This window comes from Mixophyes fleayi, chromosome 2 (genome assembly GCF_038048845.1).
Source record: "Mixophyes fleayi isolate aMixFle1 chromosome 2, aMixFle1.hap1, whole genome shotgun sequence".
Classification (NCBI taxonomy): domain Eukaryota; kingdom Metazoa; phylum Chordata; class Amphibia; order Anura; family Limnodynastidae; genus Mixophyes; species Mixophyes fleayi.
This window is the reverse complement of record NC_134403.1, coordinates 80,417,991-80,540,333: the sequence shown is the minus strand read 5'-3', so window position 1 is coordinate 80,540,333 and position 122,343 is coordinate 80,417,991. Positions and strand designations below refer to the sequence as shown.

The 122,343-nt window shown below is 41.0% G+C and overlaps 1 protein-coding gene across 1 annotated transcript; it reads left to right on the top strand.

Annotated features, from left to right (window-relative positions):
- Positions 1 to 70,429: 70,429 nt before the first annotated feature.
- On the top strand, positions 70,430 to 120,487 carry MBD6 (methyl-CpG binding domain protein 6). The gene is made up of 13 exons (XM_075199369.1): positions 70,430 to 70,901; positions 88,130 to 88,318; positions 88,977 to 89,113; positions 90,830 to 90,932; positions 94,973 to 95,141; positions 107,397 to 109,079; positions 109,721 to 110,424; positions 110,968 to 111,166; positions 111,602 to 111,780; positions 111,957 to 112,715; positions 113,355 to 113,407; positions 116,835 to 116,910; positions 117,661 to 120,487. The coding sequence occupies exons 3-13, from the start codon at positions 89,001 to 89,003 to the stop codon at positions 117,730 to 117,732; spliced, it is 4,110 nt and encodes a 1,369-aa protein (XP_075055470.1). The 5' UTR covers positions 70,430 to 70,901; positions 88,130 to 88,318; positions 88,977 to 89,000; the 3' UTR covers positions 117,733 to 120,487.
- Positions 120,488 to 122,343: the final 1,856 nt, after the last annotated feature.

Below are 122,343 nucleotides of genomic sequence, written 5' to 3'. Positions count from 1 at the left end.
TCTAAAAACTGTATTGTTGAGATAGTCATTGCGATCTCTTGTGAATTTGACACGCTTTTTATCTTCCACTATTTTTTCAATTGATCTAGATCGTCCTTAAATTTACCATATGCTTTCTGAAAACTATCCAGATTTTCATGTTGTTTTAATTTCTCCCCGAGTACTGTTATTTCTCTCGTGTACTGTTCTAATAACAGGCTATCATGTTTAATTAGAATTTGTATCAGCTCATTTGAACATTTTGTCAGGGCTGTTTCCCAGTCTTTTTTCAGACCGTCATTTGCCAAATCAAAGGCAGGGAATAGTCTGGGTCTAAGTCCTCTAGGGACCATATTTTGTTTTATATAGTTGTGGAACATGGCCCTATTCCAAAAAGTTTTGGTCTGTCTGAACATAGTATTTCTTAGTGTGAGGAGATCTTGTGTCCAATTCCCTCTAACACTATCATTATCTGTGAGATCTGAGAGGAAGTCAATATCTTCATTGTTTTTCCATCTCTCTTGTCTTGTAGTGAGGTCACCGCTAACACTAAAGACTGCCATCGGGGATAATATTCAATAGTTTAAATTCCAAAAAATGATAATTATTGTGATATTGTATTCTCAGTTTGGTTATACCTGTGCTGGTGAACAACAAGCTGTGTGTCAAAGCACACTAATTATATTCCTAAATGTTAACAATTTTCACCGCACCAAGTTGAACCCCTTATATGTTGAAGAGATCTATATGTCTCATAAGGTGGGGAGGTGCTCCTACACATTGCCAATATACATATTGAAAAAAGGAAAAAGGAAGAAGGGAGGGGGAAAGGGGAAATGTGTATATAGGGCACTCTTTTAAGATTCAGTATATAGAGTCAATTTCTGTTAAAAGTAATATCTTTATTTTAATAAACAGATGATACATTAGCGAAATGATTAAAAACATTCAGTGAATGAACATGTTGACCAAATGTATTGGGTGAAACACTGTTAAGAAGTAGTAAAAAAGACTACTGTGCTGTCTCACTGTGTCCTATCCATAGTATAGAGTAATGAGCTGTACCATTATCACTTAAGTAATATGGTGGTATTAGATATATATATGTAAAGGTTTTCTTATACGTCCAAACCTATCTGTACTGTTGTGTTAGATTTCAGAGTACTAGGTATCTAATTAGGACTCCTTCACATAGTTCCTCTCCTGGGAACATAGTCCCATTTGTCACTCCTAGAGGTGGAATGCGGTACTACACCAGTATAGTATGTGGTAAGTAAAGTGGATATAATCGTGTTCAAGTACTGACACACACCTCTCTACCACTGAATGTTAGTATAAGTGTTATAAGGATTTCTGGTATTTTATTCAAATAAACTCTGGTAGAGCCTAGGGTTAGGTATCATAATGAATTCGAGTACCTGACATCTTATTTATAGGTAATATAATTATATAGGCACTCTAGTATCTGAAACCCTAAGTCCAAACACAACAAAACAAAACAAAATGGGGAATAGCTGTCTGGTAAGTAAGTACTATAAATAGTCTGGCTGATGTTCTATAGCAATGTAAAGCACCCAGCATAACCCCATATGTTTGTTATGAAGGAGAGCCCATAGACTGTCAGACTGGGAGCTGGCTGGTAATATATTGATCTAAGTATGGTGTGGTTTGTAACACTCTAATAGGTGCCCAGCGTGTCCCCGTGAGTCTAATGGGAGGAGAGGAAATTCGGTTTTCTGCTAACTACATATAGATAATAAGCAAACGGACAAACAGTGAGCTCAGCTAAACGCCGACGCGCGTTTCGCTAGGAGCTTTATCAAGGCAACCCGATGTTCTGCAGTAATAGGCTATTTAAGCGTGTAATCACGCCCCTATGTGACGTAGCTTCTATTCCAAATTTGAGTGACATCCATGTTGGAGCCAATAGGGATTGTTCCTGTTATCATGTGTTCCAGACCATGGGTAAATAGCGTGCCGCCTCCGCTGTGTATAGGTTGCCATGGTAGCAGAGCGACAACAGCAATAGCCTAGATATATTACATCTATGGGGATTCCTTAATAAACCACCCATTGAGATACTGGAAATGGTGACAATCAACCATATATATCCTTATGATAAATATATGTTATGTGGGGAATAATGACTATAATTCTACATACTAGACCTATTTATATTTTATATCTAGAGGGGGATGAACCATGAGTATTACCTGAAATAGGGCTATTAAAGCGCTGCCCTTGTGTGATTTAGAGTGATATCAATAGGTATGTGGGTATAATAGTGATGGCAGACTATAATCTGCTAATATATCATTTTATTAGAAACATGTAGTGATGTATTAATTAGGATAATATTTCCAAGGAAAGGTAAGTGAACAAAAATAATAAACTGTAAATACATATATGAAAAAATTAAAAAACGTGACCAAGTAAACAAGTGTTAGTATGATGGTAATGAAACCAATTCTAGTGATAATGATAGGACCTTTCGTTTCGTGAAATAAAACTATATATAAATTTGTGTAATTTTTTATTTTTTATTATTTTTTATTTTCTATTTTTTATATTTTATTTTTAATTTTTTATATTTGTGATGTTACTATGATAAGACCTATTAGCAATCCTCCTGTATTCACATTGTTGCTGTACAGTCAGTACAGATCATTGGTATATTACTCTATAAATAGATTTGATATGTGATCTCATTATATCATATTATATCATATGAGGCAGCCTTGTCCTTATATCTTATGGAGTGGTCTAAAATTCAAGTTGGTATATGATGAATGTTCTAGAGATTCAATCCTTTCTATATTGATTATTAATCATGTGGTATAGTTTACATGTATTGCCAATGAGGTAATTTGTATTACGTCATTCTTTTATTTTCTTATGTGTAGATCTGCTTCTATGTTTCATATTGCATATCATGAAAAAAAGAGATGGAGTACCAAGTGTACTAATACAGTATATATTGTACATTGGTAAAACCATTAGGTAAAGGCCATATAGTTGCTGTTGTCATTAAGGCCATGCGGGATTAAGCTCCCCATGAGGAAGATTTTCTTTGTTTCGTGTTTCAAAAGTTCTGTATGTATATCTCCTCCTCTAAGACCTAAAATAACCTGCTCCATAGCAAATGCAGTCAAGAATTTCGGATCACTATTATGGTATTTGTAAAAATGTCTAGCTACTGTTGATAGCGGCCTCATATTGGTCTTGTCTTTGCCAGCATTTTTGATATTGCTGACATGTTCAAGAATCCTCCTTTTTAGGGGCCTGCTGGTCATCCCTACATATCGCAAATTACATGTGCAGTTTAGACAGTATATCACATTGCATGTGTTGCAATTTAAAAATTGGTCGATCCTCCAAATTTTGGAGAATCTATCCTTATACTCCTTTGTTTGTACAATGTAATTGCAGGCCTTACATATTCCACACTTAAAACAGCCCTTCGGTCTATCTGATATTCGTTCTCGTTGTATTTGAGATGAGCTGTGTACCAGGTTGTCTTTCAGATTCTTAGAACGCCTCCATGTGATAGACACTCTATCTTGTAAGGTATTTTTTAGATCCTCATCCAGCAACAAAATGTGCCAGTGTTTTTGGAAGATCTTATTAATATCTTTCCATTCAGTACAAAAAGTGCCTATCATTCTGGTTTGCACACTTGTTGTTTGTTTCCTGTTTTTAGATGGAATATGAATGAGAGACTCTCTGTCTCTAACTTTAACTGCTTTTTCGGCTCGTCTGATACTTCTTCTACTATATCCTCTATTGAGTAATCTTTGTACAAGTTCATTAGATCTACATGTGAGGACCCCTTCATCGGAGCAGTTTCTTTTTACTCTTAGCAGTTCCCCTTTGGGGATCCCCTTGATGACTGGGGGGAAATGGGAGCTAGTGAAGTGAAGCAAACTGTTGGTTGCAGTTTTTTTCCTGTACATGTCTGTACTTAATTTCCCATCCTCCGTTTTGATGATGGTCAGATCCAGAAAATTAATTTTAATGCTATTGATTTCCGAGGTTAGTTTTAGATTCAGATCATTCTCATTAAGGCATGCAATAAATTCTTGGAATAAGGAATCATGTCCATCCCATAGCATGAAAACATCATCAATGTAGCGTAACCATAAGGTGATGTACTGGGTATATTTCTCATTATGTAGGTTAAAGACATGTTCCCTCTCCCACCAACCCAGGAATAGGTTTGCATATGTGGGAGCACATGCTGTCCCCATTGCTGTCCCACGTATTTGAAGGAAGAACTTCTCCTCAAATAGGAAAAAGTTCTTTGTTAGTATGAATTGCAGTAGTAGTATCAGAAAGTCATTCATGTTCTCATGTTTTTCCATGTCTAGGAAATAGCGTACCACTTTAATTCCCTGCTTATGTATTATATTTGAATACAAAGATTCAACATCTAAGGAAGCCAGTTTGGTGGATGCGGTTACTGTGATATGGCTTATTTTGGACAGCACATCTAGAGTGTCTCTCACATACGAATTCAAACTCAGTACGTGTTTGCGTAAATGGAGATCCACAAAAATACTCGCTTTTTCAGTAAGGCTGTTTATTCCCGATACAATCGGTCTCCCTGGGGGATTACGTTCGTTCTTATGTACCTTCGGTAAGATATAAAAAACCGGTGTCTTGGGATGTGGAACCTCTAAATATTCATAGTCCTCTTTGGTAATAACCCCTTCATCATAGGCATGTTTGATGAGTCTATTATAAGATAATAGATAATTGGCTGCTGGATTAAAGATGAGGCGTTGGTAACACTTTGTGTCGTTTAGTTGTCGATACGCCTCTTTTAGATATTGTGCCTTAGGCCAGAGGACGATATTCCCTCCTTTATCTGAGGGTTTTATGATGGTATCTGTCCACATCTGTATCTCCCTTAATATTGTTCTCTCCGCCTTACTGATATTGCCTTTAAGTAATCTGTTTTCAGAAGATTCAAGAAAAAGTTGATCCAGATCTTTAGAGACTAGATCTCTAAAAACCTTAATTTGTGGACAGATACTGATGTCTGGTAGGAACGTTGATTTTTTCCTAAATTTAGGAAGTTCAAATTGTGTATTAGGAAGTTGGTTAGTATTATCAAGTTCTTCCAATATCTGCAATGCATTGTTCTCTTCTTCCGTGTCAAAAGTAAAAGCAGTAGTATCCTGCTGTAATCCAACGGTATTATCTATATTTCTGGAGCGGTTGGAAAAGAATTTATTCAGAAGTAGTTTCCTAGAAAAGAGCATAAGGTCTCTCTCCCATCCAAACCTATCTAATGGCTGTGTGGGGGAAAAAGAAAGGCCCTTACTCAATAATTGAATATGAGTGGGGCTAAGATGTTTATCTGTGAGATTGATAATTCTCAATTCATCATCTAGAATCTTGTTCTCCTGTGATTCCTCCGTGTGGCATGTGGAATCTCTTGATCCTCCAATGCTTTTCTCTTTCTGTCTATGTTTCTTCCCCCCCCTGCGTATCTTTCTCGTTTTGTGGTGTTGTTGGTTTCTCGATCCCTTATACGCAGCCCTAAAAAATCCCTCCTTAGTGTTGGATCTTCCCTGGTTGACACAGATGATTCGCCTGCCTCTCCTTCAGATGAATCTATCTCAGATGCACTTGTAAAGGAGACTGACTTATTGGTAGGTCTTCTGAGGTGCCATCTAAAAACTGTATTGTTGAGATAGTCATTGCGATCTCTTGTGAATTTGACACGCTTTTTATCTTCCACTATTTTTTCAAATTGATCTAGATCGTCCTTAAATTTACCATATGCTTTCTGAAAACTATCCAGATTTTCATGTTGTTTTAATTTCTCCCCGAGTACTGTTATTTCTCTCGTGTACTGTTCTAATAACAGGCTATCATGTTTAATTAGAATTTGTATCAGCTCATTTGAACATTTTGTCAGGGCTGTTTCCCAGTCTTTTTTCAGACCGTCATTTGCCAAATCAAAGGCAGGGAATAGTCTGGGTCTAAGTCCTCTAGGGACCATATTTTGTTTTATATAGTTGTGGAACATGGCCCTATTCCAAAAAGTTTTGGTCTGTCTGAACATAGTATTTCTTAGTGTGAGGAGATCTTGTGTCCAATTCCCTCTAACACTATCATTATCTGTGAGATCTGAGAGGAAGTCAATATCTTCATTGTTTTTCCATCTCTCTTGTCTTGTAGTGAGGTCACCGCTAACACTAAAGACTGCCATCGGGGATAATATTCAATAGTTAAATTCCAAAAAATGATAATTATTGTGATATTGTATTCTCAGTTTGGTTATACCTGTGCTGGTGAACAACAAGCTGTGTGTCAAAGCACACTAATTATATTCCTAAATGTTAACAATTTTCACCGCACCAAGTTGAACCCCTTATATGTTGAAGAGATCTATATGTCTCATAAGGTGGGGAGGTGCTCCTACACATTGCCAATATACATATTGAAAAAAGGAAAAAGGAAGAAGGGAGGGGGAAAGGGGAAATGTGTATATAGGGCACTCTTTTAAGATTCAGTATATAGAGTCAATTTCTGTTAAAAGTAATATCTTTATTTTAATAAACAGATGATACATTAGCGAAATGATTAAAAACATTCAGTGAATGAACATGTTGACCAAATGTATTGGGTGAAACACTGTTAAGAAGTAGTAAAAAAGACTACTGTGCTGTCTCACTGTGTCCTATCCATAGTATAGAGTAATGAGCTGTACCATTATCACTTAAGTAATATGGTGGTATTAGATATATATATGTAAAGGTTTTCTTATACGTCCAAACCTATCTGTACTGTTGTGTTAGATTTCAGAGTACTAGGTATCTAATTAGGACTCCTTCACATAGTTCCTCTCCTGGGAACATAGTCCCATTTGTCACTCCTAGAGGTGGAATGCGGTACTACACCAGTATAGTATGTGGTAAGTAAAGTGGATATAATCGTGTTCAAGTACTGACACACACCTCTCTACCACTGAATGTTAGTATAAGTGTTATAAGGATTTCTGGTATTTTATTCAAATAAACTCTGGTAGAGCCTAGGGTTAGGTATCATAATGAATTCGAGTACCTGACATCTTATTTATAGGTAATATAATTATATAGGCACTCTAGTATCTGAAACCCTAAGTCCAAACACAACAAAACAAAACAAAATGGGGAATAGCTGTCTGGTAAGTAAGTACTATAAATAGTCTGGCTGATGTTCTATAGCAATGTAAAGCACCCAGCATAACCCCATATGTTTGTTATGAAGGAGAGCCCATAGACTGTCAGACTGGGAGCTGGCTGGTAATATATTGATCTAAGTATGGTGTGGTTTGTAACACTCTAATAGGTGCCCAGCGTGTCCCCGTGAGTCTAATGGGAGGAGAGGAAATTCGGTTTTCTGCTAACTACATATAGATAATAAGCAAACGGACAAACAGTGAGCTCAGCTAAACGCCGACGCGCGTTTCGCTAGGAGCTTTATCAAGGCAACCCGATGTTCTGCAGTAATAGGCTATTTAAGCGTGTAATCACGCCCCTATGTGACGTAGCTTCTATTCCAAATTTGAGTGACATCCATGTTGGAGCCAATAGGGATTGTTCCTGTTATCATGTGTTCCAGACCATGGGTAAATAGCGTGCCGCCTCCGCTGTGTATAGGTTGCCATGGTAGCAGAGCGACAACAGCAATAGCCTAGATATATTACATCTATGGGGATTCCTTAATAAACCACCCATTGAGATACTGGAAATGGCGACAATCAACCATATATATCCTTATGATAAATATATGTTATGTGGGGAATAATGACTATAATTCTACATACTAGACCTATTTATATTTTATATCTAGAGGGGGATGAACCATAAGTATTACCTGAAATAGGGCTATTAAAGCGCTGCCCTTGTGTGATTTAGAGTGATATCAATAGGTATGTGGGTATAATAGTGATGGCAGACTATAATCTGCTAATATATCATTTTATTAGAAACATGTAGTGATGTATTAATTAGGATAATATTTCCAAGGAAAGGTAAGTGAACAAAAATAATAAACTGTAAATACATATATGAAAAAATTAAAAAACGTGACCAAGTAAACAAGTGTTAGTATGATGGTAATGAAACCAATTCTAGTGATAATGATAGGACCTTTCGTTTCGTGAAATAAAACTATATATAAATTTGTGTAATTTTTTATTTTTTATTATTTTTTATTTTCTATTTTTTATATTTTATTTTTAATTTTTTATATTTGTGATGTTACTATGATAAGACCTATTAGCAATCCTCCTGTATTCACATTGTTGCTGTACAGTCAGTACAGATCATTGGTATATTACTCTATAAATAGATTTGATATGTGATCTCATTATATCATATTATATCATATGAGGCAGCCTTGTCCTTATATCTTATGGAGTGGTCTAAAATTCAAGTTGGTATATGATGAATGTTCTAGAGATTCAATCCTTTCTATATTGATTATTAATCATGTGGTATAGTTTACATGTATTGCCAATGAGGTAATTTGTATTACGTCATTCTTTTATTTTCTTATGTGTAGATCTGCTTCTATGTTTCATATTGCATATCATGAAAAAAAGAGATGGAGTACCAAGTGTACTAATACAGTATATATTGTACATTGGTAAAACCATTAGGTAAAGGCCATATAGTTGCTGTTGTCATTAAGGCCATGCGGGATTAAGCTCCCCATGAGGAAGATTTTCTTTGTTTCGTGTTTCAAAAGTTCTGTATGTATATCTCCTCCTCTAAGACCTAAAATAACCTGCTCCATAGCAAATGCAGTCAAGAATTTCGGATCACTATTATGGTATTTGTAAAAATGTCTAGCTACTGTTGATAGCGGCCTCATATTGGTCTTGTCTTTGCCAGCATTTTTGATATTGCTGACATGTTCAAGAATCCTCCTTTTTAGGGGCCTGCTGGTCATCCCTACATATCGCAAATTACATGTGCAGTTTAGACAGTATATCACATTGCATGTGTTGCAATTTAAAAATTGGTCGATCCTCCAAATTTTGGAGAATCTATCCTTATACTCCTTTGTTTGTACAATGTAATTGCAGGCCTTACATATTCCACACTTAAAACAGCCCTTCGGTCTATCTGATATTCGTTCTCGTTGTATTTGAGATGAGCTGTGTACCAGGTTGTCTTTCAGATTCTTAGAACGCCTCCATGTGATAGACACTCTATCTTGTAAGGTATTTTTTAGATCCTCATCCAGCAACAAAATGTGCCAGTGTTTTTGGAAGATCTTATTAATATCTTTCCATTCAGTACAAAAAGTGCCTATCATTCTGGTTTGCACACTTGTTGTTTGTTTCCTGTTTTTAGATGGAATATGAATGAGAGACTCTCTGTCTCTAACTTTAACTGCTTTTTCGGCTCGTCTGATACTTCTTCTACTATATCCTCTATTGAGTAATCTTTGTACAAGTTCATTAGATCTACATGTGAGGACCCCTTCATCGGAGCAGTTTCTTTTTACTCTTAGCAGTTCCCCTTTGGGGATCCCCTTGATGACTGGGGGGAAATGGGAGCTAGTGAAGTGAAGCAAACTGTTGGTTGCAGTTTTTTTCCTGTACATGTCTGTACTTAATTTCCCATCCTCCGTTTTGATGATGGTCAGATCCAGAAAATTAATTTTAATGCTATTGATTTCCGAGGTTAGTTTTAGATTCAGATCATTCTCATTAAGGCATGCAATAAATTCTTGGAATAAGGAATCATGTCCATCCCATAGCATGAAAACATCATCAATGTAGCGTAACCATAAGGTGATGTACTGGGTATATTTCTCATTATGTAGGTTAAAGACATGTTCCCTCTCCCACCAACCCAGGAATAGGTTTGCATATGTGGGAGCACATGCTGTCCCCATTGCTGTCCCACATATTTGAAGGAAGAACTTCTCCTCAAATAGGAAAAAGTTCTTTGTTAGTATGAATTGCAGTAGTAGTATCAGAAAGTCATTCATGTTCTCATGTTTTTCCATGTCTAGGAAATAGCGTACCGCTTTAATTCCCTGCTTATGTATTATATTTGAATACAAAGATTCAACATCTAAGGAAGCCAGTTTGGTGGATGCGGTTACTGTGATATGGCTTATTTTGGACAGCACATCTAGAGTGTCTCTCACATACGAATTCAAACTCAGTACGTGTTTGCGTAAATGGAGATCCACAAAAATACTCGCTTTTTCAGTAAGGCTGTTTATTCCCGATATAATCGGTCTCCCTGGGGGATTACGTTCGTTCTTATGTACCTTCGGTAAGATATAAAAAAACGGTGTCTTGGGATGTGGAACCTCTAAATATTCATAGTCCTCTTTGGTAATAACCCCTTCATCATAGGCATGTTTGATGAGTCTATTATAAGATAATAGATAATTGGCTGCTGGATTAAAGATGAGGCGTTGGTAACACTTTGTGTCGTTTAGTTGTCGATACGCCTCTTTTAGATATTGTGCCTTAGGCCAGAGGACGATATTCCCTCCTTTATCTGAGGGTTTTATGATGGTATCTGTCCACATCTGTATCTCCCTTAATATTGTTCTCTCCGCCTTACTGATATTGCCTTTAAGTAATCTGTTTTCAGAAGATTCAAGAAAAAGTTGATCCAGATCTTTAGAGACTAGATCTCTAAAAACCTTAATTTGTGGACAGATACTGATGTCTGGTAGGAACGTTGATTTTTTCCTAAATTTAGGAAGTTCAAATTGTGTATTAGGAAGTTGGTTAGTATTATCAAGTTCTTCCAATATCTGCAATGCATTGTTCTCTTCTTCCGTGTCAAAAGTAAAAGCAGTAGTATCCTGCTGTAATCCAACGGTATTATCTATATTTCTGGAGCGGTTGGAAAAGAATTTATTCAGAAGTAGTTTCCTAGAAAAGAGCATAAGGTCTCTCTCCCATCCAAACCTATCTAATGGCTGTGTGGGGGAAAAAGAAAGGCCCTTACTCAATAATTGAATATGAGTGGGGCTAAGATGTTTATCTGTGAGATTGATAATTCTCAATTCATCATCTAGAATCTTGTTCTCCTGTGATTCCTCCGTGTGGCATGTGGAATCTCTTGATCCTCCAATGCTTTTCTCTTTCTGTCTATGTTTCTTCCCCCCCCTGCGTATCTTTCTCGTTTTGTGGTGTTGTTGGTTTCTCGATCCCTTATACGCAGCCCTAAAAAATCCCTCCTTAGTGTTGGATCTTCCCTGGTTGACACAGATGATTCGCCTGCCTCTCCTTCAGATGAATCTATCTCAGATGCACTTGTAAAGGAGACTGACTTATTGGTAGGTCTTCTGAGGTGCCATCTAAAAACTGTATTGTTGAGATAGTCATTGCGATCTCTTGTGAATTTGACACGCTTTTTATCTTCCACTATTTTTTCAAATTGATCTAGATCGTCCTTAAATTTACCATATGCTTTCTGAAAACTATCCAGATTTTCATGTTGTTTTAATTTCTCCCCGAGTACTGTTATTTCTCTCGTGTACTGTTCTAATAACAGGCTATCATGTTTAATTAGAATTTGTATCAGCTCATTTGAACATTTTGTCAGGGCTGTTTCCCAGTCTTTTTTCAGACCGTCATTTGCCAAATCAAAGGCAGGGAATAGTCTGGGTCTAAGTCCTCTAGGGACCATATTTTGTTTTATATAGTTGTGGAACATGGCCCTATTCCAAAAAGTTTTGGTCTGTCTGAACATAGTATTTCTTAGTGTGAGGAGATCTTGTGTCCAATTCCCTCTAACACTATCATTATCTGTGAGATCTGAGAGGAAGTCAATATCTTCATTGTTTTTCCATCTCTCTTGTCTTGTAGTGAGGTCACCGCTAACACTAAAGACTGCCATCGGGGATAATATTCAATAGTTAAATTCCAAAAAATGATAATTATTGTGATATTGTATTCTCAGTTTGGTTATACCTGTGCTGGTGAACAACAAGCTGTGTGTCAAAGCACACTAATTATATTCCTAAATGTTAACAATTTTCACCGCACCAAGTTGAACCCCTTATATGTTGAAGAGATCTATATGTCTCATAAGGTGGGGAGGTGCTCCTACACATTGCCAATATACATATTGAAAAAAGGAAAAAGGAAGAAGGGAGGGGGAAAGGGGAAATGTGTATATAGGGCACTCTTTTAAGATTCAGTATATAGAGTCAATTTCTGTTAAAAGTAATATCTTTATTTTAATAAACAGATGATACATTAGCGAAATGATTAAAAACATTCAGTGAATGAACATGTTGACCAAATGTATTGGGTGAAACACTGTTAAGAAGTAGTAAAAAAGACTACTGTGCTGTCTCACTGTGTCCTATCCATAGTATAGAGTAATGAGCTGTACCATTATCACTTAAGTAATATGGTGGTATTAGATATATATATGTAAAGGTTTTCTTATACGTCCAAACCTATCTGTACTGTTGTGTTAGATTTCAGAGTACTAGGTATCTAATTAGGACTCCTTCACATAGTTCCTCTCCTGGGAACATAGTCCCATTTGTCACTCCTAGAGGTGGAATGCGGTACTACACCAGTATAGTATGTGGTAAGTAAAGTGGATATAATCGTGTTCAAGTACTGACACACACCTCTCTACCACTGAATGTTAGTATAAGTGTTATAAGGATTTCTGGTATTTTATTCAAATAAACTCTGGTAGAGCCTAGGGTTAGGTATCATAATGAATTCGAGTACCTGACATCTTATTTATAGGTAATATAATTATATAGGCACTCTAGTATCTGAAACCCTAAGTCCAAACACAACAAAACAAAACAAAATGGGGAATAGCTGTCTGGTAAGTAAGTACTATAAATAGTCTGGCTGATGTTCTATAGCAATGTAAAGCACCCAGCATAACCCCATATGTTTGTTATGAAGGAGAGCCCATAGACTGTCAGACTGGGAGCTGGCTGGTAATATATTGATCTAAGTATGGTGTGGTTTGTAACACTCTAATAGGTGCCCAGCGTGTCCCCGTGAGTCTAATGGGAGGAGAGGAAATTCGGTTTTCTGCTAACTACATATAGATAATAAGCAAACGGACAAACAGTGAGCTCAGCTAAACGCCGACGCGCGTTTCGCTAGGAGCTTTATCAAGGCAACCCGATGTTCTGCAGTAATAGGCTATTTAAGCGTGTAATCACGCCCCTATGTGACGTAGCTTCTATTCCAAATTTGAGTGACATCCATGTTGGAGCCAATAGGGATTGTTCCTGTTATCATGTGTTCCAGACCATGGGTAAATAGCGTGCCGCCTCCGCTGTGTATAGGTTGCCATGGTAGCAGAGCGACAACAGCAATAGCCTAGATATATTACATCTATGGGGATTCCTTAATAAACCACCCATTGAGATACTGGAAATGGTGACAATCAACCATATATATCCTTATGATAAATATATGTTATGTGGGGAATAATGACTATAATTCTACATACTAGACCTATTTATATTTTATATCTAGAGGGGGATGAACCATGAGTATTACCTGAAATAGGGCTATTAAAGCGCTGCCCTTGTGTGATTTAGAGTGATATCAATAGGTATGTGGGTATAATAGTGATGGCAGACTATAATCTGCTAATATATCATTTTATTAGAAACATGTAGTGATGTATTAATTAGGATAATATTTCCAAGGAAAGGTAAGTGAACAAAAATAATAAACTGTAAATACATATATGAAAAAATTAAAAAACGTGACCAAGTAAACAAGTGTTAGTATGATGGTAATGAAACCAATTCTAGTGATAATGATAGGACCTTTCGTTTCGTGAAATAAAACTATATATAAATTTGTGTAATTTTTTATTTTTTATTATTTTTTATTTTCTATTTTTTATATTTTATTTTTAATTTTTTATATTTGTGATGTTACTATGATAAGACCTATTAGCAATCCTCCTGTATTCACATTGTTGCTGTACAGTCAGTACAGATCATTGGTATATTACTCTATAAATAGATTTGATATGTGATCTCATTATATCATATTATATCATATGAGGCAGCCTTGTCCTTATATCTTATGGAGTGGTCTAAAATTCAAGTTGGTATATGATGAATGTTCTAGAGATTCAATCCTTTCTATATTGATTATTAATCATGTGGTATAGTTTACATGTATTGCCAATGAGGTAATTTGTATTACGTCATTCTTTTATTTTCTTATGTGTAGATCTGCTTCTATGTTTCATATTGCATATCATGAAAAAAAGAGATGGAGTACCAAGTGTACTAATACAGTATATATTGTACATTGGTAAAACCATTAGGTAAAGGCCATATAGTTGCTGTTGTCATTAAGGCCATGCGGGATTAAGCTCCCCATGAGGAAGATTTTCTTTGTTTCGTGTTTCAAAAGTTCTGTATGTATATCTCCTCCTCTAAGACCTAAAATAACCTGCTCCATAGCAAATGCAGTCAAGAATTTCGGATCACTATTATGGTATTTGTAAAAATGTCTAGCTACTGTTGATAGCGGCCTCATATTGGTCTTGTCTTTGCCAGCATTTTTGATATTGCTGACATGTTCAAGAATCCTCCTTTTTAGGGGCCTGCTGGTCATCCCTACATATCGCAAATTACATGTGCAGTTTAGACAGTATATCACATTGCATGTGTTGCAATTTAAAAATTGGTCGATCCTCCAAATTTTGGAGAATCTATCCTTATACTCCTTTGTTTGTACAATGTAATTGCAGGCCTTACATATTCCACACTTAAAACAGCCCTTCGGTCTATCTGATATTCGTTCTCGTTGTATTTGAGATGAGCTGTGTACCAGGTTGTCTTTCAGATTCTTAGAACGCCTCCATGTGATAGACACTCTATCTTGTAAGGTATTTTTTAGATCCTCATCCAGCAACAAAATGTGCCAGTGTTTTTGGAAGATCTTATTAATATCTTTCCATTCAGTACAAAAAGTGCCTATCATTCTGGTTTGCACACTTGTTGTTTGTTTCCTGTTTTTAGATGGAATATGAATGAGAGACTCTCTGTCTCTAACTTTAACTGCTTTTTCGGCTCGTCTGATACTTCTTCTACTATATCCTCTATTGAGTAATCTTTGTACAAGTTCATTAGATCTACATGTGAGGACCCCTTCATCGGAGCAGTTTCTTTTTACTCTTAGCAGTTCCCCTTTGGGGATCCCCTTGATGACTGGGGGGAAATGGGAGCTAGTGAAGTGAAGCAAACTGTTGGTTGCAGTTTTTTTCCTGTACATGTCTGTACTTAATTTCCCATCCTCCGTTTTGATGATGGTCAGATCCAGAAAATTAATTTTAATGCTATTGATTTCCGAGGTTAGTTTTAGATTCAGATCATTCTCATTAAGGCATGCAATAAATTCTTGGAATAAGGAATCATGTCCATCCCATAGCATGAAAACATCATCAATGTAGCGTAACCATAAGGTGATGTACTGGGTATATTTCTCATTATGTAGGTTAAAGACATGTTCCCTCTCCCACCAACCCAGGAATAGGTTTGCATATGTGGGAGCACATGCTGTCCCCATTGCTGTCCCACGTATTTGAAGGAAGAACTTCTCCTCAAATAGGAAAAAGTTCTTTGTTAGTATGAATTGCAGTAGTAGTATCAGAAAGTCATTCATGTTCTCATGTTTTTCCATGTCTAGGAAATAGCGTACCACTTTAATTCCCTGCTTATGTATTATATTTGAATACAAAGATTCAACATCTAAGGAAGCCAGTTTGGTGGATGCGGTTACTGTGATATGGCTTATTTTGGACAGCACATCTAGAGTGTCTCTCACATACGAATTCAAACTCAGTACGTGTTTGCGTAAATGGAGATCCACAAAAATACTCGCTTTTTCAGTAAGGCTGTTTATTCCCGATACAATCGGTCTCCCTGGGGGATTACGTTCGTTCTTATGTACCTTCGGTAAGATATAAAAAACCGGTGTCTTGGGATGTGGAACCTCTAAATATTCATAGTCCTCTTTGGTAATAACCCCTTCATCATAGGCATGTTTGATGAGTCTATTATAAGATAATAGATAATTGACTAATCTCAGCTGTAAATTCCATGTTGAGATTGTTGTTATTAATATATTGAATAAATTTGTCTAATAGTCTTTGTTCGCCATCCCAAATTAAAAAGACGTCATCTTTGTATCTCCTCCAACATACAAGATGATCTTGATAAGGATTGTTAGCCCAAATTTGATCATCCTCCCATTTTGCCACAAACAAAATTGCATAACTGGACGCGAATCGCCGTACATGTCACTTGCTGGAAAAACTCTCCTTCATACCAGAAATAGTTGTGCGCCAATATATATTTAATACCACTCATTATAAAATTAATTTGCACTGTTTCCAACTGTGTTCTGATGGTTATGGTCACAAGAGATAGTAACATTACAGCAAAGTAATTTAAAAGACATAACAACCAAGGTATGCGGTGGTATGCCTGAGTCTGCCACAAAAACACTCATGCACAAAGTGTATAATTAAAAAATGTTTATTCTAACATGTAAAAAACCATAATAGGTACAACCAATGTGGGCTGTTGCCGGTGCCAAAACAATTGGTAGCGAGGTAGGTGCACCTACACGCTAACCAGATATTACATATATACCAGTCCAGCAACTGTATAAAAACCGTTCCACTCTATTGTTATAGAGATTATGATATGATTTTCACGGAATTTCCAAACCCTATTAGGGATAATAATATGGAGAATAAAGTGGTGTGTTTGGGAGGTCCAACTCCGGAATAACTGATGAAATCCAAAACGGAATGTCAAAAGGTAACAAAAGTCTTACCAATTTCTGGCGATGTATTATAAGACCGGTACCCTGATATGTACTATGTACTGTATAACCGACATGGATCCTCCTCTTCTAGATGTAGATATTATAAGGAGCTCCGTGTATAGCTCTTATTCTCACCACATCAACTCCAAACACTAGCGCGTGGTCCCGCTAGTGACTGACGTCATAGAAGTGCGTCCCCGTCTCCTCCGGGATTCTTCAGAAGTGTAAAGGTGAACGATTGGTAGAAAGATGCACTGGTATAGGCACTGAACTATAGTCCACAAGAATAGTTAAAATAATTGCTGTTCATCTGACGCGTTTCATCCCCATATAGGCGATTTCCTCAGAGAGTGTTTTTGTGGCAGACTCGGGCATACCACCGCATACCTTGGTTGTTATATTTATCTATTTTGGGGTGCAGATCCCCAGCGTTGGTACCGAGTCTGAGCAGTCATTTCAGTGCCGGACTAAGTTATATTTTGTTGTTAATTTAAAAGACATCACTGCAATCCTACAGATCGTAGAGAATATACAATGGAAATACATTTAGTTTGGTGACGTGCAATGTGAAATCACTGTACACTTGTATTAGGCATACAAAAGGTTGTGACCATACACATCATTATTTGCGCACCAGAACACAGAAACAGTGCAAATTAATTTAATACGAAACCCATTACTGAGTTTAAATCAAATACAAATGGAAAAATCTTTAGAGTACAAAATAGGATCACTGGCAACTCTGAAGGAATCATATACATCATGGAAAGTACATGCGGCCTACAGTATATAGGCATGATAAAGAGGAAGCTAAAAGTACATCTTGCGGAACATGTGCACAATATAAAAAGAGGCCTAAAGACTCACAGTCTCTCGTAACATTTTGCAATCACACACAACCATCTGAAATTTATAGGAACAGATCAAATTGCAAGATTCTGGAGAGGAGGGAATTATATAGAAACAATAACGAAAGCAGAAGCAAAATGGATTTATAATATGAAGACTCTCTCCCCGCATGGTATGAACATTGATTTTGATTTAGGACCTTTTATCCAAGTTTAAACTATTATACCAATAATAAGAATAGTGGACATATATGTGAATCAGAGTTTGAGTGCCCAAACACAATTCAAATTCTTTTTACAAAGATAATATCCTTTATATTACCATATATTATATATATATCAACTTCAAATTTCAGTGTACAAATAAGCTATCAAGTATTTGTGTGCTACATGATAAAACAGTCAGTATTTAACTTATGTGCAAAACAGAAAACTAATTTTCACCCCTAGCATTGTAACATGTTTTTTTCCAGGAGACTTAAATAAGAAACTTCTTAATTTAAGTTTCTTAATGAATCAGACCCAAGGCGTTCCTGCGAAAATAAAGATAAAGATGCACATACGATTTCAAATACATTTAATTGAACAATGGTACTAACAACAATAAGGCTATAATGCTACAACCATGTATATAATCCTATAAAAATAAATGTTAATAATATCAATAATGATATAACTAATCCTCTTGTCGCATTTACTGTTTGAGGTTGCCAATCTCATGTCAATCTTAAATAAACAAACAAAGGTACAGGATGCGTCCAATGAGGAAAATAAATGTATTAAAACTCAATGAAAAATAATGCCGGATATCAATATTACTGTATGGAAAAATAGAGGGATAGTCTCACTAGCGGATATGTTTGCGCAGACCCTTTTCCTCCCGTTCGACGTGCTTAGAAACAAATACAATCTGCCTCAGTCTGAGATGTTTAAATATATGAGAATTAGACACTGGGTGGGGGCGGCCTCCAGGACCCCCCATGCCTTGTCCACACTACCAGCTCAGGTCCTAGATAGATTAACAAAGGCGGGAAGTAGGGGAGGAATAACATTCTGGTACCGCTATTTCCAGTCCCTGGACCCAGCCTCCAAGACTCCGACTCAGACACATTGGGAAGCAGATATTGGTATGACTCTCTCCCTCCAGCAGTGGGAAAAGATCTACATTTCCTCACACCGCATGTCTAGATGCATCAATCACACCGAAATGCATGTTAAGCTCCTCAATCGGCTCTATCTCACCCCGGATCGCCTTCATAAGATATGGCCAAGTCAGTCTAAATTCTGCTGGCGTCAATGTGGTCAGATAGCAGATGTTTATCATGTCTTTTGGACATGCCCGGTGATCCAGACGTTCTGGGGCGAGGTATCCGCTTTGATTTCAGAGGTCCTGCGAGTTTCTGTCACTCTTGACCCGAAGGTAGCCCTCCTACATATATATCAGCCTGTGATTCCTAGCTATAAGCGCTATGTATTAGGACACATACTAATAGCCGCTAGAGCAGCAATAGCTCAGAACTGGAAGTCCCCTGCTCCCCCCAGCATCACTAAGGTCGTGTCTAAGATCCAGTATAGTTTTGAAATGGAAACAACGGATGTGCCCTATACGTCATCCGCCTCCAATCCAATTTTCAAATGGTTTAGCTGGCACGAATATGTTACAGAGGGCTCCGGTAGAGCACGAGTAGCTTCAAATACTTCACCCTCTCCCTCCCCAGCAGCCCTCATAGAGGAACCCCAGCCTAACGAATAGACTTTGCCTGTGTGTTATCTGGGCTACCTAGGTACTAATATCTCCCCATCTGGTGTACTATGAGAAAGACCAATGTGTATATTTTATTTCTGCTTCTTAAAGTAACGTGCATGTTATAAGATCGCTGTTTCAACTGAGTGACTCCCCCCCCCCCCTGCGTGGGGGTTCGCCCCCTTTTTTACCCTTTTGTTTGTTCCCTCAACTGTGCTTGTCACCCTTTCTTTTTTCTGTACCCCATTTAACTTTGAAAAACTCAATAAAAATTTATTGAAGTAAAAAAAAAACTCAATGAAAAATAATGGTAGGTCTCACATGTATACCAGATACAATACATTGATAAATTGAATATAACAAAAATAATAAAAATACATAGCATTCATGACACTAAAAATAACTATGTATATTACAAAAGGTCTCTATGTAGTATAGCAGAAATAGGTGTCTGGCCAGTACACCTTATAGCCACAATATAAAGTATGTGACTCAATCAACGTAATTATGTGCACATATGATAAGGGGAGATCTCACCCGATATTGGAATGCTTCTGCAGCACGAAATAGTGTTGTCTCCTGATGTATATAATGGATGAAACGCTGTCCGATTATAATGATGGACAAATCACTTATTTACAGCCTCCAAACTGTCTCCGCTCCAGTGACTTGGCTAGCTCCAGAGGGGGCGCTGCCCCTACAGTCTGTTACAGAGAGAGCGCATTCCCTACAGCCTGCTCCAGAGAATCCACCGCTTAATACAGTTCAGCCCGAGTTGCCACTACATGCGGTTCAGCCCGAGTTGCCACTCCATGTGGTTCAGCTCGAGTTGCCACTTAATACGGTTTAGCCCGAGTTATCACTTAATACGGTTCAGCCCAAGTTGCCATTAATTTTCGGTTCAGCCTGAGCCGTCACTTGGTGCTGTCCATTCTGAGGCTTCTCCCAGTGCTGTTCGGTTCAAGAGCCCCCAGTCCGGGCCTTCCTCCAAGTGTGCCCAGTCCAAGCCTTCATCCAAGTGTGCCCAGTCCAAGCCTTCATCCAAGTGTGCCCAGTCCAGGCCTTCCTCCAAGTGTACCCAGTCCAGGCCTTCCTCCAAGTGTACCCAGTCCAGGTCTTCCTCCAAGTATCCCCAGTCTGAAGGCGTCCAGTATGAGCAGTCTCTTGCCAAGGGCATCCAGTGTGAGCTGTATCATGCCGAGGGCATCCAGTGTGAGCTGTTTCTTTCCGAGGCCGTCCAGTCCGAGCCGTCTCTTGCTGAGGGTGTACAGTTCCAGTCATCTCTTACAAAGGGTGTACAGTTCTAGCCATCATCTACCTTTGATGGGAAGCTTTCTCAACTTAGTGCGCTACTGAGGGTTTGTGCTTCATATTTCCCCTCCGTACCTAGCCGTGTTAAAAACCCAAAGAGGCAGGTACTCTTTTTGTTAGCAAATGTTAGAGGAGAAGCCTTGGAATGGGTGAACCCCATTATTGATACTAATCATCCCATCTTATCTGATTAGCAACTCTTTACTGAGGCAGTAAAAGTTTGTGACATCTCCCACAGTGCCAACTAGCTGGTCATCTGTGCATCCGGCAATATCATCTATCTCCCCAGTACAAGAATTACTGCTTTGCTCTATCCAATTGGTTCAGGCTTTCATTCTGAGGAAGCCTCGCAAAAAGAAAGGGCGAAAGAAGAGAGGAGGGTCTGCAGTGCCTCAGCTTCCCTCTGGCATGATTTCCATCTCCTTTCCACTCTTGGACGAGGACTTCTATGTTGGACACCTCATATTGGACTATGAATCAGACTTTTTTAACCACTTTACGGGCATCTGGAATCCCCCCTAAAGGGGTGGGGTGGTAATGTCAGGATCTGTCTGCGCTTCTACTGCTGCTGCCCTGGAGTGCTACTTCTCTTGGTAGCTCCTGTCTTTGGATTACTTTGGACTTATTACTTTCAATGTATACTGCAGTACCTCTAATCCATCAGAGGTGCTGTTGTTATTATTTTCTCTTTTTATTGTTTATTATTATCTATTTATTATTATTTCTTTTTATTGCATTATCTCTTCTCACTACCAGGGTTAAACCTGCTGCACTACCTAATCATCTGCACCCATTGTCTCCCTCTTTATTCTTGCCTCTCCCAGATATCTTTGCTGGTCATTATTGTTTATGTTGCTGTACCTGACACTGTGGTGCTCACTTGTTTTTACTGTTCACTGGGACTTCTACAAGATGCTTGCTGACATTTCTGTAACTGGTTTCTCTCCACAGCCTGTTCACCTGCACCAGCCGTATTCCTTGTTATTTTCTTACAGCCTCTCTCAGCAATCGGGTTGGGTATGGTTTAACACTGCCGAGAATTCCGACAGCATTAATACCTACCCAAAAAATCTGTTTGGCTACAAAAATGATAGCAATAAAAACAGACTTACCTGAAAACCGAAGGTCCAGATGCCTGATGGCGGCGGCATGCTGACAGGAAGTGATGGCGAAGTCACAGCTGGGGCTACCCAGAGGACCACGACCTGTGGACTCTTGGCAGCAAAATCCATCCTGCCTTGAGGCAGTTCTTGGTGAAGATCCGGGGGTCCCTTAGACTACGCACCTCAGGAAGGCCTGCGCCAATCCTGATTGATAGTTGCCTTCAGTGACCGTGACAGTTTCCTCTGACCAACTGATGGAGTGATCCAGTAAACCTCTCTGCGAGATCTCTTGGAGCATCTTATCGGTCAGGAGAGGAGCAAGAGAAGAATGAAGCCCAACTTTTACAATACCTTTAGGGTCTCTCTTCTCACCTTGGTACACTGAAGAACACAAGCCACTCTGCCAGATCCTTCACCTCCAGCGCAAATCCTTGCAGTGACCCAAGCCATGGCGTCCCATCTCCAAATTCCTAATCCTCCTGTCACGTCTGAGGATCTGTCTGTACCCAGACTGGGTTGTGTCTCCGGAGCTGGACTGATGACTACGTGGACAAAGCTGGGTGGCCTGATAATGTTCCTCTGCATGTAGTGAATTGACTGGTGCAGATGATGATTACACTGGCAGGGGAGAGCAAACAGGAAATGGATTGCTGGACCGGACTGGAACTGGAATGCTGACAGAGGATTGCTGTGAGCGGAATGCTGTAACCGGAATGCTGGAAGAGGATTGCTGTAACTGGAATGGAACTGGAATACTGTGACTGGAATGCTGTAAGAGGATTGCTGTGACCGGGAATGCTGGAAGAGGATTGCTGTAACCGGAATGGAATCTGGAATGCTGTGACCAGAATGCTGTAAGAGGATTGCTGTAACCGAAATGGAACCTGAGTGGATGGAACCAGATTGCTGTAATCGGACTGGAGCCAGAATGCAGACTGCACTGTCAGAGCTGGATAAATTGCAAGACTGTAGCGAGATAGATAGCAAGACTGCAAACTGTTGGGAACCAGGTTGGAGTCTGAAATAAAATGTTTCACTAGCAACAGGTAAGGGCTCCAGGAAGTCCTTTTATAGTTGTTGTTGATTCCTGATTGGAGACTGCAATCAGCTGGGCAGAAGCAGCACTCTGAGTTGCTGAGATGGATCAGGTGACTATATCCAAGATGGCAGCTCCCATGGACTGGTTTTGGAGGGAATCTGAAATGGAGGCTGTGTTAACACTTGTGTAACGTGCAGGGAAATAGATAATAAATATGGAGTACTTGCCTTACTCTAGATCAGCGCTGGCCAGCCGGTGGTGCGGAGTCTAACGAACCCCCTGGTGTTCACCAAGAACCACCGCAAGGCGGGATGGGCTTTGCTGCATAGGAACGCAGGATCACGGTCCACTGGTCTGCCTCTAGAGGTAAGGATGCGGGAGGTAGCTTGCGGACTCGCTGAAACTGGAAGGTAATATATGAGCCACTCCGTGGTCATGATTGCCGAGGTCTGGTACACTGGATATAGAGATATGCGTGGTACAACAAGCCTGGGTCTGGTACACAGGAGCGGATATATAGACGTAGTCAGCAAGCCGGGGTCTGGTACACTGGAGCAACGAGGTAACGTGGTCAATCAAGCATGGGTCTGGTACACTGGAGCAACGAGGTAACGTAGTCAATCAAGCCTGGGTCTGGTACACTGGAGCAATGAGGTAACGTGGTCAATCAAGCCTGGGTCTGGTACACTGGAGCAACGAGATAACGTGGTCAAACAAGCCTGGGTCTGGTACACTGGAACAGAATCTGGAGGGTCAGCAAGCCTGGTCTGGTACACTGGAAATCACAGGAAATCGCTAAGTCAGGAATAGGAGAAGTTGCTCTGACGCTGCCCAGGCATCAGAGCAGGTTTTTTATAGAGCAGTTTTGAATTCCCCGCCTGCAGGGTCATGTGACAGTACTGCCGAGACCCAGAAGTAGCGGAGATCGCGGCGCTGCAACGGGGACAGGTAAGTGTGTAACAGCTGTTATCACCTGATTGGCTGAGAGGAATCATGTGACCGAATCCAAGATGGCCACACCCATACTCTGATTCTGAAAGAATCTCTGGAGTGGAGACAGATTGGACAGCATCTTACTGTGAGGTCTGAAACTAGCAGAACCTGAGGACCGCAGGGACAACTTGGAAAGGCAGCGAAGAGGTAAGTGACAACCTGAAAGCCTGGTGTGTGACACCTCTTAAACTTGATGGTGATCCCAAGACCTGCTGAGGATTTCTAAACCAGTGCACAATACAGTTCTAATTACAGCCGGGGATCTTTCCTACTGAGAAGACTAAAGTTGCATACGTTATCTCCCTTCTGTCTGGACAAGCCTTAGCATGGGCCTCTCCATTGTGGGAACGCAACGACCCCTTATTGCAAAATAGTTCCACCTTCCTAGAAACTTTTAAAAAGATTTTTGATGACTCTGGTCTGGTTTTTAGCACAGCTTCTGATATTCTTCGCTTACGTCAGTGATCGCTCCCTCTCTGTCAGTTCCGTACTTTGGCTGTTGAGTTACAGTGGAACAATGAAGCTTTTGTATCCACGTTTTGGCAGGGATTATCCAATCAGATTAAGAATAAACTTGCAGGTTGTGAACTTGCTGTCTTCCTTGACGCTCTTTCTGTGCAACCAAATTGATATCCGTTTTAGAAAGAGGAATCAAGAGAGAGAACACTCCCGCCACACTAGCCTATGCCTAGCTTCTAGGTTCCAGAGTCCAGTAATGTCTGTGGAGGAACCCATGCAACTTGGCTCTGCATGTCATTCCCTAGAAGAAAGGGAGAGACTATTTAAAAATAACCTGTACTGTGGGGAACCAGGTCACCTCCTTGGAAATTGTCCTAAGCACCTGGGAAATGGGAAGGCCTAACCAGCTCCGGAGAGGCCGGGTTAGTTCTGATGTATTTTGTGAACAGGAAACTTCCAAGTTTGTCCCACATCGGCCCTGAAACTGTATTATTGAGCTATTACCAGACAAGTCTCCTTCTCGGGGTCGTGTCTACTCCTTGTTCTTACTTGAGTCACAGGCTATGTCTGAGTCCATCAAGGACAAATTAAAAAGGGGTTTTATAAGAAAATCTTCCTCTCCTGCTGGAGCAGGATTCTTTTTTGTCAAATTGATTATCGGGGTCTTAACGCCATCACCGTCAAGAATAGTTAACCGTTACCTTTGATCTCAGAACTCTATGATAGGATTAAAGGGGCCACCATCTTTACCAAGTTGGACTTCAGAGGCGCTTACAATCTAATTTGTATCAAAAAGGGTGATGAGTGCAGTACAGCTTTTAATACTCATGATGGTCACATTGACTATTTTGTAACGCAACTATGGTTTTCCAAACTTTTATCAATTAGTTCTTTAGAGACATCCTGTATCATTTCATGGTCATCTATTTGGATGATATTCTCATATTCTCACCTGACGTCGCCTCTAATCACAAACATGTATCTACTGTTCTTCAGCGCCTCTGGTAACATCAGTTATTCTGTAAGCTATAAAAATGTGTCTTTGAAACAAACCAGCTTCCTTTTCTTGGATATATAGTATCGGGTTCCGGACTTGAAATGGATCCTGCAAAACTCAAGACGATCTTAGACTGGCCCCAAACCATAAGTCCGAAAGCTGTCCAACTATTTTCATGATTCGCCAATTATTACAGACAATTTATTAGGGGATTCTTTTCTGTGGTTGCTCCAATTACCACTTTAACCAAGTCTGCCAACTCCAAACATTGGCCATCCAAAGTTGTTAAGACTTTTGGTTTACTCAAAGCGACATTTACCTCTGCGGCTATTCTAAGACAGCCAGATACCACCCTTCCTTTCTACCTAGAAGTAGACGCATCTTCTGTCGGAGTTTGGACTGTCTTGTCTCAGAAATCCTCCTCTGGGAAATTCTTTCTGTGTGGATATTTCTTTCAAAGGCTGACCTCTGCAGAAAGGAATTATGGTATTGGAGATAGGTAGCTTCTTCCCAGTAAGTTAGCACTGGAAGAGTGGAGACATCTTTTAGAAGAAGCTCAATTCCCTGTGACAATCTACACAGATCATAAGAATCTTTTATATCTACAATCAGTAACCTGCTTGAACCCACGGCAAGCTAGATGGTCTTCATTTTTCTCCTGCTTCAGTATCTTCATTTCTTTCAGGCCAGGGTCTAAGAACAAAAGAGCAGACACTCTCTACCGCTCATTTGACCCTACTGATTCGGAGGAACAAGATAAGCGTAGACTCATTCTAGAATGTCTCCTGAATGTATTATAGCTACTACACCGACGGACTTGAAAATTCCTCATGGGAAGAGCTTCATACCTTCTCACCAACCTGGTAAATTCCTCAAATGGCCTCTCGTTTTGCCGGTCACTCCAGTATTAAGGCGACCAAGAAGTTAATATTCCACAGCAACTTGTGGCCTTCCCTGTAGTCCAACGTTCAGGAGCTTTTACAAACTTTCCTCACTCCTTATTGGCTCTCTGTCAGCCTTCCCCTATTTAAGGCACCTTTGACCTACTCCCAATGCCTGTTCTTGGTCCTCACTCTGCTGAGGTAGCTGTGGTTAACTCTCCTCCTGGTTCCTTACCTACTTAGCTTCTCAGTGTCTCCAGTCACCTCATCTGCTGGCCAGATAACTTCATCTCCACGTCTGTGGTAATAGCTGCAATCCGCAGTTCAATGCAGTGTCTCCTATCACCTCACCTGCTTGCCGGATAACCTCACCTCCACGTCTGTAGTAATATCTGCAATCTGCAGTTCATCACAGAGTCTTCTATCACCTCACCTGCTGGCCAGATAACTTCATCTCCACATCTGTGGTAATAACTGCAACCCGAAGAGCATCTCTACACCTCCTATTACCTCAATTGCTATCCGCAGATCATCTCCACTACTCCGGTGCTATTACCTGCAACCCGCAGAGCATCTCTACACCTCCTATTATCTCAATTGCTATCCGCAGATCATCTCTACTACTCCGGTGCTATTACCTGCAACCCGCAGAGCATCTCATCATCATCATCATCATTTATTTATATAGCGCCACTGATTCCACAGCGCTGTACAGAGAACTCATTCACATCAGTCCCTGCCCCATTGTCACCTCCTATAACCGAGTCTGCTCTATCCTCTACCTTCTCCCTGAATAGCTGTATGTCCTTTGACCCTGCCATACTCTCCTGAGGGCCGCGACCTGCGCAGCGGAAGCCGCTAAACCCATACCCTCTTGCGGGGGTCCCTGGAGAAGACCAGCCACTGCGTTAGACTCCGCGCCTCTGGTGAAGTAGACAACTATTGGCAGAATTCTGGGTCGAGAATAATAGTGACCATGACAACAGCCTTGGGAAATGGTACAGACTCTGTGGGGTACTTTTGGATGGGACTTTTACAGTGTTACCAGGATTGTGTAAGGCACATATCACACATCGAGATGCATATCCTTGTGCAGCTTGTACAAATCCAGGAGCCACCCAGTTACTTTCCAGGTCCTTTAACGTGGTGTTCTTGGACGCATGGACCTTTCCATGTAGGGCTTGTGGCATCACTGAGTACAATGCTTTTGGCAATCAATAGCAATCCTACAACCGCCATTCATTTCCTTGTTCCTCTGCCCCCAGCCTTTTCCAGGCCTGTTTTACAACATTTGGTGCTTGTTCTTGAAATTTTATGAGTGTCTGTTAAGTCTAGAATTGGTGGTAGGGCCACAGCATTATGTTCACAGGGTTCAGTGGCATTACAGCAGCTTGCTTTGCAGCGGCATCTGCTAGGGCATTACCTTTGGCTTCTGAGGTTTGTTCCCTAGTGTGTGCCTTTACCTTTATCACCGCTAGTTGCTTAGGCAGTTGAAGAACAGAAAACAGTGAACTAATGAGTTCTGCACACCCTGTGTATGGTGTGCCATCAACATAATATCGGAAACCATCTACAAACAATTCTAAATCAGCATTTGGTATAGGGATTTCAGATATGTCAGGTATAGCAGCACTTTCTAATCACATTAGTTCTATGCAATCATGCACGGTAGAAAAATAAAAAGTTCATGTATTTTCTGTGTCTTGTTGCTGCTGTGACTGACTGTCACATTCACTATGTGTCTTATCAATATCTGCTTCTTGTGTCAATATGCACCCCTTCTTTCCCCTCTTTTGAATACAGCAGTAATAAAATAATGTTGCTGGGTTCAAAGTTGCACACCTTTTTAATTTGATGTTAGAGGGGATAAGCACAGCCACCTCATACTTAGTGAGCCTGGCTGAGGACAAGTGTTTTTTTCTGTGCTTGATTGAGAACTTCTGACACTGAATGTGGTACCTGTTCATGTCCCAACACTATAGGGGCTGTTTTTTTCTTATCAGTGGTGCAGCCGCGGCTACTGATTTAATGCACATTAGTGATGCCCTGATTACAGGGTCTAACTGCATAGAGTAATATGCTAAGGGACTTTCTTTCCCTCCATGTGCTTGTGTGAGCACTATTTACATGTTTCTCTGTGTAGCTTAACTGTGACGCTATGCGTTCTGTCATGAAAAAATGCTTTCCTCAAAGGGGCAGTGGCTAATCTCACAAACGGGATGTCAGAGTGACGTGACCTGGCTCAACGCCACTCCTATCTCATCATCACCTAGCACAGCCTCCTTGAATGACTCTGATATCTCTTCCTGAATCTCAATCATTCCATAACACACAGCCCTCTCAAAAGGTTCCAAACATTCAGCCATTTTATAAGCAAAACTGTCTCTCTCACAAATCAGAGTACTCTCATTAGACACCTTGCATTGTGTCTGCAAATCATCCAGAATTTTGTCTGTGATTTCCCTATTGAAAGTATAAATGTATTCATTTGAACAAGTCTCGCTCACAGACGGGATTTTATCTTGTAAAAGTTCTTTATGGGCATAACAAACCCTCCTAATTTCTGAGAAACATTCATTAGAGCCATTTTTACATAGATTAAAACTGCTTGTAATATCTACATGTAAACGCTCACTTCCACCTTACTCTATTTCACAGAAATAATTATTTTTCTCTACTTCAAAAACAGAAACTGTTTTCTCCTGACACTATTTAAACATTATTTACAGTCCTGTCTGTACGTTGATTTGTGCAGTGACGGGCCACGGAGTTTAAAACTTTTTGCAATTCTTCAAAAGCTTACAATTAACCAATACAGGCATTACATTTACAAATGTACATCTTTTTCGATCTTAAAACAAATGAAAAACAAAACAATACTCACTCCCTCAGTTTTAGAGGAAGAAAAATTAAATGATATCTTCCAGCCTGCAGTTGTGGAACTACAAGTCCCAGCTCCTGAAACATTTAAATTACTTTTGAATTATTGAAGCATACTCGAAGAATCTTTTTATCAATTTTACATACATGGTCAGATAGCCAAAACCACAACCCCCCTTCCTTTCTTCACACACTGAAGTATTTTACACAGAATAAGAGGGGGGAGAATTCCATTCTCTCAGCTGCGCAGCATCACACATACACTGTACAATGTTTCTCCTATATTAGAGATGGGCGGGCTCGGTTTCGTAAAAACCGAACCCACCCGAACTTTGGGGTTCCAATTACCGAGCCGAGTCGGCTCGGTACTCTTGCGCCTATTTGGAGTCCAAAACGAGGCAAAACGTCATCGTGACATCGTCGGATCTTGGATCTTACAGGTTTTGGAATCTATAAATACCGCCCTCCACCGCGATCTGGCGCCATTTGAGAGAGGGACAGAGAAGGGGTAGGACAGAGTATAGAGCAGTTTGGCACTCAAAGTGATAGAAGAGAAAGAGGAGGATGAATTTGCAATACAAAGTGTAGGGTCTGATATACACCCTTATAGAAGAGCAGAATTTCTCATTGCTGAAATCCGAATATACCAGTCATTGCACTCTTTTTTTCTGAATTTGCACTAATAAGTGTAGGGTCTAATATACACCCAAAGACGAGTGCTCAATTGCTAAGAGTCATTGATGAAGAGGAAGACAAGCAGGCTTGTCTGTAGAATTTGCAGGCAAATTCTACAGCATTATATAGATAACACCCAAAGACGAGTGCTCAATTGCTAAGAGTCATTGATGAAGAGGAAGACATGCAGGCTTGTCTGTAGAATTTGCAAGCAAATTCTACTGCGCTATATAGGTAACACCCAAAGAGAAGAGCTCCATTGCTCCATTGCTAATTGTAATTGCTGAAATAGAAATTATAGGCCTGCCTGGCTTGATCTAAATCTGCAGTTACATTTTATTGTACCATAGCTCACTCAGAAACAGGAGAGGTGGCAGAGTTCAGTTCTGAAACAGAAATTGTAATAATAGGGCTGTCAGTGTTCTTCAAAGTCTCCAGTGACATTGTACTATGCCATAGCTCATACAGAAACAGGAGGGGTGTCATTGTTGTTGTCACTCTCCAGTCTCAGTCACGATGATACTAATCCCTCTACCTCATGTGCTAAAGCCTATGTTCAAGTGCATAGTGTTTTTAAGTCAGGGAAACAAAAATGTAAATAAAAATCTTGTACCTTTTAAAAAAAAAACTCTCTAAAAAATGTGAAAGTTTACTGTAGAAAAATATAAAATTGCCAACATGCCATTCTACCCAAAATATTACCAGGCATACCAGCATCAGGTAGCTCCTTTCTCTTAGCTAGATTTCAGCACCTGCTGCAATCTACATGTCATCATAATCACCCTCATGATTGTGTACATCTTTCTCAAACAATTCTAATTCATTCCAGCTGGAATAGAAGTCTGTGTACTTTGATGTAATTGCTGATAATGGGCTTCCTCATGGAATTTGTAGTTCATTTTATGGCAGATCTGTCATGTTTTTTGGGCAATTCTTTTACAGCAGAGCAAATGTCAAAATGTTGTGCTGACTCATCTGCATCACCACTGGGTGTCTTGGGAAAGCTAAGTTTTTTTCGAGAAGCAGTTGCCAGAGAAACTGAAGGAGTAGAAGTCATTACGAGATGTTGATAGCTCTTGGATCCTGGCGAAACAAATTAAGTCCTAGATCTACAATTACAATATAGTTAGCAGATTTACTTCATTTAATTTCATCTGTAAAATTTCTCCAGCTGCTTTTCAAAAAGTATAATTAAGGCAATCACTTGACTCAAGCTAACCGTGTCTGCACTCTCTTCACAGGTGACTACTTTGCTGGACTAAAGTACATTCCCCTCAAATGCTGGTCTTCTTGCAGCTGCTGCATTGTACTACATGCTGTTGCAGAGTCCCGAAAATGACCCTAAACAGCATCTCCTGCATGTCATTGTCATTTTTAAAAGTTCTGTAACACCAAGTTGATTGTGTGAGCAAAACAAGAAATGTGATGGAATTTCACCTCCGCTACAATGTTCTAACAATATTGGTGTCATTATCAGAAATCCCATATCCTCAGGAGAGTCCAAGCAGGATGAGCTATGTTGCAATGACATCCCTTACTTTTTGTAACAGATTGTCAGCTGTATGCCTCTTAGTGAAGCCGCTGATACACAGAGTAGCCTACGTCTGAAAAATGTGACGTACTTGGGAACATGCTGCTGCAATCTCCTACATGCTGTTGGAGAATGGCGGTATAGTCCAGAAATTTTTCCAGCCACAGACAGCATCTCCTGCACGTCCCTGTCATCATCCTCATCAGCAGCAGCTAGTAATTGTGCTGCGCTGTACAGAGCAGATGAGAACTAAGCAGAAACCATTATAAGTTATGTTAGTTATGTAGATAGTTATAAGATATAGTTATAAGTTATGTTAGCTCACATCAGTCCCTACCCCATTCGGAGCTTACAGTCTAAAATCCTAACATAGACCCACACACACAAACGCAGCCAGTTAACCGACTAGTATGTTTTAGGACTGTGGAAGAACACTGCAAAGGCACCGTGCTGCAAGGTATTGCATCGTCATGACTGAACATACAAGAAGATGCCTCAAGGAAAGCTGCAGAACTAGCACTTATACAGAAAGGCCTTACTCTTTCCTTGCCACTGCGTGTGTAATGGCATGTTGGCAATTTAATTTTTTTCTGCAGTTAACTTTGCCTTGATTACAGGTGTTTTTTAATTTACCAAGGAAAATTGTGTTTTTTTACATTTTGGTTTCCCTCACTTTAAAAACACTATGCACCTCAGTATTTAACATAGGCTTTAGCAGATGACGTACAGGCATTCCTATCATCATAAAAAAACAAAGTATGGGATGGGCGCATAGGGGTAGGGAGTATGGTCATGGCTGGTGCCAGCAGCTGCTTGGTGCTCCTGGTCTGTTTTCGACTGATGTGAATCCATATCGATGGCACAGTACAATGTCACTATACTATAAAGAACACTGCCAGGCCTATTAATAATGCTATGGCATAATACAATGTGAGTGGGGACTTTGAAAAATAAATTCAAGGCCGATTACTTCTGTTGAAGCACTGAACACTGGCAACTATTTGGGGGTGAGCTATGGCAAAGGCAAAAGTACATGAAAATCATATTGTGACCTGTGAGGTGCTAATAATTGACTGGAAATGAATGGAAATTGGTGTTATTGAGGTTAATAATAATGTAGGTACAAAATAATAGCTAAAATATGTGATTTTCAATCCAAAAAGTGTCATTTTCTCAAAAAAAGCAAATCAAAACCAAAACTAAAACACGCAAGGGCGGTTTTGGCGAAATCAAAACCAAAACCTAAGGTAATCATCATCATCATCATCATCATTTATTTATATAGCGCCAACATATTCCGTAGCGCTTTACAATTGGGGACAAACATAGTAAACTAATAAACAAACTGAGTAAAACAGACAAAGAGGTGAGAAGGCCCTGCTTGCAAGCTTACAATCTATTGGACAATGGGAGATTGACACATGAGGTTAAGTCTACATTTGCAGTTGGCCCAGCCAGACTGCAAAGGTAAAAGTGACTCATAAGCTAAATGATCCTGTCACACAACAATGTTGGTCAAGGGGTAGTTGTATAACAGGTGGTAATAGGGTAGTGTAGTGAGATTAAGAGGGTGGTTGAGGAATATTATAAGCTTGTCTGAAGAGGTGGGTTTTCAGAGAATGCTTGAAAGCTTGTAGACTAGAGGAAAGTCTTATTGTGTGAGGGAGAGAATTCCATAGAGTGGGTGCAGCCCACAATCAAAAAAAAAATCCAAAACCAAAACACGGGGGTCAGTGAGCATCTCTATCCTAAATACATACATTTACAGTGCACAAATTATATAACTTTGAATTTCAACATCAAAAGTACCTGTTACAGGGAAGGTAATTTTGTTAGAATTCTGCCTTATGCAAATGCTCAAAATACTTAACGACCATTAAACTATTTTTCTAAACATGTGCCTAGCAACTAACCCTTCAGTAAAACTTGTTTTTAACTCATTTTAATGACAGATTCACAACACAAATAATGCTAGTCACAATAGTTACACCTTCTGTCTGGGTCCTTAATTTTGTAGCATTCCACATTTTAAACATTTCTTTACTCTCCAATAATTCAGTTCTGTCTTACATTTACATTTCCACATATATTTAAATTTTCCAGATATCTTAACTTTCCTGTGCCACCTCAAACAATCTTTTGGAGTTTGATCTAAATACCCCTTTTGGTATTGTTGCATTACCACTTGCAACACTCTAGTTTCTCCATCCACACATGTCAATTCCTTCTCTTACATCTGCCATTTCTACACATTTATGTTAATAAATCAATTCCTCCATGGTTTGCAGTCAGTATTTAACTTATGTGCAAAACAGAAAACTAGTTTGCACCCCTTGCATTGTAACATGGTTTTGTCCAGGAGACTGAAATAAGATACCTCTTCATTTAGGATCCTTAATGAATCAGGCCCCTAGTTATCATTTATTTAGTAGATTCTACAAAATGACAGCTAGAATCTGATTGGTTGCTATAGGCAACATCTCCATTTTTTTGAAACTCACAGTTTGATATATTTACCCCCAGGTCTGGCAAAATTAAAAATATATTTAAGTGAAATTTAATTATCCTTATCCAATTTTGACAAATGCGATTGATGAACTGAAAATTATCTTTAAGAAAAATAAAAATGTAATAAATATTTTGTCCCCCAGTCTGACTTGTGATTTTATATATAACAAAATTAGCAAAGTTACAGCAAAGATGTCTGTGATGAAGTTCAACATTCATCAATTCATTAACCTTGAGACAACTTGCGTCATTTATGTTTTGGAATGTTCATGTACAGAGCCGATGGAAAATGGTAAGTTCAGCCATCCAGCCCACGCCAAAAAGGTTTTATTTCTGGCTCAGGCACCGTCCCCCTTAGCCCCAGAGTCTTCACTCTGAACAGGAACAGGTACCGAAGTGAGCACCTCAGTATGGGGGGCTGCACATGCACAGTGAAGCCCTAAAGAAGCATGTGTAAACTTCCAGCAAGGAAGCACTGGAAATGGAGATTGCAGCCCTGTCCATGTGGGTGCCAATGTTTCGGGAGGAACTCACAATCCCTTAAAATAGGTTTAGGGAACATCAGGCTGCTGTGTTCCGCCAGCTCTACTTCCTTGCTATGGTTATACACTAGAATTGCAAATAGTTTCTATGATTAATATGAGTTATTGAAATTTTAGAAAAAGGGCTTACAAAATCAGACACTGCCTCATCTGCAGCCCTTTCACACAGTGGCATCCATTTCACCAATACCCCCAGACCTGGAAGCAGGCAAAGAGGTTTGTGTTGGACTATTCTTTCCCCACATTGCACATTTGCAGTTCAACCAAATGTCCCATCACTCACATTCCCATCTTTTGATGTACATGCTGTTCAGATTTTCAGCCTATTCTTTATCCATATTGCTGTGATCTATTGTTCCCCAGGACCACACCAATTTCTTGAACATTTCTCTGCTTGGCTTACTCATTTTTTATCTTCTGACATCCCCACCATCATCATGAGTGATTTCAACATTCCTATTCCACTTGTGCTTCCACACTACTCTCTCTAACTTCCTCAGCCATTCCCAGTGGACTGGCTTCTCTACTCATCAGGAAGGTCACTGTCTTGATCTTCTTTTTTCTAGACAGTGCTCAGTTTCTGATTTCCATAATACTCCTTTTTCCCTCTCATATTATCAACTCAAGAGTGTGTGTGTGTGTGTGTGTGTGTGTGTGTGTGTGTGTGTGTGTGTGTGTGTGTGTGTGTGTGTGTGTGTTCTTTATTTTTAAGTGTTTAAAAAAATAAATAATTATTATTTCTTTTTTACCTTTATCCTTATTTTTACTTTTATTTTTTTTTTATTTTTTTTTATTTATTGCCAGGACCCTATCTGTTGTTAGGCAGTCCCTGTGAGATATGGATATCATTAGTTCTCAGGTCTTTTAAAATTTGCAAGATGAGTCTGAGTTGTCGGTGAAGCCAGCTTTGTGAGTGTTATTGTAGTTCCTATGGGATCACTAAGTATGGTCATTACTGTTTTTATCTTGTACATGTTACAACTGCTGAATAGCACTATAACAGGCTATTTGAATTTGAATATCATTTAATGCTAGGCTTATATGTGTTCGGACATTGGTGTTCCAGCATGCTACAATATTACGCGCAGCCGCACAGAGCGAACGTATGGGAACACTGATGTTACTTAATGAATGTAGGAATGCAGAAAGGGAAGGTATCCTCCATACACTATTTAAGATTATGCCGATAGTAATATGTAGCTTTTATAAAGTTCAATTACTGAACAAAACACATCAGCAAAATACAATCTACCTAACCTAATTTACCTAAATACGCCAACACATATGACAATGTTCCGTTTTTTGCCTCTATGGATACAAGTTCCAGTACTGCCTACTATATAATTTAGCCTCTCTGTTAGCATTGGCCTTTGTGACTAGAGGTACAGAACTGGTTTTCAGTCAGGTTATAGGCCCCTGGTTAAATGTAGGCTTCAGGGAGATACCATGTTATCTTGACAGGGAATGCTAAAACATCCTCTTTCAATCCACCCATCGTGGAATTTGATGTTATCCAAGGTCGCTCACTAAAACTGGAACACAGGACATATTTTTACAAGCAATTATAAATGTTGCTCGCTGGTCCTCGGCTCACACTTCTGTGAAATCTTAGTGGAAACCATCTAATTTGCAAAATATCACATTTTCTGAGAACAACTATCATGTATGTGGGAGTCTGCTTTCCAGCTTTTGCTAGGTGGCAAGACTCCCAGCAAACAAATTACAAGTTTGCGGGAATCTACGACCTGCAAACTTGCTTTAGTTTAGGAAAATAGAATTGCTACATAGAAACAGCTCCCACCCTGCCCAACATACTAGGACTGTTGTTTCCTCTGGAAAATTTCTGGTTATTATTGTATATTGTAAAATTGTATTGTGTAATGTATTTTTTCTGTTTCCACTTAGCACAGCAAGGGACCAGAAGGGGCCTCAGACCAGTATACCTAAGGGAACAAGTTTAAGCAACAAGGGTGGAGTATTCTAGGACAGTTGCCAGTTTTCCACAGAGTTATATTTTTCAAAGTTCCAGTACTATAATTCTCATTAAACTATTGTCTTTCATACCTTTTACTGTTTGTCTTTTTCAATTTGACATTTGTGTCATTATGTACTTTTTACATGTTACCTTACAGTAAACATTCAGCAGTGGATCCAAGACACTTAGGGGTAAATTTATCAAGCTCTGGGTTTGAAAAAGTGGAGATGTTGCCTATAGCAACAAATCAGATTCTAGCTGTCATTTTGTAGAATGTATTAAAAAGATAACTAGAATCTGATTGTTTGCTATAGGCAACATCTCACTTTTTCAAGACCGCTGCTTGATAAATTTAACCCTTAGTGGCATTGTGGCATTTGTGTTTTTCTCTGCTCAGGGGGTTACCACCTTTTCTCCTTTCTGCATTCCTTTCTCTAAATGTGGATTACCATCAGTAAACTTTTGAAAACTTTAAGCCACGTGCACACACATGTGATTGTTAGAGTCACATACAGTCATGGCCAAAAGTTTTGAGAATGACAAGTTTTGGTTTTCACAAAGTTTGCTGCTTCAGTGTTTTTACACCTTTTTGTCAGATGTTGCTATGGTATACTGAAGTAAAATTACAAGCATTTTATAAGTGTCAAAGGCTTTTATTGGCAATTACATTAAGTTTATGCAAAGAGTCAATATTTGCAGTGTTGACCTTTGTTTTTGAAGACCTCTGCAATTCACACTGACATGCTGTCAATCAACTTCTGGGCCACTTTTTGGCAGCACGGTGGCTAAGTGGTTAGCACTTCTGCCTTACAACACTGGGGTCATGAGTTCAATTCCCGACCATGGCCTTATCTGTGAGAAGTTTGTATGTTCTCCCCGTGTTTGCGTGGGTTTCTTCCAGGTGCTCCGGTTTCCTCCCACACTCCAAAGACATACTGGTAGGTTAATTGGCCACTATCAAAATTGACCCTAGTCTGTGTGTCTGTCTGTGTGTGTGTGTTAGGGAATGTATAATGTAAGCCCCAATGGAGCAGAGACTGATGTGAATGAGTTCTCTGTACAGTGCTGCAGAATTAGTGGCGCTATATAAATAAATGGTGATGATGAAGACGATGACATACTGAATGATGGCCGCTGATCCTTGTCAAATCAATGCTTGGAGTTTGTCAGAATTTGTGGGCTTATGTTTGTCCACCCGCCTCTCGAGGATTGATCACAAGTTCTCAATGGGATTAATGTCTGGGGAGTTTCCTGGCCAAGGACCCAAAATGTTGATGTTTTGTTCGCTGAGCCATTTAGTTATCACTTTTGCCTTATGGCAAGGTGCTCCATTATGTTGGAAAAGGCATTATTTGTCACCAAACTGTTCTTGGATGGTTGAGAGAAGTTGCTCTTGGATGATGTTTTGGTACCCTTCTTTATTCATGAATGTGTTCTTAGGCAAAATCGTGGGTGAGCCCACTCCCTTGGCTGAGAAGCAACATGAATGGTCTCAGGATGCTTTACTGTTGGCATGACACAGGACTGATGGTCACGCTCACCTTTCCTTCTTCGGACAAGCATTTTTCCAGATGCCCCAAACAATCTAAAAAGGGATTCATCAGAGAAAATTACTTTACCCCAGTCCTCAACAGTCCAATCCCTGTACCTTTTGCAGTATATCAGTCTGTCCCTGATAATTTTCCTGGAGAGAAGTGGCTTCTTTGCTGGCCTTCTTGACACCAGGCCATCTTCTAAACGTCTTCGCCTCACTGTGCGTGCAGTTGCACTCACACCTGCCTGCTTCAATTCCTGAGTAAGCTCTGCACTGGTGGTGCCCTATCCCGCAGCTGACTTAACTTTAGGAGACAGTCCTGGCACTTGCTGGACGTCCTTGGGTGCCCTGAAACCATCTTCACAACTATTGAACCTCTCTCCCTGAAGTTCTTGATGATCCGATAAATGGATAATTTAGGTGTAATCTTACTAGCAGCAATATCATTTCCCTGTTAAGCCCTTTTTGTGCAAAGCAATGATGACTGCACATGTTTCCTTGCAGGTAACCATGGTTAACAGAGGAAGAACAATGATTTCAAGCATCACCCTCCTTTTAAAGCTTTCAGTCTGTAATTCTAACTCAGTCAGCATGACAGAGTGATCTTCAGCCTTGTCCTTATCAACACTCTCACCTGTGATAATGAGAGAATCACTGACCTGATGTCAGCTGGTCCTTTGTGGTAGGACTGAAATGCAGTGGAAATGTTGTTATGGGATAAAGTTAATTGTCATGGCAAAGAGAGACTTTGAAATGAATTGCAATTCATCTGATCATTCTTCATGACATTCTGGGGTATATACAAATTGCCATAATAAAAACTGAGGCAGCAGACTTTGTGAAAAAAAATATTTGTGTCATTCTCAAAACTGTTCACCACTCCACTCTGTTCTGATAGCTCTCAAAACGATCTGTTCTCTCTGCTCAGACCACCAACAGTGCCCTTATGTTTAGGGTCACCTTATCTGGACTTGTCACACAGCTCAGTCTCTCTCAGGATACTCCTCCCCTGCCCGGGGGTTTCTCAGTCTTGTTAGACTCTGCCCCCTTTTCACAGTAGACTTGTGGGAGATGTAGTTTCTCTTCCCTAACTGGAAAATGATAATGTCCGTCTCTTTTCTTACTGATGCAATTGTGATTAGTAGCCCCTGTGTCACACTCCGTTCTCCGGGTGTCTCTACCCGAGCCTCTAAACAGTGACTGTCACTTTAAATCTCTATTAGTTCACCTTTGTGTGGTCAGTTCTGCTATTGGTCAGCCTTTCTTTATAAGGTCCCTCCTTTCACCTGTGCATTGCTGGTTCTTGAAGTCATACCTGACCTGATTCTGATGCCTCCTCTGTGTTCCACTTCCTTGTGGTAATTGTGCTTCTATGCTGCTGGGTATCGGGACTATGCTGATCTCTACACATCAGTTTGCTTACCTGTGGGAATTGCTGTGATCAACATCCACTGCCTACTCGGCCTGCACTACTGACTACTACTGCCGTGTTCCACATCTCCGTGGTAAGCTGTACATCATCGCTGCTGTATTTGGACTATGCTGACCTCTATGCATCTGTTCCACTTACCTGTGGTAATTGCTGTGATAAACATCCACTGCCTACTCGGCCTGCATTACTGACTACTACTGCCGTGTTCCACATCTCCGTGGTTAGCTGTAGAGATGAGCGCACTCGGATTTCCTGAATCCGAGCCCACCCGAACGTTGCCGATCCGAGTCGGATCCGAGACAGATCCGGGTATTGGCGCCAAATGAAAACTTGAAAGCGAGGCTCCGAGTCATAATCCCGTTGTCGGATCTTGCGATACTCGGAACCTATAAATTCCCCGCTAGTCGCCGCCATCTTCACTCGGGCATTCATCAGGGTAGAGGGAGGGTGTGTTAGGTGGTCCTCTGTTCTGGTAGATCTCGTGCTGTGCTGTTTAGTTCTGTGCTGTGCTGTGCTGTTCTGAGCTGTTCTGTGTTCTGTTCTGCAGTATCAGTCCAGTGGTGCTGTGTGCTGTGCTCTGTTAATTTTGAGTTCAGTGGTGCTGCTGGGTCCTGTGCTGTGTCCTGTTCAGTCCAATCGTGCTGTGTCCTGTGGTCTGTGCATCTAAGGGCATAGTTATTTCCCCATTATTCCCAAGTGTTTAAAAAATTTAAAAAAAGTTATAAAAAAAAATACAAAAAAATAATTAATTTTTTTTTTAATTACAACAAAATTTGCCAAACCAATCCTGCAGTATAAGCCCATTGATACTGCAATATTACCAAGTTCACACATTCAGCAGTAAAAGTCCAGTGGTACTGCTGCAATATTACCAAGTTCACACATTCAGCAGTAAAAGTCCACTCCTCCACGCAGTCCAGATACATTTATTGGTGCGAATAATACAAGTTCAGGGTTTTTAAATTATATTGTGGTGACCCACTCCTCTACGCAGTCCAGGTACATTTTTTGGTGTGATTAAGACCAGTTAATGGTTTTCTTATTATATTGTGGTGACCCACTCCTCTACGCAGTCCAGATACATTTATTGGTGCGAATCATACAAGTTCAGGGTTTTTAAATTATATTGTGGTGACCCACTCCTCTACGCAGTCCAGGTACATTTTTTGGTGCGATTAAGACCAGTTGATGGTTTTCTTATTATATTGTGGGGACCACTCCACTACGCAGTCCAGAAAGATACCTCGTTGCAAGGTTTTGGACTAATAACTATATTGTGAGGTGTTTAGAATACACTGTAAATTAGTGGAAATGCTTGTTAATGAATTTTATTGAGGTTAATAATAGCGTAGGAGTGAAAATAAGCCCAAAAACTTGATTTTTGAACTTTTTATGCTTTTTTCAAAAAAAATTAGAATCCAAAACCTTTCAGCAGGTGTTTTGCGAAACAAATCCGAACCCAAAACATCGCGAAAATCCGAATCCAAAACACAAAACACGAGACACCAAAAGTCGCCGGTGCACATCCCTAGTTAGCTGTACTTCATTGCTGCTGTGTTTGGACTACGCTGACCTCTATACACCTAAAATGAAGAGGTATCTTATTTCAGTCTCCTGGACAAAACCATGTTACAATGCAAGGGATGCAAACTAGTTTTCTGTTTTGCACATAAGTTAAATACTGACTGTTTTTTCATGTAGCACACAAATATCAACTTTAAATTTCAGGGTACAAATAAGCTATCAAGTATTTGTGTTCATTCATTCATGTCTTCATTTAAGATCCTTAATGAATCAGTCCCCTACTGCCTATTTGGCCTATACCGCTGACTACTACTGCTTTATTTTACATCTTCGAGTAATCATTGTGATCAACTTCCATTGTCCACCTGGTCCGTACCTTTGACTCCTGCTGCCGTGTTCTACATCTTCGTGGTAAGCTGTGCCTCATCGTTGCTTGCATCTGGACTTTGCTAATTGCTGTACACCAGTCCCATTACAGTGAGAATCGTTATGTTCAATGCCCGCTATTCATCTCGTCTGCATCGTTGATTGCTGCTGCTGTTCCGTTCCACATCTGTGGTAAGCTGTGGCTCATCATTGCTGTGTGTTTTTTGGACTCTACTGTTCTCCATGCACCAGTTCCACTATTTGTGGTAATCACCGTGATCAACATCTGCTACCTATTTGGCCTGCATTATTGACTACTACTTGTTCTACTATCCTGTGGCGGTTAAACAACATTTGCTATTTATTTCATCTGCATTGTTGTCTATGCTGGTTCGTGGACATCTTTATAGTGAGCTGTGATTCTTCGCTGCTGCATTTGGATTGATTTAACTGTTCATTTCCAGTACTCCATTGAACTTTGTATTATGTTCCACTCCTCAGTGGTATAAGTGGTGATTTGCTATTAGCCTTCAGTCTGCATTATTGAATTTCATTGATGGTTCCTATTCTTGTATATTATCGTTATCAACATCTACAGTTTATTCAACCTTCAGTGAACTTTGTACTATATTTTACAATAAAGTGGTAATCGTTATTATCACCATTTGATGTCCGAATTAGATTTCTTCTGTTATCAAGTATTCTCCATCTGTCTCACTGGGAACTTTCCTAGAGGGCCGCGACCTGCAGGGTGGAAGCCGCTGAAGCCCAAATTCCCTTGTGGGAGTCTCTGGTGAATATCTTCCACCTTGTTAAAATCCGCGCCTCTGGGGAAGTCTAGCTAACTCCTATTGAGATAGCAGGATCTCACTCATCTATTCGTGAGCAAACCTGGCACCCTGGGAGCTCAAGTCCAGATGCAGCATCCCCATGGGTTACACACTCCCCCTGTGGAGCAAGTCCACAATGAACAAATGATGAGGCTTGTCTCACATCCCACATATTTAAAGGGGTTAAGAAATCCTGTCTGTACACACATTCCCACTCATACACAAGAGGCCTTGACATAACAGATATGGGATTCAGATATGGCCACTGATAGACCCAGCAAGGATCTATTAGGATTCTCAGTCATATGATCTATTCTATCATAAGTCAACATCGTTGGGGCTCTAGAGGTCCTCTTGGGCCAACCCTGAACTGGTAGGTTCCCTTCCTCTCCCCCCAACACCCTTCTGGGGCATTCAGTGTATCCTACATCTGGGTCAGCCATTTCCCCATCCATGTCAACTGTCTGGTTAGATCAGGGGCGGACTGGCCATGTAACCTACTGGAACTTTTCCCGGTAGGCCTATTAGTCGGCCTCCTGAGGCCGACTAGTAGGCCTACCGGACCGTGTGCGGTGTGGTACTAGGTGGCTGGCCCCTCCTCCGCAGCCACCCACCTTAATGTGGCTGCGGATCCGTCTGTTGATCCATTCCTCTGCAGTCTCCGTACACAGGTCACAAGGGACGTGTCACATGACAGCTGCCATCCCATGTGTGCAATGAGAGGAGTCTGCAGCAGGAACAAGGTATGTGTGAGGCTGCTAAAGCGTGTTTGTGGGTGAGGGGGGCTGCTAAAGTGTATGTGTGTGTGAGGGGAGCTGCTAAAGTGTGTGTGTGAGGGATGCTGCTAAAGTGTGTGTGTGTGTGTGTGTGTGTGAGGGTGGGATGCTAAAGTATGTGTGTGTGAGGGGGGCTGTCACTATATGTTGCATACCTGCTAGTGTTGGCACTACTTGGAGGAAGGTGCAGAATCTAATGTGCCCCTGGTATTCACCATAGACCCCCGCCACAGGAGACACGCAGGTCGTGGTCCTAACCCAAGTCGGATAGCGAGGCACGTGAGAAGAATGGTCAGACAAGCCGGGTCGGTAACGGTGCTGGCAATAGAAGAACACAAGGAGTATTCGGAGGGATAGTAAGACAAGCCGGGTCGGTAATAGTCTGGTGATGCAGTACAACAGTGAAATCCAAAAGGGGTAGTCAAACGGTACGGGTCAAAAGGGTCATAGGTAGGCAGAAGAGTCAAATACAAGGCAATGATAGTGGATACAGGAAAGCTGGAGGAAGGTAAGTAGACCTGATACTCTGGCACTGAGAGGCAGCCACGAAGTGCATTATAAAGGTTGAGCAGCCAATGGGAAGCTGGTGTCATCAGCCGCTGCTGAGAATTAAGAGTACCCTACCCAATGGGACGCGCATGTGTAGACGGGCGGGCCGGAAGTGCCGCGTCTGGTTGCCAGGCAACCAGATGTGCGAGGGGACAGTACAGAAGGCCGTCCGACTGAAAGGACAGTTGGGAGGTATGTCCCGCTTCACAGTATACTGCTTGTGAAGGCAGAGCTGCGTGTACCTAACAGTAGTGCACACAGTTTTGCCTGTGTATTTGACTTAAATGATTACCCCCCCCCCTGGTTTAAGAGCCCCGGCCCCCCCAGAAGCCTTATCCCAGCCTAGCAATACTTTAGTGGTTCTTGCATTGATTCCATTGCCTGCCTTCTACCTTGCACTAGTTGCATTCTCAGATCACTTTGTGGAACATATGACCAGCTGCAATTGCACTGACAATATCATTAATCCTGCCTCCTTTGCACTTACTTTATCACCAGCAAGCCCTTGGAATAGCTCTCCCTTTCACTAATGCCATTGTCTGCCAACCCTCCCTTTACTGTTATTAAATCAAACCATCACCAATCACTGGGCACATTTAGAGCTCATACACAATTGTTACAAAAAAAGTGTTTTCTTGCAGATGCTTGAATCATTTCACCTTTGTGGTGATCGCAATGGATAGCCATTTATTATAAGGATTATTTTTAATGCATTTTTGAAACACACAGTACACATTATATTATATTTTATATAAGAGAGAGATTTTACTGGTAGTTTACATCTCATGATGTCAGGGAAAGATGCAATAGTGCATGAGATGCTCATATGCTGCTCTAGCAGACTTATCAAATAAAATTTTGCCAACATGTTTCGTAATAGTTAAACTTATTAAACAAAGTCAGATATGTTTTTATGAAGGGAATATTAGAAGGATCTGTTAGTAGGCAATTAAAGAAGTTTGAGCACAGAGGCATAAACCAGTTGCAGATAATGTAAAAGGATTCATGTAATTGTATAACGTAGGACTGGCAGCTTTTCCCCTGCATTGCTTTAGAAATGACCCACTGTGTCTTAAGTCATCACATCCAGGTTTTCCTAAATGTTACTACAACTGAATTCCAGTAGTACAAAATGCTACTTTTGTGTTAGTCCCACCTACAGTTGATTTGGACCCACCCACATGAAGCCACTTCAAGAACTTTTTCCAGTTCTCAATCCGCCCCTGGGTTAGATCCTTCTTCAACTGGACACTGAGAATTGAACCGTCCAGCTGTCACTGAGCCTAGGATTCTCGGACCTTGATCTGTCAAGTTTGATGTTACTCTTACCAGAGGCGCAGAGTCTAACGTAGCGACTGGTCTTCTCCAGGGACCCTCACAAAAAGATATGGGTTTAGCTGCTTCCACTACGCAGGTTGCGGCCCTCTAAGGAGTACTTGGCGAGATTAGCAGAGAACAGGCAACAGGATTTGCGGGTGGCTGGAGGGTAAGCACTCGATCGGTCTGCAGGCTGCAGACCTTTACCACTGGAATGGTGGAGATGAGAGTGATGATCTGTGGACTGCAGAGTATTTACACTGGAATGGTGGAAATGAGAGTGTTGATCTGCGGACTGCAGAGTATTTACACTGGAATGATGGAAATGAGAGATGATCTGCTCTCTGCAGAGTATTACCACTTAAATGGTGTAGATGAGAGCGATGATCTGTAGACTGCAGAGTATTACCACTGGAATGGTGGAGATGCGAGTGATGATCTGTGGACTGCAGAGTATATCACGGGAATGGAGAGAATAAGAATACACAACCTACTCAGAGCAGGTAGTAGACCTAAAGAACAGACACTAAATGAAAAGGTAAGTTGTCTTAAATAATAGGAGGTTTATTTGAGGACCAATAGGAAGTCAGGCAAAGTTTTAAATAAAAATCGAGTCTGCACTTGCGCAGACCCGAAACTAAGATGACGCCCTGCCATGGCAGAGAGAGGATGCCGGCGGTCAGGTAAGTGAGCGGTTTAGCAAAACCGAAGACCCGGCGTATGACACCAGCTACTCTTGGGTTAACACCTTCATCTGGACTGGCAGCCATAGGTCTCCTTTCTTCTATTCGTGGAAGTCTCATAGCAACCTCCTCGGTAGACCTAATGAGCCTTCTGATATCTTGCCTTTAATCTATTTCTCACAATTTCCCTGGAGCATCATACCCCTAATCATCTCCTTCCTCATCTTCTTCTTCTGTGAGAGGTTCTCTAAATCGTTGTGATCTTCTGCGTGTGGACAGTTTGGGCTCACCTGTTTTAGGCTCCTCCAAGAGCCGGACACCAGCTCCAATGGGAAGCAAATGTGGTCGGTGACATGTCATCATAAGGCCTGTCTGCCCCTGACCTGTAGATCATAACGACCCTTGCTTCATTGTCTAGCTTTTGATGAAGCCGCTTCTGCTAGTCTGTAGGCCTCCTTTAGTTCTTGTTTCAGTTGCTCTACATATTTCAAATGCGGCTTTTCTTGGGGATCAGCAGTGTCTACTCCAAAACAGATATCAATTGGTAATCTAGCCTCCCTTCCAAACATCAAGAAATATGGGGAGTGTCCCATGGACTCATTTTTCATGCAATTGTAGGCGTGCCCCAAATGGCTTATGTGCCTAATCCATTGTGCCTTTTTTTTTTATTATACAAAGTGCCCATCATACGGAGAAGTGTATGTTTGAATCTCTCCAGCTGCAGCTCTCCTTGGAGTAGTCCACGACTTTTTTATCCTGCACACCTCACACAGTTCTTTGATAAGCATGCTCTCTAAATCCCGACCATGATCCAAATGTATGTGGGCTGGCAGTTCATAGTAGACAAAGAACTTTCCCATAGGATTTTTTCCACAGTCACAGCCCTCTGGTCTTTTGTCTGGTAGGCTTGATTATAATGGATAGAATGGTCTGTCACTACTAGAAAGTTACAATTGTTGCTCTCATCCGGTTCCACTGACAGAAAGTCAATACAGACTAACTCTAAGGGCCCATTGCTGAATATATTCATCAAGGGGCAGCCTTTTGTTGGAGGGATTTCTGGAGTACGCATGTCCCACAAGATTTAGAATAACCTTTAATGCCTTTCTCCAGTAGAATCTATCTGAAATTAAACTCATGGTCTTCTCTATTCCTAAGTGGCCGTGATTATCATGCAAAGCACGGAGAACCATGGGACAGTGCTTCCTTGGTAATACTAGCTGTTTCCTCTCTCTGCTATCTTTGCGGCTGGTTTCCCTATACAGTAGTCCCTGCTTCACCACCAAAGACACTCTTTGTCTGTGTTTGACATCTGCTATAGAGGAGTCATTTTGCTGATCATTTTTGACTTGGCTTGGACTCAGCTTCTGAAGATCACTGAGCTCCAATTGGCTCAGCAAGCAATACTGTCTTGGCAGCACATTTATCCTTGCCCCCTCGAGCTGTTAAGCATTCTTTGACTGGAGGCACCAACACACACCCCTCGTGACACATCCCCTTCACATCTAGAGCTGGCAAATCTATCCATTTTTGTTCCTGAGACTCCACAAACCTTCCTGGTAATCTTGACAAAGCATCAGCATCTACATTCCTTTTCCCAGGTCTGTACTTTATGGTGAAATTGTAAATACACAGCGCTGACAACCATCTGTGCCCAGTTGCATCTAGCTTCGCTTTGGTCTGCACATATGTGAGGGGATTGTAGTCTGTGTGCACTTTGAATGGTACTCCATACAAGTTGTTGTGAAGATTGTCAACAATTGCCCACTGGGTGATAGACCTCGACTGATGTAACAGATTGGTCTTAACCTTCCTTCTTGCACTTGTTATAGCACTCACCCAATCCGTCAAAGGAGACATCTACATGCAGAACATATGTCAACTCTGGATCGGCATATGCCAGAACAGGCGCTTCAATCAGGCAGGTTTTCAGTCCCTCAAAAACTTGTTCACAAGTCTCATTCCACCTTTCCCCAAACACATTATTTACCCAGAACAATGGCTTCTCTTTCCGATCAAAACCTCTCGGAGCAGGGTAATATCGGGTTAGATCTGTAAGAGGCTTGACAGGTTTACTGTAGATTGGAACAAACCGTCTGCAATAGCCACAGAACCCCAAAAAAGACGTTAATTCCTTCAGTATTGTTGGCCGAGGCCATTCTTTCACCGCTTCTATCTTCACTGAATCTGTTGGAATTCCTTCCCGATCCACAACATATCCCACATACTTGACCTGTGTTTTACAGAAACTACACTTGTCAAGGGAGAACTTCAACCCTTTCTTTATTAAGCGATCCAATACCTTGAGGAGTCTTTCATTGTGTTCATTCAATGTTCTCTGAAATTCATGTCACCCACGACATCATCCATGCATCTCTGGAAAGTGGCTGGGGCCCCTGATAATCCATGTGGCATTTTTTTGAACTGAAAGAATCCAACCAGGCAGATAAAGGCGGTTTTCTCAGCATCTTTCTGTCTCATCAAAATTTGATAGTAACCACTGCGTAGGTCTAGCACAGAAAACCACTTGCTTCCCTGAAGACAATCAAGGGCTTCTTCTATCTTAGGGACATCGTACTGATCAGGAATAGTGCGCTTGTTTAAGGTCAGTAATTCACACACATCCATATTTTTCCCATCTTTTTTCTAGCCACCACAATAGGAGAAGTATAGGGGCTCTCAGATTTCTCAATCACATCATTCTCTAGCACCTCCCTTAAATGATCCCAAACATCATCCAAATCAGCAGATGGTAGGAGTCTTGACCGTTCTCAGAAAGGCCTTTAATCCATCAGCCTGATGTGGTTCTCTACCCCTGTCGCTAGGCCCAAATCCCAGTCCCCTGAAGAGAAGGCATTTTTTGTAGCATTTGCTTAACTAGCCAGTGTCGATCTTCTTGTCTAGCATCACTCCCATAAAAACATTGATCAAAACGTTCTATTTGTAATGTGGTATCTTGCGGAGGAATCTTTTCCTCTTTATTCTTATAAGCAGCAAGGCATACAGGGTGGATCTTAAGTGTTTTACTATAACTTGCCCCTTCCACCTCTTGGCACAGTTGAACAGTACCTTGGGAGTGGGAGTTAGTTAGAATAATCAATAGGACATCTCGAGGTTCTCCTTCGGTCTCTGGACAAACAAGTGCAACCACCGTCACCTACTTTTCAATTCCAGTTACTTCCTGTGGAAACTTCAAAGGTAAAGTGATGTACCCGAGGTAGGGATAATTCTTGTTGCTCAGCCCCCTGAGGGTCAGTCCACACAACAGCTTGATGGGCAAGTCAGATAGATTTTCTAGGTACCACTGGGTCAAAGGACAAAGCTCCATGTAATAACTGTTGTATACGTCTATCATCCACTTCTGCTAGGGGTATCCCTTTCTTTGACACAATAAGGTGGATCAGCTTGTCCAGCCGATAGATATAATTGGACAATGTCTCCCCTGTCTCCTGATAGGTGTGGCATAACTGATAGAACAGATCTGCAGCATCCTCTGCCGGTCCATATTCCAGATCTAGAGGCACTAAGTAGTCTTGAGCAGTGACTTGGGGGTTACTTCTCTGTACAGCTTGGATTAGTTCTCCTCCGGGACCTCTCAGGCCTTCAAAGATCCACTGTCTCTTATATGGTTCGAAGCAAGGCTATTCCTCCAGGTATTGGGAGGCCATCTCTCTCCATGCTTTGTAAGTTTCTTCCCCAGCAGGGACTGGTTTTATTCCTGAGAAGAGTTGGAGCCTTCTGTAGCCCCTTCATGCTGTGACTTTACTAACTGCTCCACCAGTTTCTGTACAACAGTGAGGAACAGTTCGCTTCGAGCCTAATCAGTTTTCTTAGTACTGGAGGGTGATTGAGAATTCTCCACCCTGGCCCCAGGGAATATTTGTTTGTTAATATTTCAATCCAAAAGTGTAGCGTTAAGAGGTGCTGCTAAGTATGTTGGCTTCGATGGAATCACAATGTGCCATCTTTGTTTTTGATGGAGGGAAGAAAATCTTTATCTAATTCTTCTTGCATCTCGCAAAGGATCAGACTGGTCCCCATAGATCCCTAAACATAGAGTTGGGGTCATGGTCTGCTGTTCTAACCACAGAAACACTTCTTCTCTTATACTATCCATGACGTCTGTGCTGATGGGTTTCACTGAGTGTCTTCAGGATCTCAGCAGTGCCTCCACTGTAACATCCCCTTTGGTATTATGCGTTGTGAGAGTGTATATACATTGAATGATATAGGTGCTTCTCACCTCAGTACTTGGTTTTCAGTGCCTCCACCTGAAACACTGATTTCTTTTTCTGGGGTGGTGTTCCCGAAATACACCAGGAGGACATTCGGGAAACCGCCTGCCCAGAATTAACTAGGGATGTGCACCGGCGACTTTTGAGGTCTCGTGTTTTGGATCCGGATTTTCTCGATGTTTTGGGTTTGGATTTGTTTCGCAAAACACCTGCCGAAAGGTTTTGGTTCGGATTTAAGGTTTTGGATTCGGATTTTTTTTGAAAAAAAACTAAAAAGTGTAAAAATCAAGTTTTTGGGCTTATTTTCACTCCTACGCTATTATTAACCTCAATAACATTCAATAACAATAATTTCCACTAATTTAAAGGCTATTCTGAACACCTAACACCTCACAATATTTTTTTTTTTTTAGTACAAAACATTGCAACGAGGTATCTTTCTGGACTGCGTAGAGGAGTGTTCACCACAATATAATTAAAAACCCATCAACTGGTCTGCATTACACCCAAAAATAGTATCTGGACTGCGTAGAGGACTGGCCACTGGCCACCACAATATAATATATAGAAAACCTTCAACAGGTCTGAATTACACCAAAAAGTAGTATCTGGACTGTGTAGAGTAGTGGGCACTGGGCACCACAATAAAATATATAAAAAACCTTCAACAGGTCTGCATTACACTGCACATATGGCTGCTCCTCCATCCTCTATATCATATACATGTTGGAGTTTCAGCGTGTGAAAACCTCTTGTTTTTGATAATGTCAGTGCATTTTGAATATTTTTCAATTTGCCCCACAACACTGAATGTACTTTATCTATGATACGCATCTATCTTTCTTGACTGCGTAGTGTGGTGGCCCCGGTACACAATTTGGTACCGAGGCCACAATATAATTAAAAAACCCTCCACGGGTCAGAATTCCACCAAAAAAGGGTATGGACTGCGTAGTGTGGTGTGCCCGGCACACAATTTTTTACAGCGCCAACAATATAATTAAAAAATTGGGCATCAACTGTCACCGTTGTTTAATATCTGATACACCTAAATATGGACTGCACAGTGGAGTGGCCCCGGTAGTAAATTTGGTGCCGGGGCCACAATACCTCCTCCAACTTCCAAGTGTAGTGTTTATAAAGACAGACAGCGTCGAAGTGTTATTAGTTGACTTCTTAACCCTAAAATTGTCCCTGTTGCAAATATTCGTGCAATGGAGAGTTACTTTTTCGTTGAAAGACTCAAGCTTTCAAGTGTAGTGTTTATAAAATATAAACAACAATACAGTAGTTTTAGAGCACGTCAATACCTCTTGTTTTAAATTATGACAGGGCATTTTACTTTTGGTTTAATTTCTTGAATTTGTTTAAATTTGGTTTTACTTTTTGAACATGGCAAACGACTGTTGATTGGTCATATAATGCAAAAAAAAAAGTTCCAAGATGGAATTGTCCTTGGGCCCTAACACCCACCCTTATGTTGTTGAAATAGGACATGCACACTTTAACAAACCAATCATTTCAGCGACAGGGCCTACCAAACAACTTTGGCTGAAATCATTGGTTTGTTTGGGCCCCCATACCAAAAAAGCTATTCATCTCTCCCTGTACAGACTAAACAGGCTCTACTGAGGCAAGATGTCGTCCTCATCCTCAACCTCTGATTCCTCTCCCCCTACAGTGTGTACTTCCTCCTCATCACACATTATCAATTCGTCCCCGCTGGACTCCACAACCACAGGTCCCTCTGTACTATCTGGAGGGCAGTGCTGTACTTCATTGAGGAATTGATTATTCATTTTTATAAACATCATTTTTTCAACGTTGTGAGGAAGCAACCTCCTTCGCCGCTCACTGACCAGGTTCCCCGCTGCACTAAAAACTCTTTCCGAGTACACACTGGAGGGGGGACAACTCAGGTAAAATAGAGCCAGTTTGTACAGGGGCTTCCAAACTGCCTTTTTTTCCTGCCAGTAACAATATGGACTGTCTGACATGTCTACTTGGATGGTGTCAGCAAAGTAATCATCCACAATTTTTTTTTATTGTGACAGCATCCAATGCAGCGAGAGTAGACATGTCTGCAATGGTTGGCAGGTCCTTCAGTCCGGACCAGATGTTATCAGCATCCCCGCCAGCGCCTCTTTTAGGAAAACTGAGCTTTTTCCTCGCAGCCATAGATGTGGAAGAAAATGAGGGTGGAGCTGTTGGCATGTCACGGTCCTCTTCAGAGGACAATCTCCTGACCAGCAGGTCTTTGCACCGCTGTAGACTTGTGTCCGCCGGAAACAGAGACACAACATACGCTTTAAACCGAGGATCGAGCGCGGTGGCCAGAATGTATTCCTCTGACTTTAAAAGAGTGACCACCCTCGGATCCTGGCAAAGCGTACGAAGGGCTACATCCACAAGAGCTACATGCTTGGTGTAATCGCAATGGCTTACCAGCTCCTCCCTCACTTTCTCCAGCTGCTTCTGCAACAGCCTGATCAGGGGAATGACCTGACTCAAGCTGGCAGTGTCGGAACTGACTTCTCGTGTGGCAAGTTCAAATGGCTGCAGAACCTTGCACAACACGGAAATCAGTCTCCACTGCGCTTGACTGAGGCGCATCCCCACTCCTTTGCCTATGTCGTAGGTGGCTGTGTAGGCCTGAATGGCCTTTTGCTGCTCCTCCATCCTCTGCAGCATATAGAGGGTGGAGTTCCAGCACATCACAACCTCTTGTTTGAGGTGATGGCAGGGCAGGTTCATGCTTTTTTGATGTGCCTCTAGTCTGCGGTAGGCACTGGCTGAATGCCGAAAGTGTCCAGCAATTTTGCGTGCCACCGCAAGCATCTCCTGCACACCCCTGTCACTCTTGAGGTAATGCTGCACCACCAAATTAATGGTGTGGGCAAAACATGGGACGTGCTGGAAATTGCCCATATTTAATGCCCGCACAATGTTACTGGCATTGTCTGACACCACAAATCCCCATGAGAGTCTAAGTGGGGTAAGCCACTGGGAGATAATTTCCCTCAGTTTCTCTAATATGTTGTCAGCGTTGTGCCTCTTATTAAAGCCTGTAATACACAATGTTGCCTGCCTTTGCACGAGCAGCCATTTTGTAGATGCTGCTACTGATGCAGCTGTTGCTGTGGAAGGGGATGCATCTACCCAGTGGGCTGTCACAGTCATATAGTCCTTCGTTTGCCCAGAACCACTTGTCCACATGTCCGTGGTTAAGTGGACAGTGGGTACAACCGCATTTTTTAGAGCACTGAGGACACTTGATCGTACTTCTCTGTACATTTTTGGTATCGCCTGCCTAGTGAAGTGGAATCTCAACGGGATTTGGTACTGGGGACACAATACCTCCATCAACCCTCTAAATCCCACTCCACTGATGGCGGACACCGGGCGCACGTCTAACACCAACATTGCAGTTACAGCCGCAGTTATACGCTTTGCAATAGGGTGACTACTATCGTATTTTGTGGTCATGGCAAACGACTGTTGGACGGGACGGTCAATTGTTTTGTGAAAGACTTAGCGGTCTTACGACTTCCCCTCTGGGAAGATGACCGACTACCAGCAGCAACAGCAGCAGTGGCAGTAGAAGGCGTACCGCTGCAGGATTCCTCGGATGAATCCCGTATTGAGGAGGACTCAGTCTGGCTGCTGACTTGGGCTGCAGGACTCAATCTGATGGAGATCATGGAGGAAGTCGACGAGGAGGGTGTTGCTGGTGTGTATCCAACTGGACCACGGGATTTAGGTGTCCCTGTACCGATGACGGTCCTAGCCCCAGTTCCTGAACTAACCACTGAACTATGAAGGTTATTCAGGTGACGTATAAGGGAGGATGTCCCTAGGTGGGCAAGATCCTTACCCCTGCTTATTTGAGCTTTACATAAGCTACCTATGGCCATACATTGGTTGTCCGGATGTGGATAAAAATAACTCCAGACCGAAGAGGTGCATTTTTTGGTCTTCTGACCAGGCATGACGATGACCTTTTTCATCCCATGGACATCAGCTGTTTCCCCCCCTGGTGCCTCATTTACAATAACCACATCACCATCCTCATCATCAAGTTCCTCCACAGCGCCAGCTACATCATCAATAGGCTCCTCCCGAGCCACCTCTTCCCGTACAGTGATGGGAAGGTCAGGCTTGACAACCACCAATACCCTTGGACTCGCCTTGGGGATTTGTGATAATTTCTCTTTAGAAGGCAGAGTTGTTTGCTGTTTTGTTGCTGACAGCATAACTCTCTTCAATTTTTTGTAGGTGGGGGGAGGAGGAGGAGGGCTAAGATCCGTGGGTGAAGCTGAACCACTAGTCATGAACACGGGCCAGGGCCTAAGCCGTTCCTTGCCACTCCGTGTCGTAAATGGCATATTGGCAACTTTACGTTTCTCCTCAGATGATTTTAAGTTTCTCTTTTTGCTACTTTTTCTTAACTTGGGCTTTTTGGATTTTACATGCCCTGTACTAGGAGATTGGGCATCGGGCTTGGAAGACGACGTTGATGGCATTTCATCGTCTATGTCATGACTAGTGGCAGCAGCTTCAGCATTAGGAGGAAGTGGGTCTTGATCTTTCCCTACTTTATCCTCCAAATTTTTGGTCTCCATTATATGTAGCACAAGATACTGCAGAATGTGTGAACTTGGTAATATTGCAGTACTAATGGACTTATACTGCTGGATTGGTTTTGCAAATTTGGTTATAATTATTTTTTTTTTTAATTTTTAATTTTAATTTTTTTTATAACTTTTTTTTTATTTTTTAAAAACTTGGGAATAATGGGGAAATAACTATGCCCTTAGAAGCACAGAGCACAGGACACAGCACCACTGGACTGAACAGGACACAGCACAGCACAGCACAGAACTGAACTGAACTGAACTGAACAGCACAAGATATAGCAGGACAGAGGACCACCTAACACACCCTCCCTCTACCCTGATCAATGCCCGAGTGAAGATGGCGGCGACTAGCGGGGAATTTATAGGATCCGAGTATTGCAAGATCCGACAACGGGATTATGAGTCAGAGCCTCAGTTTCAGATTTGAATTTGGCGCCAATACCCGGATCTGTCTCGGATCCGACTCGGATCGGCAACGTTCGGGTGGGCTCGGATTTCATAAATCCGAGTGCGCTCATCTCTAGTATTAATACACTGTAACACACTCTGTGCTGCAGAAGCCAGTTCGGCACATTTATTTAACTGGAATCACTGAATTCAGCTTTTGTGATTTTATAGAAAAATAGACTTTGGTATAATTTTAAATAAAAATGTGAACAATACAATACAGTGTGGATGAAAGTAGAGCACCGACTCATACCATGAACAGCAGGTTAACACAATTACTCTCAATAAATCAATATTATGAACAGTATAAGACATAAACATTAATTGTCACAACCTTATACACCGAACCATATGTTAACCTTACTGGCTCCTGATACAGGAATTATCTCAAGTGGTAATTGCATATATATTTACTTATATTTTAGCATGAACTGCCAAACACACACTGGCAGCAGTCAAACACAACACACAGATGGAGCAGTGCACTGCAAGTTGGGGCCCTTCTGTATGAAGGCCAGCATGACATGGAAACAGCATGTGCCCAGTTTGCAGCTTTTGGAGGTCTTTAAATCAGTTGCTGTAAGGTACAGCAGTCACAGTATGCAATCCCTCCTGTAGCAACAACTGTAAAAACTTCAGCTTGTATCCTTTCTTATTTGTATCCCGAAACTTGTAGTTCCACAACTTTATTTTAACACCAGAGGGATCACCTTGTGATATAAGCTCAAATGCTGATTAAACAAACACTTGTTGCACGTTGCCCACCCATCTATCCCTGACTCTTCAGCCCTTGTGGCCAGATATAGTCCAAACCCCACTTGAACAATAACATGGCATTTAAAGGCAAACTTGTACATTAAATTTCCCCTGCAAAGTTGCTGATTTCTGACAACTTGCAGAAACTGATCCTTCATACATTTATCCCTAAGTGTGTTACCAAGTTCAATAAACAGCAACCTAATTAAGTTAAAAGCGTTTGTGGTTTCATATCCATCTAACACCGCTGACACCTTTTACATCATCAAACGTATAACCAACAGGTTATGGGCCCAGCACCGTGTGTTAAAGCAAATGCTTAAACAGAAAGAATTGTGTCACGAATGCCCAGCCTGTCTCAGATACAGCAATCTGAACAGCTGGCTGTGACTGGCGTCACCTTAGTCACTTAGCAATGAATACACACTTTCTGTCACCACAAAGGATTTATTATGGTGTCCTTACATTAACCAAAACTACTTATTAATGTTTCACACTTAAATCACATACACATGTAGCATGAGCCACCCTGGGCTTCATAAGTTCACAAAGAATCGCGGAGAATACGCTAGATAACATTTATTTATTCTGAAAATTGTTTCCAAGGCTTAGTTACAAAAAATAATAACAAGACATACAAAATGTTGCACAAATAAGTTTCAGAAAATAAAATAGGAAATAAAACCAGAGTCACCACTTACTTAAAACTTAGGGGCATATTCAATTAGGGTTCCGTTTTGCGGTAACGCGCGTTACCGTGAAAAGTGCGCATTATTGCCGGTATTACGGTACCGCAATAACACAGATTTTTGTACGCAACCCTATGGGCTGCGAATGAAAATCCACGTTATTGCGGTAACGTGGATTAAGTTCGCGGCCCTTTCCGGCGCGATCCCGTGAACCGGAACCCTAATTGAATATGCCCCTAAGTGTGTGTGAGGGAACACAATTGAGAAATATGCAACATTTCATCTTAATAGACCCCCTTATGAAAATGCACACTGTAATGTCTAAAGCAGATGATTTTAAATCTTTCTCCACATAGCTCTCACCCCCCACCTTTGGAGTTTAGCTGTCAATAAGGACAGATTGATCTCTCAAATGTCACAGGGCTGTCAAAGCGAGCTAGGTATATCCTGAGATCGGGAATGTTCACAGGACCTGAATTCTCACCTCTGCTCGTTCGGCTTGGCTGGTCAGGTCCACATCCTCTGCATACCAAAAAAACTCCTCTGAGCTGCTTCTCTATCTCTGGATAATTTCAAAAGATTATTGACACTTGCATAGGTTCAAGCTCATGTCATTTAACAAAGCACACATTGAGATTACATTACTAGGTTACATACAATATCATACATGAATTCAACAGAAAATAACAGTTATTAGATATACTACATGATCATCACAAATGGTAGCAGAGATACGCAAGAATAAAAGGAAGATGATACTACAGAAAAATGCACAGCACAGGTGCCAGTATGAGCTTTGCAAAATTAAAAGGTTCTGAGAATTATGCAAACATGGAAATTCACCATGCAAGTGCAATTAAAGCGGGAAAAGCCTGAGGCAAGTCCAAACGCTGAAGATATGGATAGAGCCATGGGCACAATAGGCTTAGCTGTAGACCAGCACGTGTTCATCATTAACAGTAAATATTCAGCAAATGGCATGTGGACTGCTTTACAAACTGCGTATGAGGACAAAGGTCTGAAAAGAAGAATCAACTTAAGGAGTACACTGTTCAGGACAAAGTTAAGTACCTGTGAGAACATGAATAAGTATATAGACAAAATGCTGTCAGAAGCCCTGCAGTTGGCATCTGTGGGAGCACAGGTGGACGATGAGGAAGTTGCGATGGCGATGATGCAGAATCTTACACCGGAGATCGATTAACTAGCAGTAGCTTTGAAGTCCAACGACACCAAGCTGACAACAGAAATTGTGAGAGCCAAGCTGCTGCAGTTCCAACAGAGAATTCCAGTTGAGGCAAATGCTAAGAGTACTGCTCTACTCACAAAAGGTATGAAGTCCAAAAAGCTAAAACGTATAAATGCTTCATATGTCACAAGACACAGCACAAGGCATCTGAATGTAGGCTGAGAGATACAAGTGGTGCACACAAGAGACGTGATAAGTCAAATGAGTCAGCATTGAATGTAGCAGACAGTCACAAGAAGGACTGCTGGTATATGGACTTGGGGGCCACTAGACATTTCAGCTGCATTATGCTGAAACCATGTGAACCTATTTCGGTTAAAGAAATTGCAGATAAAGTTCTTACTCCAACAAAAGTCGGGACAATTGCAGTGCGCCTAAGCATAAAAGGTGATACTGTCATTGCAGATATCCAAGATGTCCTGTATGTACCGGATTTGAGAACCAACCTTATCGCTGTAAGCATCCTAGAGAGAAAAGGTTACAAGGTCTAACTCGCAGAGGGCACATGTGTGGTTCAAAACCAGAGAGGGACTGTAATTGCAACTGCAACCCGGTGCACCCAACTCTATGTCCTAGACACCGAAGAATGTCATGTGATTTTGGCTTCTGCTACCAATCAATCAATGGAGTTGTGGCGTAAGAGACTCGTTCACCTGGGATACGGCAACATCTAGAAACTCGCTGATGGGATATGACATCACTGAGAGTAGTTTGAGAGACCAGCATTTCAGAGCTGCGTACAGGGTAAGCAAACTCATTGCCCTTTACCAAAGTCAGCAATTAGGGCTGAAGCACCACTAGCTGTAGTGCATACAGATGTGTGTGATCCAATGGAGGTAAAATCGATCAGTGGCTACAGATATTTTATGACACTCATTGATGACGCCATTAGGATGACACACGTCTACTTCATTAAAGCTAAGAGTGAAGATGTCAGCAAAATTGTGGAATACAAGAACCTGGTGGAGACTCAAACGGGTCTGAAACTAAAAGTCTTCAGATCAGACAATGGCGGAGAGTATGACAACAGGACTTTAGCTGAGTTCTTGAGGAAATATGGCATACAGCATCAACTAACAATTGTCTACACGGCAGTGCAGAATGGTGTGATTGAACCAGCTAACACGGACTATGTTGAATGCCACAGGCCTGGAGAAAAGTTTTTGGGCGGAAGCAGTGTCCACTGCAGTATACCTTAAAGCCCATGTGCCCACAGTAGCTGTAAAAGGCAAAATGCCATTGGAGGCGTAGTAGAAAAAAAAGTCAAGTATCAATCATCTCCATGTATTCGACTGTAGGACGTTTGCACATATACCTAAAGAAAAGAGACTTAAGTTAGATTCCAAGTCAGTGGAGTGTACCAGTAAATGCCTTATAAAATCCAGAGATAAGGTGTTTCACAAAATCACACAACCTAGCGGACTAGTGGAACAGCAACCACAGCAAAAGTGTGTCTGACTGGCTATAGATACAGAGTTGGCAGCTCTGGATGACAACAATACATGAACTGTAGTTAACAGGTCGAGTGACTGTAAAACAATAAAGAACAAGTGGATCTTTTGTAAAAAGGTGAATGTGGATTAAACCATTGCATACTATAAAGCCTGCTTTGTTGCCAAGGGCTACACACAAAAGTCCGGGATCGAGTACGGAGAGATCTTCTCACCTGTTGCCAGATACAGCACCCTAAGGTTAGTCATTGCCATTTCCACTATCCATGACTTGTTGCTGTGCCAACTTGACTTTGACTCGGCATTCCTGAATGGAGAATTAGTAGAGGAGATTTATATGGAGCCACCTGAACACTACAATGACTGTGTATTCGAAGAAGGAAAAGTCTGTCTCCTAAAGGAGTCCCTATACAGCCTAAAACAAAGTGGTTGTTGTTTAAATGATCTATTGCTAGCAGGGGAAGAGAGACATCACCAGTGTAAAGCATCTGTTGAAGGAAAAGTTCATATTAAAACATCTAGGCCCTGCACAAGTTAATAGAGATGAGGCTTGTACAAAATCTAGTTACTGTTGAAGAACAATCATACATTGAAAATATTCTTACCAAGTATGGGAGGTTTGATGCAAAACCTGTGAACACTCCAGTTGATAAAAGCTTAAAAATGACAAGAGCAATGTCACCAACAAGCAGTGAAGTGATAGAGGAAATGAGTCAACCCTTACCAAAGCGCTGTTGGTAACTTAATATACGCAAGTATTTGGACTTGCCCCGACATCACACATGCAGTGAGCCGTGTGAGTCAATTTGCTATCAATCCTGGAAAACGACACTGGACTGCAATCAAAATAATTCCAGGAACTGATAATTTGTATTGTTTACTAACCCTATGTTTTCTTTGTTACAGGAATGAGACTTTATTGATAAATGTGTTTGATAAAGTAATAATGCTTTCTTTCTAACATCACTAGGCGAAGGGGGGGGGAATGTTAGAAGAGGAACACTACGTTCCGTCTCCTGTCTGCAGCACTAAATTCCCTGGTGGTATAGTGTATAGAAAATGGGGCAGCAGCCTCATGTCCATGCCGCACTACTGCGCATGCACAAACGCCAAAACCGGAAGTTCGCACTTTCGAGTTTCAGACTAAGTATAATAGGAGAGTGACCAACAAGTTACCGCATGGACGTGCAGCATACCAAAGAGGCCTGCATGCATCTCTATATATGTATAAGAGCCTGCCCCTGTATGCATATAAGGGAAACATACATACTAATATATATATTATACTGCATATACAACTGCATGAACCTGATTGCTGCTTCTGTACTACAACCGCTATATACACAACTGTGACTACCTACATAATCAACTGCGTTACAAAGTTCAATAAACAGCAACCTGTTTAAGTTAAAAGCGTTTGTGGCTTTACATACACCTAACACCGCTGACACCTTTCACAGCATCAAAGGTATAACCAATAAAAAGGAGGACTTGAATCCGCTATTTCTACATTGGAACGAACTCGGCAGGGCCACCGGAACACAGGAAGTGGGGTAAGCAAGGCAGGGGCGCCAAGCCTGAGAGGTGCTCCCCCCGTCTGCCATCCCCCGCCAGCCCCAGATAATAAAAATAAATACTTATCTGATGGGCCTGCACCCCCTCCCTGCCCCATTTACACTGAATGACAGGTGTGACATCATCATACCCAACATTTACAGTGAGGAAAGCATGCAGAGGAGCCATGATGGAGAAGATAGAAGAGAATTTGAAGAAAAACTTAGAAAAGAGAACAGAAGAGAAAGGTAAGTGAAGGGGAGAAGTAGCAGCATGATGGGCACAGCATGAAAGAGGGGAGACATAAAGGGGAGAAAAAACAGCATGAAAGGCAGTGTGATGATGAAGGGGCAGGGTAATAAAGTTGGCACTATGGCACAGTGCGATAAAGGGGAAACTGATCGAGGAGCAAAAGTGTAATAGAGGACACAGTGTGATGAAGGGGCACAGTAATAATGAAAAGGGGTACAGTGTCATGTTGAAGGGGGGCACAGTGATATTGACAGCTGATGAAAGAAGGGTCACTGTAATGAAGGAGGTGGCACAACCAAACTGTCAGGTTAGCTCACAAATAATTGAGTCAGATCCTGCTGTCTCAATGAGTATTGACTAAAGCTTCCCTGGAGGCGCAGAGCCTAACAAAATGGGAGGTATTCACCAGGGATTCCCACAAGGGAATATGGGCTTCTGCGGCTCCCACCTTGCAAGTCGCGGCCCTCCAGGAAAGCTCCCAATGTGACAGCTGAGAACAAGTTACATAGCAGAGGAATGATCCAATTCAGACATCAAATGGTGGTAACGAAGATTACCATTTTATTATAAAACAATACAAGAGTTCAATGCAGACTTGAGTAATTTGCCAATGATGATCACGAAGGCATGCAAGAATAGTAACTATCAGCAACATTCATTAATACAAGCTGCACATGCAATAATCAGATTCTCCATTAGTAGTAAACTTGAGGCACAGGAATCAACAAAGTCCAAAACATACTCAGCCACGATAGACAGAGCTTGGTATGGATTGTGGAGCCGATAACAGTAATCAACAATGCAGGCCAAGTAGATAATAGATGTGGACTATAGCGTTTACCACAAGACAGTCCAACATCCAGCAGCAATGAATAGCAGCTTTACCACAGATTGTGGAACAGGAAATAATAGTCAGCAATGCAGGCCAAGTAGGTAACTGGTGTAGATCATAGCATTTACCACTATAAGTGGAACAAGTATGCATCCCATCAGAGTAACATATATGACTTGAAGAACCAGCAATGCAAGAATGAACGGAAGGGCCCTATAAAGGGGGACTGACCAATAGTAACACTGACCAGCACAAAGGTGAAATGATCACAGGTGTAGACCATGACTAATAGTCTGTACTAGCAACATAAATTAAAGTGATAGTCAGTGTTTAGAGGCTCGGGTAGAGGTACCTGGGGAGGGAAGTGTGACACAAACTAATTAGCCAACAATATAACATTTTATTACAAAGAATACATATTCTTCATTTATATTATTCATATATCAATAAATGTTTGCTGTTTGATGTATTTATTTGTATTATTCTCTTTATTGATGTTTATTATCTGATTTGTATTAAAAGAAACAAAGCATTATTGAATGAACAAATCATTTATACAAGAGGATGGTGCAAATTTATTTTTTGCTTGGTTGTGCTAGACATTCTAGTACCGACCCTGGCACTCAGCATGTCCTTACTGTAAATGGCCTACAGTAGTCTACCCCTTCCCTCCCACGATCAGCCACTCAAGTTGTAAGCTGATGTGTCATTGTGTTCAGACATGATTGGCATGCAATTGTAATGATTGGCATAAGATCCATTTCTGAGCATGTGCAGAACTATTTTACGCAAGATGCGCCACGCAAATTGAGGTATGTCCAAACATGAATCAGGAACTCTGAGTTCACGTTAGAAACATTATATCTGGATGAGTAATAATATTTTAGTATATCATAGATTCCTGCAACTTTTTACAGTATTATATTTTCCTATTATTCTTATTTTCTACATAGTTTCTGACCTATAGCAAGAGCTCATAAGCTGTTTTGCAGTCTACATTAGGTGTACTATATATGTACCTATAAATATTCAAATAATATTTCTAAAGACACTGCACAATAGTCTGTACTCAGCAAGAGGTTTAATTTTGACAGATATGTTATGACATTTACAGGTTAAACTCCTACTAAAACAAAATAAAAAAAAACATTAAAGTAGTTTTCTTAAAATACTTGGCTATATAACTAAACTAAAAGTAAACAAAAACATATACTATGATAGTCATTAAATATTAATATATAATGTTTAAATATGTATATGAAGATAATAAAATCCACCTAAAGATAATGTATCGTACCAAAATCTCACTTTGACATTTGTACTCAGAGTAACCAAACACGTGCACATTTCGACCAGTTTCTCGTCACACTGGTGGGTGTGCAGTGGCATAAGTAGAGCATACTTGCCAACTCTCCCTAAATGTCAGGGAGACTCCCTGAAATAGGGGTGATCTCCCGCACTCCATGAAGAGTCTGGTATTCTCCCTGATGCAGAGCCAGTACAAGACGTGGTTGGCTTCGCCATCTGTGGCATGATGAGACAGTTCAGAAATTGTGTCCTATGTCCATGTATTGATGCCTATGGAGGTTTCCATTTTCATGGAGAACAAAATTTAATCAAACACTAACAGGTAAGAGAGCATGACTTCAGTAATGGAGAAATGTAAAAGACACTTCAGTCTCTAGAGATTCATTAGCTGCTCTTCTTTAAAGCATAGTTGCCCACTCTCCCGGAATGTCCAGGAGACTACCACTTTTCCGGGAGAACTCCCGGGAGAGCAGGGCAACCTGCTGGTTCTCGCCCCCGCAATAGATAAGTGGTGGGGGGATGGGGGCTTAATGACGTATATATCGCGTCCTCTTAGCTCTGCCCGCTGCTGTAATTGCCCAAAATTGTGACAATCGATTAGGGTGCGGGGCCAAAATAATGCGATTGGTCAAGCCCTACCCCCCCACGCCCACGATCTCCCTGAAGCCAATGAGGAAAAGTTGGCAAGTATGAAGTAGAGGGGACAGTAATGGGGTCATATCATCATAACGTTTGACAGTGTATCATGGGTTCAGTTAGTACATAGTACAGTCAAGTTAAATTTATAATTTTATAGAACAAATTTAAAAGTTAAAAACCTATCATTACCACTCGCACTCCCTATAAATGTAAACACCCCTGGATAAGAACCGCTGGAATAGTACTAAATGCTTTGGAAAAACATTCCGTATGCTAGTAAAAACGCTGTTAGATATAGGACTAGTATAAACAATGGGTGGAATTTTTACACTCATTTACATGCGTTGTACTCGAGTTAAAAATGTTAGCAACCGCCACTGGGTATGAGTTAAGTACAGGCACAGAAGGGTATACAGGTTGGCAATCAGCAAAAGTGTAGAAGGGGTGTGATTTATTTCTAAATGTTATAACACAGGGGCCATTTTTGTGGTAAAATTTAGAGATGAGCGCACTCGGATTTTGTGAATCCGAGCCCACCCGAACCTTTCCGATCCGAATCGGATCCGAGACAGATCCGGGTATTGGCGCCAAATGAAAACTTGAAACCGAGGCTGTGAGTCATAATCCTGCTGTCGGAACTCGCGATACTCGGATCCTATAAATTCCCCGCTAGTCGCCGCCATCTTCACTCGGGCATTGATCAGGGTAGAGGGAGGGTGTGTTAGGTGGTCCTCTGTTCTGGTAGATCTCGTGCTGTGCTGTTTAGTTCTGTGCTGTGCTGTGCTGTGCTGTGCTGTGTTCTGCAGTATCAGTCCAGTGGTGCTGTGTACTGTGCTCTGTCAATTTTGTGTTCAGTGGTGCTGCTGGGTCCTGTGCTGTGTCCTGTTCAGTCCAGTGGTCCAGTGGTCCTGTGTCCTGTGCTTCTATGGGCATAGTTATTTACCCATTATTCCCAAGTGTTTAAAAAATTAAAAAAAAGTTATAAAAAAAAATACAAAAAAAATAATTTAAAAAAAAATTAATTACAACAAAATTTGCAAAACCAATCCTGCAGTATAAGCCCATTGGTACTGCAATATTACCAAGTTCACACATTCAACAGTAAAAGTCCAGTGGTGCTGTGTGCTGTGCTCTGTCAATTTTGAGTTCAGTGGTGCTGCTGGGTCCTGTGCTGTGTCCTGTTCAGTCCAGTGGTCCAGTGGTCCAGTGGTCCTGTGTCCTGTGCTTCTAAGGGCATAGTTATTTCCCCATTATTCCCAAGGGTTAAAAAAATTAAAAAAAAGTTATAAAAAAAAAATACAAAAAAATAATTAATTTTTTTTTTTATTACAACAAAATTTGAAAAACCAATCCTGCAGTACAAGTCCATTGGTACTGTCTGCAATATTACCAGGTTCACACATTCTGCAGTATCTTGTGCTACATATAATGGAGAAAAAAAATTTGGAGGATAAAGTAGGGAAAGATCCAGACCCACTTCCTCCCAATGCTGAAGCTGCTGCCACTAGTCATGACATAGACGATGAAATGCCATCAACGTCGTCTTCCAAGCCCGATGCCCAATCTCGTAGTACCGGGCATGTAAAATCCAAAAAGCCCAAGTTAAGAAAAAGTAGCAAAAAGAGAAACTTAAAATCATCTGAGGAGAAACGTAAAGTTGGCAATATGCCATTTACGACACGTAGTGGCAAGGAACGGCTTAGGCCCTGGCCCGTGTTCATGACTAGTGGTCCATCTTCACCCAAGGATCTTAGCCCTCCTCCTCCTCCCCCCCCCTACAAAAAATTGAAGAGAGTTATGCTGTCAGCAACAAAACAGCAAACAACTCTGCCTTCTAAAGAGAAATTATCACAAATCCCCAAGGCGAGTCCAAGGGTGTTGGTGGTTGTCAAGCCTGACCTTCCCATCACTGTACGGGAAGAGGTGGCTCGGGAGGAGGCTATTGATGATGTAGCTGGCGCTGTGGAGGAACTTGATGATGAGGATGGTGATGTGGTTATTGTAAATGAGGCACCAGGGGGGGGGGGAAACAGCTGATGTCCATGGGATGAAAAAGGCCATCGTCATGCCTGGTCAGAAGACCAAAAAATGCACCTCTTCGGTCTGGAGTTATTTTTATCCACATCCGGACAACCAATGTATGGCCATAGGTAGCTTATGTAAAGCTCAAATAAGCAGGGGTAAGGATCTTGCCCACCTAGGGACATCCTCCCTTATACGTCACCTGAATAACCTTCATAGTTCAGTGGTTAGTTCAGGAACTGGGGCTAGGACCGTCATCGGTACAGGGACACCTAAATCCCGTGGTTCAGTTGGATACACACCAGCAACACCCTCCTCGTCGACTTCCTCCATGATCTCCATCAGATTGAGTCCTGCAGCCCAAGTCAGCAGCCAGACTGAGTCCTCTTCAATACGGGATTCATCCGAGGAATCCTGCAGCGGTACGCCTACTACTGCCACTGCTGCTGTTGCTGCTGTTAGTCGGTCATCTTCCCAGAGGGGAAGTCGTAAGACCGCTAAGTCTTTCACAAAACAATTGACCATCCAACAGTCGTTTGCCATGACCACAAAATACGATAGTAGTCACCCTATTGCAAAGCGTATAACTGCGGCTGTAACTGCAATGTTGGTGTTAGACGTGCGCCCGGTGTCCGCCATCAGTGGAGTGGGATTTAGAGGGTTGATGGAGGTATTGTGTCCCCGGTACCAAATCCCATCGAGATTCCACTTCACTAGGCAGGCGATACCAAAAATGTACAGAGAAGTACGATCAAGTGTCCTCAGTGCTCTGAAAAATGCGGTTGTACCCACTGTCCACTTAACCACGGACATGTGGACAAGTGGTTCTGGGCAAACGAAGGACTATATGACTGTGACAGCCCACTGGGTAGATGCATCGCCTTCCGCAGCAACAGCAACAGCTGCATCAGTAGCAGCATCTACAAAATGGCTGCTCGTGCAAAGGCAGGCAACATTGTGTATTACAAGCTTTAATAAGAGGCACAACGCTGACAACATATTAGAGAAACTGAGGGAAATTATCTCCCTGTGGCTTACCCCACTTAGACTCTCATGGGGATTTGTGGTGTCAGACAATGCCAGTAACATTGTGCGGGCATTAAATATGGGCAATTTCCAGCACGTCCCATGTTTTGCACACACCATTAATTTGGTGGTGCAGCATTACCTCAAGAGTGACAGGGGTGTGCAGGAGATGCTTGCGGTGGCGCGCAAAATTGCTGGACACTTTCGGCATTCAGCCAGTGCCTACCGCAGACTAGAGGCACATCAAAAAAGCATGAACCTGCCCTGCCATCACCTCAAACAAGAGGTTGTGACGTGCTGGAACTCCACCCTCTATATGCTGCAGAGGATGGAGGAGCAGCAAAAGGCCATTCAGGCCTACACAGCCACCTACGACATAGGCAAAGGAGTGGGGATGCGCCTGAGTCAAGCGCAGTGGAGACTGATTTCCGTGTTGTGCAAGGTTCTCCAGCCGTTTGAACTTGCCACACGAGAAGTCAGTTCCGACACTGCCAGCTTGAGTCAGGTGATTCCCCTGATCAGGCTGTTGCAGAAGCAGCTGGAGAAAGTGAGGGAGGAGCTGGTAAAGCATTGCGATCCAACAAAGCATGTAGCTCTTGTGGATGAAGCCCTTCGTACGCTTTGCCAGGATCCGAGGGTGGTCACTCTTTTAAAGTCAGAGGAATACATTCTGGCCACCGTGCTCGATCCTCGGTTTAAAGCGTATGTTGTGTCTCTGTTTCCGGCGGACACAAGTCTACAGCGGTGCAAAGACCTTCTGGTCAGGAGATTGTCCTATGAAGAGGACCGTGACATGCCAACAGCTCCACCCTCATTTTCTTCCACATCTATGGCTGCGAGGAAAAAGCTCAGTTTTCCTAAAAGAGGCGCTGGCGGGGATGCTGATAACATCTGGTCCGGACTGAAGGACCTGCCAACCATTGCAGACATGTCTACTGTCGCTGCATTGGATGCTGTCACAATTGAAAAAATGGTGGAGGATTATTTTGCTGACACCATCCAAATAAACATGTCAGATAGTCCATATTGTTACTGGCAGGAAAAAAAGGCAGTTTGGAAGCCCCTGTACACACTGGCTCTATTTTACCTGAGTTGTCCCCCCTCCAGTGTGTACTCGGAAAGAGTTTTTAGTGCAGCGGGGAACCTGGTCAGTGAGCGGCGAAGGAGGTTGCTTCCTCACAACGTTGAAAAAATGATGTTTATGAAAATGAATAATCAATTCCTCAATGAAGTACAGCACTGCCCTCCAGATAGTACAGAGGGACCTGTGGTTGTGGAGTCCAGCGGGGACGAATTGATAATGTGTGAGGAGGAGGAGGAAGTACACACTGTAGGGGGAGAGGAATCAGAGGTTGAGGATGAGGACGACATCTTTCCTCAGTAGAGCCTGTTTAGTTTGTACAGGGAGAGATGAATTGTTATTTTGGTTTGGGGGCCCAAACAAACCAATCATTTCAGCCACAGTTGTTTGGTAGGCCCTGTCGCTGAAATGATTGGTTTGTTAAAGTGTGCATGTCCTATTTCAACAACATAAGGGTGGGTGGGAGGGCCCAAGGACAATTCCATCTTGCAACTATTTTTTTGGCATTATGTGACCATTTAACAGTCGTTTGCCATGTTCAAAAAGTAAAAGAAAATGTCAACAAATTACAAAAATTTAATCAAAAGTTAAATGCCCTGTCATTATTTAAAACAAGAGGGTTTGACGTGCTAGAATTAGTGTAGTGAATATGTTATAAACACTACACTTGGAACTTGGAGGAGGTATTGTGGGCCAGGTATCAAATTTAGTACCGGGGCCACCCCACTACACAGTCCAGAATTTTTTTGGGGGAAATTCAGACCCGTGGAGGGTTTTTTATTAATTATATTGTGGTGACCCACTCCTCTACGCAGTCCAGATACATTTATTGGTGCGATTCATACAAGTTCAGGATTTTTAATTTATATTGTGGTGACCCACTCCTCTACGCAGTCCAGGTACATTATTCGGTGCGATTCATACCAGTTGACGGTTTTCTTATTATATATATTGTGGTGACCCACTCCTCTACGCAGTCCAGGTACATTATTGGTGCGAATCATACAAGTTCAGGGTTTTTAATTTATATTGTGGTGACCCACTCCTCTACGCAGTCCAGGTACATTATTCGGTGCGATTCATACCATTTGATGGTTTTCTTATTATATATATTGTGGTGACCCACTCCTCTACGCAGTCCAGGTACATTATTGGTGCGAATCATACAAGTTCAGGGTTTTAAATTTATATTGTGGTGACCCACTCCTCTACGCAGTCCAGGTACATTATTCGGTGCGATTCATACCAGTTGATGGTTTTCTTATTATATATATTGTGGTGACCCACTCCTCTACGCAGTCCAGGTACATTATTGGTGCGAATCATACAAGTTCAGGGTTTTTAATTTATATTGTGGTGACCCACTCCTCTACGCAGTCCAGGTACATTATTCGGTGTGATTCATACCAGTTGATGGTTTTCTTATTATATATATTGTGGTGACCCACTCCTCTACGCAGTCCAGGTACATTATTGGTGCGATTAAGACCAGTTGATGGTTTTCTTATTATATTGTGGGGACCACTCCACTACGCAGTCCAGAAAGATACCTCGTTGCAACGTTTTGGACTAATAAGTATATTGTGAGGTGTTCAGAATACACGGTAAATTAGTGGAAATGCTTGTTATTGAATGTTATTGAGGTTAATAATAGCGTAGGAGTGAAAATAAGCCCAAAAACTTGATTTTTGAACTTTTTATGCTTTTTTCCAAAAAAATCCGAATCCAAAACCTTTCGGCAGGTGTTTTGCGAAACAAATCCGAACCCAAAACATCGCGGAAATCCGAATCCAAAACACAAAACACGAGACACCAAAAGTCGCCGGTGCACATCTCTAGTAAAATTATGGCTAAACTATGTGTGTGTTTTATATTTATTGGGTCTAAGCAATGTTAAGTGCACTGGGCTACTATAACCAAACCATAGCAATATTAACAACACAAACTTAACAGACCCCATTACAAAAGAAACATCAGAAAATATGTGTGAAATGTGTATGAAAGATTTTTAGCAGGGTCATACAAGGTTGACAAATTGGTGCCAAAAATTATATAAAACAAATTCTTGTTTTGCAGGTTCCAATTCATATCAAAAATTGCCCCGGGAGAAAAACATCTCTTTGTAGAATATATTTTGTAAAGATAATTTTATTATAAATAGTGGGATTATGCATACAATATTATAGTACTCGTTTGTATAGTGTGTACAGAACAAGTACTATGATGCTATATAGCTTTTACCATATTAGCTATTACTATGTCTATAAAATAAATTCATAAGTAAAATACATTTATAACACAGACTTGACACAATGCATAGAGATTTCTATTAAAACATTGTATCAATATTTTGGCACTGATAATATTTTATGTCGTTAATGGGTAACACTGAAATTTTCTATTTTGTTTTCCATTTCTTGTATCAGAAATGATGAAATAATTTACATGTTTAACTACAGCGATGACGAAGGACTATTGTAGACACGGAAACTGCGACATTGACCGCGCTACTAAAGCTCCATGTTTAGTTGGGGCATCTCCAGAGCAGAGTAGAAGCTCTCCCGCCTGTCACTCCCCTTGTATGATACTTGTTATTTGTGCCACGAAACGTACACATTTGTAAAACATGTGTGGGTAACCAGCCATTTTGTGGCGTTATTGTATGCTATTAGTAAGCGAGATCAGCTAACTGCTTTTATATATTCACTTATGAAATAATTATTCATGGGAATCATAGGGCGTCATTAACCACTTCCTTAATCGAATTGCACTAAAGTATTCTGGCAGCAAAAGAGTTACAAAAAATCGCTACGTATTTGTTTGCCCACATCCAAGATGGCAGCCTGTGCAGCTCCCGTAGTGCAGCTTGTGCATTGTGGGCATGGAATCCCCAGAGCTGCCCTCCGATCCCAACAGCGCATGCGCAACAGGAAACTCCATGATCTGGCTCTGGAGCCCAGGGAAGGAAAACAGCCACTGAGAAGAGAGAGGCAGGGGTAGCTGGGAAATCCAGTAGCAAGCACAGGCCTGAGCAATCCAACTGCTTAACCTGCCCCCTATCTGCTCTGCAAAGGGACCCCCAGGGGGCAAACAGGTTCCCTGGACATTCTGTGGTCAACGGCTTTCCTATGTATCCAGACACAGACCATAGTAAAACAGCAACCCCCCAGTGCCAGCCTAGAGGAGCCTAAGGAGGGGCTGCTGCAAGAACACAACAACATCAAGCAATCAAACAAAACAATAACAAGAATGAGAGGGAAGCAATAAAAAGGAGCAGGTTTTATTGCTCTTTGTTGTTTCATTTATTTACCCCACTGCTACAAAGGCCTGGAAGGAATTGGCTGCTGGAGGGGAGATCCCAGGTCTTTGGAGCTTGCCTGTCATCGGTACCGAGCTGCTGAAAAAAAGTTGATCTGCTGGAGGTAAGCATGGATATGTAAAGTATAATTGTATCTGCACCAATTCCTTTATTTCCACATTGCGCTGCGTGTGAAAGGTAGCAGCTGGTGTCTGTCTGTAACCAAAATGACAAGAGCATGTCACATCTCCAGGTGTGGGGGGAGGGTACTGCTTATAGATGGGTATGAAATATCCTGTTTAGGTCATCTGGTAACTGTGATTACTAATCTTTCAGAATAAGTGCTTATATGTTGTTCCTGAGAGAAGTAGATGAAATGTTGTATAAAATATTCTCACATGGTCCTTGCTTTCTGCAGAGAAAACGTCCAGTCAGAATTGTATCACTTTGTACTGTAATTTACTTGTGTGACAGCTTCTAAAAACATGTAAGTTGTGCTGTTGGACAGTTTGTATTAAAACAAGTGTTTTTACAGATTAGAAAAATAGCAACATTGTATTAGTGTATGTGAATGATGGAATATAGAATAATTCATTTGTGCTTGCATTTGTGCATCACTTGGTGTGTATTTCCAGGGCTGCCTCAACATTTTGACTTGCTAGATTGCAAGCTCTTATGGGATACAAGTTTTCATTACTTTATTTTATGTTCTGGATGATTTTGTTCTCTTTGATACAGGTGTCTGTGTATATACAACTTTGAAAAAGTAAATATAAAAAATGAATAAAAGTCTAGATGGTTGTGCAGATTTGTCAGTCTTTCCAGTGCATCATGGCAACATATTAAATCAGTATGCAAACTCTGCTTTCACTTTGACAGTTAAGCAATGAAGTAATGCCTTGCTGCTGGTGGACTACAGGTCTTAGCATGTAACACTAGCCACACAATCTTAGCAAAGTTGAAACTGTTTGTTGAAAAATATAACTTGGCTGTCTGAAAGCCAGTTTCCATAAATCAGTGTTTTATATTCCCAAAATGCCCACCCAAGTTCAAAACGTGTCTGCTCCAAAACATTGTTTCTCAACCATTGATCCAGACCTAAGATTTTATCCATCAGTATGACTGCCACAGACCTAAGCCTAGACCAGGAAAGTTTGCAATCTATAAAACCTATGTTGGTGTTTCAAAGTCTCTGCTAACTCTGTTCCAGTAAGGTTATTTAATATATATTATACTAGAAAGTCTATACTTTTGTTTAGATATTAAGAGGCTTGTATTTATTCTTGCTTTTTAGTGGCTTCTGTTAGGCTTTTGCTTTAATTTATACATATTTATTATTGTTTATTTAGTGCCACCACATTACTAGTGCTGTACAGAGGATATTTAATTGTCCATTGGAACATAGTCTAATTGTCTATCACACAAACACATATACAACCAGGGGACATTTTTTTTAACAGCCAATTAACCTACCAGTATGTTTTTGGACTTTGGGGGGAAACCCATGTAAACGTGGATAGAAAAGGCAAACTGCACACAGATAGGGTCTTGGAAGGAATATAGAACTATTTGCTAGTATTTAGCCATTGTGTGAGCTTTTGGCTTCGTCGGGTAATGTATGCTAACTAATTGAAACTTTTATTTTTTTCTTTTAGAACGTATTGATGTGTGTCATGCATTTTGAATACTTGAGTTTTAGTTCAATTTCCCTTTTAATACAAAGCTGGGCAAATCCAGTTGCAAGGTTTCTACAGCTACTAATAATTGAGCCCTAGTGACCAGAACATGCTCTCTTCCTTGCAGATGTATCCCTTTCCATCACTACAAGTACATTTACCAATAGTCATTATAGTTCTCACATTTAGTGCCACCAAGCCACATTTGCATGTTCAAATTTGGAAATGACAGGTCTACATGTAGTAGTGAGTGCAATCCTGGCTGCAGTAACAGTACAACATTATATATGCTGCCTTTAAACACTAAGGGGTATATTTCAGGGGCGCACAGAGCATTTTTAAGGGGGGGTTTCCCCTCCACCGGGAAAAAAAAGAAAAAGCGAAAGCTTCCGCGCATGCGCCCGCGCATGCACAGCAGCTCAGTTTAGGCAGCACTGTACTATACAGTAGCTGCGGCGCTGTCAAAGAAGCGTCCGCGGCGGTGCTGTATACAATACAGCACCGCCGCGGGCGCTTCTTTGACAGCGCCGCGGCTGCTGTATAGTACAGTGCCGCTATATAGAGCACTTTTTTAGCGGAGGGAAGGGGTTTCTGGGTCTCCAGAAATCACCTGCGTGCGCCACTGTATTTACTAAACTGCGGGTTTGAAAAGTGGAGATGTTACCTATAGCAACCAATCAGATTCTAGCTGTCATTTTATCGAATGTACTGAATAAATACTAACTAGGATCTGGTTGTTATACGCAACATGTCCACTATTTCAAACCCGCAGTTTACTAAATATACCCCTAAATGCTGGAAGAAGCTTCAAATGTTTCCCCAGTGATGCACAAAATGGGGATAAAATTCATTTGGCATAGACAGTTGAAATGTATATTGTAACATGTCGGGCACAGGCTAGATATAATATGATGGTCATGTGGCTTATATAAAAACATTTTGCCAATTACAATGTTGATGATCATGCACTGTAACCTGCAAATGTGCATGCCCCCTCCTCCAAAATGTATTGCAGAACTGGTATGTTTTTACTTAAAAAAAATTCTGTATTCTCACTTTTAGAGACATTTATGCAGGCCTTTTGAAATCACAACTCCCCATTTCCGACCATGGCCTTATCTGTGAGGAGTTTGTATGTTCTCCCCGAGTTTGCGTGCGTTTCCTCCGGGTGCTCCAGTTTCCTCCCACACTCCAAAAAAACATACTGGTAGGTTAATTGGCTGCTATTAAATTGCCCTTAGTCTCTCTCGGTCTGTCTGTGTGTATGATAGGGGATTTAGATTGTAAGCTCCAATGGGGCAGGGATTGATGTGAATGAGTTCAATGTGCAGCGCTACGGAATTAATGGCGCTATATAAATAAATAGATGATAATGATATCCTCCAATCACCAATTAGTAAAACTAATTGTAAAATTAGTAAAACCACGCAGGTCTCTTCTGTGACCTGCAAAATGTTTACATTTCATATGTTCTGGAGAATAATTATTGTGAGTGTTGATGTGGTGCAAAGGCAGGGGCCTGCATGGATTTACTAGCGAGGGGGAGGGTAATATTTTAGGTTAAAAAAAAAATTCAATTCCTTCTTTACTGGTATACTTATTTTTTAGTTATGGTTTCCACCTATCTGGTTTTACCCAAAACTGTTTTTGATGTTCTATCTAGTGTTTAGATCACATTGTGGTTTCAGAAGCAGTTCTTTATGTTGGGGATAGGATATGGATTATATACATTTATCAAACTGTTAAGATTAATTGTTATATAACACCTATCCTGTATCAAACCATTAAAGATACACTCTCTAGTATAGGGCTAGATAAATATCAATGGTGATGACAACAAGGTGACATGGCAACTGGATCATGCTCCCTGACCTAGAGACTGCTCCCTCTACAATGCACTTGCTAGAAAACCATTATTACCAGCTTACAGGCAAAGCATTATGATACATTATGTTATTACAGCAGTTAGAGCTCAGGTCCATATCGTAATGCTGTCCCTTAAAGATCTAAGAGCTGTGAACCAGTTGTAATGGATCCCTGCAGAGGTTGGAGTATATGGAGGACACTTAGGGGCCACAGGGTGGAATGAAGTGCTAAATGTGTGCCACAGACTTGCATATGCTAATTATTAAAGCAATATAACATATTGGTTACCTGTTAACTTTTAATGTGCAGTACTACACAGCTAAAAAAATGTTTCACATCACCCCTCACTGGAGCTTACAATCTAAATTCTCTTCCACACATTCACACACTAGGATCCATTTTTGCCAGCAGCCTATTAACCAACCAGTATGTTTTTGAAATGTGAAAGAAAACTGGGACACCCAGAGGAAACCCACACAAACATGGGGAGAACCTACAAAATCCTTATTTAACCCCAAAATAAAAAAGATAAAAGTGGGCTCGTCCTTCAAAACCCAGGTGGTCTCACCTTCACAGAGCAAGCAGACCTATACCTGTAAATCAGTGGTTAGTTAATATCTATTTATTTTATGCATGCCCCTAAGCACCACAACTTCAGGACCCCTGGCTTCAGTGCAGCACTAACTCAGTCATCGATTCACAGGACATCAAGTCTACGGTAATAATAATAATCCATACAGCTTTACACAGAGACGGATACTCTAGGGAAGGCAATGTGTGCGTACACGTACCTTCTTTGATAAATAGAAAAATCCAGATAAAAGTTTTCATGTCTCTAAACAATTTTTACAGTACACCTGTACACGTTCTCAAAGGAAGCACAGGATACATGAGCATGTGTACATGTACCTCCTGTCTTTAACGTAAAATCAAAAAATAAGGCCGTTCCAAATTCAATTCAGATTTCAACAACTTTAAGTGTATTCTTTAGAAACACAGGAATTAGATGCATTTAGAGACATTGTAAACAGATTTCCACCTTTTTAAAGGTAAACAGAAGCATTTGGAAACATGACCTAAGATTAAACCATAGAACTGTTCTAATATGATCAAATTGTACTGCAGATTTTTTGACCTTAGTCATCATTGCAGGTGGTTACAAGTTATAATTTGCCAATCTTCTTCCTTACTGATTCTCCCATCCATTTTACTTGCATATTCAATTCACCTTCAGGCTCCAATCCATACAGCGGAAGGTATTGTAGGATAAAGTTGTTTATAATAGTTCCCGACAGTTCCAAGGATCAAACGTTTTACACATACGTCTGACTTTAACAAAGGTTAGCTGCTTTCATTCCATAGTAGATCTACAATCCGTAAATATTTTCATGACAGTGTCTTTCAAGGTGGAATTTTTGCATTAGATGATGCAAGCCATGTTCCACATTGACTATTTAGCATCTCTGGATATCGAGGATGTATATCTACATATCCATCTGTGGGAGTCTCACCAAAAATATCTCATGTATTCTTTATAATAACACAATATCTTTGTTTTATTTTGTTTAGCTTCAGCACCACACATTGAATGTTTTGATAATACCTTATCTAGAAGATTTGTTGATCAAGGGTCTAACAAAACAGTTGAATTACATTGAAGTGATGAATCAGATGTTGGAATGTAAATCTGTCCTCACACAAGGATGAGTTTTTTTGCATGTGAACTTGGATGCTGAAGTCCAGAAAGTTTTCCTCCATAGCTCTATTCCTAACCTAGGTACATATAAATATATCTAGGCCTGAAATATAGCTATAGATCTAAGTTAGCAGTATAGCTATATACTACACTAGAAATATAAGGATTCAGATTTCAATGTGTTCAAAGGGTTTATTGCTCCTCCCCACTTACCAGGGAGCACAGCAAACATTACCCATCATATACTGTACAAAACTAACCTCCTCATGTTAGCTGTATATTGCACAAGGATAATTCCTAAACTGTCAGACACATGTTGCACAGTGATGAACCCTCCTCCTATCGCCAGCCATATATTGGCAGGCATGTAGTCATGTAAACAAGTAAACACTCCCTCTTGTAAATCTGTATTTACATATCAGATCACATAATTAGCAATCATCTAGTCCTCAAGAATCCTAAAATTGAATAATTTTAACGTAATGTGACAATCCATAAAATATAATACTTTGTCATTTTTAGTTCTGCAAAAAACAAGGCAACATGAATCCTTGTGTGAAAAAGTAAATATACCCCAACTCTTTCCCTATCAATAAAAAGGTAATTTTAACCAGGTGCTGCTAATCGAGTACACTTCATTATTTGAGCATCGGGAAGTGCTACCACCTATGTAAATAAAGAATATTTAGCATTTCAGTAAAGAACATACAGGTTTGTGTTCATGCACCCAAAGATCAGACTACATGTGCGAAATCACAAAGAACCATGGTAACTGGTTGTAATGGCTTTTCAGGAGTGGTAGCCAGGAGAAAGCATTCATGCCCCCCAAAAATTGCAGTATGGCTTAGGTCTGCATTGATTTCTTCCAGGTGCTCAGTTTCTTCCCACAATCCAAAAACATGCTGGTGGGTTAATTGGGTGCCAACAAAAAGGACTCTAATGTTTCTGTGTGGTAGGAAAATTAGACTAAATTCCAGTTGGATAGGGACTGGTGTGAATGGTTCGGTGTTCTCTGTAAAGTGCTGGGTAACATTATGGTGCTACATAAAGAAATTTGAATGAAATAAGACTGTCCTCTGGATAGGACCAGAATGGAATTTTTTTGTCTTAATGCACAATGACTTGTTTGAAGAAAAGCAAATAAAACGCATTTCCACAAGCCTCATACCAACCGTCAGGCATGGTTGTGGAAGAGTGATGATTTGTAGTTACTTTGCAGCCTCAGGATGTGGTTGACTCCCAATTATTTAAGTCTTCTTTATACCACAATATTCTAAAGGAAAATAGAAGATCATTTGTCCAACAAGAGAAGCTTAGCTAAAATTGAATCATGCAACAGAACGAAGTACACCAATAAATCAACAAATGACTGACTGGACAATAAAATAATCAAGGTGAAATAAAAATAACCATCAACGCCATTCAGATGCTGTGACAGGACGTTATGAGAACTGTGCATAAACAAATGTCCTCAAACATCAATGAACTGAGGCAGTGCTATAAGTTGTAGTGGACCAAAATTCTTCAAATACAATGTAAAATACTGATAAACTCCTACATAAAACAGTTACAGAAGAGCAGACCGGTGGCTGCCGAAGACCAGTGTCGGACTGGAGCATGAAGGGCCCACCGGGGGACTGCAACGCTAGGGGCCCACCAGAGGGGGTGTGGCCAGCCATCAAAGAGGCGAGACCAGACACTAGAGGGAGAGTGGTCAGCCCACGAAGGACAGCTAGCACCATAGTGTAGTGTATATAGAATGTAGTGTGTATATAAAGAGTACACAGTCTTGACTTGCCCCTTAGATTGGGCAGAACAGTCACCAAAAATCGGGATTGTCCCACTAGACTCAGAACATTTGACAGACTGTCCTACCTGTTCTTGTCACTTTCACCACCTGTGGCTGCCGGTTTCTTTAGTTGCGGCTTGTCTTGGTCCTGGAATGTTGGGGGCCCTATTTGGGAAAAAATATGGGTACATTTAGAAAATTCCAACCAGCCCTGGCGTTAAATCAATAGGACCCACAATTAATACTTAGGCCTTCCTCCAGACCCAACATTAAATTAATAGTATTCCCATTTAATAAACATATTTCCCTCCCTCCAGACAGCCCCAGCAATAAATTAATAGCATTTACGTATAACAAATATACCTATTTCCCGCAACCATCACTGCCATTAAATAATTCATATTCACATTTAATAAATAGACCTCATGCTCCTCAAACTCAGCCCTGCATTAAATTAATAGCGCCCAAACCACCCCATCCTAAATTAATAGTCCCCACTATAAAATGAAATTGCCCCACCATCACCCCCACAAACAAAATAACACCCATTAGTTAGCCACCAACTACCACACACACATTACATTGCCATGGCCACAAGCCCTCTGTGCACACACACATTACTGTGCCCCTTCATCACCATGCTCTGTCTCCTTATGATCACACTGCGCCCTCCATGCTGCTTTTGCCCCCCCTTCACCTGGCCCCCCTTCATCACACTCTGCCATGCTGCTTTGGCCCCCCTTCGTCACACTCTGCCATGCTGCCTGTGCTCCCCCCTTCGTCACTCTCTGCCATGCTGCCTGTGCTCCCCCTTCCTCACACTCTGCCATGCTGCCTGTGCTCCCCCCTTCGTCACACTCTGCCATGCTGCTTTGGCCCCCCTTCGTCACACTCTGCCATGCTGCTTTGGCCCCCATTCGTCACACTCTGCCATGCTGCTTTGGCCCCCCTTCGTCACACTCTGCCATGCTGCCTGTGCTCCCCCCTTCGTCACACTCTGCCATGCTGCCTGTGCTCCCCCCTTCGTCACACTCTGCCATGCTGCCTGTGCTCCCCCCTTCGTCACACTCTGCCATGCTGCCTGTGCTCCCCCCTTCGTCACACTCTGCCATGCTGCCTGTGCTCCCCCCTTCGTCACACTGCCATGCTGCCTGTGCTCTCCCCTTCGTCACACTCTGCCATGCTGCCTGTGCTCCCCCCTTCGTCACACTCTGCCATGCTGCCTGTGCTCCCCCCTTCGTCACACTCTGCCATGCTGCCTGTGCTTCCCCCTTCGTCACACTCTGCCATGCTGCCTGTGCTCCCCCCTTCGTCACACTCTGCCATGCTGCCTGTGCTCCCCCCTTCGTCACACTCTGCCATGCTGCCTGTACTTCCCCCTTCGTCACACTCTGCCATGCTGCCTGTGCTTCCCCCTTCGTCACACTCTGCCATGCTGCCTGTGCTCCCCCCTTCGTCACACTCTGCCATGCTGCCTGTGCTCCCCCCTTCGTCACACTCTGCCATGCTGCCTGTGCTCCCCCCTTCGTCACACTCTGCCATGCTGCCTGTGCTCCCCCCTTCGTCACACTCTGCCATGCTGCCTGTGCTCCCCCCTTCGTCACACTCTGCCATGCTGCCTGTGCTCCCCCCTTCGTCACACTCTGCCATGCTGCCTGTGCTCCCCCCTTCGTCACACTCTGCCATGCTGCCTGTGCTCCCCCCTTCGTCACACTCTGCCATGCTGCCTGTGCTCCCCCCTTCGTCACACTCTGCCATGCTGCCTGTGCTCCCCCCTTCGTCACACTCTGCCATGCTGCCTGTGCTCCCCCCTTCGTCACACTCTGCCATGCTGCCTGTGCTCCCCCCTTCGTCACACTCTGCCATGCTGCCTGTGCTCCCCCCTTCGTCACACTCTGCCATGCTGCCTGTGCTCCCCCCTTCGTCACACTCTGCCATGCTGCCTGTGCTCCCCCTTGCTTCCATTCTTGCACTTACCTTTTCTATCGGCTTCTTTCTTCTCTTCTGTCTTCTCTCTTCTTGCCGACTCCTCTCTGTGCCGCTCATCAATGAACGTCCGTCGTGATGTCACGCCCGACATTCATTGCGAACAGAGCAAAGAGGAGCTCCACTGTCACAGGAGTATTTTTTTTTTTTCTTTAAGTTACCTGCTCCCCGCACCAACGAAGAGGGGAACGATCAGGATAGCCTGGCCCCCTGGTGGCCCAGTCCGACCCTGCTGAAGACCGACTGCATTGTCGCTCGACATTTTTAGATTTAATATAGAAAAAGTACAAATGCTTATAGATTATTAAAACAATTACTAAAAGGTGACAAAATATACGGCAAACAGATAAAATGAAAGATTAAAGTTTCAAAGTGTAAACCTACATATGAGTTGTATAATTTGTGTCAAGGGAAATTAGCTTAGAAGATGAACAGCTTATCAATGTTGGACAATTTCCCAAAAATCTGACAATGTATTGTAAGTGATTTCCTTTTTCTTTTTAAAGAAACTTTTTCTACTCTTCCCCTCCTACTGGGATGTGGTTTCCAGGGGATTCCTGTGACACATTTTACAACCACAATTTACATCTTCCCTGTTTAATCCCCAATGCTAAAATGTAACATATCTGCCCTGGGGAGTGTCACACAGACCCAATTTTATTTTTCATTCAATACAAATTTACCAATTTATTGATACCAAATAGGCAATAGTTAAGTGTATTAGTTGAGCTGATACTAATTTCCTCTCATTCTCTGCGTGACAGACAGCTTTATTTGACGTATGGATACCCTTCACCATACTGTTTATGAATATGTGGTTAGTCACTAACTATATTGATCGTAAGTGGTATTTTGAAAATGGAATTATATTTGCCTATATAACATATAGCAAGCTATCACGTGGTCTCCTCGTGTACGACCTCATGCTGGGCTGATTCTATAAAGTCTGTTCAGGTGCCAAAAAACCCCTCCAGTACTAGAACATAGCTCACCCCAGGTGGTCTTTACAGATGTTCAGTTCCCCTAAAGTTGTCACTTTTATCTTGTAGCCCTTGGTTCTGCAGAGCCACTGAATAAACACAAGCCAGTACGTCTGGCCTCACATTTTACACCTGGAGTTACGTTATTAATCATCTGAGAGCAGGCTTGCCCTAGCTTACTAAATTAATTCATTTGGTATACAGTAATTACAATGCAGTCCCTTATGATTGTTTTACTCACCACGATTATGTTATGGGCTCATCCTTATAACTGTGATTCCTGCCTTGTCGCTACACATAGACTATTGTATAACATTCTCTTGGCACCTCCAAAATGTTCAAAGATGTCCAAAGGTTACTCCTAATGCTGACATACCATGAAGCTTCTAGACAGCAAGTGAGGTATCTGGGGGTGTTGTGATGAAGTGCCTTTGTCTGGAGGTCACAGCATCATTTTGCACAATGAGTGCTTATCTGCATTGTACATAATGAAAATAATGGCTCATAGTGCTGGATGCCCCCAGTGTAGTGAAATCAGATGTAATGGCAAGTATGTCTTTTACCTCTATTGTCACCAGTCAGATAGCAGTGTATGCATCTCTTGGATCCATGCGTCGGAGCCACAAATATTTTTCTCAGTCATGCATCTTAGAGGGAACATTGATCTGGAGACAGGGAGCCTTCAAATACATCAGACAATGCTCTTGTTTCAAAAATGAAGACATTTCATTATACTGTCCTGACTACTAGAAACTAGGGATGGCCTTCTTTTCTTTATGTCTTAAGCCTAACTAATGTTGCAGGTTTTCACCATTTCTTTGCTTTCAATATAAATTATGCAGCCAATTTGAAGTGTACATGATCCCTGTTTGCAATTTGTGAATTACAAGTTAAGCATGGCGTAGCATGTAGGATCTTGCAATAATCACCAGCAAAAAAAAGTTGACAAGAGAAATTGTGCAGGTTTGTGAAGTTCTTAAAGACTAAAAGTGATGCAAGAGAAAGACTATAGATTGTGGATAGAGTTGTTTTATTCTGGTCTGTACAAGTCATGATTGTGAGTGTACACAACTAGGAAACAAATTATTTCAGATGCCATACAATAGATCCAGGCAAATGGTCTTTGCACCCAAGAGTGTTAAATATTTAGGTTAGTAAATGGGTAATGCTAAAAATAGATGTGCAGAAGGTTCATATGTATCAATGTTTATCTGTTCCCATATTATCAAGGTTGTTGAGATAAATCTAGTTGGAAATATACTAGTCATTCCTGGGACCCGAAGCTGGGCAAATAAGCCCTGGTACCTTGACCTGATAAGTCTAACAAAGGACATCCCTTGGAGAAGTCCTGCTTTCTAGACTTTTCTTTACAATCTTCCATGTCCTCATCACTCTCTGCCATATCTGTTTGACACTGTTGCTAGAGGTATTTAAAGGATACTAAAAGCCAGGAAACCCCTTTCTTGGTGAAGGGTTCATGAAAGACTTAAGAAATTTCAAATTATGTAGGATTTAGCTTTGTGTACCATTGTTGTTCAAATATCTGCTCTTTTGGTTTTTATGATGTTCCGTTTTATCATCATACTTAATCTACTGTTTGTTTTTTTGTATCCTGTTTTAAAGTGTGCAGAGCTATAACCACCTATATTCAATTGGATAATTGAAATGTTCACAATGGCACATAGTTTTCAAAGTGGAGTCTGGTGGTTTTGTGGGAGACAGAGACTTGTCCACTGAAGTAATTTTTTTTGAATTGACAGGACTGTATGTAGCAGTATTATTATTATTATTATTGTAGATTTGTAAAGTGCCAGAGTGCTCCGCAGCGCAGTACACTAGGGAGAACAGTATATACATAAAATATGGACATATAAGGTAGACAAAAAATGCAGACAGTTGTGAAGGTACATTAGTGTGAATAGTGTTATTGGGTATAAGGTCACCTCTAAAAAAAATAAAATAAAATGAGATGGGTTTTCAAAGAGCGTCTCAAGATTTGAAGGCTGTGGGAAAGTCTGATTTAGCGTGGTAGGGAATTCCATAAGTGGGCAGCAGCACGAGATAAGTCTTGTAGGCGGGAGTGAAAGCTGGTTACCAGAGATGAGACAAGGCGCACATCAGAGATGTGGGAGGGAGAGTATTTTGATATGAGATTGAAATGTATGAAGGGGTGGTGGTGGTGAGGGATTTGTAGATAAGAGTGAGTAATTTGAATTGGATTCTGGAGGACAGAGGGAACCAGTGTAGGCATTTGCAAAGTAGTGCAGCAGATGTGGAGCGGTGAGAGAGGAAAATAAGTCTTGCAACAGCCTTTAGAATGGATTTAAGTGTGGATATATGGGTGTCAGGATTGCCAGATAGCAGGAGGTTGCAATAGTCAAGACGGGAGATAAAGAGAGAATGGATAAGTAGCATGTTGAGCAAGAAAAGGGTATATTCTGGCAATGTTTTTAAGGTGGAGTTGACAGAACTGGGCGAGAGTCTGGATGTGAGGAATAAAGGAAAGGGCAGAGTCAAGTGTGACACCAAGGCAGCGGGTTTGGGAGACTGAGGAAATTATGGGGTTATTGACAGTGATGGAGGTTTGAGGGCAGGTCGTGAGCAGTACCATAATATGGTGAGAGGAATGGTGGTACATAGGAAACCACAAACTGAGGTCCTTAAATAATAAGCAAACAACTGCTCAAGCCACCTTTTTAGGAGTGTTTCTTAGGATGCACAGCTATTTCCACTCTACAGCAGGATTTAGAACCAGTTCTGAGCTACCAGAGATAGTCTGTCTCATTCATCCTATATTTTTAATGGGATGCATCTGGAAAAAGTGCATTTAAACCTATGATAAAAAAAATCCCAGCAATCTAAAAAAAACCCACACATGCTGTGCTACTAGTAGCACAGAAAGTAGCACTTGCTATTACAAGTGCTATTTGTAATAAAGGAAGATCCGTGTCCCCTCACCCCCATGGTTAGTTTAAGTAGAAACACAATAGTAATTTATTGCAAGTGGTGGCTTTAAACAGGTAGGAGGCTGGACTTTGATGTGACATTTACACTTTGTGCAGTGCGCCTCTTCAGATTTTTCACTAATAAAGTTCTTAGAGTTTGATAGCGGAAGGACCATGGTTCCTCAGCAGTGGTAATAAGGGCTTCTGTCAGGAACATTGTGGTATCAAATGTAGTGGCAGGGCTGGCAAAACAAAGTAAGCTCAGTAAGTGTGGCAGTTTTTCTGATGTGGGCTACCCCCCCTTGCCTCCTTCCCCGCTCTAAACAGAGCAGAGATCGGAATAGCAGCCTGGTTACGGGGGGAGTGCCGGCCCGGTGTACTGGTATATGAAGTTCATATATACAACTTTGTTGTTTTCAGAGATTTGTACAGTTTAGAATGAAGCAGATCCCACTTCAAGTACCTGGTGGTTCTGAGATTTGAATCCGGTGCTGGGTGTTTTACAAGCAAGAAAAAAAGAGATGGTATTAACCTCTTTGGCACCATGTAGAACTTAAAAGGTAATTCCTTCCAAAACTTAAAATTTTGTTTTGGGTGGATTCGAAGTATAGTTCTGCTAACCTGGTGCCCCCCCACCCTTCACCACCAATATGTCTGTTTATAGAGGATGATAATGGTCCATGGATTAATTCAAGTTCATACATCTCTCTTTTTCTTGATCAGAACATTTTCACATTCATGTAAATGACTTTTTAAAACTCATGTCAATGGCACAGCCAAACTGCTTTTACTTTCATTTTGTTACACGTTTTCTGGGGATTAAAATAAATGTCAGCCTCTGGGAGATTTAATCCCAATTGAGAGATTTGTGTCATCTGGAGTAGATTATGTGCTTAATTTGGAGTGGTGATATGTGAGGAATACATTGTATGCCTTTTTAGATTGCAATCTGTGCAATTTGTAATCCTGATAATTAAATTTTTGACTGCACAGAAATTCACAAATGCAAAAAAAGTATGTAGATGCTTAGGAAATCTTTGGATTTGAGTTTTTATGGTTATATTAAAAACAAAAAATAAAAAATCAAATAAATTACAATTACTTATGATAATGTGAGACTGAAATATGCGTTTTCCTGATGTCCTGTAACTTGTCACCATCCTCTATAAGAAATGGGCAGTACACTAGTCCACGCAATGCAATGGAAAGGACAATTTTTGTTATGTTGGGTGATGTGATGTTAGGTGTCAAATGACCACAAGCACTCATTCTGCTCAAAATAAATCTTAGATTTTTCACAGTCTTGAAAGTCTGTTTGGCCAATTATTAAAATATAAACATATTTGAGATGTCATCTGGCCTTTGCTTTACAGTCTTTTGAGAGCTGTGAAATGCTGAGATCTGCTTAATTATCCCTTTGGTTCTCCAAATCGGCTACAAATCAGCTATTGGACCAAAAATGACATTCTAGCATGTGTGCCTAGCTTTAAACATATTGTTCCATGAAGTTGTAAGTTTTATGACATGCTTACCCCGATGTTTCTGCATGTATATGGCCTCCTACAAAGGGAGTTTTTTTTTTTTTTATTTCCTAGACGTTAAGAGGGCGGTGTCAAAGCAAATTAATGTGCAATGATGCTGATTGAATGAAAAATAATTTGGGCCAAATGGACCTTTACACAACTTTTTGACGGTTCGCTTCACTTTGATTATTGTCAATTTCAACAATTCCTGCAGTGTTCAGAAGCCTCCCTTGAATTTTTGATTAGTTGTGGGGCTACCCTTTAATCATTAAAGGGAAGGGACATTTGGATTGTCTTGTCTATTAAAAGTGTTGCTACATTGTTCGAAATGTATCAAAAATTGTCTGTGGCAGGTGCAAAAAGTAGATGTAGAGGCTTATTCGACGATGCAGACACAAAACATGGTAGACACTATTAAATAACGTAAATGACAGCTGGCCAAAAGTTATGAGATGAAATGTAATCTGAAGGCATGAGAAAATAATAAGGACATAGACAGGTGAAGGTCCAGAGTCAAAAAAATCCAGACAGAGGTCGGGGCAGACGGCTGTCTGCGGAATGGTCAGGGTCCAGAAATGGATCAAGAAATCTGAAATGCAAGAAAAAAGGCACTCTAGTCCAGAACATGGGTGTAGGCAGCTAATCATGATTCTCCCCAGGAGCTGGGCACCTGCAGCCTTTTCAGCTGTAGTGCGGTCATGTGACTGCACTTTAAACTACCTGACAGGCCGCTCACAGGCATCCATAGTATTAAAGCGGCAGGCGTGGAGCGTCTACGTTTTTTACTATCGCACAAGTTTTGGTTGTTTTGTATTTTTATGTGAAATCTTAAAAGGTATGCCAACTTGAGTTAACAGCCGTCATTGTTAGGGTTGCCCACCCCATGTAGCATTTTGTGTACCTCAGTTGGAACACCATCATTACCCGATAAGAACAAAATAGCATGACTGTGGTATTTGACGACAGAGAACTTTGAATTATTTTGGTCTGAAGCTGTCCTACAGATTAATATGGCTAGAATGAGAGGTGTAGAGTGAATGTGACATCTGATTGGATAGCTGTAGCTCCTGTAAAGTGCTACTTTCACTCCCCATTCTAGTCTTGGCAGGTTTTAATCTCCCACCCAATCCTCTACAAAATGCTCAAAGCTCTTTGCCCTCCTGCCTTTCAAAAGCTGTGATCTGACACCTCCTATTTTGCTTATGGGTGTTTTATGAAAGTCCTGCTTCCGCCTACTTGATTTTCACCTATCTGTCATCCAGGGATTCTCAACAAGTGCTCTCAGTAAATGTACATCAAACTGATTCAATGAGTCTTTCAGATTGTTAAAATAACTGTATTGTATTAGATAAGGAATTTGGAAGAAAAATGCTAAGTGAGCATCATCTAAACCACCTTAGTCCCTTCAGATTTCTTTGTGATAGCTCCAAAGGTGAGATATCATTATTTCTATGGGGATGTGTTAATCATTAAAAACAAATGATGCTTGTTCTTTAATGATGGTTGATATTACAATGGGAGACAATTATAAAATGGTAACACAAGAAACCTGTGCAAAAAAACAACAGTAAATTAATAGACACAAATGTCCAACATTTATAAAATAGCTGCACTGAATAAAGTAGCAGCTTGTGCTTTTTCTATCACAGTTAATTTATTTTTAAAATCACAATTGCTACTCATCTTTCAGAAATGTCACGATCACATTGATAATCTGTGCCCCTTTTTGGATAAGCCCCACACCCTTTTTATGCAAGGGCGCAAGACGTTAACATTTTCTCCGCAACCTGCTTTATAGATGTAGTGTTTTACTGCATACCATACTCAAGAATAATTTCATTCGCATTTTAAGTTCACAAATGCCATCTAAGAAATGTAGCTGCTAATTTCTTCTGTCAAGATATTCGGAACTATTCCAGGTAACATAATGTAGAGCCAGTAAATGATGTAGCAAATCCATTTGAAATGTAATTTTACAATATATATGGTGGAGGTGAATTGGCGGTGCCGAAGCTTTGCAAACCTTAACATAAGCTAAGATCTAGACCGTGCGCTGTCAGTGCACTATGTAAGACAATAAATTAATTTAGGTTCTGAAGGGTTAAAACAGGCTGACCCCCCTCCTTCATGACTCCTCCTCTAGATGCTTTTTCTGTCTTATGGGAATGACTGCTATTCTTCCTGAGGGTAATAAATGTCAATTTACTGGCTGGCAGGCTCTTTGTCCTGGTTATTTCCTCTGGTTGGAGGGAGAGAGTGTAGAGGATGATCTTTTCTTCCACCTCCACTCCCAGCGCTGCCTGTCTATCTGTTCAGGCACACTACACTGCTGACATAAACACCTTACTCCCCTATCAAAGCCAAAACCAATATGGCATCAGAGACAGACTTGGGTTCCTTGTTTGAGTCTGTAGAACAGTCTGCTGTCCAGATTGTCCTGCAGGTGAATTTAATGGAGACCTGTCAGTAATCCGCTTGGGGGAGGTTATCATCTCTAGTTTTATGTCTGGCTGTATCAGGAAGCAGGCAATAATTATGATATTGAGACTGTCGTTTGCATAGCTGTCTGTAATGCTTATAAAGCCATAGATACGTCTCGGTTTTAAATGGGTATTGAACTGTAACCGTGGGACAAACACAGCATTAGAGGGTGAGTATTATTTAAGTAAAATATAACGCACTCCAATGAATAACTGTTCAGTACTGGCTCCAATGGAAAATGATTGGCTCAATTGACATGATGGGAAAGCTGATACTGTGAGCACTGTTTTGGCATGTCTGTTGTACCTATAGTGCTTTATAACAATTTCTTGGCAAGTGCCATACGGCGCCTCAAAGTGTACTGTTTAATTCTTCTTACAATAATGTTGATCTGTTTCCTATTTTTGCAGACAAGATGGACCCCTAGCAACCTCAGTGCACAGTTATCTTGCGGCTCCAAAGGAATACTTAAGGAGCAAGTGATAAACGCCCAACCCTGCCTCTTCCCACCACGGGAACACTACATACTGTGACTGCGCCATGCTGGGCCGTGAGGATCGCAAGCAGACCTAACGCCCGTACTGTGCCGCAATGAGCAGGTAGAACTATATCCAAGTGCATGCTTTCATGCTGTGATGACACCTAAATGCTCCAACAGCTATGGGTATGAGAGCGGTACTTGCGTAGTGCTAACATTCATCATCATTTATTTATATAGCGCCACTAATTCCGCAGAGAACTCACTCGCATCAGTCCCTGCCCCTTTGGGGCTTACAGGCAAAATTCCCTAACACACAGATACACAGACTAGGGTCCATTTGATAGCAGCCAATTAACCTAGCAATATGTTTTTGGAATGTGGGAGGAAACCGGAGCACCCGGAGGAAACCCACGCAAACACGGGAGAACATACAAACTCCTGGGCAACATTGGGCAAACATGACTAACACCAGTAGAGAAAAAATCTGCTTTGGTTAAAGTGCACAACTACAACAGAGTTGTGCATACATTTAATTATTCTGAATGCTTGTGCCCATAGTAGTTGAACATTTTAGTAGCATTCCCTCTTTCACTAACGTTTTATGCCTCCAATCAATGAAAATGGGGAATATTTGTCAGGTCAGTCCTAGTGATTATTATTGTTTGTCAACCAAGGAATATGTAATATTGTATCTATACTTAGATGAGTGTCTTGGCAGTCCTCCTCCTGTTAACGCCCCCAGCATGTCCTTCTTACATGATATCTTTTCCTTGTAGGTACAAGAGAGAAGAGAGAACAAAATGAATGGCGGCAGTGAAAGTGGAGGAGGAGATAATTATGGAGGGGTGCCAGCGGTCCAAGTGCCAATTGGCTGGCAGAGGCGGGTTGAGCCGGGCACTGTAGTGTACGTCAGGTGAGTTCCTTTAAACTATTAAGTATCGGTCAAAACTCAAGATATCCAATGTTACATCATTGAATACTCATTATTTTTAAATGTGTAATGTGGTGTAGTTTCTTATTAGCGTTGTACTTTAGAAATCTAAACAGTGTTTACCAATTCCTAAAATTGGATGTAACGTCAGTTTTCTGTACTATAGAATGGCTGCTGTCCTTCTCCCCATCCGTAGTACGGGACCTTGGCTGCCATTGACGGTTTCAAAGACAGCTCAGTGCATTGCCAAGGATTGGATTGGAAAGTCCTGTGCTAAGACTCTGTAATATCAGCTTAGGTGTCCTATCTAAACTTACATTAATTCATGTTAATACATGTTCTTTGAATGAAAACAAATAAAACGTCTCTGTAAAATAGGACTACAATACAATATTCTTTATTTTGAGCGACCTTGACTTATTTGGTATTTCTATAGTAATGTGGGAAAGAAACAGCATTCACAGTATAATTAACAATCATCTAAACCTCACCAAGTCCTAAAACTCGAATCCCCCATGACACATAACAGATTTTAATCCACATGATTTAGTAGCTTGTAGAAACACCTTTATCAGTAATGACTTTTAATGTTTTTTTTTATGAGTGTATCTGACTCTTACATCATATTTGAGGAATTATGTCCGTTCGGCTTCATTTCATTGATGCGTGAGGGCATTTGCATATGCACAACTGTCTTAAGGTTACATAACAACATTTCAATGGGATTGAGGGCTGGACCTGATTCTTCTTTTATTTCAGTTGTACACTTGCAGGTGTGTTTGGGAACATCGTCCTGTTACATGATCCCATTTTTTGTCAGATTTCAGTTCTTGTACAAATGGACATTTTTCTCTAGAATACTCTAGCTCAAGGTCGACATGCTAGACATCCTGGTAATGTGGCTGCAAAATAGCCCCAAATCATCACACCTCCACCAAAATACTTAATGGTTGGTATGAGGTTCTTGTGGTGATACGATGGTATTTGGGTTTTGTTGTGCATCAAGGCTGTAAAACTCCACTGTCGTCTCATCTGCCCAGCAGACATTGTTCCAGAAGTCTTGTGTTTTGCTCATGTACGACTTTGCAAGTCTAAGCCTTACTGCAATGCTTAGAGGGTTTTTTGGGAGACAAGGGGGTAAATGTATCAAGCTGAGAGTTTTCCGGTGGGTTTGAAAAACCAATCAGAATCTAGCTATCCTTTATTTAGTACATTCTGCAAAATGACAGCTAGAATCTGATTGGTTGCTATAGGCAACATCTCTACTTTTCAAACCCGCCGGAAAACTCTCAGCTTGATACATTTACCCCAGGTTACCTTTCTCCTGGATACACTTCCATGCAGTGCACTTATTAGCAGCACCTGGCTCAAATTAACTTTTATTGATCGGCAAGCAGTAAGGATGTATTCATTTTGTCACACATGTTGACTTATTGCTGAATAAATAATTGCAAAGTAAAATCTGTTATGTGTAATTTGTCATACGAAGTTGAGATTGCTCAAATTTTTGAACTTGTTAAGTAATTGATGATTGCTAATTATGTTTCTTTATGTAAAAAACACAGATTTGTAGGGGGGTGCAAGTTCCTTTTCACATGTCTAAGACAAACATCTGTTGGGCGTTACAATCAAATAGCGATACAATCCTACATTCACATATTCATGGCTTGGTAACTTCTTTTTCTGACTTTGTTGCAGTCCAAGTGGTACGATTCTTACCTCTATGGATCAGTTACGGACCTACTTAGTGACTGATGGAACCTGTAAGTGTGGGCTGGAGTGTCCCCTTAACATCTACAAGGTGAGTGTGCATACTATTCCCAGCTGCACTACCCATCAGAGATTCTAAGGTTCCAGATATATGTATATTACAGAGTCTTCACAGATGTCTATTTAATGTACGTGTGAAATGCCATAATTTTGATGGCACCACAACTTGTTTGCTGTATGTTTAAGAAAAATAATCCCCAACTTCAAAGGCTCCATGGATTGCAAGGGCCATTCATTTCACTAAATTACTTTTTGAAGAACATTGTTTTTTTTTCCAACTAATCTTCAGTTGATATAAATGTTTTAAATATCACTTGGCTACAAATTCACCTGTAATTGTAAAACTTAGCATTGCATCTAATGTAAAGTTGTAGCTGAACAACAATATTCACAGGTGTCAGATATCTTAAAGGACAGTTGCCTTCCTGGAGGGAAAGAAAAATCTGACCTGTACACAAACCCAGGTCCCATCTACCCATCTTACCTCCCTAACTTTTGGATTAAGAACTAGTAGACTTGCGGGGTTTTGTGCCCAAAATTGACTGACAAGGTGAGAAACGCCCTCCCCCCCAATTTGTTACATGGGGAAGCTGATGTCCAAAAATGGACAACCCCTTTTAATATTGTTTTACTTAATACATGGTATGTTGTTCTTTCACTGTTTAAGACTTTTATTGCTAGCCTTTGCTGTGGGAAGTTATTGGGGGTTGATTGAAGTCATCGATCACATGTCTTTGTTACCCAGATATAATCAGTGTGTAGTGGCTGCAAGCCAGTGTTAGTTACTTAGCCAGTATGTTTAGTTCAAAGTATGTTTTGTTAAAGTGTATTAAGATTGATATAGCTTAATTTGGAGTTAAACAGAAGGTAAAAAGATGAAGAACATTCTACCTGATATCACTGCTACAGGAGGGCAATACTCTTCACCGAGTCCTGTTACATCTCAAGCACCTGCTTGTACACTACCTGGACACTACCTACTGACCTGTTAGAATGGATAAGATCACTGCTGGCTTGCTAGCCTTGTCTCATTTTGTTTCTCAGTATGTCCAATTTGTTGATCTGTATTACTCTATTACTCTATTCATCTATACAACCTCCACACTCATTACACTGACTGCTTCCCATGTCTCTCCACACTGTCCCTATTGTCTGTCACTACTCCCTCCCTTTAGAATGTAAGCTATCATGGGCAGGGTCCTCTACATTATGTCTCATGTCTGTCCAGTCTGTGTCTTACTTGTGTGTCCCTTATCTTATGCTAAGATGAGGGACACACGATTTTTTCTGTATGTCATGCAATTTTGTTGTGTTAATTGCATCCATACATATATTATTCTACTCTGTACCCATGTACCTGTTATGTCTATTGTTTTTATGTATGGCCTATTTGTACTACTATGTCAGGCACTATGAATCTGTGGTGCCCTACAAATAAAAGATGTACACAGATATGCCACAACATTAAAACCACTGGCAAGTGAAGTGAATAACATTGATTATCTCGTTACAATAGCACTCGTCAATGGGTGGGATATATTAGGCAGCAAGTGAACACTCCGTTCTTGAAGTTGATGTGTTGGAAGCGGGAAAAATGGGCAAGCGTAAGGATCTGTGCGACTTTGACAAGAGCCAAATTGTGATGGCTAGATAGATGACAGAGCATTTCCAAAACAGCGGGTCTTGTGGGGTGTTCCCGCTATGCAGTGGTTAGTACATAGCAAAAGTGGTCCACGGAAAGACAACCAGTAAACCGGCAACAGGGTCATGGTCGCCCAAGACTCATTAATACGCGTGAGTAGCGAAGGATAGCCTATCTGGTCCAATCACACAGAAGAGTTGCTGTAGCACAGATTACTGAAAAAGTTGATTCTCTGATAGAAAGGTGTCAGAACACACAGTGCAACGCAAATTGCTGAGTATGGGGCTGTGTAGCTGTGGACCGGTCGGAGTGCCCATGCTGACCTTTGTCCACCGCTGACAGCGCCTACAATGGGCACGTGAATGCCAGAACTGAACCATGGAGCAATGGAAAAAGGTAGCCTGGTCTGATGAATTACGTTTTCTTTTATATCAACTACAATGTTCTCCCCAACCGGGTTACATTAAGAAGTAGCCGTGTGTGTGCACTTGTAATACTTTGCAATAATATTAAAAATTTTGGAGGTTATTGTCCACACCTGCCAGGGCTGGTCAGACTGGTGGTCGGTCTATCACACGATGATGGCTGTAGTGCTCACATAGTGTCTGTTCTAATAGGCGACACAATGGTTTATTCTATTATAATAGGACTCTGTTGGGCTCCAAGAGCAGGATGGCAAGCAAAAGCAGGCGGGTGGAGCACCCAGAAAATAGGGTCTAGGGAGAACACTGATGTGGATGTCCAAGTAGGTGTGCGTTGTTTACCTGGAGAAGAAATGCCACCAGAATGCATTATGGGAACAAGGCAAGCTGGCGGAGGCAGTGTGATGTTCTAGGCAATGTTCTGCTGATAAACCTTGGGTTCTGGCATTCATGTGGATGTTACTTTGATATGTACCACCTACCTAAACATTGTTGCAGACCAAGTTTACCCCTTCATGGCAGTGGTATTCCCTGATGGCAGTGGCCGCTTTCAGCAGGATAATGCGCCCGGACCCACTGCAAAAATTGTTCAGGAATGGTCTGAGGAACATGACAAAAAGTTCAAGGTGTTGGTTTGGCATCCATTCCCCATATCTCAATCCGATCGGCATCTGTGGGATGTGCTGGATAAACAAGTCCAAGCCATGGAGGCCCCACCTCACAACTTACATGACTGAAAGGATCTGCTGCTAACATCTTGGTGCCAAATACCACAGGACTCCTTCAGAGATCTTATGGAGTCCATGCCTCGACAGGTCAGAGCTGTTTTTGGTGGCACGAGGGGGACCTACATAATATTTGGCAGGTGGTTTTAATGTTGTGGTTGATCGATGTATATACACACTTATATGTTATGTAGCAGTAACCTAGTAATAATAATTTAAGAGTAGGAAGGTTTCTCCCTGGTCATTCATTATACTCTGAGAATGTATGACCATTTATTTGTTCTGTAGTAGCATATGCTGTGCACACCATTGTTTTTTGTTTAAATATAATAATGTATATTATCCTGTGCTGTTCTGTGATACCATGAAGTGCTGTAAATGTAATATTGTAGGTTGTGAAAAAAAGTTCTGAAGGGGGAAACTGTTGCAATGACTTGATGGGAAAAGAGAGAACTGTCCAACTCATTCCTATCTGCTCCATTGCAGCCAATTGCACAAGATCATGGGATTTTAAGTATGAATAAAGATAGAGGGGAATTGGCAGATTGGTGACATGGAGGTAATAGAGAGAGTACAGGCTGTTGGTAGAAGCACAGTAGTTTATTGGGGTTTGTGTGATTTAACTGCATTTTGTCTTTGTGAAACTGTTTATGGTGATTTTTAAAATGTCAATGATCATGTATAGAGTGCAGTAAAATATCAATGCAGGATGTAGAGAGGGGACATCTATATATACACGTGCAGCACCCAAAATGGTATTTTTCCACCAGTGCCTGGATTCCACTATGTGCTTTAAGATGCCTACACAAAACAAGTTTCTGCATTTTAAAATAAGTCTATTTAATTTTCTTACCATCCACTACTTGTCCACGAGCAGCATGATTTAAAGGGACAGTAACCTCAGACATCCTCTTTGCTTAACTGTACCTAGCACAGCGGTGGAGAGTGATGTTGCACGTATATTTTTATGCCACACACTCAGCTATTGTGTTGTAAAAGGTTTATACCATATAAATAAAACTGACTGGAGAGTTCAGGGGAGCTTAAGAGATTGAGGCATAGAAGAGCACCATTATGCAAACTTGATCCTGTAACAAGAATTTATTTAAATATTCAACCATTTAATATTTATGTTAGACAAGTACAGATATAGCATAGCCGAACTACTCAAGAAGCAGATGTGACCCCCTCTCACAGCATGTGTTATGCTCACTTTGTCTTGTAAAAATGTAATGTAAATCATTTTCACTGCACAATATTGAATAAAAACCTGTTTCTGCAGGTTTTTAATTTTGACCCAAGAGCAGTGGTGAAACGGCGCAGCGCAGAAGATGTGAAAGCTGAAGAGGACATGACCAAACTCTGCAATCATCGTAGGAAAATAGTGGCTCTTGCTACCCTGTACAAGAGCATCGAGAGTACTCCCCTTGCACTACAAAGTCAAGCTGCTGGTAAATATGGGTTTAGCTTTCATAGTGTTTGTTGCATTGTATATGTTATAGATTCCTTTAAAATGCACAAAGGCGGTATATAATGAAATGATAAAATATGAATAACAATAGCATCTACTGCAGGCGAATATTTATATAATTTCATATACTTGACAAACTTCTTACAAACCTGGAAGAATGTCCAGATCCTTATAGTGATATAGAACATTTAGTTCATTAATATGAGGCAATATATGAACAAATAGTCAGCATAAATTTAGCTTCCCAAATATGGTGATCATTAGCCGCTATTCCCACTATTAAGCTGTAAACTGGAGAAATGAGCAGACAAGCTGCCAGATAGGTACTATAATCCTCCAATAGAAGCACCCACCTTGTTGCCTCCGATAGAAACCAACTTGCAGCTGCAAGTTTACCATTTAATAGTGGGATCAGTGAATATATCACATTACTAGAGAGTTATATGTGGTTGATATGTTTTTGGACTACATTAAAATGTTTATTTTTGTACTGGTGATTCGTGAGAGACTTTATTATTCATGCTATTTTTTATAGTGCATATTTGGTTCACATATAGTGCTGTATTCCTCTTTCTTCTTAATTTGGTTGGTCTATGGGGGGATTTCAATTGGCCGCGATGTTATGAGGAACATTGCGGCTCAGCATTTTTTTTTTATTTTTCTTTTTTAAAACATTTTATTAGGGAGATTTTTCAATTTTTCAAAAACAGTGTAAAGGTTAAGTTACATTAGTCAAACAACAAGTACATTGCAAAGTAGAAAAACAATGTGAACTTTATCAATAAAAATAAAAACCGAGAAAGGGAAAGAAAAGAAAGAGCAGGGGGAGGGAGGGAAAAGGGAAGGGGAAGGAAAAAATGTTAGTATGGTAAGAGGGGGAGGGAGAAGGGACACCTGACTTGGCATCTAAATGTATTATAGGTACATACCATATATTGAACGTCTTCTGACGCTGTGGACATTAGTCTCCATTCTGATCTGGTCTTGGCTGTTCTGTCCCACAGGAGGCGAGCCAAGGATCCCAAATCGCACTAAATTTATTGGGACGGTCATTGAGAATGCTTGTAATGTGTTCACAACTATAGGTCTGCCAAATTCTGTTGATAATTTCAGGCAGTGATGGGGATTCTGGCGGCTCAGCATTTTTACCGTTACTACGGTAAAAAATAATGCTCAGTTTTGCTCACACCTCTAAGGGTTGCGAGCAAAAATGTGCATTATTTCTTTGTACACATGAGACTGATCACCTGACAGAAAAAAACCTGTGCAACAGCCGGCTTGGTGATCCTTAACCAGTGGGCCACACTGACTTCACTGCAGATAATAATACTGAATCTGATGGGAGCAGCCAGCTTCCAAATCACCGGACCACCTCCATGCAATGCATGAGGTTACTTGGCACATGTAATCAGAGGAGGAAGGAGAGCAGTGCAGTCCGCACCACATGGTTTCTCTCCTTGCTCTGCAGGATCCGTGCTGAGTGGGAAGCTAAGCAGGAGGTCTGAATGGCATGTGGGGCATTTTCTGGAAAGTAGGGGATCTGGGAGCACGCAGGTAAATTTTGGAGTAAGTGGGATATTTGAGGGGCATGTGGGGGCATTTTGGTATGAGTGATGTGGTTTACGTGCTTTTTTTTTTTTACTACAAAGTTTAAGGATAAGGTGTGGCCCCTTTGATGGTTATAAGGGCACACAGAAAGCCCTTGAATTCAAATTGCCTATCGCTGCTGTAGAAGCTCACAGCGCAGGATCCACTGCATTGCTAAGGATGGTGGTGGAGACCCCTCCCCTTAAAAGAACCACAGCACTGCTTGCTGCTGAATTACCAATCTTAAATAAGGAGCTAGATTAGCGTTAAAGGGTCCAACACCACACTCACTCAAGTCAAGTGTTTTAGCTAGGTAAGACCTTCTGTATTCTGCAAAAATATCTATTTTTGGTTTAGAAGGTCTGTGGCATGTTGAGCAAATGCCATTAGGCATCTATGTTGTAGATCGCAATATAGATTCATGTTGCACTTTACTGTAAATTGCTGCTGGAAGATGATTTTTCTAGAATTGCTTTTTTGTTAGGGATTTCTACTTCTAGTTAAATGTACTTTATTTTAAAATATAAAATATGTATTTGTTGTTATGGCGTTGCACTGATTTATGTTGAATTTTGAAAGTCCAGTTAAAAATATGTTGAATTACGGATATACTACTACTCCTCTTTGGCTGGAAATAAAAAATATTAAGACTCCTAATTTTACTCCAGAGAAAAAAATGTACTGTGATCTGTGGCTAAAACAATATATTTTGTTATGATACCTCCTACTGTTTTTAATTTATAATAAGTTGCATGGTTCTAAAAATGTGTAATGTTGAATGAGGATCTGAGTGCATGAACATATCTAGGTTAAGACAGGGTGTTATAACCTGCACCTCTGTTCTGTCATAAGTCGTTGACTGCTAGTTTATTCGCCTAGCAGAATATTATTCAACTCAGAGTATTTGGGAACTTGATTGTATTTGGACAGCGAGTTGTCCATTTCCTTAGACTCACTTGAGCGTGCGTATTCCTTACACGACAGACAAAATCTGAAAATGTACTATTTCATATATGAAGCATGGATTAAAACTCACTGTACAGCATTTTGCTGACAGTCCAATAGACCTTCCTTAAACAGTATTATATGACTTTACACCTATTTTATTTAGATTAAGACAGTATATCCAACATTGGAACATGACCCACAATATTCAGAAGGTCAGTAATTGTTAGCTAAGATTTAGAAAAACAAAAAAATGTATTTGATCTAGCAAAATATAGTTTCCATGTATTGACTCCTCAATCCTATTTTGAAATGTTAACGGGGGCAAAGGGTATCAACGGAGGAAAGAGGGGGGGTGGTTGAGACTTGGGTCTAACATTTATCAGGCGTCATCCACCGATCTGTTAGGAAGTGTTATGACTAGGCAGAAAACAGTGCTCTAACGCTGTTCATACATGACATGTTTAATAATGTTATTTTCTCTTTCCTGCCATTGGGGGACACTGGGGTATAGTAGTGGGTGCAGGAGTCTTGTCACTTTATCAACTTCTTTGATCTTTACTCCCCTCCCCTACTATGCCCCTCCTCTCCTGTAGTTTCCTCAGTTTCTTTAAAGTGACTATGAGCAAAGGTCACTTCAGTATAGGCTCCTGCCTATACAGAGTTAGATTTATAATGTTATTATTATAGTGATGCAATAACAAGTGTTTATAAGAAGGGTAAGCCAACTCTGAGAAGGAGCACCAGCATTGAATGATTTTATACTGCACTTTGTTAAATAGTACTAAACAGCTTCCCTACCTCCAACAACTTATCCCATTGCTTAGACACTGATCAGAATGTTGTTTATACGTAGTAGAAAGATAATATGACAAAGCATTGCATGTCCTTTATCCATATTAAAGTCTTGGCAGTATCAAAGGGTTGGTTTGCTTGGTCTTTAAATCTACTGATGCTAGTAGGCAGTGTTTTTGTGCGTTTAAGGCCTATATACATAGGAATTTATGGGTGTCCTAATAATATTTGCAACCTGTTGAGAGCACCGGTTTACAGAAATGCCAAGCAAGTAGTAGACAGATTATGCTTTAAAGGATTTACACTTCCAACCTTCAGCTCATAGAGCTGATTCACTCACAAATCCTGACTTAGCTTACCATTGTACACAGCACATGCAATACTGGTGATTATATTTGTACACTGAAACAACCTTACTGACCGGATGCATGCTATGCTTTATGCTTGTGGTCCACAATAAATGAACACATATATTAAAATCTTCTGTATTATTTTAATCGAGGAATTAAAGGGCATTTTTATTAACTAGGGCATTGTGACACAATCATTTTCATTCCTTATCACAATGATAAGGAATGAAAAATTGTGAGCATTTATTAAATGTGTTCTGCCAGCGAACACCTACCTCCTATCTCTTCTATGATCACTATCGCAAGTGGCCACCTTTACGATAGTAACCAGAGAAGGAGAGCAGGTAAGAATCCGTGAGGGACCCGAAGATCCCTCCACTGCTCTCTCCATAGGCTTCAATAGCTAACGCCATCTTCAGATGGCATTAGCCATTGGGCACAAGTTCCGAAAATCTTTGAGGGAATACTTAAAAATGATGTGGTCTACCGAAAACTTCCGTTAGGAGCTTGTTAAATAGGCCACTTAATCTCCTCACAATATGCTTTCAGCTTTATTTTAGGTTTTTAGTCGTTCTCCATTTTCTTTGCTCAATGTGTCCTCTTCTGCGTGTATTGCATCTGCCTGAAAAAGCTGTGGTGAAAGGAAGGTTGTAGGTGAGGGTGTGTTTGAATATAAATAGGAAAAATAAAACTTATCCAACCAAACAACCGCCATGCTAAAAATCTCCGAAAACTGACAAAGCTAAGATGTAGGCGCCAGCGTTTTTGTAAACAAACATATTTGACCACATAATACTGGGGGTATAGATATGCATAATAACAGTGTGTAAATGCATTTTCATTAATGCATTGTACAGCTTACTAACTTAATTAACTAAAATCGGCATATAATTGCCTTAAATATTATATTATACACCACACATTATACTAGCATTACCTAACAACATGTTTTACCCGTAGTACCCATGCTTTAGTCAGATGTTTATAATAGTTATGATATGCATATTTATTTACTTTCTACATATAGTAAGTAAGATATTTTTATACAGCTAATTAATTAATATTATCATCATCACCTAAACGCTCCTCACACTGATCACCTGGAAACAATAATGAAAAGCATCCTCCCTCTTACTCTTGTAAGATTTATTATTGCAGTCTAGTGTCTGCTAGTCCCTGGTGGTTGCAGGTGTGGGGCACTGTGGGCTCAGGGAGAGACTATCCCTGTAATGCAGCGTCAACTGTTTATAGTGCTCCAACCCAGATATGTTCTATACGTATCCTGTTCTGTGGAAGAAACCATTTGTGTGTAGGAGGGTCCAATGTGTTGTTTCACTGCAAACTTGCATCTGCAACAAAATATTTCTTTGTCCAATGTCAATCGGTGTTGGAAAAAGTTCAGGTACTGGCAACTAGCTGCCAGACCATCCCTCCACTCTACCTCTGAACAAGGCAGATGATTTATTTGCTGTTTTGCTGTAGAAAAGGTTGATCTAAAACATCCTTCGCTGTGCATATATTACTTTATTGTTAAGTAGATCCAGGGGATAGAGGAAATACTAAAGAAATAAAATAGAGGATATGCTCAAGTACACAGGTGGTATCTTAAATAAGTACACTATCCTTCAGTGTTATTAATCTACGTTAGTTGACATCTGAAGTAGCTAGTTGGGAAACGGGACTTTAGAATCCAGCCAGGAATTTTTAGTTACCATATTGACCAGGCTTCTGGCATCTGTCAGTGTTGGTTAATGGAATTATGCACATTAAGGTGCCTCCGATAAAATGGAGCAATGGTGCAGTCAGTGAGAAAAATAGGGTAGGTCATAAGTTAATACCCTGACCCCCACGTTTGGCTTTAAAAACGATTTGGGTGGACACAATAATACTATAATACGCCAATACTCCATCCTCATCCTTTTATGCATGTAGAAATTTTATTTATTAAACTTCTTTAATGAAAATGAATCCTAACTGGTAATTTACACATTGAATATTGTATTGGGTGTGGCTGGTCAAACACAAAAACATCTAATGCTTGTTTTTACACTTTACTAGTTAGATGTATTGCTTCCTATAGAGGTGCCTTTGACACCACACTCTTTCTACATCAATGTGATGGGATACTGTTTAACTTGGGTATACAGTATTAATGATATATATTAATGATTTCTTATTAACCTATGGGGTTATATCCAATTAACTCATGTGATGTACTCCTGCTCGCACTTCAGAACACAGTTACTAGGGGTAGCAGAGGGAGGAAGAGGCAGGCCAGTTCTGAGCTAAGCAATCCCAGCAGATTTGCCAGATTGGATGAAGATACTGTGGAAGGCAGTTCAGAATTGGTAGAGTTGGATGAGACTGCTTCCTCTAGCAACCAGGGGAACGGTCTCTCCAGCATAGAGGGGACCAAAGTTATTCAGGGACCCAGGCAGATTGTGGTGGTAGGGAATTCAGTTATTAGGAAGGTAGATAGGGCAATCTGTTACTGGGACCGTGCATGCCGAACAGTGTGTTGTCTCCCGGGTGCTCGGGCTCGGCATATTGCGGATCGGGTGGACAGATTGTTGGGAGGAGCTGGGAATGACCCAGCGGTTTTGGTGCATGTTGGCACCAATGACCGCGTTAGAGGAAGAAAGGGTGTCCTAAAGAATGATTTCAGGGACATAGGTCGCAAACTTAAGGCAAGGACAGCCAAGGTAGTATTTTTGGAAATACTATCTGTGCCACGTGCTAGTCCAGGGAGGCAGCGGGAGATTAGGGTGGTTAATGCGTGGCTAAAAGATTGGTGTAAGAAGGAGGGTTTTGGATTTCTAGAGCACTGGGCTGATTTCTCGGTCAGTTGCCATCTTTATTGTCGAGATGGATTGCACCTGAATGAGGAGAGGGCTGCAGTGCTAAGGGAGAGGATGGTTAGAAGGTTGGAGGAGATTTTAAATTAGGCTCTGGGGGGGAGGGGCAAGCAAGTATTTATGGGATAGACATTGAGAGTAGTAAGGAGGAATTTAACAAGAGTAAAGGGGGTGGAGAGGGGGGAAAGGGAAGCATAGCCGATAAGGAGAGGCCCTTTTTAAAGCAAAAGGAAATACCTAAGGGAAGCAATAGACTTAAGTGTATGCTTGCAAATGCAAGAAGGCTGACAGGTAAAATGGGGGAGTTAGAACTAGTAGCAATGAATGAGCAGTATGATATTTATAGGTATTACGGAGACCTGGTGGGATGATGCACATGACTGGGCAGTCAACTTGGAAGGCTATTCTCTCTTCAGGAGGGATAGGGTAAATAAAAGTGGAGGAGGAGTATGTCTTTATATTAAGCCAGAATTAAAACCAAGTATTCAGGAAGTTATATACGAGAATATAGGTTATAATATAGAGGCATTGTGGGTGGAACTATCCAGCGGAGGAAAAAGTTCAGAGAAGTTGCTGATAGGGATATGCTATAAACCGCCAGATATTAGTACGATTGAGGAAGCGCAACTTCTACAGCAAATTGAGAAGGCTACACAACTAGGTCAAATTTTAATTATGGGAGATTTTAGTTATCCGGACATTGATTGGAGTACTGAGACCTGTGGTACAGCTAGGGGAAATAGGTTTCTGAGCACGCTTAAAGACCATTACATGTCCCAATTAGTAGAGGAACCAACTAGGAACCGGACTATACAGGACTTAGTAATAACAAACAATGTAGACGTAATATCAAATATTCGAGTAAGGGAGCACTTGGGAAACGGTTATAATATGGTCTCATTTGAAATTAGTTTCCAGAAGCAACGGTATAAGGGATCAACTAGGACTTTAAACTTTAGAAAGGCAAATTTTAATATGCTAAAGGAGTCTATAAAGAGCATAGGCTGGGACAAAGCCTTTGAAGGAAAAAATACGGAAGAAAAGTGGGCTGTCTTTAAAATGTTGTTGGAAACATACACGTATATGTTCATTCCTATGGGAAATAAATGTAAAAGAATTAAATCTAAACCAATGTGGCTAAATAAAAAGGTAAGGGAAGAAATGCAAATGAAGAAGCGTGCATTTAAATTTGAGTCTGAAGGGTCAGAGGAGTCCTTCTGTAGGTTCAAGGAATGTAATAAAACATGCAAAAAGGAAATTAGATTGGCTAAATTAGAAAATGAAAGGTAAGTTGCAAAAGAAAGTAGAAAAAAAAACCAAAAGTTGTTTAAGTATATAAATGGCAAAAATATTAAAAAAGATAATATAGGACCCCTAAGAAGTGAGATGGGGGAATTGATAAATGATACTAAGGAAAAAGCAGAGGTATTAAACACTTTCTTTTCTTCAGTATTTACTAGAGAGGAACAAATCGTAGGAGTAATACATAAAAATGGAAATGAAACCATACCATTAATTAATACTTGGTTGTCAGAGGAAGAAGTCCAAAGGCGACTGAAGAATATTAAGATAAATAAAGCTCCAGGTCCAGATGGCATACACCCAAGGGTCCTTATGGAGTTAAACTCGGAAATAGCTAGACCGTTATTCTTAATTTTCAGAGATTCAATCTCATCAGGCTCAGTGCCAAGGGATTGGCAAATAGAAGATGTGGTGCCATTGTTTATAAAGGGGACGAGATCACAACCAGGGAATTATAGACCTGTAAGCCTGACATCAATAGTGGGGAAACTACTGGAAGGTATTTTAAGGGATAGTATTCAGGATTACTTGGCGTGCAATAAAATTATTAGTGGGAATCAACATGGATTTGTGAGGGATAAGTCATGTCAAACTAATCTAATTAGTTTCTACGAGGAAGTTGGTGGGAACTTAGACCAGGGCAGCACAGTAGATGTGGTCTACTTAGATTTTGTAAAGGCCTTTGATACAGTGCCACACAAGAGGTTGGTTTACAAAATAAGGGAACTGGGTCTAGGAATCAACATTTGTACTTGGATCGAAAACTGGTTAGAGAATAGGGAACAGAGAGTTGTGATAAATGGAGCATTTTCTAATTGGTCAAAAGTGTTAAGTGTGGAGTACCTCAAGGTTCTGTGCTGGGGCCACTTTTTAATATATTTATTAATGATCTTGGTGATGGTTTAGAGAGTTAAGTTTCTATTTTTGCAGATGACACTAAACTCTGTAAGGTAATAAAATCAGAGCAAGATGTAGCTTCTCTACAGAGGAACTTAAATAAACTGGAGGATTGGGCGGCCAAATGGAATATGAGGTTTAACATAGATAAATGTAAGGTTATGCATTTAAGGATCAAAAACAAGAACGCAATCTATAAATTAAATGGAATTAATTTAGGAGAATCTATAATGGAAAAGGATTTGGGAGTGCTCGTAGACAGTAAACTTGGCAATAGTGCTCAATGTCAAGCAGCAGCTGCAAGGGCAAACAAAGTATTGGCATGCATAAAAAGGGGCGTAGATGCAAGGGAAGACAGTGTAATTTTGCCACTGTATAAATTGATGGTAAGACCTCATCTTGAATATGCAGTACAGTTCTGGGCACCACTCTATACAAAGATAATCTGGAACTAGAAAGTGTTCAGAGAAGGGCGACAAAATTGATAAAGGGTATGGAGTCATTAAGTTATGAGGAAAGGTTAGCCAGTTTAGGCATGTTTACTTTAGAAAGGGGCGTCTAAGGGGAGATATGATTACTATGTACAAATACATTAAGGGTCAATACAGAGATCTTTCATGGGAACTTTTTACCTCAAGGACTATACACAGGACACACGGTCGCCCCTTAAGGTTAGAGGAGAGGAAATTTCACAACCAGCAAAGGAAGGCGTTCTTTACAGTAAGGGCAGTCAAGATATGGAATTCGTTGCCAGGGAAGGTTGTGATGGCAGATTCAATAGATATGTTTAAGAAAGGTTTAGACAAATTTTTAGCGGAAAAGTGTATCCAGGGATACGATCGTTAATTAAAATGAAGGATAGTAGTGGTATAGGGTAAAAATAGGACTGCAATATTTAGTCTGGGGGGATTTTCACAATTGAAACAGATTGGTGGTTGCTTACTCTTGATCAATTTCAAATATAAGTGCAGGATCGCAGGAGATCCAAAATAGGTTGAACTTGATGGACTGGTGTCTCTTTTCAACCTCATCAACTATGTTACTATGATAGAGGTGCGAACAAAGATAAACAAAGCTTTCAATCCAGACATAGCCACAGAGCCTCGTCGCACAAGGCTCCACCGGCATTTTGCATAGACTTGAATCTCTCTCTATGAATGTTCTTATTAACTACACCACTCCGTCAGAAGTTTAATTTTTTTTTTCTTTTGACTTCCTTCCTCCTTTTTGTTTTATCAGAGGTCCCTTCAGCTCATAAAGATATCCTCTCCTTCTCTCTGCTTGTTTAGTTTTTGGCACTGCAGTACAGTTCCATTAGATTCTGGCTGTTTTACATGCCTGATCACCTAACTAGCTGTAGCTTCGGTCATATTGCAGTCTAGCACTCCGGTCACAAGACTGTTCAGATGTTTCCGTGAGGACATGACCGACAGTGTTTAAAAACCCTTTGTTTCTCTTTTATCCATAGGGGACACTGGAAAGTCTTGACAATGGGGTATAGAGTGGTGTTTGCTTGGAGTTATAAAGTTTTGTTTGAAGTGCTATCTATATCTTCTCTATGCCCCTCCTACAAGCCAGTTTAGAATTTATGCCCGAGGAGTTGGACACGCATTGGGTTTCTCCAATAGATTTTACCTTTTTTTTTCCCACCGTTTGTTGATTTTTAGAGAAGCTCAAGCTTGAGGACAGACAGGTTTGTTCTGCCTCTTACCTTCATCTGCACCGAGGGATCCGCCAGGGGGACCCGGTCCATCTTTCATATAGATTGAGGTAGCGGGATCCCAGCAAATGAGACCACCCTGTCTCTAAGTATCACACCGCAGCTCCTAAAAGAGCTTGCGTCTGGGTACCGCTGCTAAACCCCGCAATCCGGAGAAGTCTGGCAGCAGGTACTGTATAGCCGATTGTTCCACTAGTGGGAGGATCGGTATTAGTAATTCAGGGCAGGCTGTGGTTCACAGTTGCAAGCCAGAAGTGGGCGGAGCATGTTGCTGGCTGCTGTAGAGATACAAAGCCCCCCTCTACAGCGCGAGACCTCTTCCAGAGCTCGCGTGCTAGTCTCTTCTCAGCATGAACTGTTCAGCCGGGATCACTCTCAGAGCCCTTGAACAGTGGGGATAGAACAGTGAGTTAGCAGTAAAAATGTGAGTATGGTGTCACAGTATAAGGACCAAGTGCGTCTCAAATTCTGCATATATATAAACCCAGTGTGTACTTGCTATATACATATATCCTCTATCTGCTTCTCCTGCATTTCCCTTCACTGTATCTTTCTGTTATATGTTGTATGTTAAAAAGCATGGCAGGGAAAGGGGCAGCTAAGATTTCTGAAAAATCTGTAGTCTGCAGAACTTGTAAAACTAAGTTCATTTTGGGGCAAGGTGATCTTTTACAATATTGTGAAGCCCCTCCTCAAAGTGAGGCGACCCCGGTGGGGGTTATGTCAGCATTAACAGCTGAATTAGCAGAGTCAGTGTCGCAAGGTTTAGAGGCTTTGATAATGGTGGTACTCCAGGTCCTTAAGGTCAGTGAGCGTGAGCCAGGACCATCTCAGCCAATGTTTTTTTACCAAGAGATATAAACCCGCTGTAATGTTTTCATTTCGCTAAATGACCCTGCCGCGCTATTTGTGTTTTGGATACATCTCTATAAACTTGCTGGAGCAGTATTTTTCATTTGTATTTGAAAATTTGCTTAAGCTATGTCAGACTAGTTGGGAAACGCTGAAGGGCAGAAAGTTTGAGCTGTATCTCTGATTTTCAATGGGATTAATGTCAGGACTCTGACTGGGCCATTCAATTACTTCTATTTTATTAATTTTAAGGCACTCCAGTGTTTGTCTTGCAGTTACCTGTGTATCGCTGTCCTGTTGAAAAAACAAATGTTCTCTCAAGTTTGATCCTTTTTGAAAAAGGATAGCAGGTTTTTTGTGCAGGATTTCTGTATTGTACTTCATTCATCATGTGGGTAACACGGTGGCTAAGTGGTTAGCACTTCTGCCTCACAGCACTGGGGTCATGAGTTCAATTCCCAACCATGGCCTTATCTGTGAGGAGTTTGTATGTTCCCCCCTTGTTTGCGTGGTATTCCGGGTGCTCTGGTTTCCTCCAACACTCCAAAAACATACTAGTAGGTTAATTGGCTGCTAACAAATTGACCCTAGTGTGTGTATGTGTATGTTAGGGAATTTAGACTGTAAGCTCCAATGGGGCAGGGACTGATGTGAGTTCTCTGTACAGCGCTGCGGAATTAGTAGCGCTATATAAATAAATGATGATGATTCATCTTCCCATCAATCCTGACAAGACTGCCAGTCATAGGCACTGAAAACCATCCCCACAGCATGATGCTACAACCGCCATACTTCACAGTGAAGATGGTGTTAACTAGCTGGTGTGCAGTGTTTAATTGTGTAATTGTACCATACATAGCTCTTGTATATTTTCTCTGCAGTATTTTCTACAATTTCATATTAATTATTTTTTTAATTTTTTTTTTAAATAGGATGTGGCCCAAGTCAAAACTTTCATGCAACATCCACCAGCCCAAAGATGGGGCAACACCCTTGTTCTCTGGATCCTGACATCTTCACCAAACTTATTATGGAGAAGGCCCACAACATGCCTGCTCACCACTTGGAGAAACCCCTGGATCACAAATCGGATGCTTTTGCTCCCATTCCTGGAGAAAGGTACTCTGGCTTACGATCCAGCCAGCGGCCTGCCTTGTCCAGGCAGCATGGGGCACCTCTTGGTGAGTCCTATGCCTTAAGGAACTGTCCACCAGTGCCATCAAATGGCAGCTATGAGGTGTTTTCAAGGACTCCACAAGCCATATCACATGACATGTGTAACAGTTCTTTTACACAAGTTAAGTCTTCCCAAAACCGGCCTTCCTACCCCTCATGTAGTCAAGAACTTTCAGGTCTGTCTCCCAAACCATTAGCTCTTAATACTTGTAGTTTTGTTCCAGGTGGCACCTTTTCCCGGACGCTGGATGAGTCTTCTCAGGGCACACGGAGGCCTTTTGCCTTTCCTGAGAAAGATCCATTGGGCATTTTGGATTCTAACAGCTGTAGGCCACCTAGCCCAAAGCACCATGTATTGAACTCTCCTCCTTTAATTCAGTCTCAGGTTCCCTTATTGAACCCTCATCCTACTCCTGAAAACAACCCAAGTAGCCTTTCCTCCCCTGCCCTGCCCCCACCTTTCTCTCCTTTCACCCGTAGTGGAGCGCTGACTTCTCCATCTACTACTAGGTCCTCCATATCCTCTATCTCTTCTCCAGCTGGCAGTGTGGAGCCCTCCCCTCAGCGTTCCCGACACTCATCTGCCTCCTCTGAGCACTTTCCTGCCCATACAAGGTCAAGCTCTAGATCTCCACGGCCTGTCACCTCCCCTAAGCGCTCTGTGCCCCACAGTCCAAAAGCAATACTTGAAGGCCTCCCTCCCTTTGGGCAGGCCCAACTGGGATCATCTTCAAATGCCAGCTATGCCTTAACCCACCAAAGCAATAAAACAGCACCACCGGTGTCTTTGGGAACAGCGCAAGGCTTACTGGGCTTTCCCCTCGGGTGCATATTGGGCCAGCAAAGTAATGCTTCCTTTCCCGCCAGCAGCCTTCTTACAGCAGCTGCTAAGGCCCAAATGGCAAATCAAACCAAACCTGAAGCTGCATCCCCTAGCACTTTATCCAGCCGAGTGCTGAATCCCAACACGTTGCTTTCTGCGACTGTCACACAGGAAGGTCGGGGTCTTCCCAGCAGGACTCATTCCCAGAGAAGGGATGTAATGGTAAAGCGCAAAAGACAAAGGAATTCTCCGGGCCCTGATGCAAGTCCACAGGATGCTAATGGCCATCTCTATAATCCCACTAGTCCTAGTGGACTCTCCAAATTGAATTCTTGTGTTTCCAAGTTAACAGGAATTGGGGGGCAGTTTGAAGAAGACATGGGAAGATCCAAAGTTCTTCATTCACACTCAATTTCTGGTAACCCCTCTTCTCTTCAAATGTCTCGTTCATCAGTAGAGGAGTGCCCAAGCCAAAGCAAGAATCCAAGCTTATCTCCAGTTTCCCAAGATATCGGCAACCATCTTCTTGGCCTCGTAGGGCAACTAGTCCAGACTGCTACAGAGCAGAACTCAGGGACTTCTTTACCACTGAAGTTGTCATCTGCGACAAATCCATGTAAGTATCTCAAAGAGTAAGTAAAGCAAATATTTAATATTAATGGGTAACATAGGCTGTGTATAAGTGCGCTGAATAATATACATGTAGTAACTGGATTGTTTATACTTAACTATGACCACCATGCTGTCTTTCGTTCTTCTGTAGCAGGTTGCCATGTTATGAGGGAGGTGATTCACTACCTAAGTAGGCAGAGCTTGAGTGACTGTTTTACAGACTTGCTGAAATTCACTGTGTGGATTGTATGTTTTATACACAGGGGCAGGTCTAATGATGTCACAGTAAATCAACTTTTTGAACTATATAAGATCAGGGCACTGTATAAATGATGGGGAGGAGTTTCATATTTCTGCATTGGAATGGGGAGGTAAAACTTTTTAACTGAGCTGCATTGGAATGGGGTAACACTGAATGTATTTTATCGCCATGGTTCATATATCAAAATTTCAATTTTGAAGTTTAATCTTTCTTTGTTTATATCTTTACTAAATGACATACATTGATCATGTAGTAACGTCTACACTATTACGTCATTTTGTAAAGATTTATCCTCTTCAGAATAATTAGTTTATATATGTTATTTGAAAGATTTGTTATCAATTTTGTAATTTTTGTTTATAATTTTTAATTTTCTGTTTTAGCTTCCTCCTCTGGCCGACCCAACCAATCTCCAGTACCAAAATCTTCTCCTGCCCCAGGCCTAGCACAGAGCAGTGTCACAGAAAGCAACAATGAACTGCCATGTTCTTTGCCCTCTGCTGGGGATAACTTCTCCTTTTTGGGCCAGGAGCAAGTCTTGCCATTTGCTGCCACACCTGCCCTATTAAGCCTAGCGATGCTGGGATCTTTGCCATTCTCTCTCAGCTTGAACCAGCACCAACAGCTTCTGAACCAAGGCTTGCTCAATTTAATTTCCTCCTCTTTGTTGGGAAGTCCAGAACTTGGTCTATTGGGACTCCAGAACCCACCTTTGGCTCTGCCTTCTACTGTTGGTGACCCAGAATCCAGTGTACTGCAGGCCTTGTTGATGGCATCTCTTCTCCATAATCCTCTTTTACCACTGGGAGGGCTTGGGCTCCCACAGCTCGATCTCCCACCACAAAGCCAACAGCAAAGTACCCTTCTATCATCCCTCACACCCTTGTTGGATTCTCTGTCCACTACACACACTGACACAACTGAGAAACATGAGGCATCTCTTACCTTGCCTGAAACTTTTCCTGAGAATGCCCTCCAACCATTGCTCTTCCCTCCTGTATCTGCCTCTCCAGCCCTGATGGCTCTGAATTCCGCACTACTGGCTGCCAGTCTAGGAGCTGTAGAGTCTTCTACCTGCCCTGGACAGGTAATTGTGAACTATTGTTTTGAAAAATAGTTACTGATGTTTGTAAAAAAAAAAAAAAAAAAAATAGTATGAAATGCAAAGTTATTTTATCCATATAAAGCTACATAGGATCTTTAATGTACCAAGTATTTCGTATCTCTAGATTCCTCTTTGATTACAACATAATTGTAATTTATTTTAATCTCTTATATGCACTCTATTGGTGTGCTGTCTAGGACACCCTGCAGATTTCACAGTTGCCAGAGTCGTTTATAAAGATTACACCATAATATTTCTGTAGAAGCACAACATAAATGGATCTAAAATTCTGCATTGTTTTCTAATGTCTTGTTTGTGGAATTTTGTGCAATATGCAAAAAAAAACAAAAAACACACTTGTTCCTGGTTGGAATGGCTTCATGGCAGAAGTGTTATGAGTTTCATGCTACTAAAATTCAAAACAAATTGATAGACCTAAAGCATGTCAGATGTTTTTATGAATTAAAGTATGGTAGGTAGATCTACTAGTATTTAATATTTAATTTGTACTTATATCTGTTTCAGAGCTGCATCAATACCTCTTGCACCGGGTCTGCCTCCATTACTACAACCACTAATTCACCTGCCTTATCAGAGGGGAAACTCCCTCCGTCCGAACCACACAGCCCGTTCCACCTCCAACCTTCACAAACGCCTACATCTGGAAGGCTTAACACACTGATGCCCCCTTTGCTCAACCCACTGCTTACTGCTGGATTGTTAGGTAAGACTAAGACATTGCACATGTGTTTATTTCTGGGTGAGAAACATCTCCTCTTCATCTGGCCCTTACAGTGATGGGCAACAGGCAGCCCTAGTGCTGCATGTGGCCCTCAAAGTCTTTGCCTGTGGCCCCTTGCTTCTTCCTGCTTTATTGGGTAACATTTGTAACAAAGTGTATCTGGTTGCCCATGACTGCCTTACATGGTGCTGATGTATAAATAAATGAAAATAAAATAAATGAAGAGACTTAAGCGGTAACAGGAATACAATTCTCTTTATTTCAAAGCAATTTTCATCTTTAATCCAGTAACAAAAATGTCGTTCTAATAATTGAACGCTGTACCTAAGAGGATATATGTATAGAACATGACCATCTGGCGCAGGTCTTCAGCTGTTGCTACAGATTATTTACTGATTAAAAACTACAATTTTACAGGAGATCTCTCCGCACTGAATGCAAATACCAGTGCGCAAATGGGAAGCCTCCAGTCTCTTCTGGGGGCTCATGCTCTGCTACAAAACCAGCAAGCTTTTCTACCCTCTCTCCCTGGAGCTCTGGGAATGCAGCTGTTCCAGGGTCAGTCACTTCTGCAAGGACAACGCAGCAACACTCAGGTGACTTCTTTACCCTTTTCTTTGTCTCTGTTGGTGTATAGTTGTGCATATGCATTGCTGTGGAAATTTTTTATGTTTTTTGGGGGTCTGTACCATTCATATTTAAATTTATTATCCTGTGACCTCAACCCAACCTTTATTTAACTATTAAAACTGATGATAAATTGTCCACACAGAACCACTCTTTATCAACATCCGAGAAAGAAGTCAGCACGTCGTCCCAAACAGAATGTTGCGTTACACCTACATCTCAAAACCCATCGATCTCTCAACAGCCATCTGACTCCAATTTTCCGTCACAGAGAGCTGATATGACTAGCAAGTCTTACACTTTAACGCTCCCCCCTTTGCGCTCTGGTTCTTTTATCTCCAACACCTCAAGTGCCTTTGAAACCAGCCCCATCCCAAAAGGCCCTCCTTTTCAGGGACCAGTCCGCACTGACCTCCCTCCAGACACACCCTCTGATCCCCCAAGAACAGACACATTACCCATATTACCCCAGTCATTGGATCCTTCCTCCTCTGAGACAGAACCAGAGGCATCTCCACTGAAAAAGTGCAGACTGCTGACTGATTCTGTGATTCCCTCTGAAGTACCCAATGGAGCATATCCAAACTTTCTCCCATGGATGGGTTCTTCTCATCCTTCCAGCACATTAAACCTTCCTGAAATGGAGCTTTCTAAGGGCAAAGAGCGGGGCTATAGGTTCAACGGTCGCTCCCGAGGCGAGAGGTCTTATGGTCGTCGGCCACGTGGCGATAGGCTCTCCAGCTCCAGGCACGCCTACTGGAGATATAATGGTGAAGATGTCACACAGAACGATGGAGAAGAGGCAGGACACAGCCAGGAACTTACACAACCAGTGCTGGGGATCCCTCCATTTACTCACCACTGGCAGGAAGAGGGTGGACAGCCCAGGGAGCAGGAGGTGGATGTATGTATTGTGTGTACTTAATATATTAGACTTGCAGATGTGTTTTAATATTTTTGTGTATAGCTTGTTCACCTAATGTTTTCATTTTGTCTAAACCATCAAGTATTTTCTAAATGGGGAAACATGGGGTTGATTTTGACTAAAACATATCAACCATTCTCCCTTCTGGAACCTGCAGAGAATGTATCTATATTTTGCAAATTGGCTTTTTTTTGCCAGCGTTTATACAAACTCAAGTGATTTATCATGAAATGTTTTAAATTTGATTTGTTTCTAAGCTTGGATAGATTTCAAAATCCTACTGAGATGATTTTCAAGAAAATGCTAAACTATGTTTTTAATAATTCACTCTCTTGAGGCTTCCTATTGTTTACCACCACCATTGGTATTGACTGACCAATATTTGGGCCAATCTTTTATTGTGATTGGCAGCAGTACTGTCAGTTGAAATGATGCAACCAATCTGTGGTAATTAAGAGATGAATGGAGAATCAATGAGTCATATTCAGATGCTTCAGCAGCACATTTCTGCTCACTCAACTTGTGTTCTTCCAAAAACCCCAGAGTGCTATAGAATTTTAGCTTACGTAGACATTTGTTTTAATGTCCTCATGTATTAAACAGTTATTTTCTCATCAGGTGCCACCCCAGCTGCTGAAACGCTCCCGTAGAGGAAGGAGAAGAGGACAAAAGTAAGTGCAATGAGTTTTTTACACGGAGATCTTCTCAATACAGATTTTTGTAATTCAAGACCGCACACCTCCTCGGCACTTTAGTCAGCACTTGCCTTGAGCCATGAGCTGAAAAATGATGATGAAATTAAGGAGGATAATATTTATTGTAGCGTCAACATTAATGCTACAGTAAAGATTATTTGAAGATAGTGTGCAGAAGTGTGTTGGTTCTGTCTGTGAAATTGATCATGATTTGATATCCAGAACCAGACAAATACAGAATGTTTGTAAAACAGAGGCATGCACACAGACACCTCTTATAAATCCCATCATTCCAGCTAATGTCCTTTTCAAAGAAGTTCTAAAAAGTAGCATCTAAAGTGTTGTATTCAAAACTGCTGAAAAATGTTATTTGGGAAAAGTCACCAAATCTTAGCTCACACTGCAAATTTTATTATGGAATAGAATTTTTATTCATACGTTTTTAAATTTTTGGCACTATTTTTAGCTCCTATGTGTTTTTTCCAATAAAGAAGTTGCCACTTTTTTAATAAGATTTATTTGAAAAATAGACTTTCTAGATCACAGTTACAGCAACACCCCACCGCATGCTACTCTGATTTGATTCTTCACATTGGCACATTGTTATATTGGGGTTTTTGTATGTTAAAACCTTTTCTCTCAATTCATGGGGCAAACCGGAAACATTGGGTATAGATGTGGAGTGAGGAGCTCTGGCACTTTAAATAATTCTTCTGTTGGACATACTCCTCCCTCTCTACCTCTACCGGCTAACCATAACCTCAGTTTAATTAACAAAGCCCAAAAGGAGCCTAACGAGTATATTTACCAATATAGAGAGGCAGGAGTAAAGTTCCATAAAAAGAACCTGAACTCAGAGAAACAGAACAAGTAGCGAGACAGCCTTTCTTTTCTGCATCATACAGGACTAAGAGATCATCTGACCGTTCCTCTGTATGTAAAACTGCCAGGCGCGAACCGGGGTCAACCAGTTAAAGTAGTTAACCTCAACACCAGACCTATCCTTGTGACAGGCTGGACCACAATTTCCTGGTTCAGGAGGAACCTAAAAACTACCTTGGGCTAGACTAAAGATTTCACCCTGTTCTCATGAAACACCAGTAAAGGGGATTTGCAAGTCAAAGCCTTTCATTTCTAAAACCCTCCATTTTTTCGAGCTGTGGAGCTTGCCAGAGGAATGCTGTTTTCCAGGTCAGATGTTTAATTTCTACTGAGTAAAAGGGCTCAAAGGATGGCTGTTGTAACACCCTGAGCACCAGATTGAGGTACAAGGAATCATAATGGGGCTACACATGTAGCACTCCTTGGAGAAAAGTATGAACCTCGGACATTAATGTCAGCTTTCTCTGAAAAAATACAGACAAGGTTGACATCTGGACTTTCAAAGAATTAAGCCTGAGGCCCTGATCCAAACCCCCTTGGAAAAAGAAGAGGGGACAAGATGAGACAGTCTAAAGAAAGATGTAGGTAATCCTTTTTGCTCATACCAGAAAATATATCTTTTCCAAACCCTATAGTAGAGACTGGTATTCTGGCCCTCGGCATGGTCTGCACCACACATATCATAGTGTTAGGTCGAGGATAGCGACTTCAGTAGCCATCTGTTAAAGTTAGTCAAGATAATTTTGATGTCTGAACGGTCCCAGGAAGAGAATGTGTGGCTGCTATGGAAGTCTTCATGGAGGAGCTTTCAGCATACCGATCAAGTTGGAGTTTAAAGACCTTCTGGGCCATTCCCAGATGTTAAAAGGATGTCCCCTGTTGAGATTTTGTTTGGTTTTCCTTAACCAGGGCCTGAAGGACTCTGGGTAACAGAATGATGCACTGGGAAGTCCGTTATAAATGGGACTTGTTCTACTTTGGTATAAGTGCATTCTGGAACTCCGTGAATTGAACTGAGAAACTATTTTGCCCAAGACCCTCATCCAAAAAGTGCTGTGACACCTTCTTTTTTAGAAGAAGGGACTTTATTAAGTACCCTTTACTGAAGGGTGTCAAATATAAGCCCAAGAAAACCATCCTCTGAAGACAGCGCAGTGAACATGAGGAGACACTGGTGTCCCTCCCAGATTGGCACGTGCAGGTAGGCATCCATGATGGCCATAGACACCATGAATTTCCTATGCTCCATGCTGCTTATTACAGATCTCATTGATTCAATTTTGAACCTACAACTACAGATAGTTGTTCAAGGATTTTAAATTGAAGATTGGTCTGAATGACCCTTCCAGCTTCTGGAACAGGAAAGATTGATGTAAAAACCCCGTCCCCTTTCTTTTTCTGTAACGTGAGTAATAACTGTGGAGGTCAGAGGAGCCCACCTCAGAGGGGGCAGTCTTTTCATCTGGTCTCCTGACAGGCCCGTGGTGAAAAATCTTTTCGGGGGAGACATCCTTAGGTGTATGATTTATTCCATTGAGAGAATGCCCCTGACTCAGTCTTCCAATGTGGAAGCCTGGAACAGGAGCAGGCGGGCACCCACCACTGGGAACCTGCAGTCTAGGCACCCCCAGGCTTCACACAAAAGTTCCTCCAGCTGGGGAGAAGATGGGAAAGTAACAACAACCAACTGCTTCTTACATCTGAAAAGCATTGTGCTATGAACTACAGATTTATCACTTCCCTGAATATTAAGCACCTGCCGTACGCTCTTAAACAGGGCTTCTATTTCCTCTCCTGAACCGAAATCTTCTGCTATTGAATATAATTCTGGGTCAGAATCTTCTGACCTTTCACCTTTCTCCCGAGAAGAGATATCCGAGGTGGATCCTTCCCATGAACGCAGTGCTGGTAGCGGATGTCTCCAGAACCTGGTAGTGGATGCGAAAGGAGTTTGCCTAACAGAAGAATTATTTAAAGCGCTAGAGCACCTCACCACCACATCTATACCCAATGTTTCCAGAGTCCCCCATTGGGTGAAGGAGAAATTATGCATAGATATAGAGAGAACCAGACAGGTACATTTATTATCTATAACTTAAAGCTGGCACATGTGATATTATATTTAATAGCAACTAATACATAGATATGGCAGTCACCCCATTTGAAAACCACTAAAGTACAACTAAGCAAGAATATGGATATGTGCATAAATGTGGCAAATAAGGGAAAAATTTCACCAACAATGATTTCTATGGTGATGTCAGCATCACTATCACATTAGGACAGAATCACATACCTCATAACTGTTCTATTTTTGCAGTTCAGTTGAACATAAATATCACCTTGGCGTGTTGACAGATAACTCACTAAAAAGTTTGGTGTCTAACAAACCAAACACACCTGAGTAGTGTTTCTACATTTTGTCTGCTACCAGCATGTTTAGTTGTCTTGGCATCCATAAATTGTCTAAATCGCAAAATGTTATTCAAATTTATATATCAATGCACATTTCTGGTTCCAGTTCACAGAGGCTGAGCTCTCGTCTGGAAACTGTTCCTGCAAAATGGCCAAGTATGGACCCTGCCAATGGCTTAACCGTAAGATTTGCGATTTTACTAAAGTTACAATCTTGTGGGCATGGGCCTTCTCACATGGTGCCTGGTTACCTTTCCCTGGTGCATATCATTCAACTGGGTGTATGTATGTTTGTGTATATATATATATATATTTATATATATCTCCTGTTTTGGAAGTTCACTCTGTTATTTAAATGTAAGTTGCTTTTGATGAAAGGAATTAAATATGTTCTATACAGCACACACTTCTTACTATTGCAAAAATGACTTGGATCTGATTGGAAAATATAATTATAATATCAAATATCATTGAACTGTCTTTAGCAGACCATCTAGTTTGTCTAATTGTATAATGGTGTTTGCATGTTGCTTTGTCACACTTAGTTGGCTATCCTAAGTCAGGCTTACAGACTCGCACAGCTTTCAAGTTACACAGCGTGCTTGCACATGCTTGAATCCATTCTTGTTGGTTTTTGACTGTAGAATCCTAGTGCACGGACACATTACCTGACTTCTTACTTTATCTGAACCGGGAGCTGTTTATTTGCTTGTTCACACTGTACCATATAAACGGATAGATGTCCTCTTTCTTCCATTCACATACTTTGACCATGTGGGTTACCTGTGTCATATCTATTTGTTAAATGGAACTAGTGTGAAGTTGAGAGATCCCCTAAAATTGTTATATTTGTTATGGTGAAGTATGAGCAAGTTTTTAGCATGTGTTACTGTAATGGTGCAAAATAATTTCAGCTCTCTATTCCCATACAGGCTGAACGTCCCATTGTCCGGCAGAACAGACCTGGCCGCCCTGCCAAGAACAGAAGACGAAGGATGATTTAGAAACTTCTACCTGCTCTGATTTCCAATACATAACCCAACAAACCTGTGTCTGCTGAACTTCACTTCCCAGCCTTCTCTGGCCCACTGCACATTTTATTCTGCAAACAGATAGCTGGAGGCAGAACTTTTAATGTTTTTCTCTTTTTAAATACACCTAGATCACCCATCCGACATGCTGCACTGGCAAGGAAACAAGCTAGCCAGTCTAGTCACTGTTCTCGTGTTTGGGTTAGGGTACACAGAACTGCTCCAGTTAGCGCCAGTAAGAATGTTTTGTTAAGGTTCGGGACCTTATATAATTTGATGTTTGTATGAAATATAGAGACACTTAAGGTCAATGATACTTTGGAAGTTATGAAAATTATATCCATTAATATATTAACGGTATTTAAAACACCCTCATTTTTTGGGAGGGGGTTATTGCATATCACTTCGGTTTTCGAGGGTGTCACGACAGGAACAGGTCGCTCTTCCCTAGCTCTGTCTCATCTTTGTATATATTAATCTCTGAGTTGGGTCATGTACTTTCACAATACAACATGGGCTGTGGAGAAACACTGTAAAAAGGTTTAGTTACCCAGTGGCTCCTCAAATTGTATTGGTCTACAATTCCCAGCATGCTCAATCAGCTGCATAAATAATATAGCATACTGGGAGTAGTGGTTTAAAAGCAGCTGGAGGAGCCACTGGCTGCCTAAACCTACCTTTAAAAGCTATCACTAAGAGTTGGAGCCATAAAGTAATTTCGATAGGCTCTCAAAAGCACAATCTGCATTATCCACTTTCTCTAATGTGTTTTTTTTGACCATTACACTATTTTAATTTATTTATTCTCTTGTATGTGTGTATTGTTCCTTCCTTAGTTCCTCACCCTTTTCTTTCTACATTCTGGTGCATTTAGCCTAGAAGCTGTCCTGGTCTCTTCTACACATGTCACCATTCTTGCTCAGCTTGGATGCAGTGCCCTAAACACAACACTTTTCAGCCATTAATTATCATGCATGTTCTGGATTGTTTTATTTAATTATCTTTAAACAGTATGTGGGCCCTTTTCAAATTTGCAGTTTCAATATCCTAATATAACCTATTTTTTTGTGTAAAACTGCAAAAATAAAGATGCAGGCTAAGGCATTTTGTTTGAGCGCAACTCTTACCATTGATCAGTTGTTAACTACAATGTATAATCGGGTACAATGGGTATTTAATGGGTTAATGTCCACCTCTAAATTCTAACTATATATGAATAGACAAGCTTGAGGCTACAGATAGCTCTTTTATATAGAGCATTGGTCTTTAAGGTTACTTAAAAATAAGGAACTTTCTTCATCCGGGAAATTATTTCATATTGAGGTTTTAAAAAGTACTTTGTAAACCGTGCAGGGCGAGTTGTGGAACTTTACTTGTCAGTGTCTTGTTGCGCTGTTACCTACATAGAACACATAATCTTATAAAACGTATGCAGTCAAACAAAATGGCTGCCCCCTGCTGCTTTATTTAATTGGCTATATATTTAAGTATCCAGTGACTGAAACTGTGCACATCAGAGAGATGGGTTTCTGGAAAAAATATATGTTTTAAAACATGCTTAATCATGAATTATTTTTCTAGGTACAATTTCTTTTAAAATATGCTATATGGTGTTTATTGAAATAGCAGTTTTAATTTACACTGGCTGCATACTTTATACAGCCTGTAGGTGAGCAGAAACCTGTTGTGTATATCTGCATAGCGTCATTTACATAAACTGGAGATTCTAGAAACTACATTAACAAAATAGCAATTATTGATTCTTACAAATTAGATCAGAGACTTGATGGATATGTCTGGCTTACTTGGACATGTTGTGCAAGAAATAGCACACTCCCTCCATTGTCCACATGAAGTAAATCAAAACCTTAACTTCAATTTCTAAAAGGTTGGGTGGCATTTGAACCATTTATTTTGTAGCTATACTGCACCGTGCAAGTCCACATTTTAAAAATAATAATTAACAAAAAAAAAATTGACATGTTTAAAACTGTTGTTCGTTCCTATCAAAGGACTGTGAAGAATTGTTGGCTAGATACACTCTTAAAGATTGTATCTAATGGCTCCTGCTCCCTGCTGTGTACATATGGTTTGCGTAGGAAGGAATAGTTGTATGAGACCGGAAATGTAATTCTCGACACAGAGTGCAAAATTAGTAGCGTTGAGTGTATTTATTGCACAAGGAAATCATTTCATTTATAGAAACAGTTTGTAAAGTATTTGAGAGTGAAAGCGTTCAGATAGTTGGATCTAAGGCTGGGTACACACTACAGTGTGTTCAGCCCATTATTGGGCCAATCAGACGATAAATGACTGATTGGCCCGATATCACGGTACTGTGTACTCTGTAATGATTATGGTTTCAAAGCACAGATCATCGCTTAATCTGATTGGTCGTACTGTTTAAAAATGTTGTTCAGCTGTGGAACAATGTCTGTCTAATGCTCAGTGTGTATGTATGGACTTGTAGCCAGCAGTTTATCACGGGCAAGTGATGGGATTATTCCTGTAAGCCCAGTTGTGATAGGGGATGCAGCAGAGTTGTCTCAGTGTGAGGGGTTAAACTTGTTTAGTATTTTATGAACAGAGCTGCTTAAATTAGTATTCAAGGCATGTAAAGAAGATATTCATAATGTAAATATATAAACAACACAGGGAACATCTATTTGACCCATCGTCAGTCATGCAAATGCTGTAAATTTATTTGGGTTAAGATTTATGAATAACTGAAAATCACACACACACACTTACTTTCATGTAATACAGAGGATTTCTGTTTCCATTTTTCAGAATCTGGGAGAAAAAAAATATAGATATTGAATTTTGAGATATATTTTGATATACTTTTGGTAATATTATCTGTCCCAGAAAACAGCTCCCATATAACACTTGCTTTTTCTTCTGTCTTTGAATTGCTATTGTTTAAAGTGGCAGCACCTCTCCTTTGACTATATATTATGTTTAAAATAAACTGATGGGATATTACCAATATTAAATATATCCAAGAACGCTGAGTCGACAGAAACAATTACATTCATTAATAGATCTAGTGCAGCGTTACTCTTTATGTAGTAACATTCTATAGTAACCATTAGATGTCATCTTCACAAACCATGTCTTCATCTAAAAAAAACCATCCACCTTCGCTATTACGGTCTTCAGACATATTTTAAAAAAACTTCATCTGGCTTTACTTTTTATTAACATTTTATTTATATACCTCCAGCATACTCTGCAGTGCTTTAAAATTGGGAAAAAACATAGTAATAAAACAGGACTGGGTATTAACAGAGTGAAGCGGGTGCTGCTAGCAACCTTACAGTCCTCCTAATTGTTTATTTGTAAGGTGCCACAAAGCTCTGCAGCTTCATCATTATCGGCAGCTATTTATGTACCGCCAATAATTCTGCAGTGCTGTACAGAGAACTCGCATCAGTCCCTGCCCTATTGGAGCTTACAGTCTAAATTCTCTCTCTCACACCCACACACACACACACACACCAAGAGAGACTAGGGGCAATTAAATAGCAGCCAATTAACCTACAAATATGTTTTTGGAATGCCCACAGGAAACCCATGCAAGCAAGGGGAGAACATACAAACTCCACACAGCTAATCCCATGATTGGGATTCAAACTCATGACCCCAGCGCTGTGAAGTAGAAGTGCTAACCACTCAGACACTGCTGCTTCGAATACAAATCGCATATGAAACAAACCAGGTTGACATAGGAGGTGTAGACATGAGACAAAGGGTAGAGAGGGCCCTGCTCATGAGAGCTTACAGTCTATAGTAATTTATATATTTGTTACAACTACCTTTAGTAGATTGCAAGTTGGCAGGAGAAGTCCGGTAGAAGTCTCCCTACTGGGATCCCAACTTTTGCTTAATATAGAAAAAGTAAGAAACAGTTGGGCATCATACCCCAAAATAATAGGATGTGTAGCAGCACATATATAAATAAACCACTGTAATCCTACAAAACACATGCCATAAATAGCTCTGAAACTTAATAACAAAATTGCTTGTTAAATATGTAAAAAGTGACACACAGGGGTACACTTTAAAAATACTAGAATTCATATAAAAAAAAATGCAACAAAAAGTACGTGTCTAGCTATTTCTCTCCGTGTAGAAGAGGTAGTATAGGATAGGCTGTTAATGACCCAAGCATACAACATGTAAAAATAGTAAAAGTAAAATATAACAATGTTAAATAATGAATTAAAGCAATGGGGTAACAAGCTATTTCTGATAAAACAATACTTTACAAAAATGTAAATGCAGCTCTGGTTATTGGTGTAAGCCAGTAAGATGAAGTTAAACTCTCCTCTGAATTGCTGTCACAGTGCCACCCTTTATTTGACTGAAGTTTTAGTCGAAGCAATACTTAAAATCGTCAGTTTACACTAGCCCCAGGGGCTTTGACAGCAGCATAATTTAAAGGCATAACCTTATTTAAAAGAATGGGGTGGTGGGGTTATTATACTTTCAGATATAAGGCACTATTTATATCTATGATATAACAATAACATTTAAAGTTAGCATTTGTCTCTTATTTTATTCATTTGAAATCGGTGTATG

Bases quoted from the DNA above. Each gene is read 5' to 3' on its own strand.
- MBD6 (XM_075199369.1), top strand. From the start codon at position 89,001: ATGAATGGCGGCAGTGAAAGTGGAGGAGGAGATAATTATGGAGGGGTG. The intron at 109,080-109,720 runs GTAAGTATCTCA...TTTCTGTTTTAG, and splicing joins GTCATCTGCGACAAATCCAT to CTTCCTCCTCTGGCCGACCC. The intron at 113,408-116,834 runs GTAAGTGCAATG...TTCTGGTTCCAG, and splicing joins GGAAGGAGAAGAGGACAAAA to TTCACAGAGGCTGAGCTCTC.